Here is a 117,352-nt window from a genome sequence, read left to right as displayed (position 1 = left end):
TTTATATATGGTGGTGTGTATATTTTAATCCCCAACTCCTAATTTATTCCCTCCCTCTTTCTCCTTTGGTAACCATAAGTTTGTTTTCCATGTCTGTGGGTCTGTTTCTGTTTCATATATAAGTTCATTTGTATCTTCTTTTTTTTGATTCCACATATAAGCAATATCTTATACTTGTCTTTCTCTGTCTGGCTTAACTTAGTATGACAACCTCTAGGTCCATCCATGTTGCTCCAAAATACAGCTGGATTAAAATCTCAGCAAGGCTCTTCGTTCATCGCTTACCAAAGGTAGACTCCTTGACTTTTAATTTACAGTTCTTCATCTCTAACTGGGAAAATCCTGTTTACTTTTCAGAGCTATTGTGATGTGTAAATAAAGTGGTAGGCTGCAGCTGGGTAGCTTTTCAGTAAATGCTATCTCATCCTGTCACTAGAGATTCTGGAAATTTTTAACCCTTGGGTCAAGCGTCTCAGTGTCTTTCATGACTACAAATATACTTTGAGTGGCCCCAACACAAACTATCAAATAATAAGGTATCTTAAACATGTTACAAGTTTGTTTAATATAGTGTTTGAGATTGGAACAAAAGAACAGTTTCAATATGGAACCATCTGTAGAAGTGAAAGGAAGTTTGTGCCAAAAATATTTCCTCTGGCTAAGCGATGAATGCTTTGATCTAGAAGTTGACTTAATATAAAATTGCCTAATTTGTATGCTGAGAGAGAGAGGAGGTACAGAGCACTGTTAGAGAAGCGTCAGATTTTCCTGAGTTTAGTGTTTTATCAATTGATGCAATTAATTGTTTCTAGTCTATGTCTGTATGTATATGTATTTTATGTATATATATATATATATGTTTCTAGTCTATGTATATATACACATATACATCATAAGACTATATATAAATACATATTTGCAGTATATATAAAATATATAAAAATATATGTAAGGAAATATAACATTTTCTTATTGAAAAGGGGGAAATTAGTAAAGAACAATTATTGTATAGTTAAACTTATGTAATATATGAGTATACCCTAGAAAAAAGATCAATTCATATTTGTCTGATATATACATATGTATAAGACAGTTATTACTTGTCCTATATAGAAAGAAAACTTACTACATTTGAGATAGTATTTAACATGTTTGGAATGACTCCAAAAATGATTTGAAATAACGTGACTATTAGATGAAAATTGCCCTTTGAACATATTACCTACTGTGTGTAATTGTTACTACTGTAAGAAACTTATCACTAGTATTATAAGCATCCTTAATTGTAAATTATTGTTTTAAACCCAATTTTACATAAGATAACGCATTGCAGTGCATGTTGGTGTCAGTCCTTCTGATTTCAGACAGATCTTGAGTGCAGATGGGGACTGAGGAATGAGTTGAGGAGAGAGAGCTGAGAATTCAGAGAAACCAAGACTAGAATTCGTAGGTCAGAGGAACAGTGACAGGGCTGCACAGAGAGAGAATTCCAGATGGCAGCAGAGTGCTCCCCTCCAGCATTTGGCTAAGTGCTGATCAGGGCATGTGTCTGAGGTTAGGGAAAACCACCTCAAGGATTGGGTGTAACAAGGCATGGCATTCACACAAAGACAGTCATAGTGCATGTTCTCACCCCACCTTCCCGACTGGAAAACCTCAAAGTTTACAGGGTGCTGTACACAGAACGGTTTTGCCTCAGTAGTGGGAAAAAATTAGCCTACAACAAAACTGCAAAAGTTCCAAATAACAAATCTTATAAACCAGATCCAGAGGATCAAAACATTCCTAAGGAATTTTAATAAATCTCAAAATTAAGCATAAGAATGTTTATAGAAATAAATATATCTAACACTCACTATGTAAAATTCACATTGTTAGAAAACCAATGAAAAGTTACCAAGGAAGTGTTAGAAGTAGTAAGCACTGATATTAAAACAATTATTATACCTGTACTGCCTATGTCCAAAAGGAAGTAGAAACAAAGAAGATAAAAAGTAATGCAAAACAGACTTTCAAATTTCTAGAGATGAAAATTACAATGTCCAAGATGAAAATAAATTGGATGTAATTAAAGACAAACTAAATATGGTCAAAAAAAGTTTAATGAACAATAAGCAAAGGGGTAAATAAACTGTACTATATTCATAAAAAGTAATAAAATGACAAAAAGGAATGAATTATTGACATACACAACATGAATAAATCTCACATATGCTGACAGAAAGAAGACAGACAAAAAGGGTATATATGGTGGAATTGAACATATACGAAATTCTAGAAAAATGCAAATTATTGCATGGTGACAACAGATTAGTTGTTGCCCGGGATTAGAGGGGTAGGTAGAGTTGGAAAGAATACATTAAAAAGACCACGAGGAAACTTTTTTGTCAACAGATCTGTTTATTATTTTGATTGTGGTGATAGTTTCATGGTTTTATACATACATCAAAACTCATCAAATTGCATACTATAATATGTGCATTTTATTATATAAACAACTTAATAAAGCTGTTTTCATATTAATTTACATGAAAGTATGAAAGAGCATGTAATGGATTTTCCTATCTCTTCAAACTTGTGTTTTAAAGACTTGAAATTACCACTGTAATGTTCAAAGGAGCAGTTTTACAGGGTTCACCACTGTAAAAATTTATATAGCTTCATTTTTCTTCAAATTCAAAAAATAACATTGATTTAATGGCAAGAATGAGATTTCATTTTTTATTATCTATAAAATTGCAACCACGTGTGGTAAAAAAAATCTCTCTGGGTCTCTTACGTATTTTCTGACCTTGAGAGTAGAGGCAGTGACTTCTAATTTTCCAGATTATCTTTTCAAAGACTCACCATTCAGTCTAAGAACTGAACATGACTCTTACCTTGATATCACTTGCATGACTCTGGTGACCTTTCCTCTTTTCTGATCCCCTCAGAGGTAACCACTATCTTCAGTTTTGCATTTAAAATTTGTTTGCTATGAATTTAAGCTTTACCAAATAAATTGAGAGAATTTATGGGTTATTTTTCTGTTTTTTTTTGACATATCTCCTAGTGTTAAACATGCAAGAACAGTTAGGCAAACAACTAATAACAATGTCTGCATCATAGTGTGATATTTTCAGTTTATAAAAATTCGATTGTGCCAAATTATTTTCTTGGGGCTTCCCTGGTGGCTCAGTGGTTGAGAGTCCGCCTGCCGATGCAGGGGACACGGGTTCGTGCCCCGGTCCGGGAAGATCCCACGTGCCGCGGAGCGGCTGGGCCCGTGAGCCATGGCCGCTGAGCCTGCACGTCCGGAGCCTGTGCTCCGCAACGGGAGAGGCCACAACAGTGAGAGGCCCGCGTACCGCAATAAATAAATAAATAAATAAATAAATAAGTAAAATAAAAAAGGCTCTGCTTTCCCCCATTTAAAAAATAAATATTTTCTTAATCTCTTGGATCACCATATTCACCCAACAGAACACTAATGTGTGTAACAGTTGCGCTACTTCCCTGCCATCTCTTAGTGAGATCTCTCTGTGCTTTCAATTGGTACGTTCCTTATCATTAGTGACACTAATCACTTTTTCATATGGTAATGATTCTTTAAATTTTTCCCCCTAAATCCCTGATTTTTTCCCCATATTTTTCTATTTTTAATTAAAAAAAATTTATTGGAATATAGTTGCTTTACACTCTTGTGTTAGTTTCAGGTGTACAGCAAAGTGAATCAGCTATACCTATACATATATCCCCTCTATTTTGGATTTCCTTCCCATTTAGGTCACCACAGAGAACTGAGTAGAGTTCCCTGTGCTATACAGTAGGTTCTCATTAGTTATCTATTTTATACATAGTATCAATAGTATATGTATGTCAATCCCAATCTCCCAATTCGTCTCACTCCCTGCTTCTCCCTTGGTATCCATATATTTTTTATCTATGTCTGTGTTTCTATTTCTCCTTTGCAAATAAGATCATCTCTATCATTTTTTTAGATTCCACATACATGTGTTAGTATACAATATTTGTTTTTCTCTTTCTGACTTACTTCACTCTGTATGACACACTCTAGGTCCATCCACGTCTCTACAAATGACCCGTTTTCGTTCCACTTTATGGCTGAGTAATATTCTATTGTATATATGTACCACTTCTTCTTTATCCATTCCTCTGTTGATGGACACTTAGTTTGCTTCCGTGTCCTGGCTATTGTAAGTAGTGCTGCAGTGAACATTGGGGTGCATGCATCTTTTTGAATTATGGTTTTCTCTGGGTATATGCCCAATAGTGGGATTGTTGGGTAATATAGTAGTTCTATTTTTAGTTTTTTAGGAACCCCCATACTGTTCTCCATAGTGGCTGTATCAATTTACATTCCCACCAACAGTGCAAGAGGGATCCCTTTTCTCCACACCCTCTCCAGTATTTATTGTTTGTACATTTTGTGATGATGACCATTCTGACTAATGTGAGGTGATACCTCATTGTAGTTTTTATTTGCATTTCTCTAATGGGAAAATGAAATGTTTTATCTGGGCATTTTTGTGTGTGTGTGTGTGGTATGCAGGCCTCTCACTGTTGTGGCCTCTCCTGTTGCAGAGCACAGGCTCCGGACGTGCAGGCTTAGTGGCCATGGCTCACGGGACCAGCCGCTCCGCGGCATGTGGGATCTTCCCAGACCAGGGCATGAACCCGTGTTCCCTGCATCGGCAGGCGGACTCTCAACCACTGCGCCACCAGGGAAGCCCGCGGAAAAGCTTTGATGCCTAAAAATGTCTTATCATCTACTAACTGATGGTTGGCACTCAACTCTCATCCTTTTATCTCGGAATCTCATCCCTTTAACTTAAATCTTTTTTTCCCATTAAAATTCAAATACTGGTTGTGCTTAAAGATCGTAGTCATTTTTACCTCAGCCTGAATGATCCAAAAGCAAGTTTTGATGATGTGCAAGAGGGAAGAGAACTTGAGGGCATAATTGTTCTGCAGAGGGTATTAGGGAATAGAGAAGACAGAGCAATAAATAGACTCACAGGGGAAACTCAGAAAGTGGAGCTTAATGAAACAAGCAAACATCACGGTTTTGCTAAGGTCTATTCTAATTAGTTGTTATTCGTGTGTAAAAGTTTGCCTAAAAAGCATAACCTATGAGTGATTTGTGCCCCTGCATATCACGGATGTATAATAAAATTCAAACAGTGCAAGGAACACACAGATGACCACATGGCCTCAGCCATGCTCCATTTTGTAGTCTGCCCACTTTGAGCATCAGAAAATGGATTGTAGAAATCTGGTTCATCTTATTTTAAACTTCTCATTCCCCAAATTTGAAATAGTATTTATTTAAAAACCAGGTTGTTTATAAAGATCGCAAAAACACTACAAAGTATTCATTGAAAAGAACCTAACATTTACTACTGTAGTACATTATGTACAATTTATTGACTATTTCTACTGAATATACATGTATGTATTACATAATCTAACATTTATATTAAGTATAACTATAATATGATTTTTTTTTAAATTTATTTTATTTATTTATTTTTGGCTGTGTTGGGTCTTCGTTGCTGCATGCGGGCTTCCTCTAGTTGTAGCGAGCAAGGGCTACTCTTCGTTGCGGTGCGCAGGCCTCTCATTGCGGTGGCTTCTCCTGTTGCGGAGCACGGGCTCTAGGCACACGGGCTTCAGCAGTTGTGGCACGTGGGCTCAGTAGTTGTGGCTCGCGGGCTCTAGAGCGCAGGCTCAGCAGTTGTGGCGCACGGGCTTAGTTGCTCCGCGGCATGCGGGATCTTCCCGGACCAGGGCTCGAACCCGTGTCCCCTGCATCGGCAGGCGGACTCTCAACCACTGCGCCACCAGGGAAGCCCCTATAATATGATTCTTGTGTCAACCCTGACAAAGCTGGTGAAATCCTTTGCTACAAAAATATGTCTCTGCCTTATAGTTTTGTTTCAGTATTAGTTTCCACATTTGCCAGCAAGATACTTTTCATCCTACTAAACAAATAGGCCACTTAGTTGAATACTGGATAAAATACAAATGGCAGAGAATTCTCCATTTCTGTTTATAATTTTTAAAATTTCAACTAAAAGTGCAAAGCTTTTATCAATTTCTGTAGCTTGCTCTCTTCCTAAACCTACTTGCTTCTTCCATCAATATTTAAGTTTCTGGTTTTAAATAACTGTGACTCTCCTTTAATGTGTTCTCTGTTAAAGTCTTTCTCTCCCTTTAGAATTGTTAGTAGGAGAAGTGGTATTTTTGTGGGAAGAAAACTGCATCTTCTCTACTACCCAGCTGTCAGGACTATAGAGCTACATCCTCAGCTGTATAATCAGAAACCTGGCCTGGCATCAACTAGTGGGATTAATAACCACTTTTTCAATTCCTTGCAATTAAAATATTTACATCAACTTCTCTTTGTTTTAACAATAGCATATAGAACCCAGTGTGGGTGTGGCTCATGATTCTGCTTCTCTGACTCATGATCTTAGACTTCTTGCTTCCAACTTCCTAATGAATGTGCCCTTTAGCAATTGCTGGGGGCCAGGTTTGTTTACTGCTACTCCTTTCCAACAGTTCAATGCCACGAGGCATCTCTTGAATGTATTTCTTTGCTACAAAGTATTTCTCTCCCCTGCCCTCACCCCACTCTCAGGTTCTGTTGCTTATTTAAGATTTGCATCTGTAAAGAGTCCTTTGGGTTTGTTTCCTTGGTGGACTGGCTGTCTTCCAAGATTTTGTTGTTAATCTTGTCTGACATTTTAAAGATGACCTTTTGGTGTTTTTATAAAACTTCTCAAGAAAAGGAAAACAGAAGTGCTCATCTAACCCTCTTCTAAAGACTATGCAAAAAAGCCAGTTGTTTTAAAACATTATGGCTGGTGATATAAATGGCTGCAGCATATTATATCTACACCTGCATGTTTTTAACTTCCAGAAACTAAAAATCAGCTCTGCAACATGCAATCAGCCATGAAGAAAGAAACAAACAAAAACCCAGTATTGAAAATTTTCTGCCTGATACCTGAATGTATTGGCGAACAAGCCTGCTACTTCTAGTATTTACATAAAGACAGTAGTCAAATAACCAATGCAGTAAAACAAACAATTCTTCTGTGAGAAAAAAGAATGATACTACTTAGAGTTGACGGACATGAACTTTAGGAATTTTAGAGCTGAAAATAATCTTGGAGGCCTCCTTTTATAGATGAGGAATATGAAGTCTATGGTGGTTAAGTGAATTGTCCAAGCCAGAGATGGGACTAGGGTCAAAGTTGAGGTCTTCTGCCAGGATGTTGAGCTTACTCTTTGAACTTGCTGGGTGTTTACATATTGCATCAACAGAGCCCATATGTACTGGATTTTCTTCCATTTACTAATAGAAGCAAGTTAGTGCCTTTACAGGTATTGTAGTATAAAATCAGCTCATTCAGTCAAACTAGTCAAAAATTAGTCCATCTAGGAGTCCCAAAGAGACAATGCTTTGCAGGCTTTTTCTTTTCTTTTCTTTTCTTTTTCCACTGGAAATGGGAATTAGATAGATAATGCATGTTTGTGTGTATGTATGTATGTGTGTGTATATATATATATATATATATATATATATATATATATATATATATATTATATCTTGTTCAAATTTAAAAGAATACAATTTTTTATAGTCTATGTATGACATAAAAATAGAACGTCATTAATCAAATACATTTGCAGTATTTATTTTTGTAAGTAACTTCCTTTCTTTATGTATCTATACAGTTTTAAAGATAATGGGACAACACAGAAATATTATTCATTTTCAAGCTAACACTGATAAATAATGTTTTGTAAGTGCCCTAAATTATGTAAAGACTAAAAGTTCCATTGTTCTATATATTCTATGGAAAGTGGTTGATGTTTAGCTATGAAATAATGTATCAATCTCAGGAAACAATTCTTAGGTTAAAAAACTCATTTTCCCCGTGATGTCTTTTCTTTAAAATTTTTTTTTATTTTTTATTTTTTATTTTTTTTTAATTAATATATTTTTTATTAGTTTCTGCTTTATAACAAAGTGAATCAGTCATACATATACATCTGTTTCCACATCCCTTCCCTCATGCATCTCCCTCCCTCCCACCCTCCCCATCCCACCCCTCCAGGCGGTCACAAAGCACCGAGCTGATCTCCCTGTGCTCTGCGGCTGCTTCCCACTATCTATCTACCTTACGTTTGGTAGTGTATATATGTCCATGCCTCTCTTTCGCTTTGTCACAGCTTACCCTTCTCCCTCCCCATATCCTCAAGTCCATTCTCAAGTAGGTCTGTGTCTTTATTCCCGTTTTACCCCTAGGTTCTTCATGACATTTTTTTTTAATTCCGTATATATGTGTTAGCATACGGTATTTGTCTTTCCCTTTCTGACTTACTTCACTCTGTATGACAGACTCTAGGTCTATCCACCTCATTACAAATAGCTCAGTTTCGTTTCTTTTTATGGCTGAGTAATATTCCATTGTATATATGTGCCACATCTTCTTTATCCATTCATCCGATGATGGACACTTAGGTTGTTTCCAGCTCCGGGCTATTGTGAATAGAGCTGCAATGAACATTTTGGTCCATGTCTCTTTTTGAATTATGGTTTTCTCAGGGTATATGCCTAGTAGTGGGATTGCTGGGTCATATGGTAGTTCTATTTTTAGTTTTTTAAGGAACCTCCATACCGTTCTCCATAGTGGCTGTACCAATTCACATTCCCACCAGCAGTGCAAGAGTGTTCCATTTTCTCCACACCCTGTCCAGCATTTATTGTTTTTAGATTTCTTGATGATGGCCATTCTGACTGGTGTGAGATGATATCTCATTGTAGTTTTGATTTGCATTTCTCTAATGATTAATGATGTGGAGCATTCTTTCATGTGTTTGTTGGCAGTCTGTATATCTTCTTTGGAGAAATGCCTATTTAAGTCTTCTGCCCATTTTTGGATTGGGTTGTTTGTTTTTTTGCTATTGAGCTGCATGAGCTGTTTATAAATTTTGGAGATTAATCCTTTGTCAGTTGCTTCATTTGCAAATATTTTCTCCCATTCTGAGGGTTTTCTTTTGTTCTTGTTTATGGTTTCCTTTGCTGTGCAAAAACTTTGAAGTTTCATTAGGTCCCATTTGTTTATCTGTGTTTTTATTTCCATTTCTCTAGGAGATGGGTCCAAAAGGATCTTGCTGTGATTTATGTCATAGAGTGTTCTACCTATGTTTTCCTCTAAGAGTTTGATAGTTTCTGGCCTTACATTTAAGTCCCGTGATGTCTTTTCACAAAGATTTAATTCAAAGAATTTGCCTTTGTAAGATCTCCATCACTTTTCACCATTGTTCCCATGCATGTTCCTGTTAAGAGTGCCTGATTCTGTTGCTAAGCAACCTTGCAGTCTTGTTGGGTCATGATGATGAACTAATAATTATTTAAAATGTGTCTGTTTGGATAGGGTCTTTTAAAGAATATCATGATACTTTTGTGTAAGAGGCTGGGTAAGAGGGTTCTTCATTTCAACTTACAGTTCAACAGGAATATAAGTGACAGAATGATGTTTTCCAGAAGAGTTGGAAGAATGCCAAGAGTACACTAAAAAGCACTAGGTCTTACTTCCTCCCGGTATGCTTTTTTTCTAGAAAAGGGTAAAAGTCCGTCAGATGACAAGTCAAGAAATTTACCAAAGGACTTCAAAGAAATATGAGGAACATCAATATTCCTTTTATTGACTAGATTAAATTATTATGTTTTTCCTTCTCATCCCAAATTCTTAAGAAAAATTGTCAAGCCATATTATGTTGAAAAATAAGTCCCATGTAAGCGAGACATGGGTATTTGAATTTTATCAGGCTTCCAGAGAAAACTAAATTGTTGAATAAATCCTCATCCTGCTTGCTCTTGTCTCAGACATCCCTCTCCAGTTCAGGAATATCCTCCTTTAAATAGCTTATTTAACCATATGGGACTGATGCCAGTAGCCTTAATATTTTCTGTACGGTATACTGTGATATATAAGGGGACTACCATCATATCTCTAGCATGTAGTGAGAGTTAGTAAATAGCATTCTCAGTGTGTATCTGGAAAAACAAAAAGGTTGTTCCTTTAAACCATCTTTTTTGGTGATAAAGCAAAGAATCAAAGGTATTTCATTACTAAAGAATCCGAGAATGTCCTAACTCTAAGAGAAGAGCACTTCTAATGTCATCTCAAAATCCATCCAATCCAGAAGCAGAGCTGATGGTGCTACCAAGAGACAGAGTCTCCTTGTGGTGACACCACCTTCAAAAGTTTGGCAAGGTACCCCCAAACATCACCAGTTTTCTTTACAACCTTGCTTGTCTCTAGTATTTAAAGACACATCTGATACTTATTGATTCTATTTATATTTTGAGGGTGATCCCTTCTTAGGGATATCATCTCATATGCAAAGTTAAAAGTATTGATCATTTTTCTCTCCTAAACTTAAACTATTATAATTTATGTTTAAGGCAGCCAAATTTAACAGCTTTGGGGCCATAAAGGTGAGTGTTTAAATCTTGGTTCACTGTTCTGTAGGTGGTATATGGCCACTCCAGGTATCAGTTTTCTTACTTATAAAATAGGGTTTGCAGTGCTTTCTTCACAGATAAAGGATTAAATTTGATATGCTAACATAGTGTCTACCATATAGTGTACATTAAATGTGAGCCCTCTTTCCTATCTCCACTGGGTGTGGCCAACTTCTAGTTTTCTAGGATTTACTAGAAAATTTCATACCTTCTAGGAATATATGGCTTCTGATCATATTCCCTTACCATCTTCATTTTACTAAACTAAAGGCTCTTAATTTTTTTGTAATCCCCACATTCTTATTTCCTATCTCAGCTACTTTTCTGTTAATTTTTTAGAATTCAGTTTATTTTAGCAGGCATTAATTGAGGTAAGGGGAATTACAGTAGGTCCTGTGGTTACAAATGTAAACAGGATCCCTGTTCTCAGGTACCTTACAGTCTAGTGTCAAGAGTAGTAAACAGACAAAAAATTGCAATTTGACCTGATAAATTCTGTGATATTGGTAAGCCTGTGACAACACAAGGGAAATATCTAAATCAGATTAGGGAGGATGGGAGATTAAAGGTAAAGGAGCTTGCCGTACTTGTAGGCTTTTCTCTAGATTTGGCAAACATGTTCAAGGTTTAGATTGACCAAGACAGCCTTCACATTCCTTTCAGCTTAATAAAACTTTAGACAGGTTTCTTCCTGACTTATAGGCCCTTGACCTCCCCTTATTTAGAACATTTACTCTAAAAAACATGCAAATTCTTTTTTCACCCCTTTGACACGTAAATCTTCTTCTAGTAATCTTGCCAGATTTACAACCCAGGAATGTCTTTCTCACGGACATGGGAGCCATTTTTCCAAATGTAATCATCAAGAAAGATAGCACCGCATTCTCTGTGGGAGGGCAAGAGTCTAACTTCAATAAGTGCTGATTAGCAAACACAGATGGCCTAATCACATTAACCAGTCTCCTCCTAATGTCCTCCAGTACCAGTCCACTAGCTCACTCCAGAATTGATAAACTGTCCCACCTTTTGTTTCAGCAGAGTTTAGTCCAATCTCTCTCTCCAATTGCAATCGTTTTCAATAAACTTTCCCTTGCCTGTTTAAGTCTGTCCTTGGACAGGATGCATCCAGGTTTTGTACAAGGGGGAAAAACTGATTTTTGCCCAATAATCTACTCACTGATGCCTGGCACTTAGTCAACTTTTGTAATTGCTGATTAAAATAAGTCCATCATGTCAATGTCTAGGGGGAAATGTTTTCAATGGCTCTAAACACTTTGAGCAGTGATAAATGAAATCTCTGAGTTCACCATCTTCTAACTGGAACTAGAATTATTTTTCCAAAAATATGTTTCTTTACACTTATGCACAAAATGAGCCTCTGCCTCAAAGAGACTGTGAGTAGGCTCAAGTATCCACTCGTCCTAATAGCTTTATACTCGTTCTTTTGGTATTTCAATTATCTCAAGTGTTCAGAATCATGAATAAAGTTGGGAGCAATTCATGATGATGTTAATCAACTATAAATTACTCAACAAGGGCTCCCCTTATTATACTCTCCATGAAGCTCCCTAGAGGATCAGCTCAGGTACTGGCCTCATGCACAGTCTACATTGAGAGGATTTCCAATAATTGATGGTTTTAGACAAAATTTTGAATTCTAAAAATGGATGGAAATTTGGAAATTCTAAATCAATCATAGCAAATTACAAATTATCATCAAGAAAGACTGCATAATAAAAATTTCTAAAGGTTACTGTAGAAATTAAGCTTAAATTCAAATTTAATTCTAAGGTAAATAAAAACATGTACTCCATTTTCTTTTTTTTCATTATAAAATTTATAAAGCCAGAATTTTCCTTCTAATGTGCGCATTGGGTGTACTTGCTTTTTCTTTCCAAAAAAAGTTTCACTAACTTAAGGACATATACAACATATGGCACCTTAGAATTAAGGAAATATGGGAGAATGATTTTGATTACCTCCTCATGCTACATGAAAATTCATTACTTCAAACTTTCTTGAACAATTTTTTAAAAGATGCCAGTTATCTAACTCATACAAACACCCATATACATATGTACATCTTTCTTGTTGGGGAACAGACTTATATTAGTGTAAATAAGGGGTCATTAAAGTTAATGGGTTCATTTTATATAGTTATAATTTAAGATATAGTAGAAATTGGTTTGAACATGATATATACCTTTTAAAAATATATTAGAGACTTATAGAACCACCTCACAGTGACTGTATTTGTCCATTATGAGGTTTAGAATATACTTTACTACTTAAATGAGTTGAGTATGATATTTTATCATTATACCTTTGCTTTTATCATATATTGTGGATGTAGAGTCTTTGGTCAGAAACACCCTCTATATTATAAAAACATCATTATAGAAAAATGCAGTATTCTTTTAATATATAATTTAACATGAAACTAGGACAGATTTTCAGCAGAAGAAGAGAGCTGCATATATTTGGCTGTTACTGGCAGGCCTGTTTCTGCCCAGTAATTACCCAGGCTTTACATACATGTTACAGTTCAGTGCTTTTAAGGAAATCCAGCTTTCTTTGCTCTCTGATCTTTTCTTCTCACAAAATACTTAGCAAACACATAGCTATTAGCTCCATAGGAAGTGGTTGTATATATCAGGTATTTTTCACAAGCCCACTTAACCAAGGTACCAAGTAATTTGACTAGAATCCAAACCAAATCAGTTGAAGAGCTAAGTGTGCAAAAAATCCTGTAACACACTAGATTCCAATGAGCCACAGTTTTATTAACACTGCATCACTTAGCAAACTCAGATGGGGTCTTTGGGTCTTTATGTTGAGTTTCTTTAATTGGCAAATGCTTAAGAGCACACTTTATTTATTGATTGATTGATTTATTAAAAAATCATCTTTTTTTAAATTTATTTATTTTGGGCTGTGTTGGGTCTTCATTGCTGCACGTGGACTTTCTCTAGTTGTGGGGAGTGGGGGCTACTGTTCGTTGTGGCGCGTGGGCTTCTCATTGCGGTGCCTTCTCTTGTTGCAGAGCACAGGCTCTAGGCACGTGGGCTTCAGTAGTTGTGGCACACGGGCTCAGTAGTTGTGGTGCATGGGCTTAGTTGCTCCACGGCATGTGGGATCCTCCCGGACCAGGGCTCGAACCTGTGTCCCCCGCATTGACAGGTGGATTCTTTTTTTTTTTTTTTTTGCTATACACGGGCCTCTCACTGCTGTGGCCTCTCCCGTTGTGGAGCACAGGCTCCGGACACGCAGGCTCAGCAGCCATGGCTCACGGGCCCAGCCGCTCCCCGGCATGTGGGATCTTCCCGGACCGGGGCACGAACCCGTGTCCCCTGCATCGGCAGGCAGACTCTCAACCACTGTGCCACCAGGGAAGCCCCGACAGGTGGATTCTTAACCACTGCGCCACCAGGGAAGTCCCTAAGAGCCCACTTTAAATGCAGTTACACAATGACATCATGATAAGAAATGCTATAGGAATATAGGCATAGAAAAAAAAAATTATCATCACTCACATATGCCCTGAGCATTTTCTGCTGAAGAGAGAATCTGAACTCCATAATGAGGGTACTAATACATTACATGCTTCTGATAGTAAGTTCTTATCACTTGAGAAATATCATCAAACATTATATCTCTGCAGCTTAATCCTTCTTAACCTGAAATATACCTTTAGAAATAATATTTTAACAGTTTGAGAAAATTCAGCTATTACATAGCTATTTATCTAAATATTTACGTGAGATAATTATGAAGGCATTCTATTAATAATTTTGTGAAGACATTGTAATAACAATTTAGTCTTAGAATTTTAGAAAAAAAAATAAACCAATAAAAAGGTACTTCTTCTGGTTCAAGCTGTACAAATGAAAATTCTGAAGCTAAGTAAATTGGGCAAAGTATGTTGCTGTTTCATAAGTTAATGAAAGTAAATTTATTTATTAAATTTTTATTTATTTATAGTTTCATGGGTTTATAACACATAAGGTTCATGTGTATAATATTATATTTTGACATTTATATAAACTACAGTGTGCTCACCACCAAAAGGTTAGTTGTCAACTGTCATCATATTGTTGACCCCCTTTACCCATCTTGCCCTCCCTCCACCCCCTTCTCCTCTGCTAACCACTACTCTGTTCTCTGTATCTATTTGTTTCAGTTTGGTTTCTTCATTCATTTTGTTTTGCTTGTTTTTATATGCCACATATGAGTTAAATCATATGGTATTGGTCTTTCTCCATCTGGTTTATTTCACTTAACATAATACCCACAAGGTCCATCCATGTTGTCCCAAATGCCAAGATTTCATCTTTTTATGGCTATTATTCCATTGTAAGTGTGTGTGTATCTTCTTTATCCATTCATCCATCAGTGAACACTTAGGTTGTCTCCACATCTTGTCTATTCTAAATAATGCTGTGATGAACACAGGGGTGCATATATCTTTTCAGATTAGTGTTTTTGTATTCCTTGGATAAACACCCACAAGTGGAATAGCTACATCATATGATAGTTCTAGTCTTAACTTTTTGAGGAATCTCCATGTGATTTACCATAGTGGCTGCACTAATTTACATTCCCACCAAAAGTGCACAAGGGTTCCCTTTTCTTCACTTCCTCTCCAGCACTTATTTCTTGTCTTTTTGATAATAGCCATTCTAATGGGTGTGAAGTGATATCTCCCTGTGGTTTTGATTTACATTTCCCTGATAATTAGTGATGTTGAACATTTTTCACATGCTTGTTGGCCATCTATATACCTTCTTTGGAAAAATATCTATTCAGTTTCTCTGCTCGTTTTTTAATTGGATTGTTAGCTTTTTTGTTGTTGAGTTGCTTGAATTCTTTATCTATTTTGGATATTAGATACATGATTTGCAAATATCTGCTCCATTTGGTAGGTTTTCATTTTGTTGATGTTTCCTTTGTTGTACAGAAGCTTTTTAGTTTGATAATAGTCCCATTTGTTTAGTTACGCTTTTGTCTCCTTGCCTGAGGAGGCATATGCAGAAAGATATTGCTAAAACCAAAGTCAAAGCGAATACTGCCTATGTTTTCTTCTAGGAGTTTTATTGTTTCAGATCTTACATTGGAGTCTCTAATCCATTTTGAGTTGATATCTATGTATGGTATAAGATAGTGGTCTAGTCTCATTCTTTTGCGTGTGGCTATCCAGAAAAACTAAATTTAGATGCTCTCCATCCTTTCATCAAATTTTCAACCCATTCAGATTAATCTGCAAAACTGCATCAAGAGGTTTGAAGGTAGAGAACTTTTTACTGTCTAGCTGATTTTTAAGAGTGATTAGGGCAGAGTTATAAATCAAATTACTGCAAAAAACGTTCTGGCTAGTCCATGTCAGTCACTTTCCTAAATTTCAAGGTTATTGACTGCTCAACTTATCTTATGACTTTAAATTTGAAAGCCTCAAATTAGCAACAAGTTCTCATAGGATTCAAAGCAGTAGGGGTTTTACAGAATGATTCTGTTAAATTAATCTTTTCCTCATTTGAAACATAGATGATTAAGATACATATTAATTTATTCAGAAAAGTCATACATTTTTTCAATGGAAAAAATCTTCCCTTCTGTGCTCCCTAGGGCTATTTGTGTGCAAAATTTAACAAATATTGGTTCAACTCTTTTTTTTTCTGATTCAAAACTTCAGCATGAGTGATGATTAGTTGGATGGCTAACGAGACAGTAATCTCCTCAAACATCTTTTAACCTACTTGTACATTCTACATGAAGCAGCAGCTCAGTAACTGTTGAATGAACGAGTGGACAGATCCCACTTACCCAGAAGACTGAATTCTTCTTTAAGAATCTGAGGTTTAATTTTGTGGTCAAATGTTTAGAAATGGAAATAGAACTCAAAGTTCCACTTGACTTATAACGTGACTTCTGTCCTCAGCAGATGGTTAAAAAGGTTAGTTCTACCAGTGGCTTCAGAAAACATACAAAAGGTGTTAGCAGAACCATGATATTTACGGTATATATTTGATTGTTTCAAGAACTGAGTGAACAGGTATTACTTGTAAGGGCAATCAGGTGCCAGTTTCAATGATCAGGCCTGAACTGCAGGGGTTCCACACTCAGCCCTGCTGCTTGTTAATTCTGGCTTCACTCATTATGCTTCCTGATGCTGCCACACAGCTCCTTATTTTGAGGTAACAGGTGATCTGACTATGCTTTTTTGTTTGTTTGTTTTTCTAACGTTACACAGAAAGCTAGAGTCAAAAATTTGTGTGTAGTCTGAGAATGATACTTTGGATATATTGCTATTTATGATAAGCCCAGATTTACATGTTTACCTCGAACTGGAAAAAAATTGCTAACTAGAATTTCCCCCGTAAAAGTAATTACTGACAATGTCTTCCTCCTTAACCACATGGACCTATATCAAGGCTGCTTATCTGTGCAAGATACCAAAGTTGTTACCACAGGACTATGCTATCAGAAGCAGATTTTCTGCCAGTGGGCTGGGCCAGCTTTTGCAAACTACAGGAAACCTGGGTTCCTAAAATAACCTAAGGGACACTCCTGATCTAAACTCAAACAGAATGGGGTTAATACATAAATCCTTGCAGGAAGTTTGGACACTGAAAAGATCTGTCACTGAGGATGGCGATTCAGCTTAACAAATGAGGCAATGAGACTGATGGAATACGCCCTTTCCAAAGAAGTTACAATGATTTCCGTTGATACTATCAGTATTTCCACAGTCCTCTGTTTCCAGGAGGTTATATATAGTATCACAGAAGAACCCTGAGAACAGATAATCAAGCCTTTATAAAGAATCAGAGAAATATATTAAATGTCTCTTAACAAGGAGAATTGAACTTTTTTACTAACAATAACCATTATTATTATAGAATTATTATATTGTTCTTAATATTTTATTATTAAATAAATATTATCTGCAGGGAAGGCAGATTGGCATCACATAAGTGTTACGTCACTGAAAACTAATCAATATACACACAAAATAATGTGCTAAGGCTACACTAGGGAGTCTCACTTCTGATCTCAAGGTTATGCCAGTTTATCCCAATTTCTCAACAAAACTCTTTATCAAACTTATTGTATCTTATCCCGCACTATATCGGAACTGTTTTAAAAGGGATCTTGTTAGTCATTTTCCTTAAAAAAAAAAAAGAGAAATCCAAGTCATGCCTTTTCTATGAAATCTTTGGAGGTTGCTATGACAATGTTATTTGTAGCTCAGCCCACAATTCATATTCTTCAGCTTTTACCCAAAGTAACCTGGTTCTGCTTGTTAGGTATCATCTTCTAAGACTCCAAGAGATATTGCCAAAGCTTTCTCCAGAGACTAGGATTGGAAAAATGACGGCATTATTAAATGCTGAACTTTACAAAAATCATTTCTATTTTGAGCACCCTAACATAGTTATCTTCATTTTGCATAATCCTTTTTTTTTAAACAAGGATGTAAATTTTTACATGGTTGCAATTACAGCAAACACAGGGTTTTGTGTTATTCCTTCACCATTTCCAATAACGAAAGCATTTTTCATATATTACAATTGGGGGATTATTTTAATGTTAAAGAATACATGATATTTAATGGATACAATCTATATTTAATTTAATCAGATTCCTAGTACTAGCTATTTGTCTTCATTTTTTTCCTTATTACAGATAGATTCACAAATAATATTATTATGAATATTTTTTTCCTCTACAGAATTGTTTCTTTGAATGAGACAGGGGTTATGGTTTGTTTGGCTTGTATCGACAGTATTTATAAAAGTGTAAATCTGAATGTGTTTAGGTGAGGCAAGTACAGTAACCTGTATTCCCATTGCCTTCCCCCAGGCCAACATTGTACATTTAGATTACCTGCTTGACCCTGAAAGCATTTGAATTTTTGACTCCTGGATTACTGGGTCAAAGGCGTAAGTATCTTTATGACTTTCAATAACAATGATCATTTAACTCTTCTAAACCAGTTATACATGTATTTCAATGTCACCAACTTTCATTTATTTGAGTACTTTCCAAACGTTAGGTGCTGTATAGGCCTTGGGGACACAATGAGCAAGTAAGACAATGAACAGGGAGTTACAATGCAGTCTGAATCAATAGAACTTAGAATAGGGTACTAAGGGAACCCATAAGAGAAGCAGAAACAAGTCTTCTCCAAATCGGGTCATTACATGGGGAAGTGGTAGCAAGTAGAAGAACGGAGGAAGGAGAGAAGTCCAGGCAAAGAGAGCACCACATGCAATGGCCTGGAAAACATAAAGCAAGCATATTTTAAGTATTATGAGAATGGAGAGGGTGAGGTTAGTGTTGAAAGACGTGAATATATATATGAAAAAGCATATATATATGATTTTATAATGTAGTCATCATTAGGTATCATTTAATAATTTTTTGTCAAATTTACTAACTATATAAGCATGTTATACATGTAAAGTAGATTTAGTATGCATCGCATCTAAGAAAATCCAATTCCTGACATAATCAGCAGAATGAAAAGTGACACAGAGATTAGAAAACTCCCCAGCACTTGAGAGAAGAGAGGTTTGTGCAGTTTGATGGCAGCACAGGCCCATGTGTAGGAGAAGGGGAGGTGATGGAGCAGCAGGGATAGGTTAGAACAGTTGGAGTGCCTGGAGGGCCAGGCCAAGGAGTTCACTTTGTATTAACTCAATGGTCAATGAAATTACATAGCCATTTTAGAGGAAACAAAATTATAATTAAAACTGTAGAGGAAACACTCATTCCTTTCACTAAAGCAAAATGCAGAACATCCTGGTGTCAGCACTGGAAAACAATCTCCAGGTAATTGAAGCAGGAAAACCACATCCATTTAGGGGTTCTCTCATTTTCATTATGACTGCTACCACCATAGCAGCCTCTAGGCTTCCATTCTAACACTTTTGTCCAGGTATGGAGCAATCAAAAACATCTTGCTTTGTTTCACTTTAGTACAAATGATATAGAAAAGACATCAAAAGAATTTATTAAGTGATAAGAGAGAATAACTGGGTAACAAAGCGTGTGTATGAAATATATAAACAGTCTAGTTTACAAAGAACTACTTTATTCTTTATAGAACATTGTTAGCCCATAGTCCATGTTATTCTACATTGGACACCAAGTATCTGTTAACCCTATGAAATAATATGTAAGACATTATGTGCACTTATATAGTCTTTGTATACAGGATGTGATGGAAGAGGACCTCTACCAATAGATAGAAAAGAAGTTCTTGTAATTGTGTGTTATGCAAGCCAAAAGCGGATGGGGTAATTTGCCAGAAATAATACTATAAGGGATATAAGTAATTTGGTCCAAGTACCCCACTATCTGGGTTGCATTATTCAAGAGTAAATTTTAGAATGTCTGGAAGCAGAGGTCTTACCCAGTGTTCGAGACATATGAGGTCTCTGAGAATTTCTCTGAAATCACACTGAACATCTTGTGTACGTGTATGTGTGTGTGTATATCTCCTGGGAAGTCTTTAAAAGGCTCATAAGCTCTTTTATGGCACTTCTTCAATTCACTTCTGTGCTGGACCTCCCCATTTATGAAAGCAGAAGTTTCAGCCTCTGAGACTTTGGGCACAAGTCAGCAGGTGGTGACAGCTTTCTCTTCCAACACTGCATCTTTTAAGCATTCTTAAGAAAGCAAGCAGCCATCAGTTATGAACATCATTCAGGTGACGTTCTGTATGTATGAACTGTATTTGAGATTAAAAGACGGGGAAGAGATGGGAAGTGAGTAGACATGAGACTATTATAGGGCTCAGGAGAAAAGTGGCAGAATCTAATTACGATGGGATGAGTGGGAATACAGAAATGAGGATGGGCAGAGGATGCACATCTTGGTATTTGGTATATACCGCAGGGTTTTTTTCACCAAGTTGTCATTCTGTGTTTGGAAAACAAAATTGGGGGGAAAATGAAATCAAAGATTAAGTCAGTGCTTGGCATATAATAGGAATGTAATAAATTTTGGAAAGACTCACACTACCATGGTGAAACTTTTAGTACTAAACACATATTTAGTATTAAACATATATTCATTTGCAGAACAGACAGAAGTTGGACTTTTATATTACTAATGCTTACAATACTTCAACTTCTGGTCATCTTATACAAGTTCATTAGACCACTGATCGTTGTTGCAATGGAGTTCTGAAAGTTTAATTTTGAGATGTGAATGAGAAATGAGGTCATGGCATAGATGAAGACAGGCAATGAAACTATAAAATTGGTAAGCTTGGTCTATGAGAACCTATATGAGCAAAGAATCTGAAAAAGAATAGATATATGGATATGTATAACTGAATCACTTTGCTGTACACCTAAAACTAACACACTGTAAATCAACTATACTTCAATAAAATTAATTTTTAAAAAATTAATTAGTTAAAATTAAAAAACATTAAGCTTGGTGAAGTGTAGTTTACCTCATTCAGGAAAGTAGAAGTAGGCACAGGTTCTGGAGGATACAGGAGTGGTTTGAATAGAGAGAGGGCCAACTTTACTTCCTAACAGTAAGTTAAAATTAGGGGAATACAGAGATTATAGAATAATAATCAGAAAGTGGCATAAATGTAAGAAGCAGGCTGGCTCTTCTTATACTAGAGAAAGAGAAAGCTAAATTTGTGGTGGAGATGGTAGGGGAATCATTTGAAACAATCCAGATTTCAATTGAAGTGAAGAGGTCAGAAAATATTAAGGATAAATAAAGCTTAGTTTATTCATTAGGAACATGGAAATTAGGAACATGGAAGTTAGAGTTAGTAAAAAACAGTCTCAAAATGATAATTCTCTAATTTGATAATTCTGAACTAATCAGAAAAAATATGAACTATAGTGCACATTAAGTCAATGTTGAGGAAAATGATGTATTTATTTGAGTACAATTCAGTTGTTATTTTACAATGCTTTAACAAAAGTACACACTAAATACATAGAATTTATATATACTATAGTATAAGTATACTTTTTAGCATAGAAAATTACAAAATTATCTAATCACTTAAAAGAAAATAGCATTATCCTTCTCACAAAGTTCTGAAATTAAAGAAAAAAATTATGAAGATAGAAACTATTCACTGAAGTTTCTGAAATAATCAGAAAGCTTGAATCAAAGAGAGATTGCATTTAAGGAGGATGTGTTATTGTTTAATTCAATGGTTAAAGAAACAGAAAAATTAAATGGGAACACATTTCTGTTAAACTTTCCCCTCGGGCAGCTGGTATAAATAAGGGAGCTAGTATGGACCCTCCATTTCCCTTGAACAGGTGTTAACTTCTTCCTGTTTAGAGGGTTTCACTTCATGGTTAAGAGCATGGCCTCTGGGCTCAAATCTTTTGTGCCTGAATCCTAGACATGTCACTTGTTAAGTGTGCAACTTTTGGCAAGTTTCTTACTTTCTCTAAGCCTCAATATTTAACTGTGTAATGTGGATAATATTTGTGAGGGTTAAATGCCACTGACAAACGGTAACTGGTATACATTTAAGCGCTCAATAAATTTGTCTATCAGGAGGAGTGTGGACATAGAGGGAGATGGTAGATAGATTCAGAAGGGAAATGTGAGAATTCGTTTAGAGTGAACAGTTTCGAGGAAGATAACAACTGAAAGGGGGGTCCTCCTTCCCATTCAGCTGCTAGAAAAACAGTTGTGTTTAACAGAACAGAGAAAACAGGCTGAAAACTGGTGGCCCTGTGGGCATTGGAGGAGGGGAAGCATGTTAGAAGTGTTTCACACACAGACCGAAGAAGCTAAATCCTACACATCCAACAGAGCTGCGGATATCTATTTCAGTATGTCTGTGGGTCTATCTGTACAATGTTTCTCTTGAAAAGTCAGCAAGCGCTGTGAAGATAGAGCTCCAATCCTCTCTGACACTTGTTTAGGGGAGGGGCGGCAGCAGAGAAATCTCAGGGTGGAAGACAACCTACAAATACCTGCAGGGACACACATGACTACTTTCCACTTTCCTCCTGGTATCAGAAGGCAAACATGCTAGCACCTCTGTCTTGGACTTCCCAGCCTCCAGAACTGGGAGCAATAATTGCTGTTGTTATAATCTACCCAGTTGGTGGTATTTTGTTATAGCAACATGATTGGAGTAAGATAGCATTTTTCTACCCTAGAGGAATAATTCCGAGACAAATTACCTAGTAAAAGTTGTGCATTACCTCAACATACACCAAGTGATGCTGGATGAGGTAAAATCCAGAAACAAGGTTGCTGAAGAGTTCTGTCATGATCGACTCTCACATACTATCACATACCTCAGAGATACTACATATTTACTTGTGTTAGGAGCTTCACATGGCAGTGGTTTTCTTCATGGCAGTGTGAACACCAGCATCACTGCTACTTGCTACTCCTAAAGGAGCTCGAATGCCTCACTCCTCTTCCTTGGGAGCTATTCCAGTTTTCACTTGGCTGATCTTCAAGCTACTTATCATAAGTGTCCATTCTCTTGATTTTCAGGAACACTCATTACTATTATATCCCTCAGGGCAATTTTAGAAGTTTAAAGCAATGAAGAGCAGCTTCTTACGATAAGAAAAAAGAATAAGGTGGGTTGTTGTTCATTTATTGATCATTTATGAGTAGCTGTCATATGCCAGGCATTGGGGCATTGTGCTTTTGACGTCAGAAGCAGTCCCTGCTTTCAAGTGGTCTCTGGTAAAGCTGGGAGGAGTTTCAACTGAACAGAATAGTATAACATAATGAGTAGATAAGTGCCAGGACAGGGTGCCAGGGTGGGAAGGAGGACACAGAGAAAGAATGAGTTCATCATGAAATATTTTTGAAGAACAGGACACCTGATTTGTGTTTTGAAGGAAATGTAGAAGTGTGAAAGACAACAAAAAAGTTTCAGAAGTGAACATTCTAGGCAGAGGATATAGCAAGATTTAAAAAGCAAGAGGGCACAAACCACAGAGCTGATCTCCCTGTGCTACGTGGCTGCTTCCCACTAGCTATCTATTTCACATTTGGTAGTGAGTGTATATATGTCCTGTGACCACCTAGAGGCGTGGGATAGGGAGGGTGGGAGGGAGACGCAAGAGGGACGAGATATGGGGATATATGTACATGTATAGCTGATTCACTTTGTTATAAAGCAGAAACTAACACACCATTGTAAAGCAATTATACTCCAATAAAGATGTTAACAAAATAAAATTAAATTTTAAAAAAGACACGAGGGCATACAGAGCAATGGTGGTCCTAAAGAACTGCCAATAGGTACGTATGACTGGAGTGTAAGATCATTTGAGCAAGTAATGCAAAGGATACCAAAATGTGCAGTGGATAATCTAAGGTAAGGATATATCACCTTTCTTTTTTTCACCCTAGAAATATTTACTGAGTGACTCTTATGTGCCAATGATTGTTGTAGGTTCTGCAGTGAAAAAATCATGACTCTACCTGCACGGAATTCGCATTCTACCTAGGGAAGAGACCGAAAATAAACCAGTACCAAAATATTGATATATTGTTTGGCAGACGGGAACAAACATATGGAGAAAACTATATCAGAGATGGAATGGAGCATGTGTAGGTTAATGTGTGCACCTGCATGGGGATGCACAACAGCTGTTTTTTATAGGATGATCAAGGTCTCACTGATGTGGTGACATTTGACCAGAGACTTGAAGGTAGTCATATCCTATCTATTATCATAACCTCTAGTATCATATTCTATTTATATGTGTATGGATTACTTTTCTAGAACATTTCCAGAGGATGAAATCGTAAATGCAAGGGCCTTTGGATGGGAGAACGTTGAGTGTTGAAAGTACAAACTAAGAGGCTGGTGTTCCTGGTGTGGAAAGAGTGAGAAGAGCAGTGGATAAACTGGAGAGCTGGTGGTGGCGAAGGGGGTGCAGAAAAGATAGGGCTTTTTAGAGTCTCTTTAAGTACTTGTTCCCTTGTGGCTCCCCACCTCTTAGACAGAATCAAGGAACTGTCTAGTCACAGGCAGTGGAGAATAGGCATTTGATAGTTTTTGCTAAAGAGTTAAGCTTAAAAGCCTAAAATCTTTATGGACAGTGAGAAATTTTGCTAAATTTCTTCTTTACTACATCAGAGTAATAGATGGATAAATCCAAAGAATTTTCCACAAAGGGAAAGTGCCATCAGGATTTGCGTATTTTTTGTTTTGTCTTGTTTTTTAACAAGAGGGAAGGGAAATTACCGTTACTATTTGTAATCTAGAAAGACTGGGGTAAAGAGAGGTTAAATGGCTCATTCACTGCAAACCTGGGCTTAAGAGGACAGTCAAGAGTGTTCAACATGATGCCCTCGGGCAATCACTTACTCAGAGGAGGGCCAATTACTTTTTAAATTAAATTAAATTTATTTATTTATTTATACAGCAAGTTCTTATTAGTTATCTATTTTATACATATTAGTGTATACATGTCAACCCCAATCTCCCAATTCATCCCACCACCACCACCCTTGCCCCGCTTTCCCCCCGTGGTGTCCAAACGTTTCTTCTCTACATCTACGTCTCTATTTCTGCCTTGCAAACCGGTTCATCTGTACCATTTTTCTAGATTCTACATATGTGTGTTAATATACGATATTTGTTTTTCTCTTTCTGACTTACTTCACTCTGTATGACAGTCTCTAGGTCCATCCACGTCTCTACAAATGACCCAAGTTCATTCCATTTTATGTACATACTACGTCTTTTTTATCCATTTGTCTGTCAGTGGGCATTTAGGTTGCTTCCATGACCTGGCTATTGTAAATAGTGCTGCAATGAACATTGGGGTGCATATGTCTTTTTGAATTATGGTTTTCTCTGGGTATGTGCCAGTAGTGGGATTGCTGGGTCATATGGTAATTCTATTTTTAGTTTTCTAAGGAACCTCCATACTGTTCTCCATAGTGGTTGTATCCATTTACATTCCCAACAACAGTGCAAGAGGGTTCCCTTTTCTCCACACCCTCTCCAGCATTGGTTGCTTGTAGATTTTCTGATGATGCCCATTCTAATCGGTGTGACTTTCAATATGCTTCCCTGGGGCAGTAGTGATTATCTTCCCAATAGCTTGGGCAGCTTGGTGAAGAAGACCAGAAGCTGACTTCAGCTTTTCATAGCTCTCTATCTTTCTACTTCCTAAATTCCCATTCCTTTTACTTGAGCAGTGGTTCATCAAATATGTAACAGCAGCAGAAGCTTCTCCTAGAAACTTGTTAGAAATGCAAATTCCCAGCTGAGGCTCCGGAAATCATTGTTTTGACAAGCCTTCTGATTCTAGCTAAAGCTTGAGACCCATTGCTCTTCTTCTGATCTGAGAGAGAGGGAGCGGGGGGGAAAGAGAGAGAAAGCCCAGGAAAGAATGCTGGAAAGTAAATTCAGAGAGCTTTTTATATGGGGTTTTTACTGTGGTAACTTACAAATGGTTGAAAAACACCCATAAATTGAAACATGTAGCTACTTTAAGGACTCTTTAGCAGAAATCAATCTTATTCCCGATCTATTACTTAATAGGTCATTTCCTCATACGGATGGCTAACAGCAATTCAACAGAAAATGCTTTTTATATTTAAATAACACTTTCTGTTCCAAGATGTCAAAATGTTTGACAAGTGGTCAAAATGCAGCTCACTAATATTCTCAACCCCATGGTAGTAAATAACCCACATCTACCATCACTGCTGTTTACTGGTGATTGCTTTTCTGGGAAAGTTGAAGCGCCTTTGCTATCTCTGTAGAAAGTCAATGACTAAAGGAGGAAACGTCCTTCATCTTGGTTCCCATAGGAAACCAAATTGATAAATCACTCACTGACTTCTATTATTGCATCTCAAGGATAGTTAACAATGCTCATCAAGGAAAAATCCCAAAGAACACTCTTGCCCTATCTCTGATTAAACCTGATTTTGGAAAATCATCTGGCTCAATCTACATTTAATTACAATATGAATGCTACTTAATTCCCTATTACTTCTGGTTACACAGGATCAATGCCACTTGAAGAGTAAGAAGCAAAGGTTCACTACATTGGGGTCTCCTTGACAGCCAAGCCTGTGCCTTAGTCATTTTGACTCCCTAGTGACCAGCTTGGTATCTGGAATAGTATATGCGATCAGTAATTATTTCTTGAATGTATGATGTATGAATGAGTCAAGATATCTTGAGACTTGGAGTCATGGGTCAAGAGGAGAAAACGTGGTTTAAAAAAACCCACTGAATTCTCAGAAGCCGGTGCAGCAATGAATGCTAATAACAACTTGACAATGTCCTCTGTCATTGCAAATAATGTGATACCAACATCTACTAATCAATCAAAAAAAGACTTTCAGAATTCAAATTTGGATAGGATTTTGAGCTGGGGATTCCTCTCACCCACCTTTTCTTATGATAAAACTTGGAACTGTAGTGTCAATAGATAATATGCCAGGTTTTCACTTAAAATTGGAAAAGTTAATCTAATTTCGGAGGCATGAAATAAAACTGATGGGCAAATGTTAGAATTTCCATCAATGAAAAAGCTTAATTTCTAAAATGCTGAAGGTTAGTTTATCAAAATACTGAAATTGCCTCATATCATAAGTCAAAGCACCCTCTCTTTACTAAATAAGGAGCTACAAAGTTGTACAATTACTGTCAATAATTTTTTTACTTGGTTTGAAAAAAGGTTGCTTGTTTTAAATAGAACAAAGTTCAACTGAAGTGACTATAATATCATCAGTCTTGTAAAACTCCTTGTGTTAGATTTCTTCTATCCCCAAGATGCCAACCATGCATATTAAACGGACTCTTGTTTTTTGCGTATGATTTCTGTACATCTTTCCTATATGAATTTTCATGTTAAGTACCCTTTCTTAGAGTGTGGATTGTAACCACTCTGTTTAAAACTCTATCACCAGTACCTAGAACAGTGCCTGCCACATAAGAAACACTTAATAAAATTTCTAAATTATCTTGATTAAAATCCATACTCATCCTAGCTTTAAGCACATGAAGACAGAAATAGGTTCCAACTGCATAAGAACACGTGACTAATCCAGAGTAAATGTTAACTATAAGTACAAATTATCTGTTGATTAAAATACAGAACATGTCTGAGATTTGGAATTCCTTCCTAATAACCCTGAGTCAGAGCTGTGGTAAAGGCTTACTGGGGGCATGGTACCATTTTCTGAGGACACACTCAGAAGAGGAAGAAGTTGATGAGACAGCATGCAAGATTTTCCAGGCTCAAAATGGAACTTGACTCATCTGCATGGAACCATCCAGCGAAACACAGAAGAGCTCACTCTTCTGCTGGATTAAGCTCACCCTGGTGGAATGGAATGGAACAGAAACAAGAGACTGAGGTCTAGGTTTTGAGGATCTTCACTCCACTTACCTGCTTTCACAGGACCAGGCAACGGACAAGAAGAAATGTGGAACTGTTGCTGTGTACCTCTAAACAAATACAGTCACCCTATGTAATAGAATGTGTCATAAATCTGACCAATTAGAATAATTCCTCCATTCTTGGTGGAGTAGCTCTGATAGAAATGGACAGAGCTGGGCTCGGGGTGGGAAGGGGGTGGTTTCCTTCTGTTACAAGCTCTAAACTTTCTTCAAGTTTCCTATGATTTAAGCCTAACTAAAATTTATGGACTTTTGAAAAAGAGTAGGTACCAAAATTAAATAAGCTGAGAGTGTTGAGGGTGAAAAACATGATAACAAATTTAAGGAAATGTAGAATTATTACTATGAGAATTACCAGAACTGTGTTTGTTCCAAATATGAGCCTGCTATAGCATTTTAATTATGAATAGAATTAAACAGAAATTCACTTGCTGTCACCATCTGATAATATTACCAGAGACTTCCCTTAAGGAAATTTAAAATTATTTCTTCTATGTAAATCTCTACAAGTCCTTATTTTCCACCTTATTATAAGAAATAACACACAGTAGCAACAAGCTGGCAGAATTTTGACAATTCTCCTGCCTCCCTCCATTCCGCCTTCTTTTCCTCTTTCCCTCCCTCCCTTTCCCTCCTCTTACCTCACTCCCTTTCTTTCCACAAAGCAAGTAAATGGGTACATAGAAAATAGTAGGGGTCACACGCTTTCATTACAGGGGTTGGGAATGTGGACTCTCACAAAAACAGGCTTGATTTTAAATACTGTATCTGTGACTTACTAGCTGTGTGACCATGAATAATTTAATCATTCTGTGCCTCAGTTTGTCCGGCTGTAAAATAGGTGCAAACAGTACCTACCTCTTAGGATTGTTGTCAGGGGGGATTCCAACTGGTTTTAAAATAGTATTTAGCACAGAGGAAGCATAATAATTATTATTTTTCACTTCTCTGAATATATAAAACATTTAGTATTGGGATTCATAGTCTCAAAATCTAACACTCACTGATGTGAATATCTGAATGGCTAAATGGAGAAAAACATTGTTATAGTAATTATTTCTTTAGTTTCTCATTTTGTTTTTTTAACTGAAAACCAGAATCACAATTTCTTGGTATTATCTGTTATCAATGAACAGTATAAGACTGTAATATTATTTTTGACAAGGCTCTGAATATTTGAAATGAAGAAAACTAAGAAATAGTAGTAAATAAAACTTTTCTTGTACTAATCCCAAGTGAAAGATGAAATTAATGATGATATATATGTGAAAACTCTGGAGAAGTCATACAGAAAGAACCTCAAGTACTTGAGGCACACTTGAAATTCAAATGACATTAAATGACTAATTCTTAAATCAAGAACCCTTCACTAAAATTAAAAACACAAATGCTTTCTTTTTCTTGATTTCTTGTAGGAAGTGAAAGAGTACTCGGTAGGTGTCAGACTATTTTAAAAAGCAGGTCATAGAGATGATATTTCAGGAGTGTAAAAATACTAAGGCAGATCTCATAAATGATTGGTATATTATTTAATTCAGGTTAGCATCAGAATTGTCAATGTTTGTTTCTTAAGCAATGCAATCCTTTAGGTAGGAAGCATGGTTCTTTGGAGAAGTTGAGAGACACAAGATACACAAACTGGAATATGGTGCAAAAACAGACAGTATCGATTTTTAAAAATTAAACCTAGGAATTATTTAACATGGCCATTTCTTTGGGTTGAAGAAAGAAATTCATATAGATTTTCCTGGTTCAGGCTCCAGTGAGGTCTATAGGCAAATTTGCAACTAGAGCAAGATTCAGACCTATTTCCATGTTTGTGCTTACCTCTTAAATATGTCCAGTTCCTACAGCATAGAGGAAAGCACTAGATTGGCAATGGCATGAATGGCCAGGTTAGGATTCTGGCCCTGCCACTTAATAACTGTGTATGGCTTAAATAGGCAATTTGCTAAACTTCATGAATTTCAATTCCCACTCTCCAATCCCCACCCTGGGCAAAATGAGTAGAATCTTTTTTCTACCAACTCTAGAGAGTTAGGATGGTCTGAGGAGAAAATGTACATAAAAATGCTTTGAAAATTATTTAATGCTTTAAAAATATTATTTATCATTATTATTTCAAGATGAGGGAAAACTCCCCCTCCGCTAATATATTCAGCTTTTTATGGCCACCTAGATCTTCCAGAAAGCTACATAAAAACTGAACATTTTAACAATACTCGGCAATGTTTAGATGGTAAAATAAAATTATCCAAACTGGCACATTTCTTCTTAAACAGTTCTAAAAGTAATACATACATAGTGCAATGAATTTGGAACTACAGAATGAGAACGGGAGGAAGTAAAGGTCACCCTGACTCTCTTATTTCTTGAGTTAACCATTGATAAATAATTTTTACATTTTCTTTGGGTCTTTTTTCTCTATGTGCGTGATATTCAAAACCAAGTGGTGAATATGCTGTATTTATTATTTAACATTCTTCTCTTCTCACTTGACATTTTACAAAAAACAATTTTAATTGGTTAATTTCTGTATTGTTTCTGATTCTAAGCATCATAAAATACTTAATAGTGAAGGTTACCTATGAGCTATTATGTAAAAAAAGGTTCAGCTTCTATAACCTAAATAAATATATTAGAAATTCATATGCTTTAAAGCAGTGATCCCCAACTGTTTTGGAGCTAGGGACCGGTTTCGTGGAAGACAATTTTTCCACCAACAGGGTGGGTGGTGGGAGGATAGTTGGTTCAGGCTGTAATGTGAGCGATGGCGAGCCATGGGGAGCAGCAGATGAAACTTCGCTCGCTCGCTTGCTGGCCGCCCACCTCCTGCTGGGCGGCCCATTTCCTCACACAGCCAGGGGGTTGGGGACCCCTGCTTTAAAGGATATCCCTATGTTTTTTTTTTTTTTTTTTTTTTTTTTTTCTGTACGCGGGCCTCTCACTGTTGTGGCCTCTCCTGCTGCGGAGCACAGGCTCCAGACACGCAGGCTCAGCGGCCATGGCTCACGGACCCAGCCGCTCCGCGGCATGTGGGATCCTCCCGACCGGGGCACAAACCCACGTCCCCTGCATCGGCAGGCGGACTCTCAACCACTGCGCCACCAGGGAAGCCCCATATCCCTATATTTTTTTGTGATTGACCACTTCAAAAGTTTCATAGACAATTCCACTATTTATATTTAATTAAAGACCATGAAACTTGTTTTTAGTATTTTTAAATAAAAGATAAAGATGACTTCATTTAAAAGCTGATAACAAACCTCTAGAACACGTCCTTCTACTTAAGTGAGGTGTTAGATTAAAAAAGCAATATAGAAATATAGATTATACTTGACTTTAAATAAAAATCTGAATAAATACTATAGAATTGTTATCTCCCCTTTATTCTGTTAATAATTGCTAATAGGAATATTATGGAGAATGATTGAAGCTTAATAGTCATATGTCAATTACCAAGATCACATTTGTGTGGTACAATGAATTTGCAAAGGTAGACTATCAAATGTATTTCATTGTCAAAGGGGGTCTGCCAACCGGCAAGTCATTTCGTAAGTTATGCTCTAAAATATATCATTTACCGATACCCAAGAGACATCTCGGTATGTCATTAATAGTGCAGAAACTCTAAGCCAGGGATATTTTTGTCTTTATAACTAATTTGAGACAGCAGCTAATAAAAACCAGAATAATAACACTAATAACCTTCAAATTAATTTTGACCCTAAGCTATAGCAATTTCAACAGAAGTTGGTATATTTACATACCAAATTAAGATTCCTAAGCTTGTATTACAATTGATGCAATGTTTTTATGAAATACTACCTATATAATATTTCATTAAAATAATAAAATGAGAACAATATAGAAATGTCATAAATGTTTGTGTCCTAGAAAGGATTTAGAGGGAATTTCTGGTAGTATAAATTAATACATGATTAATCATATTACTTTTATTTATAAAGCATCCAAACATACACATCTGTAATCTTATATGTCTTTACCATCAAGAGAAATATATTTCAGAATTAATTTTAAAAACACTGCTTTTACTGTGCTAATGTTTTCTAGTTGAGAAGTCTGGACTTTAAGCATTTTTAAATTATAGAACTCATCAGAAAGCAGGAGGAAACCAACAATACAACTGATGGCATTTGTTAATATAAAGCTTTGTGTAAAAATGTTATGAAACTAAGAATGGAAAAAGAATAGAATTATTAAGCAACAAATGGCTGTTTTAAAAAATCTAGTTAATAGTATATACTACCTGGGTTATTCTTTTACTTGAAAAAATTACAGTATATTAGGTTGTCCTAATTTGGAACTATGTAACTGCCACTCTCATGTTTCTAGTTTTACTAGAAGAGTGCCTTTTTTTGGTATAAGCGTAAGAAAAAAAAAAAAAAACTGGAACGTTCCATACTGCAGTTTCCTTCCTCCCTTTCCCCAACAGAAAAAATAAGAAATACTGTACCTAACCAACAGATCTGATGATTCCAAAAGGGACAAGTCTCTATTCTGAAACACTATTCAAGTCAGAACATTCCAAATTATGATTTTGTGAGACACTGGAAAATTATGGCATGAAAAATTGAAGAATATTTCTAATGCACTATAAAATGTATTCCTCAAAGCAAAAGAGCTAATGGAAGGCCAGAGCACTTAATGGATAAAATATAATCAAATGAAACAGAAGCATGTTCCAAGCTGAAAGGCAACAATCTCACTATTCTCACATAATTGGATAGTAGACATAACCCAGTAAGATCAGGTTTAAAAACATTTAAATATATATAAATACACATATGTATAAATAACATATATAGCACCTGAAGTAAATACATATTCATATTCATATATTAAAGAATCACTTTAAAATTTAAAAATATTTTTTTAACTATTGAAAAATAAACAGCTAGTGAAAAAATAAGTTTTCTTTGCAAAATTTGACTCTGGAAACAAAGATTCTTCAAATGTTTCTCCAAGAACTTGTCTGTTTATTTTAAATATAACCAAAGAAAAAAAATAAAAATAAATAAATATAATCAAATACTTGAAATAGAAGGCAAATGTTCATGAAAGCAGACATATATACATGCATATATATGCATATATACACATAATTGGATAATATAATGAATATATATAATACACATAAAATACAGATCTTCCTTAACTTACTATGGCATTGCATCCTGATAAACCCATCATCAATTGAAAATATCATAAATTGTAAATGCTTATAATACACCCAATCTACCAACTGTCATAGTTAAGCCTAGTCTACCTTAAATGTGCCCAGAACACTCACATTAGCCTAAAGTTGGGCAAAATCATCTAACACAAAGCCTATTTTATAATAATCTGTTGAATATCTCATTTGTTTTATTGAATACTGTACTGAAGGTGAAAACCAGAACGGTTGTAAGTGTGTCAGTTGTGATCGAGTCGCTGAGTGGGAGGAGTGGCTTGCTGCTGCTGCCCAGCATCACAAGAGAGCATCATGCTGCATATCAGGAGTCTGGGAAAAGTATAGTTTCTACTCTGAATTCAAAGTATACTTTGAAAAAGTGAAAAAATTCAAACTATAGTTTCTACAAAACGAGTATCACTTTCGCACCATGGTAAAGTTGAAAAATCAGTAAGTCGAACCATTGTAATTCGGGGAATGTCTGTATATAAATCTTTGTATAATATATGTGTATATGTGTTTGCACGTGTATATTTAAAACTGGAATTTAGACTGTTTGCTACATCTCATCTTAGAAGCAGACTAGGCCCAAAATCTATGCCTCAAGCCTTTGGTGAATAGCTAATGAATTCAGTATTCAAACAGGGATTAAAAATATTGACTTGGAAATTCAGGACACACTTACTACTAAAAATGTTTTACACTTTTTACTTAAAAGAACATAGTTAGGTACACATGATTAGACTCTACCAACTAAAATAAATTATTGCCGATTTGGCTAGAGTTGTTGATCACCACAAAATACTTTCTTGCGGACAACTATGGCTTACATATTAAATGGGAGGCTTTAGGCAGTTTTTGTACTTGTTTCCTTAGACCTAAATGGTCCACATAATGATACAAAGTCAAATAAGAAAAAAATGTAAAATTATGTGCTTTTCAAGCCCAACAAAACTGTTATCATACTAAAGCTCGCCTGTGTACTAACAGTGTAGTTTTTATAGGCAGGTGTTTCTGCTACTAAAGTTTTCACGTTAATTGAGGCTCTATTTTTGATTTCAGTTTAAAGGTGTTGCTAGTGATTGAATCTACTCAGTAGTGCACTTTTATGAATAAGACTCTGAATATTAAAATTCTTACATGTACTCTCTCAATTCATTGAGATTCAGTCAAATAGAAAGATATCATATACCAAGAAGATTCCTTTGTATATGATGTACAATGGAGTAACAGATTAATTTTCCTTTTTGGACAACTTAATGATATTGATTAACATTAAAAAACTTCAACAGTTACATATTAAAAAAAAGACTGGGGTACAAGGCAGATAATTAGTAGTATTACCTTTAAAGGCTTTTGTTAGAGGAAGTGAATGTTAACAACTCTTTATAAATTAAAGTTGCCCTCTCCCAGGAACTTCAATACTGTACCAGAAAAAAATAAAATAAAATTGTCAACTATTGCTTTTAAGAAAGGGAACAATTCCCATTTTCTATAACATTACTTCTGAAATCAACACCCTTGATATCATTTCTGATAATGAGTCAGTGAAAAGAGTGATTAGACAAATGGTACAATTCAGAAAGAAAATAAGATGCAGAAAGAAATTCAGAAAGAAAATAAGATGCCAACTGAGTTTTCCCAGGTCATCCAATCAACTCCTTGCAGAGTTAAAAATAGAAGCTAAGGCTAATTCCCACAGCTACTGCCAGATCAGAGCCTGACAACTTTGCATTGTGGTAGCTTCAACCTCTCCTGCTACTGGGATTCCCTGCATTGAGACGTCTTCCTATGAGGTTCAGTCATTTCAAGGTTTGCTTTAAAACGGAGAGGGGTAGGAAAAGGTTCATAATTTTAGGGAAAATCTGTGGTAATGAGATCTCATTGTAAACTGCTCTCGAGAATTAGAAAGATAAAAACTGGAAATATTTACTAACCCTTACTATGTCTCAAACACTGCAGTAAGTTCCCTTTTATGTTATCTTCTTTAATCTTCGCAACAACCCTGTGATTTTCCTGTTTTAAATATCCAGAAACAATTCACAGTGGTTAAGTAACTTACCCTAAGTCATAGAGATAGAAAACAATAGAGGTAGGATTCAAACTAGGTGAGGTTCAAAGTTCAAATTCACTTCCTGAAAAACATGATTAGAACATAAATGGTAGCCAAAACTCCCCAAAATAAATTAAAAAATTAAAAGAAAGAGAGAAAGGAGGAGAGGAGGGCCTAGTGATCTGCATACCTTAAAAATAATGTTTAGAACTTTTTGATTGATCTTTAAAATGACCAAAAGCTAGCTGCCTGAGAGCTCTAAGAATAAAATTATTAACAAACTAAACAAAAAATATTGATTTTTATACTCACTCACTTTGAGATCACCCAATTGCTTTCCTTTCATAACACTGTACTGCCATTTTATTTCATTTTCTATTATATTTATTAAGGGATAATTTAAAGACAAGTATTTTGCCTAACAGGTTAATGATTTTTTTTTCTTCTAAACGATGACCAAGATGCCGATCCTCCTCCCCTTATTCAATGGACTAATTAGTGTCAGATCATTTTAGTGTCATATTTAATTTCTGTGGTGAAATAGTGATTTCACAAACCCTGTGAAGATGTTACACATCCACTATAACATGCATGCAGGTGGAAAAAATTTTCAACTGATGTAGATTTTGCTTTCTCTACGATTGTATTCTTCACAATCAATGAGATAGAAAAAGACACAGAGATAAGAGAACTGTTGACTAATATTTTCTTATTAAAATGTGTATCTTGGGCTTCCCTGGTGCAGCAGTTAAGAATCCGCCTGCCAATGCAGGAGACATGGGTTCGAACCCTGGTCTGGGAAGATCCCACATGCCGCAAAGCAACTAAGCCCATGCGCCACAACTACTGAGCCTGCGCTCTAGAGCCCACGAGCCACAACTACTGAGCCCATGCGCTGCAACTACTGAACCCGACGTGCCCTAGAGCCCGTGCTCTGCAACAAGAGAAGCCACCGCAATGAGAGGCCCACGCGCCACAACGAAGAGTAGTCCCCACTCCCCGCAACTAGACAAAGCCCAGGCACGGCAACAAAGAACCAACGCTGCCAGAATTAAATAAATTACTTAAAAAAATAAATAAACCCTGTATCTTGCATTTTCAGTTTTCTAGAAGTTCGAATCCATGGTGGTTGAAAAAAGAAGAGTAATGTCATATGTTTTCTTGTCCTGGGTAAATGGATTGTGCTTGGTTGAGTGACTTTTTTTTTTTGCCAAAATTTCTTTTTTATTATTTTTATATCTACTATTACTTATTTGAATTCTACTCACTGTTTTTTGTTTTTTCATCTTTATTGGAATACAATTGCTTTACAATGGTGTGTTAGTTTCTGCTTTATAACAAAGTCAATCAGTTATACATATACATATGTTCCCATATCTCTTCCCTCTTGCGTCTCCCTCCTTCCCACCCTCCTTTTCCCACCCCTCTAGGTGGTCACAAAGCACCGAGCTGATCTCCCTGTGCTATGTGGCTGCTTCCCACTAGCTATCTATTTTACATTTGGTAGTGTATATATGTCCATGCCACTCTCTCACTTTGTCACAGCTTACCCTTCCCCCTCCCCATATCCTCAAGTCCATTCTCTAGTAGGTCTGTGTCTTTATTCCCATCTTACCCCTAGGTTCTTCATGACCTTTTTTTTTCTTAGATTCCATGTATATGTGTTAGCATACGGTATTTGTCTTTCTCTTTTTGACTTACTGGTTGAGTGTCTTGAACTGCTCAAACTTTAAGGTCCATCATCTCTAATTTCCACCTAACCAAAACCTCAGACAAGAAACAGGAGAGGGCTTCCCTGGTGGGGCAGTGGTTGAGAGTCTGCCTGCCAAAACAGGGGACACGGGTTCGAGCCCTGGTCTGGGAGGATCCCACGTGCTGTGGAGCAGCTGGGCCCGTGAGCCACGGCTGCTGAGCCTGCGCGTCTGGAGCTTGTGCTCCGCAACGGGAGAGGCCGCGACGGTGAGAGGCCTGCGCACCACGATGAGGAGTGGCCCCCGCTCGCCGCAACTAGAGAAAGCCCTCGCACAGAGGCGAAGACCCAATGCAACCAAAAATAAATAAATAAATAAATTACTTAAATTAAAAAAAAAAAAAGAAACAGGAGAAAGGGTAGTGCCATCCATAATTCATTCCCACCACACCTACAAAAATAATCACAAGGAACTTGTGTAGAATACCAATTCTTTTGTATTAGGAAGGCAGTTTTCAAAATTAAATGGTATTGGTTCATTTGGTTGTTTAATAAATATCTTGCAGATGCCTATCATAAAGCCAAATACCAAACTGACCATTTAAGTTGCAGGAATTTGTACGGTCTTGATATTTTACTATTTTAAAGTAACAGTTTACATTTGAGTGCTTACCACAATATGTAATACCAATGAGCTCCCTAGAAATCTAAACATTTATAAAATACACCAGATGCTACTGTCTCATGCCTTGCTTTGCAATCCTGGATTGCTTTCTCCTATGGAGATGATGTAAGAAATATAAGCTAGATATCTCTTCTATGGGATCACCAGCCATGTCTCAACTAACTTTTATCAGTGGAGACTCTCAGTACATACATATTTATTTATTATAAAACTCTTCGGTACTGATCATTAGGTAATTCCGGTAAATGTGGGCACGTAATAATAGTTAAGAATGTCAGCCCCATTTCATTTCAGCTTGATCCACTGCAGGAAAGCACAAATTAGATGAAAGCAATTTCCCCAAGAACAACTCACTTCCTTGAGATGAGACATAAACTTGGGTGAACAATGATTTGTCACAATTTATTTTTGAGGGTAGTGGTTTAAAAAAAGTGCTAATGTAATCTTTTCAGAATGAATCCTTTTAAAAATGCATTAATTCTCCAGTGAATATAGCTTATAATTAAAAACCTATACATGTAATTTTACTTTTCTAAATTTTTACATATGACCATATATAATAAATATGGAAATCTTAAAATCTTCATTATCTTTAAAATTTGATGGCCTTTAAATCTGAATTTGGATTTGGTGAGTCTGACGGATTATTCTTAGTGACTCTATTGGGTACCACCAATTCAGATTCAACATTATTTCTGCAAGTCTCAGAAGCATTAAGTTTTGTGAATGGATAGAGGGTATTAACATCCTGGTGGTTTTTCACTACATTGAGATGACCAGAAAACCTGAGTGTGAAAGATCATGGAGAGGAGTGTAAGAAATGGCACTAAAGGTATCACTGACTTCTCTCTATTTACTCAGATTCTGCAGTATACAACAGAAGGAACAAAGCAGGTTGTGTTGCTGCTACTGTTGCAATGACCAAGGATCCTCAGTCTCATCGCCACTGCAGTCCATTGTTTAAGATGTGAGCTTGTTGTTGCTTATTCAGGCAAAAGTCAGAATGCTTATTTGTTTTATGTCTGTTTTTTAATGAGGGTTTGATTAGACAGCAATAAAGACAAAAGTAAATAGGAGAAATGTTTATTAATAGGTCCCTCCATCCCTATCAACCAAAGAAAAGGCATACCTTAAAATATTGTAGTGAAATGTCTAGGGTGTGTCTGTCTGTGTTCTTGCCACCCTTCACCTTTAAGTAGCTTTTCAAAAATATGTTATAAACATGTTGTTTCATCCTTGCCCTTTTAGCCTGTTAATGTCTAATTTAAGTAAAGCAGGATGCAATCCCCAGCAAGTTATCTGTTTCTCCTTTCTTGGACCATGCAAATCAAAACAGTCTTCTTCTAAGGAGGGTAGTGAAAAGTTGTGCCAATTGTGTTCATACTTCAGCTATTCCAACGTCCTTTAGTTTATCTTAAATGAGACATTCTCATCTTTGGGCTTTAATTATTCTGTTTAAAAATAAATTTTAAAAGATACTCTGAAGAGAAACTAAGAAAAAAAAACAACAAAATAAAAGATTTACCATAATGCAGGTACATAAATATGAACTAAAAATAATTTTAAATTAAAAATTAATCTTTTTTATTTTAAAAATTAATCTAATTAAAATTACAGATTAGGCTGGATAGAATTGATCCATTGCTGAAGCTTAAAAACAAACTAGCTATAAATGTTACTAGTTTTCTACACTGTTGTTACAAGACTTGACTGACATCCGTGATGTACTCTGCAATATTTTTGAAATGATGAAATGTGTGATCCAGAGACTTGAAATATTTCAATACTTGTGTATAGGAATTTTCTTCCATGAACTAGAAATGAAAAAAGTGAGAATGTTTCCTTGCTCAAATCACATTAAGTGGATTCCCTTACATTACTTGCATTCATTTTTAAGATAGTCATAAATGGTTACATAAAATACAGGAATATTATCTGTTGAAGAAGTTGATGGTTTTTATAGTCAATGTATGTATTCAAATGATAAATGTTTCTGCATAATCTCTGATCCAACAATACCATTCCATGCCACTCCAAGAATTCTTCCCTCAAAAGTAAAAGCTCCAGGACATAAAGACATGAACCTCTATGTCCATTACCACATTTATTGAAATCATAAAACTGTTTGGAACTTAATAAATGTTTATCAATGGGTTTTGACTGAATGAAATTATGGCTCACTCATAGTACACATTACTGGGCATCTACTAAAGGTAATATGGTAGTGATATATGCTAGATATCATTAATATAATAGAAACACAATGTACTAAAAGTGTTTTGCAACTAAAAATCACTATACATTGTATGGCTTTAAAAAGGAATGAAATGCTGCTACATGCTATAACATGGATAAACTTTGAAAACATTATGTTAAGTGAAAGAAGCCAGACACAAAAGGACAACTATTATATGATTCCACTTATATGAGGTAGTTAGAATAGGCAAATTATAAACCCAGAAAATAGAATAGAGTTAACCAGAGGCTAAGGGGAGGGGAGAAATAAGGGGTTATTGTTTAGTGAGTACAGTTTCTGTTTGGGATAACAAGAAAGGTCTTAAAATGGATAATGGTAATGGTTGCTCAACATTGTGAATGTACTTAATACCAATAAATGATACACTTAAAAATGGTTAAAATGGTAAATTTTACATTATGGGACATTTTACCAAAATAAAAAATAAAATTATACTATAAAATAAAGTACAAATTTACCTCATACTAGGCATACTATGAAGTTTGCATAAAATTGCACTTATTTTAGGAGCTTATATGGTTATTATCATATTTGGGGACATGTAAAGAAAGCAACAGCTTAAGTAGTCCTCTTGAGTTCTTTCTCTCCATCTTTCCAACCTGGTGTTTTCTAGATTAATGGTTTTGTCATGCCTCTCTTTGAATACTAGCATCAGTAGGAATGCTAGCTAGTACTGGTTTCCTTAAGTATCAGCTAAAAAGTTTAATGTATTTTTATGCTGGTAATTGTTTTAGAACCTGGGAGGGATGTCATTGTTTTCTTAACTTGCCAAAAGCAAATATAGTACTGTAGACAGCATTACTAGAAAGAAATAGTAACTTTGAAGTAGACATATGTCCATCCTAAGCAAACTGAATATATTTCAAAGCAGACCACACCACTCAACTGCTGGCAATGTTCTTCCACATACTTGGCAGTATACTACTCGAAGTCTGAGAACTGTTTCTTTTTTGTAAAAATGATTTTGATTGGGAAACTCTGAATAAATCCTTTGGAATGTGTAACGTTTAGAGCTCCTTCTGGGATTCCTTTTCCATGAATCAAGGTTCTTTGATACACTATCCTCCTTGGCACTTGCTTCCTAGTCATCTCAGCAGCCTTTGTGCCAGTGCTAATGAAGAGCTCCCACTTTAGGTCCTAAAGCAGGGAGAACAATAAAAGGAGAACCTCATTTCAAGTACCAGAAATGTCTGGGCTATAAAGGACACACATATTGTCAAAGTAAGCCCAGAGTGGGGTGACATCACCAAGGTCATTCCTGGCTCCACGTCCCCCACAGGAGGAACACCTAACAATTATTTGGAAACAGGACACTATTTGAGAGAATCCTAGAACATGGAGGTGAGGCTGAAGCACCCCCGTGCACCACAGAGACCAAGACAGACTGCATTAGAAGGGTGAGAAAAGGAGCTACACGTTGACCACACTGCCCCTCCCCCAAGCCAGTGGGGCACCATGGGTGAGGTCTCCCCTGAACCTCTGGTTCCTCCAGTAGGAGAAGAGAACTGGGGGACAGCAAGCACCACCACTACCATTGGGGTTGCTTTGTGGGAGCCACTGCTCTAACCTGCTCCACTGGGATTGCAGGGGAATCTGCAGGGTTTGACCACTAAAAGTTGGACTGTGATGAAGGGGGAAGGGGCATGCAACAGCCAGCACATGGATTGCGACCGATGGAATTCATACCTGCAGTGCCCAAGTAGTGATCACAACTGGCACCTTTGCTTATCTACAGAGCCAGGTTGGTGGGACACTACAACCGGGGAACTCAGCAGGGTACAGATCCACCTGATACGCATCTGGCCCTTGAACCTGGTTTGCCCATACCCAGGGAAAGAGCAGAGTCACAGCCCACCCACTGTGGAGAGTGTCTTCTGGCCATCTGACCAAAAGCGCTGGCAATAAATCCTGGAAGCCATTTGGCCCAGTCGTGCTCCAGCCAAGAGGCAGGCAGCCAGAGCTCATCACTGGCTCTGGTACAAAGCAGAGCCAGTATCAGGTGTGGAGGGATCCTGTACCATGCACAGGCAGGGAGATTAATTCATATCCAAGGCTGAGAGGAGCTCCCAGCTCCTCCCAACTGGGGAGCCTGTTTGAGAAATTAAGAGTCGCCTGGAGTGGTCCCTCCTCATCCCACCCAGGCAAAGGAACTGGGACTAGCCCCATCCCATCTGCTGTGGAGAGTGTCTTCCTGGCCCATCTAACTAGAAGGATTGGTGACAACTCCTAGAAATTGTGTGGCCCAGTAGTGCTCAAGCCTAGAGAAGGGTAGACAGAGCTGATAGTCTGCAAAGCAAAGCCAGTGGCCTTGTTCAGCCACAGAACGTGGAGTGTGGATCAGCTTGAGTTAAGACAACAAAGAGCTTTACTGGCTTTAGAGTTGCTTCTCCTGCTGCACCCAGGCAGGAAATCTATTTCATAGCCCTACTCATCACTGAATACAGCCTTCAGCACGTCCAACTGGGGAACCTAACCAGAGAACATGGGAAGCTGTACAGCCCATTAAACAGCCCTAGATACAGTGGCACTTGAACAGACAGCACAGCCTGTGGCCTCCCCCTTCTGCAGGGCAAAACCAGTGCCCTCACCTGACCAGGGAATTAAGTGCACACTCTGGCCTGATTTGGGTTCCCAAACAATGAACTATCCAGGCTCTGGGTCCTGTCCAGAGCCAGGTCCTATACAAGCTCTGATTCTCTGCCAGAAAACTAATTCATAGCCCCATGTACTACTACTACTGAATATAATACCCAGTTAAGTCTGGAGGAAGAGCCCAATTATTCAGATATGCAGATACCAATGTAAGGAATCAAGGATCACAAAAATTAGGCAAATAGGACACCACCAAAGGAAAGTAATAAAACTCCAATAACTGACCTTAAAAAAATGAAGATCTGGGCTTCCCTGGTGGCGCAGTGGTTGAGAGTCCGCCTGCCGATGCAGGGGATGCGGGTTCGTGCCCCGGTCCAGGAGGATCCCACATGCCGCAGAGCAGGCTGGGCCCATGAGCCATGGCTGCTGAGCCTGCACGTCCGGAGCCTGTGCTCCACAACGGGAGAGGCCACAACAGTGAGAGGCCCACACACCACAAAAAAAAAAAAAAGAATATCTATGAACTGTCAAAGAATTCAGAATAATCCTCCTAAGGAAGTTTAGTGAACTATAAGAAAACACAGACAGCTAAGTGAAATTAGGAAAACAATGCTTGAACAAGACAAGAAGTTTGACAAGGAAGTAGCAACATCAAAGAAACAGGAACACTAGATTTTAAAAATACAATAACTGAACTGAAGAATTCAATAGAAAGTTTCAAAGGTAGATTCGACCATGCAGAAGAAAGAATCAGCAAACTGGAGGACAGGACTTTAGAAATTACCCAGTGAAAGGAACAAAAAGGAAAAGAATAAAAAGAGTGAAGAAAGCCTATGGAAATTATGGGACACAATAAAGTAAACAATGTTCATGTATGGGAATCCCAGAAGAAGAAAAGAGAGAGAGAAAGGGAAAAAAAGTATATTTAAAGCAATAGTGGATGAAACCTTCCCAAACCTAGGATGAGAAATGGACATCCATATCCATGAAGTCCAAACAAGCCCAAATAGGTTGAACTCAAATAGGGCTACTCTGAGACACATTGCAATTAAATCATCAAAAGTCAAAAACAAAGAAAGAATTTTAAGACCAGCAAGAGAAAAGAGAGAAGTTACATACAAGGGAACCCTGGGATAATTGGATATTCACATGTAAAAGAATGAAATTGGACCAATATCTTATACCACTCACAAAACTAACTTGAATTGGATTAAAGACTCAAATGTAAGACCTGAAACTATGCAACTGCCAGAAGAAAACATAGGAATAAAGCTCATTACATGGGTTTGGTAATGACTTTTTGGATATGACACTGAAAACACAAACGACAAAATAAAAAATAAACAAATGGAACTACATCAAACTAAAAAGCTTCTGCACAGCAAACAAAAGCTAAAACAAATCAACAAAGTGATTGAAAAGACAACCTATAGAATGCAAAAAACATATTTGTAAACCATATATCTGATAAGGGTTACTATCCAAAATAAATTAAAAATTCATACAAATCAATAGCAAAAAAAAATTACCCAATTAAAAAAATGAGCAAAGGACCCGAATAGACATTCCTCCAAAGAAGACACACGAAAAGCCAACAGGTACATGAAAAGATGCTCAATACCACTAGTCATTAGGGAAATGCACATTAAAACCACATTGAGATATTACCTCACACCTGTTAGAACAGTCATCCTCAAAAGTGTCAAGAGATAACAAATGCTCGTGAGGATGTGGAGAAAAGGGAAGCCTTGTGCTGTTGGTGGGATTGTAGATTGGTAAAGCCAGTATGGAAAACAGTATGGAGGATCCTCAAAAATTAAGACTAGAACTACATATATCTAGCAACTCCACTTCTGGGAATATATCCAAAGAAAATGAAAACACTAACTCAAAAAGATATCTGCACCCCCATGTTCATAGCAGCATTATTTATAATAGCCAAGACATGGAAACAATCTAAGTGCCCACTGATGGACAAATGGGTAAAGAGGTTGTTTTATATATTTATAGATATATACGTATTATATGTATATACACACACACACACTGAAATATTATTCATCTGTAAGAAAACAAAGAAATGCTACCATTTGAGACAACAGAAATGGACCTTGAAGGCTTTATGCTAAGTTAAATAAGTCAGAGAAAGAAAGGCAAACACTATATGATCTCACTTATATGTGGAACCTAAAGAAAAAGAAAACAATCAGAAAAAGAGATCAGACCTGTGGTTACAGGAGACAGAGGGTCAGGGGAGGGGAAATTGGAGGAAGACGGTCAAAGGTACAAGCTTCCAATTGTAAGATAAATACATACTATGGACATAATGTACAACATGATGACTATAGCTAACACTGATGTGTGATATATAGAAACATCGTTAAGAATAAATTCTAAGCATTCTCTTCACAGGAAAGTATTATTTGATATCATTTATATAAATTTGTGTGTTTGTGTGAGAGAGAAGGACAGAATACAAAAATGCAAAAAGAAAAGTTGTAAAGTACGAAGCTGCTTAGGTTTATATCTCAACTATAACAGATAACAATTTGTTTAATTTTAATAGGTACAAAAATAAATATTAAGCATAGAACAAGCAAAACGAAAAACTGAGCCCAGCGTAGATGTCCTTAAAGCATTTGCAAAGGAGGGCTTTATTAGGTCCGCGAACACCTGCAATTACAGGCAAAATTCTATGTGTGTGTCTTGTGTATGTACTTGGGGAGTGGACGCATAGCCTTTATTGAATTATTAAAGGGGATGTTAAGACCCAAAAGTTTAAAAAGCACTGGAAAGCCTGACCACAAAACCATTTTAAACTACTCTGATTATGTTTTTATAGTTTTCCTTCACTCGTTAACACTTCAAAGAACAGCATGTGAATGTGGAAAGAATCTCTGCCATTTAGGTAAGATCTCTGAGTCTCAGTGTAAAATTAGCATATAGTAGAAGGATGAAATTATACACCATAGATGAAAGTACCTAGCAGAGCGCTTTAAGACTAGTACTTATTTACGCAAGACATCTTCCCCTGCTTACTTGTTTTCCGTAGAATGAAAGCATACTGAAAGCTGGTACAATGTCTTCTTTAAAGTTTTCTTTTGTAATGCTTACTATGCTTTTTGATACGGATGAGCCAATATCCACTTAAGGGCATGTAAGCTCACAATAACTTTTGTTGAATATAACTGTTTGAATTTACTTTCACTATATTATTATATAGGGATTTTAAACTAAAATGTACCTGCACACACTATTTAGAGCCTAACTTGGATATTAGAGTAGGTGGATATACACCCCTGGAAAATAATAGCTAATTTCTTCACTAAAATCAAATTGCTGAACGTCTACTTTGCATATACATAGCTGGGCACTGTATTATGAGTTTCAGGTAATAAAAAGTTGTTAGTCAAAGACTCTGCTCCCTAGGGTTATTTTACAACAGCAAATCATGTTCAAACTAAAGGATAGACCAAAATAGAAAGTGCCACAGGCATTTAGACAAGGGAGAAACACATCTGAAATGAGAAGGAAGGTGGGTATGGGGAAGGGTTTATGGAAGAGGCAGTGTATGCTGTGAGCAAGGTTTCAACGTGTAGCAGGGTGAGTGAAAGGAACAAATGAAGACATATAGTCGTGATATCATGAGGCACAAACTAGAAATAAACAGCACTTGTTCTAGGCTGGTCATGAGGTAATTTAAGGGGATTAGTGAGAAACTAGATAAAGAGATATCTCTTTATGTATTACTTATTAATAATACTTTTGAACACAAGTATTTAATTTATAAAAAAAGAACAGTATAGGGATAGGAGACTAGGAGGTACAAACTATTATTATAAAATGAGCTATAAGGATATACTGCATAGCACAGAAAATATAGCCAATATTTTATAACTATAAATGGAGTATAACCTTTAAGAATTGTGAGTCACTATATTTTACACCTGTAACTTATATAATATTACACATCAACTATACTTCAATTAAAAATGCTATTTTAGTGAATAAAACACTAAGCAGTAAAATTTTTAAAAAAGAACTTAGAAGAGAACTTAAAAATAAAGGCATAAAGAGCAGGTTGAAACAGCGCAGAAATCTGGCAATTAAGAGGCCATTGATAACTTTCAAAATAGCACTTTTTCTACCCATTCTCAGTGGAGGCAAAGCCTTATGAATCCTACTATTTCTTTTTCTGTTTTTCAAAATCTCAGGATAAGTCTATTTCAATTGTAGCTAATGGCAGTAATGCAGCACCAGAAAATGCCTTTTGTAAAGAGAGGGCAACTTTGTGAATCCTAAGTGGGTACTCAAGTCTTAAATTACTGATAACACTGACCACCCACCAGACTACATGTTTTTTTTTTTTACGTGATTGGAAAGCAGATTGATTTCAATTCTATCTTGTCATATCTACAAAAAAGTTCCTACAGTTCATTTAGCAACTAATAGAATACATCCTTCTATTTGGTATTACTCCTCCTTAACACGGGGCAATTAATTTTTCCTTTCTCTGGGAAACGTTTTTAACAAAGGAAATAGAGTCATAAATTAGTTTCGGTTAGGAAATCATACAACTATTTCTACCTAGGGCTTTGAATTTAGAAACTTTCCTCAGAAATTGTTTAAATATAACGAAGTCCAAATTCAGAAATACCTTAAATTTAATTATCTTAGTTGCACTAAAATAACAAATTCTATTTTCTATCTTGTTTTCTTTCTTCCCCAGAAGGCTTCTCCAACCCTAATCCATAACTTAATGCATTCATCTCACCTATACAATCACTGGCAGGTATGATGCCGGCTTTGGCGGCTCCAGTCCCCTAATCCTGACCCATTTCTTGCCAAAGAACTCAGTTTCTTCAGAAACCAAGTAACAGACATTTCAATTTCTAACCATCATTAGCATATTTTCATGTACTAATACTCAACATAAAAACACCTTTCAAAATTACAGAAATTTTTACTGTACTTAAGATCAATTGCACTAACCTGTATTTCATAAACCTTGGGCTACTTTCTAAAAAATGAATTATTATTTTAATATGTTTTTCACTTATTATTCAGAATAATTATTCATATAATTAAATATTTTACAATTAGGTAAGAAAGGTGGAAAATAGTTTTGCTATTCTTGTTCTTTGTTCTCTCTTCTAGTTGGTGTGCCTGAGCCAAAATTTTAGAATATTGAAAATTTAATATTTCAAACCCAAACCACATTTAAAGATAATAATAACAACCAGCCAAAACAATATCGGTCCAGAGGTTTGCATGGTCCGGGGAACAGTTCTCTGAGGGGGCCATTTGGAGTGGGATTTGCCCACCCCCCTCCACTCCTTCTGCCTCATATACTGAAGATAGAGACAAAGAAACCACCTCAACTCTTTCCAAAGTGTATCTATAAATAGAGAATTTGTAATCAGAAAAACAATAACGATATATAATAGAAGTAACATGATTTTTCAGAACCAGTATCTTGTTCTAAAGCAATATTTTAAAAAAGAAGGTAAGAAGGTTAGCTATAAACCCTGGACCTCTTTTTCATTGGTCTCCTATTTTAATTTGTTAAAATAAAACCCATGGCCTTTTGAGTCAAACTGTCTCTTTAATTTCAGATTTAAAGATAACAAATCTCTTTTTAAATGGAATATTGGCACACAGACACCACACAGTCTGGCTTATTGCAACTGTTCTCTGTTGGTGAAGTGGCACATTTGTAATCCCCACCATAGCAATCTTCACCATTTCACAGAATATCATTCAATTGTACATCCCTAGGTGAGCAACAAGAATGGGCACTTGAGCTCAGCAGCAAAGCGTTTGTGGGGAAATCCTAGGTCAGAACCCCCAAAAGGGGAGACTAACTTGAGGATGCCCAAATAACCTGAGGTTTACCTTGCCCACCTCCCCTGGCTTTCTGACTGCCTGTGGGAAAAGCCTCTCTGGAATCTCTTTTGAGGTTATTGGGGGAATCCTAGGACAAACACACTGCTTGCTTTTGCAGGAGGACTTGCCCCATACCCTACCCAGCTAGGTGTCTCACAACCTAGCTGGACTAAAAAAGCTTCAAGAAAAACGGGACAGACTGACATTTGCATTTCTACTTCAACCTATTCTTATGCACGTGGAGCAAAATATGTAGGTATAGCCCTCTTTCTCACACCCCAACAGATTCTGCTGTCCTCAAAACCCATCTGGTAGCTGCAGTGACTACAATGAAGGGAGTTATCGGAAACCATGTTGGTACTGGGTTTAAAGGATTTTTCATGCCATGTATTTTGGGGAAGGACACAGATAATAGTCCAAACATGGTATAAGGCAATGTCCTTTCTGGGTCCTTGAAAAATCAGTCACGGAACAGAGGTGGTGGACAGGAGCTGACAAGAGCTGGCTTGTTAATGAGCACAGCATCCCCGGGGTGGGGGGTGGGGGAATCAATGAAATGACTGACAAGAGAAGATGGTAAATGAAGGGAGAAGTGGGGACAAGTGCTGCTCAACCCAAGCTGAACTCCAGGAGGTAAGTTTCTCCTCTAATTTGAGATTCTTCCTAAAGGTTCAGTATTGAAGTGGGTGTTTGACGTTGAAATGTGCAGACCCATTCTAATAACTGGAAAGGGAGAAGACTGAGGAAGGCAAAAGGAGAGGGAAGATTTCCGATTACTTCTCTAGGCTGCTGACAAGAACCTGCTGCTCGCAAACCAGAAATTAACCAAGCGAAGGTTGAAGGTAGCAACGTAAAAGTGAAACTCAAATTATTTTCCATTCTGAATCCTCTTCAATATCGAAGCGAGTGTGGCACAGCAATGGTTGATTATCTTAAGATTACAGAGGCTGACCGCCTTCTTTGTTTGCCCAGTAACACCGCTCCTCCAATCATCTCAAGCACTTGGCTGATTAATATTTCAATTCCAGTTGCTGCTCCTTTTCCCATTGCAGAAGGTGGCAGGGATATTCCCCTTCTTCCCTCTGTATTACAAACCCCATTACTAACCAAGCAGAAAGCACCGCGCAGTGTGGCCGAGGCTAATAATAGCCGGGCTGCTTACCTTCTCCGGAGGGATCGAATCAGCGCATGTCCCCGCGCCGGCTGCCCCGGGGCCGCAGTGCCGCCGCGCCGGGTCTGTGCTTGGTTAGTTCGGCCGGCCCCCACCCCACCTGCCAGCTGCAGCAGCTGCTCCCGCCGCTCCCGCCGCCGAGCTCCGGCCACAGGAAGTCATCCCCCGCGCCGGGCCGGATCGCCACATTCCGCGCCAGCCGCGGGGGGAGAGGGGCCTCTCCCTGCTGCGGGGACCGGCTCCTGGAAACTGCACTCAAAGATCGCTACCCTTCCCGGTTGTAGGGTTATTTTCTAGGAATGCTTTTACAGAAGAAGCGTCGCCGGCTGGTGGACCGAGAGAGAAGAGCCAGAGTGACTTTCTCTGCAGAGCGCCTTACCTCTGAGCGCTCCCCTGTCACTCCCGCGGCATGGACAGCTCCATTCCGCTGTGTGGGTTTTCCACCCTCTTCATCTTCCTTATCTGTATTGTTCATTTCGCTGAATTTGAGAGTGGGATTAGCTTTGAAGATATCATTCAGACAATCCGAAAATATTTTAAATTGGCGACTAGTTTTTCTAAGCCCCTGTAGCAAGCTCCACTTTCCCTCAACACACACACACACACACACACACAGTTACTCGCACGTACACACCCAGCCAAACCACTCACAATTAGGAAAGCTGGGACCTCTCGCCCTCTTGCCTACGTAATGGAACAGGAAACTCCCAAAGGAGTGGGGAAGTAGGACCGGCTAGCGAAAGCACTCGAGGAAAGAGAGAGGGGTCGCCCCAAGATTTTGTTGCTGTTCAGTAGTGTCCTTAGTGGACAGATGTTCCCCCTCTAACCCCCTGGCCCCGCCCCAAGTGGAATGGCTGGTCTGGTGACCGCTGTAACATTTGGAAACAAAGAAGCTGAAGCCACATTAACAGGTGGCTGCATCTCTTTCTTTCCCGAAGGATTTATCAGAATTGGCTTTAGGAATAATATTAGCATATACGTATATAATAAACCCTTTCCTTCTCTCTTTAAATTGGCACCAGCTATTAACAGGTTTCTCTCTCTCTCTCATTTTCCTCCCTCCCTCCTTCCCTCCCTCCCTCTCCTAAGCTGACCAGATCATCAGTTTGCGGACTTAAGGGGGAAAAAAGGCCAAGGATGTGCTCTCTTTACAGCTGAACCAGGGCTTATTTTCCCGGTGTTCAGCCATTCCCAAGTAGAGAGGCTTTTTGACACTAGGGTTCTCTGTGAGTGAACTTCTCACATTCAGCTTGCTTTTGGAATTGCCCATCACTAGGTCCAGGCCAGTTTTATCCTTGGATTTGTCCAGCAACCTAAACAGTGTAATTGCACAAGGCCAAGGCAGTACTTTTAATCTAGGAAGAGTTCCCAACTCTCTGTTTAGCAGTTCCAAAATTAGGAGGTAGTGTAGCAAACAGTTTCAACAAGGCTCAGTAAGAATTCTTGACCCTAGAATGCGGGCTTTTTAAAAGCTGGAACAACCTAATTCATCTCTCTGAGTTTCACTTTCATAAAATTAGACCTCACCAAAGAGCAGGGGATTCTTAATATGTATCAAAGTGTATGTGGAATCTGGATGGGAATATTACATCTTTAATTTCACTAACCTCTAGCTGCAATTTAGTATTTAGCATGTCCTTTAAATCTAAATGCAGACAACAAACCACAATAATATTAGGAGTACCTGTGACTATATCCCCAGCAGATAGCACAGACAATTTCCTAAGGCAGTTTTTATAGTTATCTCAAAGTATCACTAGTCTGATGTTACAATCAAATCATCATTACCTTTTTTGTTTTATCTAATAGACTATATCTATTTTAGAATGGTTTTAGATATACAGAAAAATTAAGGGGATAATACAGAGTTCTTATATATCTCATTCCCAATTTCCTCGATTATTGACACCGTACGCTAGTGTGGTACCTTTTTTACAATTAACGAGCCAATATTAATACAATAATATTAACCAGAGTCTGTACTTTATTCAGATTTCCTTGGCTTTTGCCTAGTGTCCTTAATTCCATTTCAGGCTTCCATCCAGGACACCACATTACATTTAGTTATCAAGCCCCCTTAGGCTCCTCTGGGCTGTGGTAGTTTCTCAGGCTTTTCTTGTTTTTGATAACCTTGACAGTTTCTTTTTTAAATGTATTTATTTAATTTATTTATTTTTGGCTGTGTTGGGTGTTCATTGCTGCGCGTGGGCTTTCTCTAGTTGCGGAAAACGGGGGCTACTCTTGGTTGCAGTGCGCAGGCCTCTCATTTCAGTGGCCTCTCTCGTTGTGGAGCATGGGCTGTAGGCGCGTGGGCCTCCGTAGTTGCAGCACATGGGCTCAGTAGTTGTGGTTCACGGTCTCTAGAGCGCAGGCTCAGTACTTGTGGCGCACGGGTTTAGTTGCTCCCTGGCATGTGGGATCTGCCCAGGCCAGGGCTCGAACCCGTGTCCCCTGCATTGGCAGGCGGACTCTCAACCACTGTGCCACCAGGGAAGCCCCAACCTTGACGGCTTTGAGGAGCAGTGATCAAGTGTTTTGTAGCATACCTCACTAATGTAAACTGTCCAATGCTTTTCTCATGGTAAAACTGGGATTATGGTTTATTGGGAGGACAACCAGATAAAGTGCCTCTTTTATAACATCTTATCAAGGGTACATGCTATCAACGTGATTTGCCTGTTGATGTTGACCTTGATAACCTGGCTGAGGCCGTGTCTCAGATTTCTCCACTGTAAAGTTACTCCTCCACCCCTTCCACACTACACTTGTTGGAAGGAAGTCACTATGTGAAGCACAAACCCAAAGAGTGGAGAGTTATGATCCACCTCCTTGAGGACAGAGTATGTACATAAAGTATTTGGAATTCTTCCACACAGATTTGTCTATTTTCCCCTAAACATTAATTTATTCAATTATTGATATTTATTTATATCAGTATAGACTCATGGATATCTATTTTATCCTTTGGGTTATAATCCAATACTACTTTATTTTGTTGTTTGAATTGTTCCAGCTTTGGCCATTGGGAGCGTTTGCTTTTGGCGCCTGTGCTCCTTTGACATACTCCCTTTGGGGTGTGTGAGTTTGTGTGTGTGTGTGTATCTGTGTTTAGCATGCATGTTTGTGTGTGTGTTTAACACTTCCTGACTTTCTGGTACCACAAGATGCTCCAGGCTCATTTTGTGTATTTCCTGCCCCAGTCCTAGAATCAGTCATTTCTCTGAGGAGCCCTGATTCCTTTTATTGGAGAGTAGTAATAGAAACCAAGATCTGGGCTCTAGATGTGCTGTTGCTAATGGGCTATTATTTGATTAGGCTCTCTTGACTGAGAGAACAAAGAAATATATATGTACACTAACCCATGTATATACACATATCAGTAAATATTTCTATATATAACTATCTATATCTATATTGAGCTGAGTGTATACTGATGTCTGCAACTATAATGCATTAACGCTGAGATTAGTTTAGCCTTCTCCTCTTGTTTATCTGTAAATTCATACTTCAATATTGAGAAATGTGGCTACCACCATCCACCATCTATTTATTTAATTGTTCAATTTCAGTACACATGTATCAGAGTTGTGAACCCATCTCCCCAACATCACTATTTTTAAGTATAGTAGTTAATAGAGTCTCTGTTGTATCTCGTTATTTAATGAGTTTAAATACCCATTCGTTTCTATATCACAAATTTGGTTTTTAAAATATTCTAATGACTGCACTTAAAACATAGTAACTAGTTTCTTTTGAGATTCTATGTATTATATTTTATGAATTTAAAAGTGTTGTTTTAAGACTCTTTAAATGGGCTACTCCATACTGTCAAAGGGATCCACAGTAAAAAGAAGGTTAGGACCCCAACCTCACAAAGATTATTGTCAGTTTATAATGAGATGATGTGAAATTGTCTGGTGCAAATGTTGGGAGCTCATGCTTGATAAGTGTTAGCTTTGTCCACTTGGACAGGCTTCTTTCTCCTTTAAAGTTCTAAATACCTTGGAAGAGAGAACATGCTAAACCTTATGGTTAATAATTTATAATGTAGTGGAAGGATTTGCTAGGTATCAGTGTTGGAGGTAAAGGTCCATATAAGGTTGACGGAGGATGAGTGATTCCACTGCAGAAGTTTGTACTTGATATAAATTAATATAAGTGCAAGCAATGTATTTTAAGTTCATTCTAGAGGAGTAGTTCAGAATAGCTTCACAGAGGAGAAGACCTGAGCTATCTTGGGAGATGTTTAAACAGATGAGGAGTGGAGCCGGAGTTGGGAAGGCAAAGGCAGTGTAGCCTTAGAATGCAAATGTTCACAGACATGATCTTGTGGCTTATTCACCATCCTTACCAACCTAATAAGGACACCTGCTGGTAGCTGCATCATCATCATCATCACCATCAACATCATCACCATCATGTTAATAAAGAATGGATATATTTGCCAGGTAGTCAAACAAGCTCTTTGCACGTAGCACCTAGATGTTTTCTACGATCCACCTTATGAGTTCAATCATTGTAATTATTCTCATTTTTCACATACAAAAATGAAGACTTAGAGAGATTAAGTAATTTGTTCAAATCTTGGTGTGTGCCCTCTCAACTCCATGCTCTTTACCTCTGTGCTTAACAGGCTAGGATGATTTGCCCATATTAAGGGCTCAAATATTGGTTGACAAGTATAATAATCTCATAAAAGGAAAAGTGAAGTAATCTACTTTGATGTTTATGATGCAGTTTGGTGAATGCACTTAAGTGCCAATAGATGAATAATAAAAGTTAGAAACACACAAAAATAGAGAAGAAAAATTCATATGTGTATGTCTGCTGGGAACAAAAAATCCTCCTGAATGTCTAACTTCTTAGTAAATAACAGGATATCACATACACATCATTAGGCAGCATCAATGGAGGATCCTCTGTACCCTGCAAGAGGGCACTGTTATAGATGCACAGAAAGAAAGTTCATATTTCCTGTACATTTTAAATAAGGACATACTATGATCACTCTTTAAGAATGAAGTAATTTGACTTTTCAAATTTTCCTTATCAATTGGTGTATATGAATCATGTTAGGTGAAGAATTATTGGTTGATTGGACACTTTATGTTTTAATTCTTTACAGAAAACAGTAAACAAATCCTTTTAGGCTTAAAATATCACATTCAGCAAATGAGTTATTATACTGAAGAAAGTGATGAATTCAGTAAAGTGTCTGGAATCTAAAATAAGAAGTAATTGAAGGAACTGGGAATAGATGACATGAAGCAAGACCAGGAGAGAAGTAGGTGGTCGCTCTAAACGATTTTAGGAGTTGTCCTATGAAAAAGGGTTTAGACTGTCCCACACTGAAGATTTTAGACCAAGTAGACAGGTTTAGGTTGATAAAAGGATGAATATTTTGACAAGTAGGACCTTTCAACTATAAAATGGACCGACTGCATTTTAAACTCAAGAACTCCCTGTTACTGAAGTGCTTTAACAGAGGTTGAAGTTAAGCAGTTGGAAAAGTAAGAGCCTTTACAGTGAGAAAATTCTATGATTCTATGGTTTTCAACTCATAAATTTGTGTAGTTCATCCATTTTACTCATTGTATACACTTAAGTATATTGTTCCTTGAAATGACCATTCAAAGTTGTTTCCTGTGCCACACACTATGAATGTTAGGGTTGGTCCTGTGTAAATCTTACCCCCATTGAATTAGTATTAACCCTAAACAAGCAGCTTTCTTACATAAGGAAACAAAAAAAGAGGTTCAGAAATGTCCAAACTAAGTTTTTATGAAACTGTGTTATCAAATCTAATTTATCAAAAAAGTTCAAACAGGGGCTTCCCTGGTGGCGCAGTGGTTGAGAGTCCACCTGCTGATGCAGGGGACATGGGTTCGTGCCCCAGTCCGGGAAGATCCCACATGCCGTGGAGCGGCTGGGCCCGTGAGCCACGGCCGCTGAGCCTGCGCCTCCGGAGCCTGTGCTCCACAACGGGAGAGGCCACAATGGTGAGAGGCCCGCGTACCGCAAAAAAATAAAAATAAAAGGAAGATGCAGACCTGTATGCTTCAGGATTTTCTCACCAAAGCCCCACACAATTTCTTTACTATTCCAGCCAAGTATGGCCTAGCCCTACCCTCATCCCTGTTTTTCTTGGTTTAGTAATAAAGAAAGAGATGGGAATAAAGAGGATATATCAGGTAGAAAGATATAAAATAGTGGGGAAAATAATATAAGTGAAGTCAAGTACCACCATCATTTACTAGAAGTGAACTTTCAGCACCAGCATTAATATTTTTCCTGTTATATCTGTAAATGATAATAACTAATATGTACATAACAATTTTCAATTTAAACAAATCTCATTTTTATAACTAACTACTTCGCAACAAGTAACATGCTAAGGCAACATCAATAGATGAAAAACTGTAGTCCCTGGCCCCAAGGAATGTTGCCCAGGAGAACACAGATATATGTAAACAACACAATCACAATACAGTGTAGCGAGTGCAACAATCAGGCATGCAGAAGTGCAAGGGTAGCAAAAAGGAGCATGTGATCACAACACTAAAAAGAAGACTGCACAAAAGACATAATATGTAAACTGAGGTTTGAAAAATGAAGTGGGTTTCCCAGGTGCCCCATAGGGAGAAAGGAATTCTTGGAGGAGGGAAAAGCATAAATGAAGACAGTGAATTGTTCATATAATCCAGAAGTGAAGTAGGCAATGGCAGGAGAAATGATTGGACACAGGCGTCATGAATACTTGCATGTCTGCATTTTAGCAAGTCCATTCTAAAGGAAACTTTGAGGATCAACTCGGGGGTGGGGGGCCGCGGAGGGGACAGAACTAGTCATTGCTGCCAGAAACACGGGAACCACTTTCTACCAACCCACCAAAATAACGACTTCAAAGGCAACATGTTATCACAGAAAAGGTTTGTTTGTTTGTTTGTTTGTTTTTAGTTCATTAGGTCTCACTTAAAATTCTGATTCCACAATGCACTTGCTTTGGGATCTTGAACAACACTCATAACCTCTGCAAGTTTCAGTGTAGTAAGTTTATGTGATTACCTTCATCTGTAATATCCCTGTGTTGCAATCTTAATGGAAACTCAAGTTCAGGTCAAAGACAAGTTTCTCTGTGACCTCTCCTCTGAATTGATTCAAAAGCCGTCTCGCCCGTCCTCATTTGGCTTCTCTTATGGAATCTCATAAAAACTTCTATGACCTCTTTCGGGTTTTTTTGTTGTTGTTGTTGTCTGTCTGTTTGTTTTTTAATTTAAGTACAGTTGATTTACAATGTTGTGTTACTTTCAGGTGTACAGCACAGTGATTCCTTTTTCACATTCTTTTCCCTTATAAGTTATTACAAAATATTGAGTAGAGTTCCCTGTGCCAATAAGGAGATCCTTGTTGTATCTATTCTATGCCTTATTTGAATGACCGTAGCACTCGTTGTCTGTATCATTTTTATGTCTCTGGTTGCTTTGTGACTGAAAATGAAAAATGTCTATTTGTTCATTTCCTTCCTTAAAAATGTGTTCATTTATGTATTTCATATTTATTGACTACATCTTAGACACCGTGTTAACTGCTGGTTCTAGATGTTAGTAAAATATAGACCTTCCTGCTCAAAAGGTCACAGTATTTGTGGGAAAACGAAAAAATGAACAACCTATATCTCAAAGAGCTTTGTACTTCCCAAAGAGAACACACCTAGTAGGTACAATAAATACATGTATCATACATAAATGTATAAATAGTTAATGGGATTAAAAACTAGAGATAACTGCTTTTCGATTCTGAGGAAATGATGATTATATTTCACCAGGAGCTCAATACCACTCTGAGAATGAGGGCTTAACCCCCGTCCTGACTCACTGCATTGCTTTTCTGTATAAAAATACACAAGTCTGTATATGCGCTCTAGAAAAAGGCTTATCTGGCATGAATTTCAGAGAGCAAGAGGAAAACTTCAAGAAGTTCAGAGAAGCATCCAGAAGCTCAGATGATTGGCACTAATACAACTTGCTTGACAGGAAAATTGAGCTGTAAATCTCACAAAATTAGATGATCTTTGAAGAATTTCAAAACCTCCTGCTATTAATTGGAAATCCTAGAAGAACCGCTTCTTTTAAAGCATACTGATAATATGGTTTACAGCTTAATATTCAGAAGGCTATGTTTTGGCTAAGTGAGCTTCAGGAAAGAAGGAAACTTGTGGTTCAGTTCCATCTACTCTGCAACCTCTGGTCAAGACATCTACTTCTGTGCTCAGCCATCTTATCATCTGTAAAATGGAGGCAACTCTAAGAAAACATAGTTACAGAGATGTGGCACAGTTTCATGTGTCATTGTCTTCATTTGTTTCAGAAAACCAGTAACATCTAAGCTACTACTGCAAAGAGTGCAATGTTACTTGGGGTCATCTAGTGCAGCTCTGTCAAAGTAAAGAAAAGGAAAGGGGCCTAGAATAACTATAATTTTCCCAAGAGGACACTTTTATTATATGGTAACTCTGGGACAAGAACTCTGATCTCTTTGATGCCATTCCATTGTTCTTTCGTTGGGTTCTGAACAACCCAGAGAAAGAAAGAGAAATGAAACTCCTATGTGCTGTGTCACTGGTACAGGACGTGGCAAGATTGGAATTGGAGCACTACATATTAACAGGTATTTGGGGAATTCTTCAAACTAATTAAGATATATACCAGGTCCATAAAAAACAGTATGTTTTCTGAAGATGATTCTGTGGCATGAACAGAACTGGTAACTGAAGGTGTCTGTGTGCTGCAGTTCCAAACAGCATGGATGAATGCTTGTTTTCTGGCACCTTGAAGACTCCATCCCAACATACACATTAAAATAAAATTAACATTTCAACTGGGTCATATTTAATTATGCATGCTCTTGTAAGTCAGCAAAATATTCCATATATCATTTAAGTTGTCACTCAATTTCTTTTTTTTTTTTTTGCAGTACACGGGCCTCTCACTGTTGTGGCCTCTCCAGTTGCAGAGCAGAGGCTCTGGACGCGCAGGCTCAGCGGCCATGGCTCACGGGCCCAGCCACTCCGCGGCATGTGGGATCTTCCCAGTCTGGGGCACGAATCTGTGTCCCCTGCATCGGCAGGCAGACTGTCAACCACTGCGCCACCAGGGAAGCCCCATATCTGATTTTCGTATTAGGACTCTTCTAATTTTTTATATATATTGGAAAATAACTGATGTCTTTCTAAGGTGTATATCTTTGATTATGTTTTCTATTTTCATAAAGCTTCTTGTATTCTCTACTCAAAACAGGAGTAAATAATGGCTGCATATAACTAATCATAATCAGCCATTTTGTCCAGATTTTTAGATGTGTTGGTATAAAGCTACCATAGTATCTTTTGTAATTAAAAAAAAATTCTCTCTGTTTTATAGCTAGTCCCATCTCTATCATATTTGCCAAATATGGCTTATTTTATTGGTGTTTGTAAAGAGCAAGCTTTTGGTTTTCTTTGTCACGTTTACTGCTTTTCTTCTCTATTTTTGACTTTTCTCTTGATTAATTTTGTCCTTCCACTCTTTGGCATTTACCTTGTTCTTTTTCTATGTCTACTGTCCATTTCCTGTAGCTTCAAGAGCCATTTTCCAAAACTCAACGAGCTCTGCCGGCTGTGTCATGGCCACTTCATCATATGCCATTAAAACTTAATCTCATACACTGGGTGAAGACTCGGCAGTCTTATTTTGCTTTCAGAATTGTTCTATAGTCTTGGATCCTTCTTCTTCTCCTAAATTAGCACTATCATCAGGGAAAATTCTAGTGGGCCTAGAATTCTAGGCTTCCTTTCCTGCAGTTTCATAATCAAAGAAAAAAACATTTCCACCCTTTTTTTGATGTTGATCGAAAATTTAGCAACACTTCTTTGCACTGTATTCAAATCCCCAAATATAAGCAAGCCTTCATGCACACAGGCTCACTGAAATGTCATAACTTTAAACTATGTATGACCTTGAACAATGACCTTTCCAGATACTCCACACTGTTTCTAGGTTTTCAGACTTTTTCATTCCTACAACATCTTTTACATATGGTCGATTTGTGTCATAAGTTCTTCCTCACTCCCACTTCTGAGTACATATCCAAAGGAAATATCATCATAATTTGAAGAGATATCTGTACTCCCATGTTTATTGTAGCATTATGCACAAGAGCCAAGGTATGGAAACCACCTAAGTGTCCATAGTAGATTAATGGAGAAAGGAAATATTGTATATATATAGAATAGAATATTATTCAACCTTAAAAAAGAAGAAAATCCTATCATTTAAGTCAACATGGATAAAACTGGAGGCCACTATGCTAAGTGAAATAAGACAAAGACAAATAGTGCATGATGTCACTTATATGTGGACTCTAAAAAAAAATGAAATAAATCAACTCTTCCCTCCCTGGACATTTTCCTCAGCAGAATCTAGCAGCCTCTACTATGAGTCTTAGCTCTTTTCTTTTTATTGTTTGTACCAGATCACAACCCCAGGGAACCTATGTATTTACTGATGTATATCTACATTACAGTTTACCATTGTTCTTTTCCTTTGTAATTCATTCCTTCCACTTCTGGCCTCAGAACCTCATTTTTACTTTGGAGAAGTCCTTGTGATTCAGGTAGGCTGTGTGTCTCCTTCCTAGGCTGTGTGACTTGGGGCTGGCTAGACACAGTGTTTCACATATACTCTATATGTCTTAAGTACTTATTTCTCTGTTTTCCATCATTTTCCCTCCAAATTTTTGTGTAGTTATTTTTTAATTGACATTTGTATTCCTTTCTTTTGTTTGACTAAGGTACTGTTCAACCAATCTTCTGAGTGCTTAATTTCAACATTTTTAATTCTAGAAGTTTCTTTTGGTTGCATTTCACAGATAATTTTTGCTTAAATTGTACATGTTGCCCTTCTTTTAATACATTAATCATAATTTTAAATAATAGTTTCATTGAGATATAATTTACTTTCCATATTATTTAAAGTGTACAATTTAATGTGTTATGCATCTACCACCACAATCAATTTTAGAACTTTCATCCACCCACCAAAAGAAAAAGAATCTATTATAGGTCACTCACTCCCCCATTTCTCCAAACCCTAGGCAGCCACTAATATACTTTGTCTCTACAGATTTGTCTAGACTGGACATTGCATACAAATGGAATCATACAATTACTTAGCATGTTTTCAAGGTTCATCCATGTTGTAGCATGCATCAGTACTTGATGTCTTTTTATGGCTGAATAATATTCCATGGTGTGGATATTACTATGTTTCATTTATCCATTCACAGTAAATGGCCATTTGGTTATTTCCACTTTGGGGCTCTTATGAATAATGCTGCTGTGGTTGGATTTACGTGCAAGTTATGTATGCAGGTCTAGATTTGTTTTTTAAATTAACAGACTATTTCGGAGCAGTTTCTGGTTTACAGAAAAGTTAAGCAGAAAGGACAGAGTTCTCGTACCTCCTTAGCTCTCTACCCAGTTTCCCCTATTATTAACATCTTACATTAGTGTAAGATGTTTGTTATAGTTAATGAACCCATATTGATACATTATTACTAACTAATGTCCATGGTTTACATTAGACTTCACTCTTTGTTTTGTACATTATATGATTTTTGATAAATGTGCAATAACCTGTATCCACCATTACAGAACCATACACAGGAAGTCTCTTTGCCTTTAAAATTCCGCGCTTCACCCATCCTTTTCTCCCTCCCCGCAACCTCTGGCAACCATTGATCTTTTGACTGTCTCCACACTTTGGCCTTTTCCTAAATTTCATATAGCTGCAATCATATAATATGCATGTAGCCTTTGCAGATTGGCTTTTTTTTTCACTTAGCAATATGCATTTAAGCTTCTTCCATGTCTTTTCATGGCTTCATAGCATTTTCTCTTTATTGCTCAATGCTATTCCTTTGTACCGATATACCATAGTTTGTTTATCCATTCACCTATTGAAAAACATCTTGGTTGATGTCAAGTTTTGGCAATTATGAAAGAAACTGTTATAAACATCCATGTGCAGGTTTTTATGCGGACATAACTTTTCAGTTCCTATGGGTAAATACCAAAGAGCATGATTACTAGATCACTGTATGGTAAAAGTATGTTTAGTTTTGTAAGAAACTGCCAAGTACCCTGCTAGCAGCAAATGAGAATTTCAGTTGTTCTGCATCATCAACAACTTTGGTATTTCATTATTTGGATTTTAGCTATTTGAATAGGTGTGTAGTGGTATCTCGTTATTCTAATTTAAAATTCCCTGATGACATGGAATGTGTAGCATCTTTTCATATGCTTATTTGCCATGTGTCTATTTTCTTTGTTTAATCATAGTTGTTTTCTTTTGTTTTTTACCCAATGCCTACTCACTCTTGTCCTCCTGTGTCTATTTATATTGTCTTTTTTCTTTCTTTCTTTCTTTCTTTTTTGAGCTTTTGATCATTTAGTCTTTTTCCTGGTATGTCCAATTATTTTTTATATTAAAATTGGGCTTAACTTATCTTAGGAAACTATAAAGATACCTCCACATTCTGGATGTTGTTATTGTTCTCTTGAAAAGATTTCCTTTTGCCCATGGCAGACAGTTACTATAGGGACTGGAAACCTTAGTCCATTCTCAGTTTGAGCTCATTAAAAGCCTTTTTTTTCCGTCTGTGTGAAGGGTGCTCTATTTCTGTCTTGTCCTTCCTCTATGGGTGTTGCCCTTTGGGATTAACCGTGTGAAAGTTTGGATTCTCCCTATTCCCAACTACCCTTGTATTTGTTAGGCTTTAAATGTAATGGTTCCCGCAGCCCTGTGAGACTAAGGATACGCATAGCTTGTCATTCCATTAGTTGTTGCCTTTAGCTTGAGCTCTTGCCTTTTGGCTTCTGTGGTTACAGTCTTTTGAACTCCTTGGCTTTTCAGCTCCTAGGCTGTAACATTTGAATCAGCAAATGCCCCAAGGAGAAAAGCTGCACCAAATGTCAGGCTTGCATCTGTGTTTCCCTTCTCTCCAGAACTTGGCCCACATGTCTTGGTGTCTCTCTAACATTCGGATGCTGGTGAACAGATGTTTTCTTACTGTATCCAGGTTTTCTAAAATTTCTTTAGACCTCACCTGATCTTATGTTATTATTGAAGTATCATCTCAATTAGCCCTAGGAAGAAAGTTTACAATTTTATGTTTTTTTTTTTAATTTTCTATATTACCTCAGTTTCTGTAGAGACCTTTTACCTGATAGTTCAGTCTAGTTCCTGTGTTACCAGTAAGATGGAGATAGGTGGAGGCTAAGAATATTGGGGGGAAAATCACTGATGAATGATATGGCTCGTTCTTTTGTTTTTCCTCTCCTTATTTACTCTGGCAGCCTACATTTGCCCTTCTTGATTTGACCCAGTTGCCCAGATAAGCAACCCACTCTGGCAAAGACATGACTTTACTCTCATAAATGTCTGCATGTTAGGATAAGTTAGATGATGAACACCATGCCAAAGTTTTTTCTGTGACCAGTCAGAATGGCCATCATCAAAAAATCTACAAACAATAAATGCTGGAGAGGGTGTGGAGAAAAGGGAACCCTCTTGCACTGTTGGTGGGAATGTACATTGATACAGCCACTATTGAGTACAGTATGGAGGTTCCCTAAAAAACTAAAAATAGAACTACCGTACGACCCAGCAATCCCACTACTGGGCATATACCCTAATAAAACCATAATTCGAAAAGAGACATGTACCACCATGTTCATTGTGGCAGTATTTACAACCGCCAGGACATGGAAACAACCTAAGTGTCCATCGACAGATGAATGATAAAGAAGATGTGGCACATATATACAGTAGAATATTACTCAGCCATAAAAAGAAATGAAATTGAGTTATTTGCAGTGAGGTGGATGGACCTAGAGACTGTCATACAGAGTGAAGTAAGTCAGAAAGAGAAAAACAAATACCGTATGCTAACACAGATATATGGAATCTGAAAAAAAAATTCTTCTGAAGAACCTAGGGGCAGGACAGGAATAAAGACGCAGACGTAGAGAATGGACTTGAGGACACGGGGAGGGGGAAGGGTAAGGTGGGATGAAGTGACAGAGTGGCTTGGACATATATACACTCCCAAATGTAAAACACAAACTAGTGGGAGGCAGCCACATAGCACAGGGAGATCAGCTCGGTGCTTTGTGACCACCTAGAGGGGTGGGGTAGGGAGGGTGGGAGGGAGACACAAGAGGGAGGAGATATGGGGATATATGTATATGTATAGCTGATTCACTTTGTTATAAAGCAGAAACTAACACAGCATTGTAAAGCAATTCTACTCCAATAAAGATGTTAAAAAAACAAAAAGTTAGAGAGTAAAAAAATTCAAAAGAATTGGCCACACTCCTCCAATAGATTCTCTAACATTTAGCAGAACAGAATTCACACTGAATCTGGTTTATGAGTAAAAGACAAGTCAACTTTAAAGTGGATCAGAGATGACAACATTTCTTTTCCATGTGGCTGCCTTGGAGCCATATTTCTGCAGACCACTCAAAACCTTCCTCTTGAGTATTCTGTGATATATTAGAACCAGGAATAAGGGGTGTTAGTGCTGGAAGTGTCAGACAGTGGTCTGCGATTTAATTCACATATCCTTTCTGCACCAGACTCTTTAAGATCATTGAGTTATCCTAAGAATTTTGAAGCTGTAGAATTCACGACAGTACATTACAATATGCCAATATTACTATTCTCCTGCTCTGACATTCTCCACTGATGGACAGATGAAGGAGAAGGAAGGGCAGTCAGCAGTAACTGAGAGTAAATGAAACTGGAATATTATAATTCAGTATCATTTGAGTGACTGAATTGGCTGGCAGAGTGTTCTCCAGTTAAGGGTGAGGGAAGATTAATTCTGCACATGACACCACTACTGTATTTATACAAGTCTACTGGGACAGTTGTTTGCCTTGATTTGTTTTCTTCATTCATTTCAGTCAGACAATTGTGTTGACTGATTTTCCTTTTTGATGTATGAAATGACTGTTTGACTGAATTTACCATTTACTTTACACTAGTGCACTGGAAAAATGATACATTCGTCAAATTGGATTGGCAGGTATGAAAATGTTTACCCCAGAACTAGACAGAAATATAATATTGCCTTCTACAGAAATGTAAGTCATATGCCCTGGATTTTGGGGAAATGTTCCAACTTTAACTATTTTGCCAAATTTCAAAAATGTAGGGTAACTGATCCCATAGTAAAAATAAGAAGATCTGTGAAGTCCAGATAAAAATAGTTTGGTGTGACTCTGACAATCACATAACACAAAAGAAATAAGAATTATGAGATAAATTTTAGTGATTTTCATACTTATTAAGAGGTGTTTCTATGTTAAACTTTTGAGTCTTATTCTAGAAGTTCTGTAGGAACAAACACTTCAAATATATTCATAGAAAACCCACTTTATTTATAATTCCATTCTTCCAATATTTATAGTTACTATGACAGGCCATTTCTCCACATCCCATCCCATGATTCTCTGCTCCTATTGAACATTTGGAAATTGGTGGCATGAGCAGGAAAGTGAAGCAGTTTTTGAGAGTACTGAATAATGCTGATTTTATAAAGACTGCTTTCTTCCATTGTTGACAAACTTATTATGGTACCGATGGTTGGATACTACTCTTAGAGATGAAAAAGGTCTTAAGGAATCTTCCATATTCCATTCACCAATCTGTGTTCTTGTTCAAAGCAAAATTAATTCCTTTCAAAATTAACATATTAGCTTAATAATAATTTTTAATCTTAAAATAATCTATCTGTGAGAATGGGAATTTTCGGTGGGAAAAAGTGACAGAAGATGGGACGAAAAGAGAGTTCATAGAAAGACAAAACAGCATTTTTTAAATGGTGGTACGAACTTCTGTTTCCAACTATATCAGTTTACCTTAGGAAAACATACTAGAAAGGCCAGATAAATCATAAGCAACATTGGACTGTGAGCGTTAGAAAGCTACTGAGGTAGCCATGACCTAGAAAAGTAAAATAGAGAAAGAAACTCACTGAAGTGAGAACAATATTCTGCACATGCTTTTCTAGCCCAGTCATTTAGAAACTACTGATGAAGAGCAAAAGGCTGAGAAACCAAATGTGGCTCCTAAGAGGTAGAAAAGCCAGTAGATCTTAGGACAATGTCATAGGACTAAGGAAACCAGAATTGGAATTGAGAAATAACAAGGCAGCTAGAATTTTAAGGACCAAAATCACAGAGAGAGTAAAGATTCAGAGAACGGAGCTGGATTCAGCAACAGTGTTCCCTTGCAGTGTTCCCTTTCCATGTATAATAGGTAGACAAGGCAAGATGCTAAGAAGTCAAACAAAAGCTAACTGAAGTCAAAGCAAAGACTTAGTTGGTTCATAATGCTGAAGAGACAAAATTGGGGTTCAGAACCTATGAAAGATTTGTGGCCCAATGGTAAACTAATGATATGAATTAGGACATTGAAATCTCTACATGTGTGTGTGTGTGTGTCTGTGTTTGTGTGTGTGTGTGTGTGTGTGTGTTAGGAAGGTTGAGGCAACATCTACATTGAACCTTATAAAGAAGGAAAATGAGTATGAAGTTGGTCCAGTGACTGAGGTGATCTTCCCCTCTGCTCCCTACCTAGGAATAGGAAATTCTCTCCTCAAGAAAATACAGTTGACCCTTGAACAATGTAGGGGTTAGAGACACTGACTCCCTGTGCAGTCAAAAATCCACATATAACTTTATGGCTGGCCCTTCTTATCTGTGGTTCTGAATCTGAGGATTCAACCAACCACACATCATGTAGTACTGTATTACTTATTGAAAAAAAAAATCCATGTATAAGTGCATCTGTGCAGTTCAAACCCAGGTTGTTCAAAGGGCAACTGTAATGCCATTCAGATTCTATACAACTTGTCATATCCCAAGTCTGGTATTCGCTGAAGAGCCACCAAGACTACCAAGAAAAGGAGAATTAGAATAAAAACAAAACAGAATCAGAATCATAGATGACCTAAACATTAAAGTTCATACATATTTTGGTAAATATTATCAAGTTCAAGAAAATAGATGACAAGGTGGAGAACTTAACTTGACGACAAGAAACTATAAACTGATTGAAGTTGAACTGATAGAATTAAAAACTATACGAAATTTAAAACTCGGTACTGGATTGGACACAGGTAAAGAGAGGTAAGTGAACTGGAAGATAGAGTAGTAACAATATTAAGACTAAGGCATGGGAAACGAAAAGAATAAAAAGTAGACAAAAGCACATTTGAGACACATGGGCCACAGTAAATATTTTTTATCATATGTGTAAACTGGAGTCCAAGGAAAAAAGGAGAGAGAGATTGGGATGAAAACAATATTTCAGAAATATTAACAGCTGAGAGTTCTCTAAAACTAAAAAGAATATATGGAGCCATAAATTCAATAAGCATTAAAAAATGCAACAAGAACAAATCCAAAGAAAACCACACCTGAGATCACCACAGTACAATTCATGAATAGCAAAGAAAAACATGACATCTTAAAAGCTGCCCCACGAAAAAGAGAGAGATTACTTTCAAAGGAACAATAGGATTAAGATTACAGCTTTCTTCTCAACGAAACTGACTGGATACTAGAAAATAATGGAATAACATTTTTAAGTGCTAAAGAAAAGAACTGCCCATTGGGAATTCTAGAGGCAGAGAAAATGTTGTTTGGAAGGAAAGATGAAATAAGGAAATTTGCAGATAAACAAAATTTAGAAAATATGTTCTCATCAGAACTGACTGAATTAAATTATACAGGGAGACCCGCAGGCTGAAGGAAGATTATCATAGACGAAAATAAGGACTTTATAAAGAATTATGTATAACAGAAGGAATAAATAAGTGGATAAACCTAAATAAAATCTAACAGCACAAAAAAGTAATAATAAAATATATCAAAAATTAAAATGCATTAAAACAAATGGAAGAGAAAAAGTAGTAAAAGATATTTAAGATCTCAGCATTGCTTGAGAAGCAGTAAAAGAGCTAATAAGTCATGGTACATGTGTAACTGCTACTTATGTAAAAATAACAAGCTAACACAAGGGAAAATGGAATTTGAAGAAATCTAAAAGGAAGAAAGAAGAGCAAAAGGAACATAACAAGGTGGGACAGATAGTAAACGAGGAGTAAACGGTCTACAAGAAAATACCTTAACTGTAAATACTCAAATTAAAGGACAAGGATTATTAAAAAAAAACATAATTCTATGCCACCTACAAGAGACAAGAGTCAGATTGAAAATTAAAGGATTCAAAAATTATGTCCTAACAACAATAAGTAAAATTGAAGAAGATTTTTTAATGTTAACATAAATTTGAAAGCAAAAAGTATCACTGGCGATAAGGCAGGATAATAAAACCCACTGTTACTTTACAAGCAATATATTATAAATCTAAACTTCAATGCAATAGATGAAGGGAAATTCCAAAAAACTAAGTAGAAATAGAAAAATCTAAATTACCTAGATCAGTAACATAGAACCACAACAACAAATCAGCAGATTAGAGAAGATCTGAATACCAACATTAAAAACTTTGGCCTAAATTTACATAAAACACTGCAACAACAATGATGGAATATATATATTATGCAGAAAATTTTAGGTGCACATGGCACGTTTATATAATTGACTATATTCCGGTTATAAAACAAGACTCCGAATAAGGAAGAAATTTAAAAATATATAACCAATATTTTACCAAATAATTGGATATTAAAAACATACTTCTGATCATTATGTAAGTCAAAGATAAAGTCACAATGGGAATTAGAATTTTATTAATTGAATGATAATGAAAATATGCCATAACCAAACCTGTGGGTTGCAAATAAACCTGTGGCCACAGAGAAGTTTATGTATTCGAATTATATTTTCCAAATGTAAAAGGGAAAGGAATAAAGCAACTAGAAGATAACCTATCACCCTGAGGTAGGCAGCTCCTGAACTGTACCTGGTGGGGAAGGCAGGGCAGAACTTCAGGAGGCCAGCTGAGAGCACGGTGAACGCCACATCAGGAGCAGTCTCCAAGAAAGAGCATTTAATGTACAAAGGGATGACTGAAATATATTTAAGAGCTAGCACCCTGACTCCTCTTAAGGATGACTTAACTTTGCTGGGGAAAAAATAAGAAGTGCTCGATGTAGAAGGTGAATAGCTTTATAATTCCCAGGAGAATCTTGGTACCAGGACCACATAATGAAGAACTTGGAGTCCCCGTGGCTATTCCAGCAGAGAGAAAAGGAGAAACAGAGATGCGAGAGAAAATAAAGGGAACTCTTGGTGCAATTTGGTGCTGCTGCAGGCCCAAGTCCAGGTATGTGCTCTCTAGCTCCCCATCTTAAATAAAAGCCACCATGTTCCTCAGTCTTTCAGGTACTTAGAATTTCTCTTTAGAACCTGAAAATGGGGTCAGGTTTCCTGTCTGCATTGCTACAGTCCAAAATAGAGGCAGGATGTTTGAAATAGTTCTCCATCTGGCAGAGGAGGCCTTGAAGCTGTGAGCCACTCACTGCAAACCAGCAGGGCATGAAGGATTCTTGAGCAGATCTGAAGCTACTGGGAGAACTTTCAGGAGTTAACTCCCTTAGTATATACTGTACCTCCAATTCTCCCTCTCTGTCCAGTCTTCCTCCACTCCCATGGGGACCCAAAGGGGCTAAATGAGCACTCTTTGACTTGTACTTGGTGGTCCCAGAACTTGACTTGGGCTTGGAGACTTCCATGAAAAGTCTGCCTTCCACCTACTGGCTTGGGTTTCTTGGTCTCTCTGCTCCAGGCTAATCCTTTCAACCTGCTTTTTCCATTTCTGCCAATTAGCCCCCTCTCCAGACCTTCCTAATTCTCTTCTGGGGTGGGAGGAGACTTACTGAAGGCAATGTTTATTTCTAGAAGGAGAGGTGACCACATGACCTCACAGTGGTCATCCCCTTGATTACTCAGTTTCTGTCTAGATTAGTCGTGGGTGTCTGTGCACCCCAGCCTCACCCCCAGGAGGCTGTAGATCACTGTCCTTATCTCAGCCCTGAGCCTCTCTCTATCCTCCTTCCCTCTCTCTCCTTACCCTTCTTTACCCACAGACTCGCACGCTTTCTGGACCTCTGAGGACGACAAGCACTTCACAGAACCTCTGCTACAGAACCAAACATACTGAAATGAATCTTTACAAAGCTATTGAAACAACAGAAAAAGAATACATGAGGATTGTTTCTCCTGAAGGTTCAATTACCTAGGGGGCCTTTAGCAAACTTTGATTGATAAATCTCACCTTTCCTTCCTTGGCAATAGTTGATCACACTGTGAGGAAAACAAGTTAGAGAAAGGAAAAATAATATTTGGATTTCAAGGAAATAATAAAGATGCAGTGGCTATCTTTGACTTTTGCAAGCTGAGAAGAGGTTTACATTTTGATTATTTGATGGCAGGAATCCCTTTTAAAACAGGGCCAGTCTCCATGATGCATTTAAACATCAACCTTTTCAAATAGAGCCATAACCCCCACAAGATTTCCTGATTTCTCTGGGGTCAGATAAACCATCACATTTCACAGTGGTGCCCTGTATATGAAAGTGATAAACATAATCTGGAAGCACAGCAGTGGCTAAAAATATGGGGCTGGAAGACATTCGTTGAAATGATTTTTTGCTTTTAATTCATTGCATAAAATGCTAATGTCCAAATTCAGGCAGGTAGATCTTACTAACCATCAAGAGCTTCAACCCTGCTAACAGCTAAGTGTGCACTTTTAAACCCTACTTTGACTGCTCCAGAAACTTACTGGGTTTCTTTAATGCCTCTGTTACTATTTCCTTTGTGTCATTTTGCTTTTCTTTAAAAACATAGCTCTGTGACCTTGGGGAAGTTATATTATTTCCTTGAGACTTGGTTGCCTTCTCTGTGAATATCTGGGTATAATTTTAGTATTGCTCAATAGAATTTTTGGTGATAATGAAAATATTCTATATCTGTACTATGCAAAGCAGTATTCAATAGCTACATGGAGCTAATAAACATCTTTGAAATATGGCAAATGCAACTGAGGAACTGAATTTTTAACCTTATTTTAAAATTTGTTTCCATATAAATAATGCCACGTGGCTAGCATCTGTTGACAGTACAGATCTACATAATATTTTAAGAACACTCTCCACTCAAAAACTCTGCCATTCATTAAGTCAACCTAAATAATTTTGCCCTCTGACAAACAGAAAATAATTTATGCTTCCCTTGAAATTATCTGTCAAGACCTTTATCAGTTAGGGGACATTATATTCTTAAAATTGACTTTGCTTTATGAAACTTTAATAATGTTGGAGTTCTCTGCCCTTGGTACCACCTTTGTGATGATGGGAAATACTGTGGATGATCAAGGACTATTTCAAGAGATCATGGAGAGAAACCGTCTGGATTCAATTTCATTATGAGGATGTCAAAATGTTAAACTACTTAAAATAAAACCCATACTGTTTTTATGCTAAGTTATATTCTACATGTAGCTGGAAAAATGTTAAAAATATTTTTAAAGAACTACACATCTGGGCTTCCCTCGTGGTGCAGTGGTTGAGAGTCTGCCTGCCGATGCAGGGGACACTTTTTCGTGCCCCGGTCCAGGAAGATCCCACATGCCGTGGAGTGGCTGGGCCCATGAGCCATGGCCCTGGGCCTGCGTGTCCGAGCCTGTGCTCCGCAACGGGAGAGGCCACAACAGTGAGAGGCCTGCATACCACACACACAAAAAAAATTAGAAGTATCTGAAATAAGCCTAAATTCAGAGTTAATCAGATCGGCCTGCTTTCTCAGGGGGACTGGAATTCACTGCTCTTTCCCCTCAACTCCATGATGTCAGTGGCACTTTCCACAGATGAGGTGGCCTTCTCTGCCTACTGCAGAAGCTCAGTTCCCCCAGGCCCACTCCCTGTTTGAATCCCACCCTCGAGGCCAGGTGCACCCTTCCCAGAACATTCGTGGTCTCATTTCAGTTTTTGACCTGCTCAGGTTGAGTCCCTGTAGACTCTTTCTCAGCTTGAAACCTGATCTTCAACCCCTTTCCCTGACCTCGATGGTTACATTCCTACTTTAGGTCTCAGGTGCTTTAGCTATAAAATGATATAGTTGCCCTTAATTCTAAAGTCTTCTTTCTAAAGCTCTACAATGTGGTGGCTCCTTGAAAATGTTTCTCTTTGCTGGTTTTAATTTTGTAGAGAATTAAAACCACAGCTACTCTAAAAGACAGTATGTTACATTGGATAAGGAAAGTGTGTTTTTGTAGTTAGATTAACAGGGATGGAAGATGACTTAGTATGTTTTAAGATACTCATGATCCATTCTCGTGAGAGTCAGGGGAAGAAGGGGAAGGGAGTTAATAAAATACCAAACCATTGTGACAAATTAAGTTAACAAAGATGTAGCTGATTAGTTACTACTTGAATAAGCCACACATATCCAATTCAAGTTTCCCTTTATTTTTCTAAGGAGGGATCCCAGTGAACTGAGTCCCATGTTCAGGAACTCCACATTCAATGGCTTAGTCTTTAAAAACTGTTATGTTGCTGGAAGAAGAAATATTTCCCATCAAGTCCTAATTGATGTTTAGCTATCACGCACATTTGAAATAAATTTATTACTTTGCCTGATCTCAGTGTAATGCATTCCAAAGGGCCAAAGAGCACACGGAAATTTATGGAGTCTCCATCTTCTACACTGAAGTGTGCAATAAATTACAAAATATTGGGCCGTGAAATTCACAAGCCATAGAAACCACACCATTAGCAATGTATACAGTGGTAAACAGCAGGTAATAATAATCATATAAAACAAAATAGACTGTGTGTGTTGGCACTGCTGCCAATAAAGCAATCATTAAATGCATTCATATGCATCTACGCTAGGTAAGCTCTTTGAGGGCAATTGCTATGAATTCTACATACCTGTCAGGATATTATATAGAGCCCAGTTTCTATGGCCTTTATTCAGAGAGGCTGAGAAACGGTTACTGTGGGTAAATTCAGACCTTTTCTCAATATAGGATTTGGTCAACATGCATTCTGAACAGCAAAATTTCACACTGCTTTCAATTTTCCTACAGTAATTGCCACCTCAACAAATGCAGGATTAAGTATAATGGATTATAAGAAGTTAGAAAGGAAAGATGGAAGAAAAGAAGGAAGGTAGAAAAAAGGTGGGTATGGAGTACATCAACATTTACGTAAAGAGTGGACCTAAAACTAACCTGAGGTTACCCTAATCTATTAGCGTATGATATAGAAGCGTAAGTGAAAAAATAAAAAAAAAACAGCAAGGAAATCTCAAAGATTCTTTGTTTTTTCACTTTACTGCATATACACATCCATCTTAAACAATCTATATGCTTATATCCAATAAGAGCATTGTTTTGCAAGGCTATTTGGGTTCTATCAGCATGTAAAGGTCGGACAACTCAACTTTAGCAGAGTTAGCCTTCAGGTGAATAATTGCTTCTTTCAGGTTGTGAGCATTTCAATTTTCCAGAAATGTTCCCCAAAAAATGAAAACTAAAAGAGCCCTAGGACAGTGTCCTTTAGAAGTTTTATAGTATCAAGGTTTTTGGAGGAAGAGTATCCTTGTCGATTATCAACACAATGATTCCAAGCAGGTCAATTTATGCTGAGAATATTATATAACAGACCCCACTTCACCTCCATTATACTGACAATGATCTTCCTTACTTCAACCTTGTGCTTCTTAGTAAAGTTGAAAATACTGAGCCAAGAACAGACAGTGACAATGCCAGAGACTCAGATGTACCTATAAGGTGCCTTCAGACAACATCAGCCACCCAGGCTAAAGTCCTGGTTTAAAACATCCCAACATGAATGAATCTCAAAAACCATATGCTGAGCAAGTGAAGCCAGATCAAAAGGGCACCTACTGTATTATTCAACTTACATGAAATTCTAAACTGGGCAAAATTCATCTCTAAAGATAAAAATCAGATCTGTGGTTTCCTTGGGGTGGGAGATGGGGATACTTTTGCAAAAGCCTAGGAGGAAACTTTCTAGGGTTTTAGAATTGTTATCGATCTTAATGGGGGTGGTTGTTATACAAATGTGTACATTAATTAAAAGTCATTGAACCGTTGACTAAAAATGTCTGCATTTTATTGTGTGTAAATGATACCTTAATAAAGTTGATTACAAAATGAACCAAAAACAAAACAAAGAAGAAGAAAAACCTCTCAAGACCTCAAAGGAAATACACTGTTTTCTTTCAGGGTACCAGATTGGAAATGAGGCACTGGTCTGTTCTACCCTCAGATTATCTCGAGGATTATCTAGTCTATTTTAAAGCACTAGAGTCCCCTATCAGAAAAACTCACCCCATGTTTAATTACTTTGATTTCTTCTCTGCCTCTTCTCCCACACGGTGAAGTCATTTACGGAAGAAAATCCAGCTTTTTCCAATTTTGCATCATCACATATTCTTTCCAAAGCTACTATTTATGAAACAAAATTTGGCTACACTTTGTAAAAATCTAGTTTTTTGAGCCTTACAAATCTTAACAGTTAACCTATTGCCTCCTTTGGAATTTGGAAAAAAAATTAGTTTGAAAATGAATAGCTGAGATTTGACATTTTTGTGTTTTGTGATTTTCTCTTCCCCTAAGAGAGAAGTGAGTAGGAATGAGAAACACATACATAAAGAAAAAACAAGTTATCTTGCTGCCTTTGCATGGTTATAATTTATAGGAGGCCCTTTTCAACAATAATCTATTATCAGAATCAATAAAAATAATCTCCATGAAGGCCAGGCCAGGATATTTGTCTCTTTTTCAGCAGATTGCAATACAAACCACATTCATGGATATGCTTCTTCATGATCTTTGTAATACTGTAACAGCTGACCATTTCCTCATGCCTCTTCACCTTAACTTAAACCTGGTTTTCATTAATGACCTCACATTTCCTTCTCTATCACTTGGTTGTCGGCCTCTTTTCCAACTCCAACTCCAACTCGCATTTCACTCTGGAACCAAAGGAAGACTCACACCTTCCTGCTTTTTAGTGGTACCTCAAGGTCATTACCATATTGTGATCACCCTGAAGAACAGCCAGACAATTGTTATTGCAGAGCCATCTGACAGTTTGTAGCTCTAAAAATTAACTAAGGACCGCATTTGTCAAAAATACCCTAGTTTAAGATTTTGGTAATATAGCAACAGTAATTCCAAAGTCATTTATGACGATCAGTGTGGGAAGCACCCTCCTTCGGGAAGATCCTTTGCCATGCAATACACTTACCCTGTCAGGTAATAAGGAAGCACGGCCGTGGAAATTAAACTTTTGTGGAAAGAAATACTTGGCTTGAAGTTCATACATTTTTCTTGAATTAGATTCCCCATTAATTACATTATCCACAGAGAGGTAATTATCAGAATTATGTAAGCAATTAAGGAGATGCTACTCCACATTCTTTCAGCTTGTTGACCTTTCTCACTTTATTTCATGTGGCTATCTGAAACATCAGTGATTTACATGTCTTTCTTTTTTTAAAAACAGATTTCTGTGTGTGTGTGTATGTGTCTTCATGATGAAAACATCATTAAAATAAAATATCATGAATAGCCTCTTAAGAAGCAGAGTCTACTTAAAGTCCTGGAAAATGTGAAAGCACTAATATTCATGGACAACACTACACTCTGAACGCTACTCCAAATTTTATTGATCTCTATTTTGTCTAGGAGTTTTTCAAATTTTCTACCATGATCATTTGTTAGTTTTATAATTACATAATAAAGGCATTACATCATACAATCTTTTGTTATCCATTGCAGTTTTAAAACTATTCCTTTCCTTGTCCTCAGCAGATATGTCATAGATTATTAGTACACAAGCAAAGACTTTCAACGTAACAGTACTTTATAGTGAGAAGAACTATACTGAGCTATCTCTATCCTAAGACAATGCACTAGGAAAGCACTAGGAATTCTTAAGGACTAGGAATACAGAGACAATCAAGGGGTGAGTTCCTTGCCTTCGAGTATACATAATCATTATAGCAAATGCTTAAATAGCACTTAGTATATAACTCACCACAGCAGTCTTATTATACTCCTTTTAAATAGGTGAGCAGAGGAAGCCACAGGGAAGTCATAGGGTAAAGCCAGAATTTGAACCTAGGTAGACTAGTACACTGTCCACGGCTTTAACTACTATGATAAAATATATATATATATATATATATATATATATATATGCCATATATATATATATATATATATATATATATATATAACTCCAAGTATTCCAAAGTTACAGAACACTTATCTACCATAACTCAAAAAGGAGCACACAAACTTGAATAGAAAATAAACATGTAAAAGGTCATAAATAAACCACAATATAACCTGCTCCACATAATATACTGACTGCAGTGTCCTGAGCCTCTCCCATCCTTAGGTAGCCAGAAATTACAACAAAATAATACTTTTCACTTTTGGAAGCCACACTATCTCTCATACCAACCAACCAATTACTTCCTTAGAGAGAATAGGAAATTAACCTGAATATCATAAAATATATCTATCTATATATATATAAATACTGATGTAGAATCTTTGTTTAAAGACAATAACTTCGATAGCAGATGGAACTTTACCACTGCAGGCTTCAGATAACCTCTATATTTCTCAAAGTTCATGCTAAATCATAAAATGCCATATTGTGTCTGAAGCTATTTTATCCATAGTCCATTTTCTTAAATGGACTAGCAAAGCAGTAAATACTGAGGAACATTTTGGCTCCCAAATCCTAAAGCCATTCTGATTATGCCTGGGTCATCATGGGGACATCATCCGAACTACCAGAGGACTGGTAGAAATACCAGTGTCCTGGCCAGCTTATAAATTAGAAATTATACAGAATCCAAGTTTATTTTTTTGTTAAGTAATTCCTATGAGGTTTTTGGGATGTCAATGTAAAGTCCTTTCATGTGTAATGTTTATCCATAAAATAGGGAACAATGCCAATCCCCGTCATAAATACTTTCACAATCTGACACAGAAAATCCACTGTAGGGCATAGGACCTGCAAATAGGATATGAATCACACACATCCATCCACTCATTCAGACAATCCACAAATATTCATTTTTAAGTCTACTATATGCCAATAATGTACCGGGCTCTAAGATGCTAAACCTTGCTAAATGCTGAAACAGACATACTCAGTTCTTGCCCTCCTGGAACTTATGACCTACAGAAGTGCCTTCATTGTAAATGGTCAGGACTCAGCCGATGCTATTATCATCAGCAGGTGACCAAATGATAGAGCTTGCTTTCTAAACAAGCTCCACACTCTTTGCTTTCAACATTTTTGCTTTCCTTCAAGCCACATAATCCAGTGGTCAGTTTCTCCCAGTTAGTGAGGTTTGGGGAAAATGTACCCAGTGAACAATTCCTTGTGGCCTCACTCTTTCCTCACACTCTCCTCTGTGCTCTTGAGCTAAAGAGACCTGGATTCAAGTCACTTGCTCTAACCTTATTATTTTAAAATAGGGCTGCTCCTGCTTTGAGGATCTCCACGGGATCAACACAGTAGCAAAGCAGCACTGAATCAGAAGCAGGTACATTTCAAAATGACAGCTCTAAAAATATCCACTCTCCTTTTGTTCTCCTCCTATCCCTTTGCTCTGAACACCTCTGCTCTGAGGCTTTGCCTTTACCCTTCTCTGATTACTGCTCCAAAAGGGTTTCCAAGAGCGGGGAGTATTTATGGTTTCACTTGCTCCCAAGTCCTTGGTGGAAAAGGATGCTTGCTTTCTGATTCTTACTAATTCCACACTCACATTGTTAACACAAAAATCATCACTTAAAAAAAATTTCCTCAGCTTCATATTTCATCTGGGCCAACACTGAAAGAATATTTTCAAAGAAACAATATCCTCTCTCCTTTGCTCTTCTGAGTTTCACGTTTTTACCTCCAGTCTCATTTTCAACCCTTATTATGGGATGCATCACCAAAATAGAAGAAAGTTCTTTCTGCTTTCCCTGTACCAGCCAATCATTCTACTTTGTTCTGTCTCTAACGAACAGAATGCGAAATCAACACAAAGCCTGATTATGCGACCTCTTCCAAGGGAAAGGTCTGAGAGTTGTCTATTTACTAATGAAGCTCAGTGTGTATTAAGGGTTGACTGAAGCAATCATCAGGAATTTTCATCCCTTAAATTAGTGTTTTCCACCAGAGGCACATCGTTCATTTCAGATAATATAACTTTTAAGTTCAGGATACAACTGGACAAAAGAAAAGAAAAAAAAGTAACCAACACAACATTTGCAGTAATAACACAGTAACAGCTATCATCCTTCCCTGAGGAATTCAGCCTACTTTATGGACACAGTTTAGTACAAACTCATAAGAAAGCTAACAAAGCCCAAAACCACTTCACAAGAGTGTAGAGAGGTAAAGGTCAAAACTTATTACTGCCAGGCCCAGCAGACAATGGCACCTACCGGAAAGAGCACAGGACGGGAAAACCTGGAAGCCTGTGTTCCAGTTTCGGTTATTCCTGTAAGCATTGGTATGATCTGAGTGAACTCAGCCTGCCCTGCTTTTTCCGTTTATAAAAACCTACATCATCCTCTCATTAGAATGAAATGCCACATCTGAAAAGTTGCAGATCTCTTTAGGAAAGAAACAAAACTCATGTTTCTAACCAAAATGGAATAATTCAGTCAATGGAGACATAATAAAAATCTGCCATAAAGCAACTGTTTACTTGAAATCTATCTTTTGTGGTGTATTTATATGGGTAAGGAGTGTAAGGATATCATAAGTAGAGTTACCAATTCTTCCAGAAATCAAGGTCATTGAGTTCATATTTCAACTTTGACCTTGACCCAGGCTTACAGAGATGTAACATGTGCCAATACCTCATATCCACCATACATGGGAGAAACAAGGTATGCAGACAGATCTTCTTCTAAGTATCCCATATCTAGTGGCTTTAATACAGGGTCTCAGATTCGTTGCCATTCTTCACATCCAGATGTGGGCATTTCCCCTTGAATTTGGGCAGGCTTTCCGTGGCCTCAAACAATAGAGCAGGGGTCAGTAAATTATGGCTGGTGGGCCAAATCTAGGCCTCTACCGGCTTTTATAAATGAAGCTTGATTGGAACACAGCTATGTTCCTTAGTATATGTATTGTTTGTGTCTGTTTTCACATCACAGCAGCGGAGCTAAGTAGTTTCAAAAGAGACTGTATGGCGTGTAAAGCCTAAAATATTGACCATCTGACACTTTATGGAAAAAGGTCTCCAACGCCTGCAATAATATATAATGAAAGTGATGCTGTGTAACATCTAAGACTAGGTCATAAAAGGTCATGCAGCTTTTGCATGATTCTCCTGGAATGCTTCAACCCTGAACACTCATTCTTGGGATACTCTATCTTGAATCCTAACTACCACGTTATGAGAAGTCCAAGCCACATGGGCAGACATCTATAGGCACTCCAGGCAACAGTCCTTGTTGGGCCCAGTCTTCAAGTCATCCCATCTCAAGGGCCAGACATGTGAATTAAAATTATCTAGATGATTGCAGCCCCAGCCATTTGAATCCTCATGAGCTGAGGTTTCAGACATCAGTCACAGAGTAGAGACAAACCATCTCCTCTGTGTACTGTTTGAATTGCTGACCCACAGAATCTGGGCACATATTACAATTTTTGTTTATTTCACCACTAAGTTTGGACTTCTTTATTATGTAGCAATAGATAACTACAGCACTGTGTCTGTACACAGGAGATCTACATTTCACAGAGCACATACTTTTATTTATTTATTTTTTTTTTTGCTTTAAAACAAATTTAATCAGTTATACATATACATATGTTCCCATATCCCCTCCCTTTTGCGTCTCCCTCCCTCCCTCCCTATCCCACCCCTCCAGGCGGTCACAAAGCACCGAGCTGATCTCCCTGGAGCACATACTTTTAGATGTGAATGTTGACTGCTCAATTTCTAAGAAGAACGTATACACAAATATAGGTACAAAATATTTATGTATATGTAAATATTAGACCTATATAAACTAATCTATATTATCCATAAAATGAGGGGCCCTTGATAATGGCTAACATTTCTTTTCAGTATTTATTGTATTCCAAGAACTGATAAATTCTTGCATTGTATGAATTTTCTCTTTTAACCCTCATAGCAACTCGCTGAGAGAAGTAATGTTATCTCTATATTATAGATGAGAAAACTGAGGCAGAAACAGATAACATGCTCAAGAGTACTCAACAAGTAAATTTTAGAGTCAAGATTGGAACCCAAGTTCTCAAGGTTTAGATCCCTTACTCTTAGTCACCAAGCTATATACTGAGTAAGGAGATGAAAGCTGAAGCCATTACCTCATGCTCAAGAAGTTAGACAGAAACTTAGTAGGCATGGTTGAAAGAAAACAGGACTTGGAGTCGTAAGTCCAGAGCCTGAGTTATGAAATGAATTCTCCTCTCATCTAGATATAGGTTTGTTTTTAGAAAATGAAAAAGATCACTGCATATTTTGATGGTTAATTTCTGTACTTAATGATTACAAAAGAATGGAATTTTACCAGGGAGCTATTTTGCAATGACATAACTTATTGATTCAAAATCAAACCTTTATTATAAATTCTTGATTCAAAAGCAAATCTTTATTAAGTCTCCGTTGCATCAGAAGTCTTTCCCATTCTTCATTTCTTTTAAAACCCTTTCCTGTCTACTCTTGGCCAAAGCTTGAAGCCTAATTTAACATTTGGAAATAAAATAATGAAATAGTCATAACACAGCAATTCCAATGCCTACTGAAATGGAAGCTCTAAATAATTTTTCAGATAATTTAGGAAATTAAAAATATTTACATCATAGATGCAAAGAGAGAAGTTACTTGTGTAATAAAATAAATGGTGAGACAAAGTTTCTGGTCAAGTAGATTTGTTTAAATATGAACACTAATTTGAGCTCTATCCCGGTGCTAAAACCCAGTGACAGGTTGCATACAGTTTCTAAAGGGATAGTTCAGTGCATTGGGTCAAATTCATGCCCTAAAATGTGGTATTATTAGTAGTACTAGAAGACAGAGTGTGACTGTCTTCTTTGGGACATAGATAAAGACCCCAAGTTAGACAATATCAAGGACAAGTTATGTAGAAGAAGATATTATCTCAGTCCTTGGAACATGTTATCCAGGATTGAACAAGAGGTAGATTTATTATGAAGTACATGAAGCCAGAGACAGTAAGCAATGAGTGGTAGTTGGTTAAAATAGACAGGTTTTAGAAGTAGAGGCAGGGATGTAGAAAACAAACTTAGGGTTACCAGGGTATTGTGGTGGGGAGGCTAAATTGGGAGATTGGGGCTGAAATATACACACTGCTATACATAAAATAGATAACTAATAAGAACCTGTTCTTCTTATTAGCACAGGGAACTCCACTCAATACTCTGTAATGGGCTATTTGGAAATCACTCTAAAAAAATAAAAGTGGATATATGTATATGTATAACGGATTCACTTTGCTGTACACGTGAAATTAACACAACACTGTAAATCAACTATATTCCAATAAAATATTTTTTAAAAAATAGGTTTTAAGAACCATAGTCAGGGAGCAGTGTGGATTGGAAAGACCTGGCAAGAAATATTTCTGCATCCTCAGACAATGCTCCCCAAGCTGGCTATTGCAAGGGTGAGCATTTAAGAGATCTTTGACCTAAGGAGGACAGGAGATTAACAATCAACCCCAATGTGCATGAATTATTCTCCTCTGTGTTATCAGAAATCAGATGGCATCCTAGAGCAAGGGTCAGCAGATCTTTTCTGTAAAGGGTCAGATAGTAAATATTTTGGATTTTGTGTACCATACCTCTCCGTTGCAACTGCCTATCTGCTGCTGTAGCACAGAAACAGCCATGCACCATATGTTAATGAATGGGTGTGGCTGTGTTCAAGCAAAATGTTATGTACAAAACCAGGAGTCAAGCGAGATCTGATCAGTGGGCCAGAGTTTGCGGACCCCAGTTCTGGGTCAGTGTTCACAGCTGAATGAGTCATGAGGCCTTAAGTTCCAGTTCTCATTGTACTACTTTCTACCTGGGTGAACTTGGGTTCATCCTTTTATTTATATGGGCCACTATATTAGTCAAGCTTCTCCAGAAAAACAGAACCAACAGCATGTGTATACAATGTGCCCATATATATTGATAGATCTAGATCTAGATATCAATATTGATACCTAGATCTATATCCATATCTATATAAAGATAGAGAAAGAGAGAGAGAGATTTTAAACAATTGGTTCACACAATAATAGAGGCTTGGTCAATTCAAAATCTGCAGGTTAGGCTGTCTAGAGACTCTAGGAAGAGTTGCAGTTCAATTTCTGTAAGTCTTCTGGCAGAATTCCTTTTTGCGACAGGGAGGTCAGTCTTTGTTTTATTAAGAGCTTCAACTGATTGGATGAGGCGCACCCATACTATGGAGGATAATCTGCTGTACTCAAAGTCCAACACCAATTTAAATATGAATTTCATCCAAAAACACCATGACAGAGACTACCCTGGTGGCACAGTGCTTAAGAATCTGCCTGCAAATGCAGGGGACACAGGTTTGAGCCCTGGTCTGGGAAGATCGCATGTGCCGTGGAGCAAATAAGCCCGTGCACCACAGCTACTGAGCCCGTGCGCCTAGAGCCCATGCTCTGCAACAAGAGAAGCCACCGCAATGAGAAGCCTGCACACCACAACAAAGAGTAGCCCTCGCTTGCTGCAAGTAGAAAAAGCCCACGTTTGACAACGAAGACCCAACGCAGCCAAAAATATCAATAAATAAATAAATAAATAAATAAATAAAAATTGTAAAAAACACGAAAACACCATCACAGAAATATCCAGAATAATATCTGACCAAATAACTGGGCATGGTGGCCCAGACAAATTGACATAGAAAATTAACCACCTAAGACATAGTTTTGTGATCTTTTACTGAGAAATTTGACTTATCTGAACTATTTTGATAACTAGAAGATACCTTCTAGAGGTAACACCCTCAGGTTTTTACATGGTAGGCAGCAGAGGGAAAGAGCCCATTTGTCCAGTCAGATGACACCTAAAGGATAAAATTCTGTCTTCTCTTTCCAACCCACAAGGATGAATGCCAAAAATACATCATTTATATCTGCTTTAGCTAACATAGGATAGGCCTGGAACAGACCTATGCTCCCAGTAAGCCTCATGAAATGCTATTTCATTAAGGGGAGACTTTACTTGCTAAGATTAGAAGCAAAAGAGAGTGGTGGATGAAACACTGCCCAAGGATATAAGTTCATGCAAGGAAGCAGGAGAGAGAATGGGTATCCGAAGATGTGCACTCTAAGTCAACACTAATTCCACAGCATCAGGTTATAATTCAGGGAGCACAACTGCTGGGGTTTTTTTCCCCCTCTTTTTTTCCCCCAAAGAGGGACAAATCAAGCATACTGACAAAGGAAGAGCATTAGTTACCACAGATAAATTCCTTTTTAGAGGTGATCTCGCAAATAATTTGGCTCAGTGTAGACTATGATTTGGTTCCAAAAACCATAAGCTAGAGCATTTCATTCCAGGTCCCTCCTCAAATATCCATGATAGGTAGAAATTTGGCATCAGTAGTTCTTGAAATCTCCCCAGGTGATTATAATATGCAACCAGGGCTGAGAATCTGGAGATGTAGAGAGAATTTAAATTCAACTTTAGTTAAACAGTAAAACAAGCTCTGAGTCTACTGGCTGGAGCTAGAAAAGGGATATGCATTTACTGGGATGAGAAGATAAAGAAAACCAGGGAGTAAATCAAATGCTTTACACCTGTGCTTAGCTAATTGTTACTCAGATAATTCAGACAATCTTACAGCACCTGAACCCTGAAATTCCTTAGTTCTGTTTAAAAAAAAGTAAATCTTCAAGTAACTGAACTCTGAGAATCATGTAAATCATAAAGAAAAAGAAGAAATCTTATTTTTTGAATTAGTTGATTTCATATATACTGTTTCACATTCATGATGTTAACTAGTTAGCTTTCTTTCCATTGTATGTTTGAGGAAAGTAAGGCTTTAAAAATCTCAGTAATTTTCTCAAGGTCACTTGTTAAGGGTGTGGTAGGGAGCATAATGGCTCCTAAAAATGCCCTCACCCTAATCCCTAGAACCTATTAATATGTTACCTTACATGGTGAAGAGGACTTTGCAGATATGACTGAAGTTATAGACCTTGAGATAGAAAGATTATCCTGGATTACCTCATGGAACAAATCTAATTGCATGAGTCCTTAAAAGTAGAAAACAATTCCCAACTGTAGAAAGAGAAAGAGAGACATGTCCTAATAGAAGCAGAATCAGAGAGATTCAACATTTTGGGTTTTGTAGGTGGAGAAAGGGGACTCTGAGTCAAGGACTACAAGTGACCGCTGGAAGCGGATAAAGTCCAGGGAACAGAAACACCCCTAAGAGCCTCCAGAAAAGAATGTAGCTCTGCCAACACTTTTTTTTTCTTTTTTAACCATCTATATTGGAGTATAACTGATTTACAATGGTGTGTTAGTTTCTGCTTCATAACAAAGTGAATCAGCTATACGTATACATATATCCCCATATCTCCTCCCTCTTGCATCTCCCTACCACCCTCCATTCCCGATCGCAACCCTGTATGTGGACACAAAGCACAGAGCTGATCTCCCTGTGCTTTGCGGCTGCTTCCCACTAGCTATCTATTTTACATTTGGTAGTGTATATATGTCCATGCCACTCTCTCACTTCATCCCAGATTACCCTTCCCCCTCCCTGTGTCCACAAGTCCACTCTCTATGGCTGCATCTTTATTCCTGCCCTGCCCCCTAGGTTTTTCATAACCATTTTTTCTTTTTTTTCAGATTCCATATATCTGTGTTAGCATACGGTATTTGTTTTTCTCTTTCTGACTTACTTCACTCTGTATGACAGTCTCTAGGTCAATCCACCTCACTACAAATAACTCAATTTCATTTCTTTTTATGGCTAAGTAATATTCCATTGTATATATGTGCCACATCTTTATCCATTCATCTGTCGATCCTGCCAACACTTTTACTTTACGCAATTGAGACCAATGTCAGACTTGTAAGGTAATCAATTGACATTGTTTTGAGTCACTATATTTGTGGTCATTTGTATGAAAGCAATAAAAAACTATTACAGGGATCCTATAGGAGCCAGGCTATATATTTATACTTAAGTATTTCTGAAATGAATTTAACCTTGTGATTGACAGCAGCAGCAGCTTCCAAGGGATCCCACCACACACCTGAGGCAAACGCAGCCTAATACAAAGCAGTGACAGCAGCAGGTCACTGCCCCACACTTGGGGTAGAGGGGGACTCGATCTACTGTAGCAGCAGCATAGCCTGAATGGGAACCCATCCTCCTGTGGCACTAGTCCCATCAACATTAGTCTAATCTGCTAGCACCTGCTGCACCAACAGACCCAACATATACAAACCCTCCAACTCAGCAGCATTAAGTGAGCCAGACTCAGTGTTTCCTGAAACTCATATCCAATGGCACTGGAAAGCCCAGATATCACCTAATGTTATGAAAACATAAAAAAAAACAATAACAGAAGACTGGGAACTTCAGAAAGAAAAGGGGAACAATGGAATGGGTGAAAACAAATGGGGTATATATAAGAGACTATCATTAGCCTCATGAGTTTCTTAAATACTATCCGATGGTCAAAGCAAATATTATGACACCATCTGATGTGGTTCTCAATGTAGAGAAAGGAAATACTACAGAAAATCATACTTTAAAACTGGGGAATATTAAGAGACTAAATGGAAGTAAAATTTTGGAACTTCACTTGAAGTAATAAAACACTGATTCCAGTAGGCTATGGTAAGTTACATATGTATACTGTGATGCCAAAAGCAACCACTAAGAAAACTATACAAACAGTATACACAAATGATTATAAATAAATTAAATTAAAATGGACTTATTAAAAAATGTTTAAGTAACCCAAAATAAGAGAAACACAGGATTGAGAAACTAAGGTAAAAGACAAAACAAAAAATAAAATGGTAGACCTAATCTTTAACATAGCAATAATTACATTAACTGTAAATGATCTAAATAACGAAGTCAAAGAGAGATTGGAAGAGTAGATTAAAAATTCACAAGCATGATCCAACTATATACTGTCTATAAGAAGTTTACTTTAAACATCATGATATAAGGAGTTCAAAGTAAAAGGAAGATAATGATATATCATGTGAACGTTAATCAGAAAAAGTAGGAATGGCTATATTAATATCAGATAAAGTAGACTTCAGAGCAAAGGAAATTATTAGGGGCAAACAGGGTCATTACATAAAGATAACAGGAATAATCCACCTAGATGACCTATTGATACTAAATGTGTGTGCACCAAACAACAGAACTTCAAAATACATGAAGCAAACACTGAAAAAGTAGTAAAAGGAGAAAATTTTAAATCCACAATTATTATTTGAGACTTCAGCACAGCAATTTATAGAACTACCAGAGAGAAAAATCAGCAAGAATATGGAAGAAATGAAAACATCATCAATCAATAGGATATAACTGACATTTAAAGAACACACTCAGTAACAGCAGAATACATATTCAAGTGTCCATGGAATATTCACTCATATACTATATACTGGGCAATAAAAAGAACCTTAGCAGATTTAAATCGTAATGTGCCTAAGTGTTGGATGCTAAGACTCAGAGGTTTTCTTATTTCTTTCATTTATATATTCATAAAAAATTAGCAGATTTAAAAGAATTAAAATCATAGAGTATGTTCTCTAGCCATAATGGAATCAGACTAGAAATCAATAACAGAAAGACAAGAGGAAAATCTTCAATCATGTGAAAACTAAACATCACAATTCCAAATAACTCATGGGTAAAAAAGACAGCAGCAAGGAAATATTTTTTAATGCATAGAATAAAAGAAAATGGAGATATAACAGATCAAAGTTTGCAGAATGAAGTGAAAGCAATGCTGAAAGGGAAGTTTATAGCACTAAATTGGGAAAGAAAGTATTTCAAAGCAATAATCTAATTTTCTATATTACAACAGTAAAAAAGGAAGAGGAAAAAACACTAAACAAGCAGAAAGAAGGAAATAATAAAGATGAAATAGAAATCCATGAAACTGAAAACAGGAAAATAGGGGGGGGGAATCAATGAAACAAAAGGCTGGTTCTTGGAAATAAACAATCTAATCAATAAAGATCTAGCAAGACTGATAAAGATAAAAAGATGGATGGCACAAATCACAGATATCAGAAATGCAACCAGGGATACCATGACATATCCTGCAGGTTAATGAGGGACTAGTTGTTATGAACAAGTCTACATTATAAATTCAAAAATGTAGATGAAATGGGCCAATGCTTCTACACTCAAAACTACCAAAACTCAGCCAAGATGAAATAGATAATCTCAATTTTCCTGTAACCATTAGAAACACTGATTTTTCATTTAAAAACTCCCAAAAGGAATATTCAGGCTTAGATGTTTCACTTTTACCCAAGACATAAAGAATTAACACCAATTTTACATGATTTGATAAGAAATAGAAGTAGAATGAACAGTTCCTAATTAAATTTATGAAGCCAGTATTACCTTGATACTAAAACCGGACAGGGATAGTATAGAAAGAAGAAAACTACAGACCAATATTTTTTATGAAATTGGCTGTAAAAATCCTCTGCCAAATATTAGCAAATTAAATCCAGAAATATATAAAAAGAATAATATACCATGACCAAGTGGCATTTATTCTAGTTATGCGAAGTTGGTTAAATATTTGAAAATCAAACAATGTTATCCACCATATCCAATAGATTAAAGGGAAAAGTCATGTGATCCTATCCAATAAGGCAGAGAAAGCACTTGACAAAATCCAATCCCATTCATGATTGTAAAAAAAGAAGAAAAAAGAACTCCAAGCAAACTAGGAATAGAAAAGGAACATACTGAAACTCATAAAGATGATCTACAAACAACCTATACCGAGATTATATTTAACTGTGAAAGACTGAATGCTTTCTCTGTAAGATCAGAAACAAGGCACGGATATCTGCTCTCACCACTTTTATTAAATATATTACTGGAGGTTCTAGTAAGAAAATAAGCAAAAATAAATAAATACATAAATTTAAATGTTAAAGTTTTAAAAAGTTCATTTAAAAGATAAAAGGACTATTCCTACTATGTTGAATAGGAAGGAATATATCCTACTGAATGTTGAAGAGTAATATATCCTATTATATTGCCTAAGGAAAGGTAAAACTGTCTGTGTCTGAAGAGGAGATGATAATCTAAATGGAGAAAATACCAAGGAATCCACAAAAAGCTTGAGAAATAATATTAGTTTGTAAATGTTTTAGAGTACAAGATCAACACAGTTTTATCACATTATATATTAATAACAAATGTGTAGAAGCTTAAATTAAAATATGTGATGCCATTTACAACTGACCTAAATAAATACTTAAATACAAGCCCAATAAGACATTTATAGGACCTCTATACTGAAAATTACAAAATGCTGATGAAGAAAAATTTTAAAGTCCCAAACAAATAGGGAGACATACCTTGTTCATGGATTAGAAAACACAACATAATAAAGATGTCAATTCTCCCCAAGTTAAGAGGCTTAACACAATTACTCTTAAAATGCCCTCAAGGTTTTTGCGGATATAGACAAGCTTTTTCTAAGATTTGTATGGTAAGAAGAGGCTGAAGAATAGCTAAAACAATTTGTAAAGGAAGATTAAAATGGGAGGAATTAATCCACCCAATTTCAAGACTTCGCAGTAATTTTGGAGGGCAGATACATAGATCAATGGAATGGAATAGAGAACCCAGAAATAGACTGACATAAATACATTTAACCTGTTTTGCAGCAGTGCAAAAGCTATCAAGGAAGAGTAGACATTTCAAAACATGGTACTGAAACAGTTGGACATCCCTCGACAAAAACAAACAAAAAATGAACCTTAACCTAAACCTCCACACCTTACACAAAAATTAAATCAAAGTGGATCATAATCTTAAATGTAAAAGCAGGACATTTTTAGAAAAAGAAATAGGAGAAAATCTTTGGCATCTAGAACTAGGTGAATAATTCTTAGACTTGACACCGAAAGTATGATCAATAAAAGCAAAAACTGATAAATTGGATCTCATCAAAATGAGTTAAAAATGCTTCATAGAAGATCCTTTTAAGTGGATGAAAACTCAAATTACACAGTGGGAAAACATATTTGAAAATCCCACATGAGACAGATGACTTGTATCTATAATATACAAAGAACTCTCCAAACAACTTAAAAAAATCCAACTAGAAAATAGGCAGAAGACAGGAACAGACATTTCATGGAAGAGAATATACACATGGCAAAGAAGCACATGAAAAGATGCTCAACATCATTAGCATTAGGGAAATGCAAATTAAGACCATAATGAGATATCAGAGAATAACTAAAATTATAGTGACAACATCAAATGCTGGTGAGTACGTAGAAAAGTTATATCACGTCACTGGTGGGAAAATAAAATGGTTTAGCCACTCTGAGAAACAGCTTGACAGTCTCTTTTAATCCTAAAAGTAGATTCACCCTACAACGCAGTAATTGTACTCTTGAGCATTTATCCAAAAGAAACAAAAACTTAATTAAGTTCCCACAGAAACTTACACATAAATGTTCAGAGCAGTTTTATTTATAATAGCCCAAAACTGGCAACTACCCAAATGTCTTTCAATGGATGAATGTTGAAACAAATTGTGATAAAATCTTATGATAGAATACTACGGAGCAACGAAAAGGAACAAATTATTAATATATGCAAAAATTAAAATGAACTTCAAGGGAATGATGCTGAAGAAAAAATTTTTTAAAGCCAATCTCCGAAGATTAAGTAATTCATGATTATGTTTACATATTATTCTTAAAATAACAAAACTGTGGAGACGGAGAACAGATTAGAAGTTGCCAAGGGTTAGAGATGGGGGTAGAAGGTACAGTGGGGAAACTTTGTGAGGTTTTTGTGGTCCCAGTACAAATAATACAGCACTCTTGGTTTTAATCCCTAAAGATGTTTAAAAACAATTCCTAATAAGAATTGTCCAGATATTTAGCAATGGCAGCAGATTACAGGTATAGCTCCCCAACATGACAACTTCAAAAGAGATTGTACTAATTCAATGCATATGTTAATTTTTAAAAGGCCAGTCACAGTACTTAAATGGTATATATCTTAACGATATTATTCTAAGTATCTAGCTATACCAGATGGACTAGCAGGATTTTCTGTACATTCAATCTTATTTAAGACAGTAAAACTTATAATAAGACAGTTAAAAAAAGAAAAAGAAAAAAAACAAACCTCAACTACAGTTGGATATTCTCATAGGAAGATGAGGTGAAAATATGTAGCAGTGGTTCCAAAGCTTAAGCAGTGGCACCTAAATTTGGCTGCATATTAGAATCATCTGAAGCACTTTTTAAAAACCCTCACACTGACTGTTGGTCATCCTAGACCAATAAAATAACTTTAAATTTCCTCAGACGATGCCAGTGTCTACCCAGAACTGAGAACCAGCGGACTAAGCAGAAGGGGATGTTTCTACAAAGATTTCTTAACAATAAGTCCTTTCACCCAATCAGATTTACCTTCCCACAAAGGGGTAAAGAAGGCTAGATGTTGTCCATACTTGCTTAGCTTTAATTAGCACTTGTGACTTGCCCAAATCCTAGATCATGTTTCCCCTAAATTTCATGTTATTCCCTAAGTTTTTCAAATCCAGGGCTAAGGGGTTTGCCAGGATGAGATTTTAAGTATTCACACAGGGGAAGTCCCTGGCAAACCAGGACAGCGGTCACTCTACATTGAATTGTAAAGCATCCTAAATAACCCTGCCACTGCTCCCAGATACTAGTCTGTGCCAACCAGTGGAGAAAAGGCATTCTCCATTACTACCACGGCAAATGCTGCTGTACTTGCCTTGGCTACTCCCTATCTTTTCCAGGCGTCACTCCCCTTAACCTGCTGGTGGACGCTTTGGCCAGCTGACAATGCAGATATTTTCAAACTTTAAGGTGAATAAAAATCATATGGAGGGCCTGTTATAACAGAGATCACTGAGCCCCTCTAGAGTTGCTGATTCCATAGGGCTGGGATAGGGCCCTAAAACTTGAATATCTGACACATTATCAGGGGACGCTGGTAAAGCTGGTCAGGTTGTTACCGAATGCAGGTTCATGTGTCTGAAGCACAGTGAGGCCAAACAAACCTAAAGGTTGGAGTCTGGAGAAGAGAAAGGTTTATTGCAGGATCGAGCAAGGAGAGGGGTGGTCCATGTTCCAAAACCCCTGAAATCTCCAAAGGATTTCAGCAAAGCATTTTTAAAGGCCAGGTGAGGGAGGGACATCCCAGGGCATGTGATCAGCTCGTGCACAATCCTCTGACTGGCTGATGTTGAGGCCACAAGGCAGGTAACATTATCCATCCTAAGGTGCCAGAAGGTCTGGGGGCTACATGCTCATGATCATCAAAGAGTTCATTTCTTCCATTGGGTGGTGGTTTTTAGCATCTGAAAACTCAAGAAATATGCCTGAGATACTATTATCTGAGTACTTCAGAGAGAAACTACAATAGAGGATATGGGGGATGGGTCTGTCCTAGGAAGGCCCCATAGGGTACTGCTTGGTTACAAGGTGACCATACTTTGAGAACCACTGCTCTAGTGGCTTGGAATGTTAAGAAAGTAATGGAAGAATCCCTTCCCAGATCTAGATTCTAGTATCACCAGCTATTTTGGTGGGAGGAAGGGTAAGTTTTGTCCTTGCTTGGACTTCTTGTTCATTTATATCAAAGCCTATTTGAGGCAGTGCGTTCGGCAGTCCTGCAGATCTGTCTTTTGCTTCAACAGTGTTTGGAATGAACAGACCCAGGGACGCTCCTTGCTCCAGCCCCCGACCACCCTCCAACCTTTCTTCCTTTCGCAACCTTTGGAATCAGACACTCAGCTATCCTCAGCCTCCAGGACAGGCCAACACCAGTTTTTGAGCTTAGCTCCTTATCACTGATCAACCACGAGTTCCCAGGTTCGTCAGAATTATTCCACCGAGGTGGAAGCCGCCGCCCACCGCCTGTTCAACATGCATCTGTGGACACTTACCTCTCTCTGAGCATCTATTTCGACAGCAACAATGGGACTCTGGACAGTATGGGCCACATTTTTTGCCAACTGGCTGAGGAGAAGTGTGAGGGCGCCCAGCGCCTCTTGAAAATGCAAAACCAATGCTGCGGCCGCGCCCTCTTCCAGGATGCACGGAAGCCTTCTCAGGATGAGTGGGGTAAAACCCAGGATGCTGTGGAAGCCGCCATTCTTAGGGAGAAGAATCTGAACCAGGCACTATCGGATCTGTGCGCCCTGGGTCCTGCCCGTGCAGACTCCGAGCTCTGTGACTTCTTGGAGAGCCGCTTCCTGGAGGAGCAGGTGAAACTCATCCAGAAGATGGGTGACCACCTGACCAACCTCCGCAGGCTGGCTGGTCCGCAGGCTGTGCTGGGCGAGTATCTCTTTGAAAGGCTCACCCTCGAGCCAAACAGGAGTCTCTGAAGTCCAGCCGCGTCTGAGGAGACCCTCTGGCGTCAGAGCTTCTGCCTGAAGCCCCACTCTGCAGCCACTAGGCAGCTTTGTAACCGCCCTGGAGCCCTCTCCCAAGCCTTGGACCAAATGGAAACAGTAACGCTTTTTGCAGAAGGAAAAAAAAGCCTATTTGAAATACAAACAGAATAAAGCGAAAAAAAGAAATATATACATATATTCACGTTCTTTTAACATATGAATTGACCCACTTTATCTGTGTGAAATAAGTTTGTTCCCATTATTGGGCTGGTTCTCAAGCTTTGCTGCTCGTTTGAATTACCTAAAGAGCTTGGAAGAAAAACATAGGTGTCTGGGTCCCAGCCCCAGAGATTTTGATTCAGTAGGTCTAGGGAGGAGCCTGGGCACGGGGAGGTCTCAGAGTTCCCCAGGTGATTCTAATGTGCAGCAACTTTGTGAACCACCTCTTGGCTTCAATGCAGCTAGTCATCAGATATTAAATCTAAGACACATGGACTACTAGTGCGTGAGCTCTGTTGCTAGGTGTATTCCATTTTCTTCCTCCTGGAAGATTCGTGCCAGGGAAAATGATTGATAGTTGTGTTACTTCTCTGAAATGGATGGAAATTTCCAATTAGCGTGAACAGGGGAGGGTGAATGGGTGAATGCAATAAGGTGTATCATTTACGTATTGCCCTATGTGTATGGCTAGAAGCTTTTGCAACTGAGGTCTGCCCTACTTTTCATGCTAATGGTAATGCTTGTCCTCCTAATGCAGCTGTAAACCTTATAAGCCCATAGGTAGACAGCATCACAAAATATTTACCCCTCCCCACTGGCCCACTCTCAAGCTTCACTCCCCTTCCCCAATACACAAATGTGCATCAATGTGCTTGAGACCAATATCAACATACTGACCTTCAATTCTTCTACTTTGCAGCTTCCCTCTTCTCAGGAGATGTCAGCATTTAGTGCAAGGACAAATGCTTGCCTCTTGAGGAGTAATGTAGACAAAGCCTCCAAGAGACAAATAGGTCTCAGGGAGGGGGAAAAAAGTCTTTCAAAAAGGTTGATGCCCAGAGGAGGCATTTTCAGTCATCTCAGCTTAGAGGTCCAATATCCAAAATTAAAAAGGTTAAAAAAAAGAAGAAGAAAGCAAGGAAGAAAAGAAGGAAACAATTTTCTTATCTCATAGTAATAAGGCAGTTTTCCTTAAAAAAAAGACTTAAGCCTTAAATTCTCTTTCCTAATCAAAATGTGCTTTTCCATCTTTAGACTATTCCTCTTATATCCTGTATTATTCATGATGTTTAATTCTTGAAATAGCACATGGCTGAAAACAGAAGCTAACCTCTTGTTCACTATGAATTAAATCTTCTTTTCCTAGGACCCATCTACAATGTACAATTTGGGGTTGGCCAACATAATTATTTTCTCTGAAATACGTTACAGCATTTTGCCTTTTCAATATATACTTATACAATACATTGTTAACACAACATATATAATATAGTCAATATAGTAAATACAACTGTAACACACATGATATGATGCCACTTTGGTGATTTTCTTCATCCATGTAATTCTGAAATTTGACAGTATAGTTTTCATATTCTAATGAGCTGAGTATTACCTTTGCAAGGATAGAAAAATAAAATAAATTCATAATATTCTTGTGTGGTTTGCCCCTGGGGTGGATTACCCTAATGGGGGGATATTTGAGCCTTTCCCTAAGTCATTAAAAATCCTCCAGCGAGCAGCCCCTTGTCCTCTCCAGGGAGTGGGGGGAAAGGATCTTTAATCATAATAATCCTGGGGGGAGAAATCTCGGAAATAAGACATCTGCTTCTGTGCCTTGTTGTTTTGCAGAATAGCAATGATTGCCTTAGCAGCTTCTATTGCCATATGTATACAATAAGTAAATGAACAGAAAATTGAATGAACGCATAAAAGAAGGATAAACCCACCCAGCTTAACAAACCCACTCTCTCACCTGCTGTGCCCCGAAACATGAAAGAAAGAATCACGGGATCATAAGGATTAATAAAATAACAGTCTCTGTTAACAATATTGACAGGAGGTATAAGGATAATTTGTCTGATGTGGGACCAACAGCTTAACTAACTGCTTAAATCTTTTTTTTAAGGGCAATTCATTCATTTATTGTTTAAAGATTGCAAAACAACATCTGAATTTTTGTAGCACAATTTAAATGTTTTACAGAGTAAAACAGAGTATAAGCAGAGTATAATAGCAAAAACAATTAGTTTCCAGTAATATCTATATCTCTATTCAGAATTAAGTCTTCCACAGACATGTAACCTGGAAACAAAAGCCTGTTACAATAAGCAAAGCTTCAACGGAGTGGCTACTTTTCGGGCCAGGGAAAGGTTCATCCCTATAGGAGGATGATGTGCTATGTAAAATGGCTGCAAGGTCACAGCCTTGAGGGCGTTGGAAGTCTAGTATCCTATTCCACATTAAGTAGTTCGGGGGACTTCAAACGTCCGTTCATCTGCAACCAAGCTGGCAACCTTTAACTGATATTTCAAGCAGGTAAGAAATAAATGAAAAGAAATCCCTACATTGATGTTCCTTGATTTACACTGTTAAATGGTTCATTAACATGTAATTCTGGCTAAGAATTACATTTGAGACTCCTTGCTCAGATTTTGGTTAACAGTACAAATCTTTCAGAAATTCATGTTTTCATTAATCAATAATTTGTCAGCTAGGATACGTTCAGGCATCAGCTGCAACTTCAAAATAGGTGCACTGCCTCAGCGCTTTGGAAAGACATAATCTAAAACACTAATAGCAGACAAAATATCTGTTACTAGACAGCATGTGTGCAGGACAGCAAGACAAAAACATATTCATATGTGCCACGGACCAGCCTCAGAAAGAGGATTTCACTGCCCAGGGTCAGAAGGGACGGGGTAAGGAACTGAAGTAGCACCGACGAATGGGGTCAGAAGGACCAAGACAACTGATGGTTGCAAGGCAAGTTTTATTATGCTACAGTTGCAGATTATATAGACTAGAAAAGGGAAGGTTGCCAGACGGTGGTTTACATTATCTAATGACTGTCTCGGCTCAAGGTTAACTTCCCTGGGAGAAAACCCATAAACCCAGAATCATCCAAAATAACCTGCACGTGCAGGGTGGAGACAGATTGGCTTGTCTCATTTTACATTCTTTTTGATTTCTGGGCCCTGGTGATTTATCTCCCATGGAATGGAACAAGGAGGGGAACAAGTAGGGACAGTCCCTTCGAGCAGCGGTGGCATGCCTGGCATGTCTGTAGCCTGCTCTCAAGGCTGACTGCTTCCCACAGGTCCCCCTTTTTTTATTTTTTAAGTTTTGCTGCAAAATAATTCCATGAACCTTAGTGCCGAGAGTAGTATACTGTTGCATCAGGATACGAAACAGACATGAGAAGATTATTATCAATAATAGGCAAATTATGGCCAGGGTAATAAATCCTGACAACCCTCTAGTAATCCACGACTAAGGGTTTAACCACTTTAAATGATCCAGTAAAGTTTGAATTACATCTTCTGGTGAAATATCATCAAGATGTGCATTTTGTATATCCTGAATTTCAGCATTTAATTTCTTAAGATCAAGACTAATATTATCTGACCAAACACTCAGCAGATGCATTTTTACTTCTTCCCATTCCCAAACACAGTCATTGTACTTGTAAGGAATAACACAAATCCACGTATACTTTGCATGATAAGCTAAACGCATCCTCAATTTTAATGCTGCCATCTGATCTCCAATCCTCAAAATTGCGTTTTTAAATTCATCTAACGTGTTATTAATCTGTAAATCTATGTGACTTTGTAAAGATTAAGCAAGACTGGTATTTTGAGATAATTGATTAGCAAAGTGAGCATGATTAATACTCTGTGAAAGAGCAAGACAGGCAGTAGCCGCGGTAGCAGACAGAGCAGCCAAGGCAAGTAAACTTACTATTAGCCACCCAATAAAGCGTCTCCTTCTCTGCAAGGCTTTGGAGAGTTCCACCCATGCCTGTACTCCAGTATCTTCATACCAAGGTTCTCTCAGATGTACAGGCACCATAACATATATGGGTTGCCTTAGTATAAGCACAGATTGTGTTCCTGCAGAAGGGAACATACAACTGCTAAAAATACAATGAACACAGCTAATATTATATCCTCCTTTGGAAGAATTACCAATGTTAATAGAACCAATTAAAAGTGTATATGGAGGAGCAACACAAGTTATAACAGGTGTATTGGAATAAGTTAGAGCTAGTTTCCATATATCCCAGTTCTTTTGAAATGTGATAAACCTATCTATGATGGGAATAGAAGAGATAAGAATTGACCCCTTGGTATGATCTGTAGTACACCATATTTGGTTATTATTCCAAGATGCATTGCAACATTCAAAATTGGATCCAGCAAAGTTAATGGTCATAAAAGGAGGAAATTGAGTTTTTGATTTTCTGTTAAGAATAGTAACTTTATGTCCAACTATAAGTATCCCTTGTCCTCCAAGTAAATGCTTCATACAGAAATAATTTCCTGAATCTTCACCTGGAACCTTGGCTATAGTAAGAGCGGAATCCCAAAGTGGTGAGGCATATGAGATTCGACCTCTAATATTAATAGCTTGCCCATTTTTATACCAAATGATGGTATCCTTAAGATCCTCTCGTCGGCTGGTAGCCGGGCCTGTAAGAGTAATGTTGGTTCCTGTAAAATGAAGGTTCATGAAAGCAAAACAGTGTAATAAATGAGTGATAACATGTTTAGTAGCTTCTCGGGTCTGTGCTGTAGCACAGAGGAAACCAGAATAAGTATCAATAGTGACATGAACAAATTGTAATTTCCCAAAAGACGGAATATGAGTAACATCCATTTGCCATAAATGACTAGGTGATAATCCACGAGGATTAACACCATAATGTGGAACAGGAAGGTGAGGTAAGCACTGTGGGCATTGCTTAACAATTTGTCGGGCGGCTTCATGAGTAAGGGAAAATTCTTTGTGTAACGTAGCCTCCGACTGATGGTGTAAAGCATGCGATTGCTGTGCTGCTTGTGAAGCAGTTTGATCATAACTTACCATAATATGAGGGTGTCCAGGACATGGACCATGAGTATCAACAGTATGAAGATAATGAATGCAATACCTTAGCCATTCTTGACAGCATGACGAACGGAAAGGAGGAGGATGGTAAATTGGGATATGTCCTGCTTTAGGGAAAAGAGATTGAGGAGGAAGAGGAACTTTAACTTTATTGTTGGGAGGAAAACGCACAGGATAAAGATCACGTGTAGATCGAGTTAAAACATCTGCAGTCGCATTAAGTTTAGACAATGGACCAGGCAAGTTAGAATGAGCACGGATATGCAGAGCTGCAACACGACCAACGTGGGAACCAATAAGCTGTTGAAGCAAACGAAAAGAGGATGATAATTCAGGGTCATTAGTATGTCCTCTGGTCGCAGTCTCCAGAAGAAATAATAAGCTGATAAGATATTTACTATCAGAAAACAAATTAAAAGATATAGAAGGCAAATGTTTAAAAGCCATAATGACAGCATACAGTTCAACACGTTGAGCTGAAGTCAAGGAAGTTTGTTTAATGAGTTTGGTTCCGTCGTCAATGATTACAGTAGCCACTCCTGAAGAAGAACCGTCTGTAAAAACCAAAGGTACATGAGGAATAGGCTGTTGCCTAATTATAGAAGGAAAGATATAACAGTTAAGTTTGTCGAATTGGATCAATTTATCAGCAGGGTAATGGCATTCCAAGGTACCTGAAAATCCTGCAAGAGCAAGACCCCATTCATTACTATGTTGAAAAAGCCAATTTTGTTGACCAACTGAATAAGGGATAATAATTTGAGAAGGTTCTATACCCAGAAGTTGTAAGCATCTAGTTCTACCTTGCATTATTAGTTTACTACTAAGTTCAAAATAAGGGTTAATAACCTTAGAGGATGTAGTTTTCATATGAATCCATTCAATAATTCCAACAGTTTGCCATAAGATGGCAGTAGGTACAAGAGGTGTTGGACAAGCAATTAAAGAAATTGGCAGGTGAGTATGCATTCGAGTTAACTGTGCAGAGCTGATAGCTCTATTAACTATTTGTAAAGCTTGAAGTGCTTCTGGAGTCATAGAGCGTGAAGTAGAAGGATCTGAGTCACCTTTAAGAATATCAAACAAAGGCTCTAATTGAGCAGTAGTAAGTTTTAAGGAAGGCCTTGGCCAATTAATATCTCCAAGTAATTTTTGAAAATCCTTTAATGTTTTTAAATTATCAACTCGAATTTGCAGTTTTTGAGGCCTAATGGTAGTGTTATCAATATATTTTCCCAAATAGAAAAATGGAGATTGTCTTTGAATTTTTTCTGAGGCAATGACCAAGCCAAATGATTGTAAGGATTGTTGTAAAAATTGAAAAGCAGTCTCTAATAAAGAAATATTATCTGTGGCTAAAAGTATATCATCCATATAATGTATGAGATATAACGTTGGAAACCTTTTTCTCACAGGAGTTAAGGCCTGAGCCACATAGTTTTGGCATAATGTAGGACTATTTGCCATGCCCTGAGGCAATACTTTCCATTGAAATCTCCTCATGGGTTCCTTAAAATTTAAGGGAGGCAAGCTAAAAGCAAAATGTTTTCTATCTTCAGGAAACAAAGGAATAGTGAAAAAAACAATCTTTTAAATCTATAACTAAAAGATGATAATTGTGTGGTATGGCTGTTGGAGAGGGTAGGTCTGCTTGAAGAGCTCCCATTATTAGCATAGTTTTATTAACAGCTCTTAGATCCTGTAATAACCTATATTTTCCACATTTTTTCTTGGTAATAAAAATAGGAGTATTCCAAGGACTATTGGAAATTTCTAAATGCCCTAATTGTTCCAGTACTAATTGTTCTGCAGCTTCTAATTTCTCCTTTGTGAGGGGCCATTGGTCCACCCATACAGGGTCATCACTCAGCCAAGTAATTGGATCAGCAGTGAGTGGAGGAGAATCCAAGGCCCCTAAGAAAAACACAAACCTTGTCTATCATTTTTTATTTTCACATCAATAGGATAGACAGTTCCTTGTTGATTTGTCCCCAGTCCTTTTGTGGGAAGAAATCCTTGATCCAACATCATATTAGAGACTTGAGAATTTGGACTATAAAGTAATACTCCCATTTCTTTTAATATATCTCGGCCCCAGAGGTTTAAAGGCAGCCTAGGCAAAACATAAGGCTGGAAGTATCCTGAATGGCCCTCACTATCTTGCCATAATAATAACTGACTACTTTGCATAGGAGAAGAACTCTGTCCTATTCCTTGAAGTTCTGTAATAGTAGGACTAACGGGCCAATGTTTATGCCAGTGAATCTGTGTCATAACAGAGACATCAGCTCCAGTGTCTAACAAACCTGAAAAAACCTTTCCATTAATGGTTCATTTCCTTTCTGGACGTTCTTTCCCTATCTTCTGAATCCAGTAGGCAGCATTAGATGATCCAAAAGCCTTTGTGTCTCTCTTTTGATGTTGTAAAATTTGTCCATGAGGTACAAAGGGCAAAAGTAGCAATTGTGCAATTTTATCCCCAGGAGAAATCATTATTATATTTTTAATAGTTTGTGCCATGATTTTTATTTCTCCTTCGTAGTCACAATCTATGACTCCTGGCATAATAGTTAAACCCTTCATGGTGACGCTACTTCTTCCCAATAATAGTCCCATCAAACCCTTGGGTAAAGGTCCATAGATGCCCGTAGAGAAGGCCTGAGGACCCATTTCAGGAGTTAATACATATCGCGCAGAGGTACTGTGGTCCAGTCCTGCGCTTCCTGCTGTTTCTCTGGAGAGCAAATATATGGAATGTTTTTGTTTTTGGTTAATGTCTGATTGATAGTTTGAGGAGGATACACAGACATTGCCCCTATTATTTTTTGGGGCCGGGGAAGGCCCCGGGAGGAGTTTCCCGACAGTGGTGTTCCATCCTTGTGGGCCACTGAGCGACAATCTCGTGCCCAACGTTTTCCCCTATTGCATTTAGGGCATAAACCAGGGATTTTCTGACCATCTGGAGGGTTTTGAGTAGGGAAGGAAGGACCAGGGTTACAGGGAAAAGATCTACATTCTCCAGCAAAATGACCTGCCTTTCCGCATTTAAAACTAGTCTTTGTTCTCTTTGGATTGTTTTTAAACCCCACTTTAGTTAATGCTGCAGCCATAGCAGCACCCTGTATATAAGCAGGCCCAATGTCTGCACAAAGGCGAATATAATCCTTCAATGTTCCCCGTTTTCTCCAAGGTCGAATCGCAGCCTGACATGCATTATTAGCGTTTTCAAAAGCAAGTTGCTTAACTACAATTGTACCAGTGAGTCCATCCACAGTGAGCCTCCCCACCGGCTGTAACAATCTATCTACAAAATTAGCATATGGTTCATCAGGTCCCTGTCTAATTTTTGAAAGATCCTCAGTTTTGTGTGTAGAAGATAATTTCCTCCAGGCTTGTAATGCCAAATGATTTATTTGAGGATAAGCAACAAAGGGATAAGTTAATCGATCTTGTAAAGAAATATATGGTCCTTCCCCAATCAGCAGATGATAATCAACTGGAATATCATGGGTAGCATTCTTTTCTGCTTGTTCAGCAGCCCGTTCATAAAAATCAAACTTCCATATTAAATAATCTCCACCATTTAAACAAGCTCGTGCAATAGACTGCCAATCAGCAGGGGGAAGAGCTTCTCCTGTAATAGTGTCAACCATAGCAGTAGTAAAAGGAGCAGTGGGCCCATATTGAGCACAAGCAGATTTTAAATCTTTCAAAACTTTAAAAGGAAGAGCCTGATGCTCCCTAATAGCCTGTTGAGGATTATTAGGATCAGGTCTTTCCATGACAGGACAACAGAAAATAGGATCTTCTCCTCGTTTTATTGCTGCTTGTACAGCACGTTGCAAGGGACTGAGCATTTTTACAGATGGAGAATTTTGAGGAAGACAGTCCTTACTAATTTGCAGCTTTTGCACTGACTTATCTATTATAGCCATTAGAAAATCATCCTCAGGATATTTCTCTCTTTTATGTTTAAAAGCCTCATCTGTTAAGTCAAAATGTTCCTCTTCATCTGAAATATTTAAATTAATTAGCTCTTTCGGTTTAGGAAGTGGCGACACAGTAGCTGATAATACAGGCTTTTCTTCTGTCAGAGGCTTATGTTTTTCTGACTTTACATTCAAATCAACACTATCATGAGAAGAACCTAAATATATTTTTATCAGATTCCACAAACTAAATGTAACAACAGCAGTATGAGTAGGCCCTCGAGACTCATAATAATTTTTTAAATCTTCTCCAACTTTCTGCCAGATTTCTATGTCACAGTGCCGCCATCAGGAAACCAGGGAGATACATCATGGATATGCTGCAAAAATTCAGTCAACTGTGAGGTAGAAACTTTATTACCCCGAGCTTTAAGCATCAAAAGTAAAACCGGAGCAAATAATTCACGCTCCTTTGAGCCCTTTTGCCCCATCTTATTTTACTTCTGACTGTTGCCTTATGCCTCTATTAGTTTCACTTTTACTCGTGTCCACACATATTTTGCATAAGGGTTCTCTTACCTGCACTTTCTTTTTCTTTTCATTGGCTTCACGCTTCAGGTCCCTGTTCAGGTGCCACTTGCCGCGGACCAGCCTCAGAAAGAGGATTTCACCACCCAGGGTCAGAAGGGACGGGGTAAGGAACTGAAGTAGCACCGACGAATGGGGTCAGAAGGACCAAGACAACTGATGGTTGCAAGGCAAGTTTTATTATGCTACAGTTGCAGATTATATAGACTAGAAAAGGGAAGGTTGCCAGACGGTGGTTTACATTATCTAATGACTGTCTCGGCTCAAGGTTAACTTCCCTGGGAGAAAACCCATAAACCCAGAATCATCCAAAATAACCTGCACGTGCAGGGTGGAGACAGATTTGCTTGTCTCATTTTACATTCTTTCTGATTTCTGGGCCCTGGTGATTTATCTCCCGTGGAATGGAACAAGGAGGGGAACAAGTAGGGACAGTCCCTTCGAGCAGCGGCAGCATGCCTGGCATGTCCGTAGCCTGCTCTCAAGGCTGACTGCTTCCCACACATATGTTGGCTTGTTTAAGCCTCAAGCCCTCGATCCTTTGTTGAAATACAATAATTTCATTCCTATGGTTTTCAATACCAAAAACTCAACCTCCAGGAGGGCTAAAGTCTAATTTGTACTCCAAACCAAGTAGCAGTGCAGTTCGCTACTACTGAGGCTGAATCCATAAAGACTTCAAGACCACGACCAGAAGACAAGTTATTATATATAATACCCTAGAAGGCCTGAAACATAATTATCATATACATAGCTGGTCCTTCAGAGCTTTTTACCTATAACATGTTTTTTGATGAAAGTTATTTAATGTACTGGAGATAACTGTGACTTACTGATCAAATATTTGAATACTTATACTTACCTGGGATTTCATTTCTGCTGAAAGAAAAAGGAAGAACAGGACTCACCTAAAAAAAACAAACTTTAGAAATGAAAATAAAAATCTTATCACACACTCTCACTTTTGGAAGCATCATAGAGGGGCAGTCAACGGTAAAACACTGGTGAAATAGGTCAAAACTCTAGGCCAAAAATCCATTATTATTATCGTCAGTGACAGTACCACAACTGTGCCCTTCATAATTAATAAGCACTCCTAAGAATCTTCATTTGGCACCAGATGATGTGTTGAAGAGAAACACTCTGGGAGGTTGTGAATCACACGTGGTATTTTGTTAGCCAAGTTACAGGAGAATTTTTAAAGTGGGGGGAAGGGAAGAAAGAAACGGACCAGAAAAAGAATTGAAGCCATCATCTACAAACCAACAAAGCACTGAGACTTCCAAACGTTATGTCAGACACTAAAGTGACTGATATAGGCTCAAGTGGTTTATAAAACCTATAAAAAGACTACACCAGCAAAGTCCCCATTTATCGGTAGAGTTCAGAAACTAAAACAAGGAATATTTTAGCTTAAAACCTTATCTCAAGAGAATCATATACACTTCACATGAATAAAAATACCTGAAACCAAACATTTTTAAAAGCTCCAATACCCAAAATATAAAGAAAAAAATTAATTCAGAAGACTAAATCAATCCGTGATAATCACAAAACGGCTGGGCAATCTCTATCTCCCTTCCACACTAACCATCCATCCCCTGGGAGACCAAGGGAGATCAGACCTTCCAGACTTACCTTCCAGACCCTCCAGACACCTGGCTGCTGCAAAATTCGATGGAGACTCCTTGTGGAACAGCCGTTTTGCATCTCTTGGGTCTCTCCCTATCGTGATCATGCAGGAAGCAAGTCTGGCTGTGCTATTTCTTATCATTGTCTGTCACCCATCTGCACCATGATATTGAAAAAGTAGTTCCCTTTCCCCCAGAAGGTTGAGGCTCAGCTACAGGGGTAATTCTCCTGGGCACACAGTCATTATTTAGGCCGACTCAGTGACTTCAACCGGCTTAATCATGTGATCAGGTTTGTTGCCAGCTGCATAATGCTACCACATCTGTAGGTAGAGCCGCTCTAGTTCCACTGTGTATTGTTTGGTGTTGAACAGAGGGCTAGATGTTCTCTGCTTCCAGACTTTGCCACGAATTTTCTTCAGGTATTCGAGATCAGTTCCCAGTTTCACAGCTATCTCTTCATATTCTTGCCTATTTTTAGCAATCAGCTCAAGACAGCCTAAACAAGTGAGCTGGGAACCTGCAACTCGGGAAGCAAGAGTCTCTCCTGGCATAGTCACCATGGGGGTCCCTGCCCAAAGGACATCCATCCCTGTGGTGTGGCCATTACAGAGTGGAGTGTCCAAGCAGACATCAGCCAGCTGGCCTCTCCGAACATGTTCCTCTTTAGAAGCAACAGGTGAAAAAATGACACGGTTCGGGGGAAGGCCCACATTTTGTGTGTACTGTTGAATATTAGCTTCTCCTGCTGCTGGAAAACGCAACAGCCACAGTACACTATTGGGAACACGCTTCAGAATATTTGCCCACATCTGCAAAGTAGATGGGTCAATTTTGTATAACTGATTAAAGTTACAGTACACAATGGCATCTTCCGGTAACCCGTACTGAGAACGTGTGGTTACAATAATGGTACGGGGAACCTCCTCTCCAGTGGCAGCCCTATTGTTGATCAGGATAGTTGCCAGGCCATTGCTAATACTGAATCCATTCATTGTAATCTGAATTTGTCCTCTGTTAATCATTTCAATAACTGCTTCTGCAACAGTATTCATAGGAATGACAGGCATATTAAGAGCTGTATTACTGCTGTCTGCGTTGTCTTCTCCATCAGGACATTTCATCTTGACTATTTGCACATCTGATAGACTATCAAGAAATGCTTGGAGGTCGATGCCATTCAGCACAATCCGATTGTCATAAAGGTGCCCATTGGACTTAAAATCGATGACGGCTTTTTTCTTCAGGTGAGGGAACATATTAGCATGATCACCAATAAAGAATGTATGGGGCATATAAGCCAGTTTCTCGGAATACTGCTCAGCAACTTCAGCAGGTGACGTTTCCTGATCAGTGATGATATAATCCATGAAAAGCGCGCCACTAGTCCCAGGGTACTCCAGCCACATTGCCTGAATAGGAGCTGGCCTGAGAGCAAAGAGTTCATTTCGAGCACCCCTGGTATAACCATTCATATTTACAAGGATGTGTATACCAACTTGATGGATGCGATCAGCTGCTTTCCCATTGCATGGAATCTGAGAAAGATCAGTGAAATGATTGGCTTCTGCCATCACCTTCTCTCGGAAGTTTGTGCCATCATGAGGGCTCAGGGCATAACAGAATATCTCAAATTTATCAGGATTGTGCATGCCTGGAATAGACTTCATAAGGTGAGAAGTAGGATGGTTCCCAAAGTCAGAACTCACGTATCCTACACGCAGTCGACCATCACTGAGCTTCAAGTCTTTTGGATGTTCATACGGTGGTTTATGAAGGACACTTATATTAGCCAAGCAGAGGTTCCCATGCCTCTCAGCAATAGCCTTCCTGAAGCCATGAGGAAGAGGATAGAGCATACTATGATGAGGCTGCACAGAAGGCAACCTATTCTTCTCCAACTGGTCAGCCACAATGCTCACCAACTTCTTCATTCGCTCATCATAGTCTGTCCAATCACAGACAACCTGCAGGCAATGAGCCAAATTACAATAAGCGTCAGGAAAATCAGGTTGAAGCTTCAGAACACTGCGATAAGAAGCAATTGCTTCTGGAATATTCCCTGAATCCTGGTGCATGGAAGCCAGATTGCTGTGGGCATCCGCAAATGCAGGGTTGATCTGCACGGCACGAGTATAACACTGCAAGGCTCCCTGAACATCCTGCATCTCCCATAGAGTGTTTCCCATATTACAGTACGCATCAGCAAAGGTAGGACTGATTCGAATAGCCTCCTTATAATGCATCAGAGCTTCGTGCAGTTTTCCCTGCTGCTTCAATACACTTGCTAAATTTGAATGGGCATCAGCAAAGTCTGGGCAGAGTTCTAATGCTTTATGATACAAGCGAACTGCCTCTTCACTGTTTCCCTGTTCTCCTTTGATATTGGCTAGGTTATTCAGAGAGTCTGCATGGGTGGGACACAGCCGGAGAGCTGTATGATAACAATCTTCTGCTTCAGCAACACTGCCCTTCTCTTTGAGAGCGTTGGCTAGGTTGCAGTAAGCATCAGGGAAATGTGGTTGCAATTCAATAGCTCGCCTGTAGGTGTCTATTGTCAGATCCATCAGGCCTTGCTCATAGTATACACAAGCCAGGTTGCCATGTACCACTGCATGATTTGGACTCAAGATTAGGGCACGAAGGTAAGCTGCCACAGCTCTGTCAAAAATCCGTGCCTCATTGAAGACATTTCCTAAATTGATATAAGCATCCAGAAAATTGGGGTCAAGGGTAACAGCCTTTTCAAAGTGATGAATTGCAAGCCAAATCTCCCCTTGTGCATTGAAAACACAGCCAAGATTACTCCAAGCTACTGCAAAGTTCGGTTGCATCTCAATTGCCTTCAAATAACATGCCTTGGCTTCTTCTAAGCCACCCAGGGCTTTGAGCAGGTTCCCCAGGTCACTGCGAACACAGTACAAAGAAGGATTGTACTGAAGAGCAGAGACGTAAGCTTGTACTGCCCCTTCCATGTCGCCTGCTGCTACCAAAGCGGCTGCCAGGTTAATATAACCATCGATGAAATCTGGTTTGAGACGCAATGCATGCTGGTAATGCTCAGTTGCTTCCTGCAACTGCCCTCTTTCCTTGTACACATTCCCCAAATTCGAATAGGCTTCTGCCAGAAGAGGGTTCTGTTTAATTGCCAGAGTACTAAAGTGGGCAGATCTGTCCAGCCTTCGACACTGGAAGTGTATAGATGAAAGTAATAAAAGTACACCAGTATTGCCTGGCTCTTGTCTCCAGAGCTGCATGCAGTGTCTCTCAGCTGTCTCAAAATCTCCTGCCTGATATTCTCGATGTGCCAGCTCAGCTAACCCTTGGAAGGAAAGCATACGTTTCGTTGGTTCTGTGCTGTCGGCCACGTTGCCCACGGAAGACGCCATCTGGAGCTTCTGGAGAGAGTGAAAAAAGGGGGTAATTGAGTCCCGCTGCCGCCACTACTGGCAAGAATGTTTCTAGTGGTAGCAAACACGAGCCCAGCAGCCGTACCACTGCTTTGGCATGCGTAAGCGGCGGCAACAGTTACAGGCACCGAACCTTAGGAACTATGGTTGGCCATCTACCTCTCATGCTCTTGAAATCTTAATTCTTAACCCTGCCCTCTTCCACCATTTTTCTCCTAATCAGGGAATAAAAATTACCTATCCATTTGCCTTAGAAGAAATCAAAAGTCAGTAGGCCAAACACTTTTTAAAATATTGTTTTCTGTCCAGTTGGAAATGAAATACATGATTGACTTTTCTTCATCATTCATATAGTCAACGTGGAAAACATTAGGGCCGTGAATTTCAATACAGTAAGAAGAGAAAATTTTAAATTGGCCTTCCCAAACCACTAATAAGTAACCGATGTTGTATAGAATGCTAAAATCTTAGAGACTGAGTTTGATATTTTAAAAGTTCTGCAAACATTAGCTAATTTCTCCTCATCAAATTTCTCATGCCTCAAACCTGAGTATTACTTTTAAAAGATAAATTTATTTATTTTTATTTATTTATTTTTATTTTGGCTGCGTTGGGTCTTCAGTGCTGCATGCAGGCTTCCTCTAGTTGCGGCGAGCGGGGGCTACTCTTTGTTGCGGTGCCCGGGCTTCTCATCACAGTAGCTTCTATTGTTGTTCCACAACTCTATGGGTTCCTTTTGAGGTCCTACAAAGAACCCTAGAAATTAGTTCATGTCATTATAGGTTTTTGCAAAATTGTCAAAAGTGTGATATTTTAATTTCCATCAGGTAAGTCCAGCGTCTATTTCTTTGTCAATTTTCCTTCTATCATATTCTGCTATGTTGGATCATATTGGATTGGTCACAGGCTTTTTTGAAATCTGGATAAAGAGATGTTTTAAGTGAGGCTATTATGTGATTTTCAGACACCACCATATGTAATTGACTATATAATATCCCATTCCAGGAATAACTTCCAGTACTCTTACTGACTACTCTACTGACATAACTAGCACAAGACACAGAAGCGTAAGGACAAAAACCACCTTACAATATAGCCATGTCTTGCACTTCACAGCTCTCAAAGCACGTGCGTTTGAAGAAGAAAAAAAGAACTGAAAAGTATAAAACCAGAAGTTATTCTGTCGAAAATTATTTCAATCATCAGGCATGTGAAAGATAAGTCAAAGATTCAGTTTTCTTCAATGCTTAGTCAAAACGGAAATTTCCTTCTGTCAAGAATATACTCCAGGGCTTCCCTGGTGGTGCAGTGGTTGAGAGTCTGCCTGCCGATGCAGGGGACACGGGTTCGTGCCCCAGTCTGGGAAGATCCCAAATGCCACGTAGCAGCTAGGCCCGTGAGCCATGGCCACTGAGCCTGCATGTCCGGAGCCTGTGCCCCACAACGGGGAGAGGCCACAACAGTGAGAGGCCAGCATACCGCAAAAAAAAAAAACCAATATACTCCAGGGGCTTCCCTGATGGCACAGTGGTTAGGAAGCCACCTGCCAATGCAGGGGACACGGGTTCCAGCCCTGGTCCGGGAAGATCCCACATGGTGCAGAGCAACTAAGACCGTGTGCCACGACTATAGAGCCTTTGCTCTAGAGCCCGTGAGCCACAACTACTGAGCCTGCGAGCCACAACTACTGAAGCTTGTGTGTCTAGAGCCTGTGCTTTGCAACAAGAGAAGCCACCGCAATAAGAAGCCTGCATACCGCAACAAAGAGTATCCCCCGGTCGCTGCAACTAGAGAAAGCCTGCACACAGCAACGAAGACACAACACACTCAAAAATGAATAAATAAATAAATACATAAATAAAAGAATATACCCCATCAATAATGTGTGTAATGGAATGGTGTGAGTGAGTATTTTATCAGAATTCCTGTAATGCACAAACCTATAGCAGTACTGAAATCAGTAATGCATTTATAATAGTAAATATTTATGAGGAAGTAATCCATAGAGGTTTTCTCAAAGTTAACAATGAACATTAATGCGACATTATCAATAATAAATTGTGACGCTGAAATAAACTTTTCTAAACTATTAATAACTAAAAGCAAACTCTAATCAACCATGTGAAATCTATGTCTATAAACTACAAAGTTTATTTCTTAAAATTTTATTTCTAAAACACATAAACTGTCATATGAGGAGGCAGTTAAAGAATATATAGCTACAAGAGTGGGGAAAAAGTTTTATAGAGACACATCTGGCAGTAGTTAATTTTCAAATGTCATTTTTCTAGATTTTGTGACACCTATAGTATTGATATTTGAAAGCATTTAAAAATTGTATTTTGAAGATTTGCTACTTCCAGGTAGAGTAAAATATTTGAAGCAAAACAACATTTCCACTGAGAAAAATTTAAAAAGCCAAATAAAATAGTCAGCATTCAATCAAAAAGTTCTAGACATACCAAGAGATAGAATCATATGACTAAAATTCTAAGAAAAGAACAGATAATACACAAATATTTATATAAGATATTGTGTATATTTATCAGGAAAAGTCTTTATCAAGAAAAGACTTTAAAATCATCAGAATTAATATTACATTTTATTTATTTGTATATTTTATTTATATATAAATATTTATATATTTATATAAAGAACTTAAAGATAAAGCCCTAGTTAAGGCAGTGACAAAAGCAGTAGCAGTGGCAGTGAAAAGAAATGGTTATATTCAAGGATATTTTGTCAGTAAAAGTCCAAGATCAAATGTCTGACTGCATACATGGGATGGATAGACGGAGTGGGAAAAATCAAAGTTAACTATAGAGGTTCTAGTGAAGATGGGGTTGCCGTCACCCAACCCAAGGGGTTGCGATCATCCCCAAGGTCTAGGAGACTCAAAGGGAAGGTCATGGTCGAGGAAAAGTTAATTGCTGGGAAAATAAGACTCCCAGTCTCTCCATCTCCTTATACTAGTTTTTTTTTTAAACATCTTTATTGGAGTATAATTCCTTTACAATGGTGTGTTAGTTTCCGCTTTAAAACAAAGTAAATCAGTTATACGTATACATATGTCCCCATATCTCTTCCCTCTTGCATCTCCCTCCCTCCCACCCTCCCTATGTCACCCCTCTAGGTGGTCACAAAGCACAGAGCTGATCTTCCTGTGCTATGCGGCTGCTTCCCACTAGCTATCTATTCCTTATACCAGGTTTGTTTTTCTGCTCATATATGTAGCAGCATTTCATTCAAGGGGAAAGTCATTGATCTGACTGGTCAAATTAAACACCATAGTTCAAGGCACATTTACAGTGGTTAGTTCCTCCACAATTTAGAAAGTAACGTTCACAGTTTCCCTCTTCCTACACTGTGGAACACATTGGCCATTCCTCCAAAGTTTCCACTCCATAGAGTGGACCAGAGATGACGTCAGCCCAGAACTGAGAGCTTGGCATGAGATGGTGTCAACCCCACCTAGAGCTCTGGCATAAGTTATGACCCAACCCAGCTCTACAGAGAGTTCTGCATGGAATCTTGTCTCAGCCATAATAATGTGATTCTGTTTTTCATTTGGTTTTCTTCTTTGCTGAACTTTCCCTGGCCACTCTGACAAACAAAATTTCAGGCAATCCTGGGCCACTCGCTAACTTTATTCCATCTAATGTTATCCAGATTCCCAAGAAAATGACTAACTATAAAGGGGGAAATTTGGAACATGGTGAGTTTTAGGTGCCTGAAATATACAGGTAACTGAATCCAGTTAAGTAGCAAATTATTTGGATCTCAAATATGCCAGTAGAAGAGCAGACTAAGCTCAATTTAATGTACTCTTACTGGAGACACCTGTAAATTCTGGGTCAGTTTTGAAAATGTTAAAAGCACATAGCTGAGATTAAAAGAAAGAAAGGAACACCTGCATGTTTCAGAAAGTAACAGAGAAATTAAATCCAGAGAAATAAGAGCAGACTGATGTGTATGGGTTCCGTTCCTTAGTATAGGCCTTATGTAACTAGGGGCTGGAGCTAGAAATCTAACATTACCTTGAGGCCAGGAATTTAGACTCAGGATGGAACAATATGGAGAAGTTAGTACAGATATCCTACAGAACTTTCATGAGGAACTGCTTAGTCCATTAAGAGGGCCAAGGGAGGTGGTGAGGAAGATTGATATTTCTTGAAATCCTTCAGGTACAGAAAACATCAACACCTCTGAAAAGTAGGCCTGTCCTTCCCAGAGTTGTGATGGCCAGGTTGTCACTAACCTGTAAGGCCCTGTATGAATCAGAAACTGCAAGGAGAGTAATTCAAAGAAAACCAGATGCAGGATGGGTGTGGCAATAAATCCTAGGACCCTATCAGAAACAAAATTAAAACCACTCTAGAGGGAAATTTTAACAAACCAGGGCAGAGAGTATCCTAACCAGAATAAAATAATAATTCTGAGGAAGTTACTTTACTTATTTAAGTAAGATTCAATGCATTTCCATGGCCAGACCCTTTTGAAGAATTCTAAAACATATACAAACAATTCATTTACATCTTATATATCCCACCATCCAGAGCAAAATTCACTTAAGAACTGTACTGGTGGAAATTGGGCAGCACTATGGAGAAAATAAAATGTGTTTAACATCAAAAAACATGAAGGTAAGAAAGATAATGTCTAATTTTTTAATTATCTTGTGGTTTCTTGAAATCTTTTGGAAACCCAAACTAGAGAAACCTAGGAGGAAATGAAGATTTAAATATTTAGAGATTTATCAACTCATCTATAAAAGCTTTATTAATCTCTTCTTTTAATAACATTCCTGAGAGGTATAAATGTGTCCAGTGATAGGGTTGAATAAGCCTGAGAGAATTTCAATTGTTTACTATTCTTGGTCAGCCCTTAAGACCTTTCAGGAGCATTTTGATTTTCATGGCCTCATCCAACAAAAGCAGGATATTTTACAGAAAGTCCTGGGCCACTTTTCGGCTTGCTTTTGTGTTTATGTTTTTGGTTTTTTCACATCGGGTGGTACATTAGGCTACCTATTGCATACTCCCTCATTCATGCATGCATTCATTCAAACAATACTGACTGAGTTGAGACATTTAATTAACACTCAATAAATGATGTTTAGATGAATGAATGTGCTTTCTATCAAAGTAAGTGTAAGTACTGAGAAAAATTACAGAATGTATGATCCCAGCCCCACAAAAGCTTATATCTGTGTTGAGGATATAACATATGCTGATGAAATAACTAATATATCATATTGGACAGTGTCTAAGTTCAAAAATGAGTTTTTATAAATAATCAGAGCCTAAGGAGCACAAAGAAGGGACAGTTCATTATGGGTTGAATCTATCAATAAATGTACATTTCAGGTGAGGTTTGAGATTGACCTCAAAGAAGAGGACTTAGATATATGAACAGAGAACAAAAAAGGCATGGTGATAGCATGTGCATAGATAGTGTGGCCAATATTTATGTTCTTCATTAAAGATAGTCAGAGATAACCCAAATGTAACTATTTCCATGGGTCCATTCTCAGTATCCAAAGAAAACGGCAAATCCTATCTTAGTAAAACTAATGAAAAACACAGTCTTTAACAAAGAGATTGTGAAGGAAAGGGGGAGAGAAAGGCTTGCATCCCACACCACACAACAAAACTTATTGAATTATTTGTTTAATTTTCTCCCTCTGAAAATTTCCTCTCCCTCTCTCTGTACGCATCTCTTCTCCCACATCTGGCCACACTCTACCAGCCATCTTTCCAGATCTTTCCAGAACTCTCCATCCTAGTTTCATTAGGCCACAATTTAAACATCTCACAGGTCTCCAGGATGCATCCCCATCACTTATTCCACAAAGACAAACAAAGGACACTTCTCAGGATCACGTTTCTTTGAAGGAAGAGGTCATGAGGAGTGATTATAAATAATATAAGGTGGAGAGCAGTGACTTAAAATACCATTTTTCACCTTAGAATGTGAATACAGGGAACTTTGGGAAACTATAAAATCTAGAAAGGATTCACTGATAATTATTTATGTTCAATGAATAAAATAAAATGTAATAATACGGCTAAACTCTGACAGATTCACTTTTTCAAAAGTTGCTTTCACACACCTTCACTATTGGGATGTTTGATAAACACACCTTTCCTTCTTTACTTTCTTCTTTCTTTGCAGATACTGGCACCAAACTTTCAAACAATAACAACCTTCCCATAAGTCCCTTGCCAAGCAAGATTAAGGTATAACAATCCAAAAAAGTTTTGAAGAAGATAACTGGTTGAAAGCACAGGAAAAGAGCTGGGTTTCTCTTATTCAACAGTCACATAATGAGTAATGTGCGAATTGGTTTCAAAAGTCTCTCTGCATCAGGGGCTAAGTTTAAGATTAGAACTTCTGAGGCCAGAAGAGCAAAATGACTACGACAATCCACATATTTTCAAGAGCTGCCCTTTGGATGTGAGGCATTGATTTTTCCCACTATTTTTTCAGCAACCCAACTGGTGTCTTTATTAAACGACATAAGGGAATACAGTGTGGCCAAGAAGGCTTAGATTTCCTTAGCCCCAAGTCAGATATTCTCCAGTGACTGTCCACTCAAATGAAAAAGAGAGATTTACAAGAGGAAACTGGATACAACTGAGTGTACTTTAATTTTACCTGAATTATTTGTTTTGTTTTCAATTCTCCGCTGAAGTGCCTACATTAATATATTTTTAAGAACATTTCCTTAAGTTGAAGTATTCATTCAGTATATTCATTTACTATAATTTAGAAAAGCCAAATGATTTAGGCAAATTCATTTCTATATTGCCACAACAGTGTATTGTGAACTAAATGACACCTGGCAGTTCTTTACGCAGATACTAACTCAATTAGAAGGCAGAACAAGGATACCTACCCATTCAGGGAAGGAAAGGTCACTTAGCCTCTGTAGCTCTCTTAGGTCTCTTATCATCACAGTAACAAATAGAAGACTAAAAACCATATGATCATCTCAATAGATGAAGAAAAAGCTTTTGAAAAAAATTCAATATCCATTCATGGTAAAAACTCTCCAGAAAGTGGGCATAGAGGGAACATACCTCAACATAATAAAGGCCATATACGACAAGCTCATAGCTAACATACTCAATGGTGAAAAGCTGAAAGCATTTCCCCTAAGTTCACGAACAAGACAAGGATGCCCACTCTCACCACTTTTATTGAAGGTGCTTTTGGAAGTCCTAGCCACAGCAATCAGACAAGAAAAGTCAATAAATAAAAGGACTCCAAAATGGAAAGGAAAAAGTAAAACTGTCACTGTTTGCAGATGGCATGATACATAGGAAATCTGAAAGACACCATCAAAAAATTATTAGAGCTCAAAAATGAACTTGGTAAATTTGCAGGATACAAAATTTATATCTAGAAATCTACCGTATTTCTATACACTAAGAGTGAACTATCAGAAAGAGAAATTAAGGAAACAATCCCATTTACAATCGCGTAAAAAAGAATAAAATACAGAAGAATAAATCTGCCTAAGGAGGTAAAAGACCTGTACCCAGGGAACTATATGACACTGATACAAGAAATTAAAGATGACACAAACAGCTGGAAAGATATACCATGGTCACGGATTGGAAGAATTAATATACCATCATACCCAAGGAAATCGACGGATACAATGCAGTCTGTATCAACATATCAAGGGCATTTTCCACAGGCCTAGAACAAATAATTTTAAAGTTTGTATGGAAACACAAAAGATCCTGAATAGTTAAAACAGTCTTGAGAAAGAAGAACACAACTGGAGGAATCATGCTCCCAGGCTTCAGACTGTGCTAAAAAACTACAGTAATCAAAACAGTATGGTACTGGCACAAAAACATCGATCACTGGAACAGAATAGAGAGCCCAGAAATAAACCCATGCACTTATGGTCAATGAATCTATGACAAAGGAGGCCAGAATATGCGGTGGAGAAATGTCTGGGCTTCCTTAGGGATGATTTCATCAATTAATTTGTTTTCTTAAATGGACCATACTTTTCCATGTCTTTGTATACCTTGTGATTTTTTTTGGTTGAAAATTTGTCTTTCAAATATTATAATGTGGTATCTATGGAAATCAGATTCTCCCACTTTCCCAGGGTTTCCTGGGCTTTTGATTGTTGGAGGCTGTAGTAGTCTGTTTGTTTAGGGACCTTTCCAAACTATTTTTGCAATGACTGTTTTCCTTATCGTATGTACGCACTGAAGTCTCTGTTCCTTTAGTTCATGTTTAGCTAATGTTTTGACAGAGATTTCCTTGAATTCCTGCACCTAAAACAAACAAAAATAAATACACACAAGCACATCCACATGCACACCCAAAACCACACACCTCTGCCCATTGTGCAGACTGCTGGATCACTCCTTCAACATTTAGCTGACCTGCATTGAGTTCAGGGCTCAGCCCATGGTAAAAGCTTAGAGACTCCTCTGGTGTTTTCAGAACATGCATCTTATCTCGAGTATGCATGTGGCTTTCCTAATTTCTCTGGACACATGTGTACTTTTTGTAGGTTCTAATTTCCCAAAGAATCTCTCCCAACTTTGGCTCCTGCATCTTCTGTGGTCTATTTATTTCAATGCACAGTCTTCTTCCCCAGCCATCTGTGCTTTGTTAGTTCACCTTGCACTTTTTTTGAGCATTGACCACTGCTTTTCCAGACTGTGTTCCAAGTTAGCTAAGACAGAGATAAGCATCTTGTGTCAGTCCTTCAGGTAGCTCCCAGACAGGTTAGAACAGATACACATAATAATCTGAGAGTACGGTCTCCTCTGCTCCCTCCTGAAGCAGGATTGAGGGTCCCATACTAGGAATGGTCTGCTGCTACTTTAAGACTATCACTGCTTTAAGACTCCACCACTTTAACACCATCACTACACTAACAGTGGATGGGGCAAGGGCACGTAAAAATGCCACAAAGCTTTCCTGCCATTTTCAAATTGCCTCTTCCCTGGTTCACTATGTGTTTGGTTGCTATAAATCTTTGGCTGATTTCAGGACTAAGAGAAACTCAAAGAACCCCACAGCAAAAACCAGTATAATCAAACTCTCAGAAGCCAAACGACACAGAAAGAATCTTTTCTCCCAAAGGAGAAAGAAAAAAGAAATTTGTTACAAAGAAGGGATCCTCAAAAAGATTAGAGCTAATTTCCTATATGAAACCACGGAAGCAAGAGGCCAGACATATTTAAAGTGCTGAAAGAAAAAAAAATGTCCATCAAGAATTCTATATTTGGCCAAACTGGTTTCAAAATGTAGGGAGAAATTAACGCATTCCCAGATGAACAAAGGCTGAGGGCATTTATTTTACAACTTCCTACCACTGCCCTATGAGAAATGCTAAATTGAACCTTCAGGTTGAAATGAAAGGATACTAGACAGCATCTCAAAGCTGTAGAAAGAAATAGAAATCTCCAGTAAAGATAAATACATGGGCAAATACTAAAGCCAGTATTGTGTTATTGGCTTGTAGCTCTACTTTTTATTTCTTACATGATTGAAAAAACAAATGTATAAAATAATCATAAATCCATGTTATTGGGCTCACAAAGTATAAAGGTGTAATTTGTGACAATAATAATGTAAAGAGGAGGAACGGAACTGTAGAGGAACAGAGTTTCTGTGTGCGACTGAAGTTGGTTTCAATTGAAATTATATTGTTTTAACTTTAGAATGGTAAATGTCATCTTCTTGATAACCACAAAGAAAATATCAATAGACTATATGCAAAAAGAAATGAAAAGGGAATCAAGAGTTCACCACAAGAAAATCGGCTAAGCACAGAAGTCAGTAATGGAGTAAATGAGGGGCAAAAAATGCATAAGACATACAGAAAACAAGAAGGAAATAGACAGAATTAAGTTCTTCCCCATCAGTAATTTTTGAAAAAGTAAGTGGATTAAGCTCTCCAATAAAAAGATAAACATTGGCAGAATGGACTTTAAAAACAACCATAATCCAAGTATATGCTGTCCGCAAAAAACTCACTTGATTTCAAAAGACACAAGCTGCTTGAAAGATAAAGCATAGAATAAAATATCCCATGCAAATAGTAACAAAAAAGAAGGAAAGAGAGACAGAAAAAGAAAGGAAGGAAGGAAGGAAGGAAGATAGATCTGGGATGGCTATGTTACTATCACACAAAATAAACTTTAAATCAAAAACTATCACAAGAGGAAAAGGAGGCCACTATATGTTGATAACAAGTTCAATCTATCAAGAAGATAGAACACCTATAAACATATATGTACCAAACAACCCCCAAATATGTGAAGCAAACATTGACAGAATTGAAGGAAGAAATAGATAGTTCTAAAATAATAGTTGGAGATCAATACCTTGCTTTCAATAATGGAAAACACATCTAGACAGAAGATCAGTAGAGAG

General features: G+C 37.8%; 1 pseudogene across 1 annotated transcript; it reads left to right on the top strand.

Moving 5' to 3' along the window:
- The first annotated feature begins 49,498 nt into the window (after positions 1-49,498).
- On the top strand, positions 49,499-92,341 carry LOC309797920 (ferritin light chain-like; annotated as a pseudogene). The gene is made up of 2 exons: positions 49,499-49,761; positions 91,733-92,341. The product of its transcript is annotated as a ferritin light chain-like (transcript).
- The last annotated feature ends 25,011 nt before the right edge of the window (positions 92,342-117,352 follow it).

This window comes from Mesoplodon mirus, assembly GCF_964341445.2.
Source record: "Mesoplodon mirus genome assembly, contig: HAP1_SCAFFOLD_1225, whole genome shotgun sequence".
NCBI lineage: Eukaryota > Metazoa > Chordata > Mammalia > Artiodactyla > Ziphiidae > Mesoplodon > Mesoplodon mirus.
Note: the sequence above shows the minus strand (reverse complement) of the source record. Positions and strands in the feature narration are given on the sequence as shown.